Here is a 141,115-nt window from a genome sequence, read left to right on the forward strand (position 1 = left end):
TGACGGCTGGCACCCTCAAGGGCCTGAAGAACCTGGCCAAGTAATACGACTTACGATTCTCTCTTTACAGTAACCCATATTCACCTCATTTCTTTCCTACTTAGATTTAAAGCAAAACTGTTTCCTGCTGTCTCATGTTTTCATTCTCTGGTACATGTATTAGCTTTACTCTGGTATTACCGTTCACAGGCTTTTACTGTATAACAAAACCTGAGACCTAAGCGGTAGTTTTTAGATAATCAAAATAAGTGCTTTGCTCAAAATGTGGATCTACTGTGTTTATAAGATTACTGCTCAGATTGTGCCAAAGATGACACAGACCAAACTTGAACAAAGAGGGCTTTGATGTGTCGTGAGTAGTTGGAGAGGATATGAGAGAAGGATGGTTTTTATTTTCCATTTTCTCATAATTTAGAAATGGACTGGGAAAGTAATGGCCTTAATCACAGTTGTAGATTATCCTCATTTCCTCAGCTCGTTTTTTTCGTTCCATATTGTTATCCAACAATTTTTCAGCCGGAGACAATCATTGATGTCAGTATCTTTTTCTCTCCTCATGCATTTTGTGCTTTTGTGTTCTTTGTTCTGCTACACATTTGCACATTTCAACGTCTCATCTACTTGCGGATTTCTCCTGCAGGCTGGGTCTGAGTTACAATGAGATCAGCTCTGTGGAAAATGGCACTCTGGCTAACGTCCCCCACCTGCGAGAGCTGCACCTTGACAACAACGCTCTAATCAGCGTTCCCACCGGCCTGTCCGACCACAAGTACATCCAGGTACATAATGGTTTGATGAACATTACTTCTCAGTGTTAGCAATCCAGGTTTGAATCCCCGACATGATCACAAGAACCGGGGGAATTGTTCTTGCAACCATTTAGTTCCAGTAAATTACCTCGGAGCATTAGTTACAGTATGTTTCTCATTTTCTTACGGTGTGATCACACACAGGTCATTTTCTCTGATCCAAACCATAGTGGACAAGTTGACTTTGTTGCATTTTTGCATTTGGTTTGCTTAGGTTCACACTGCCCGATTACAAGACAAGCAAGGCTTCCATAACAAAAAAGGCACATGGATTCATTTAGTTTGTTTATTGAGTCGACTGTTGGTAGCCTGTCGTACTATAATGTTACAGCTTTTGGCAGTAGGGGGGAGTGTAAACAGACCTGATTCAAGGCCTTTTAACTGTAGTTTGGCCTCAGTGTATTTCATCATTTTATTAGCCCTCTCAAGGCTAAGTTACTGCTGCATCTATCCTATCCCTATAAAACCTTTTTGGGGTAATTTTCTGTAGTTTGTTGGGGTTTTATATTCACTCCTAATGAACTGCACTGCTTTCTGAGCACCCACATTTCAATGGCATTGTTCTTAGCAACCAAACTATGGGACGAAAAAAGTTTGGAGAAACGTCTTCCAACAAGCCAGTGTGCACAGTTTCTCAGTGAAATCGGTGTAAATGAACTATAACATTATTAGTGCATGAGTTACCTAGTTTTCCACGTTTATGCAAATGAACTAAGCATTGGACTTTTCTCCATGTATAGTTTAGTATTTTTGGATCTAGAGGCTTTGAAATCTGTAATCAGCATTATATTGTCTATCCCAGTGTGTTTGTGGCAGTTCCCTCCTTTTGTTCTTATTTCTAGGATCCTTATCATCCCCCTCAGTGCTGCATGATGAGGGCTACTGTGCTCAAAACACAGTGCTCAGCTTCATGATTCTTAAGTTTCATATATGCTTTTTATGGGATTCTGTTTCTTATATGCATCTAAAGCCGTGCTGGTTTGAAGCAGCATCAATTCTTTTGAAGAATGATCATGTGGGAAGTCCTTTTACAATTGTTTACAGTTAAACATCCTGAAGGGGAAAAAACAACTACTTGCTTTCTTGAGCCATCATTGTTTCTTTAGTGACTTATCTTCTTTATTTTGCAAACATTAAATTATTGCCAAGCACGTCGCACTCAGTGACCAAAGGTTGTCATTATTTAAATCCCTTCTCTAGGTGGTCTACCTCCATGCCAACAAGATTGCAGCTGTGGGAACAGAGGACTTCTGTCCTCCTGGCCTCAACCACAAGAAAGCCATGTACTCTGGCATCAGCCTGTTCAGCAACCCTGTGCCTTACTGGGAAGTTCAGCCCGTCACCTTCCGCTGCGTCTTCGACCGCTCCGCCATCCAGCTCGGCAACTACAGGAAGAAGTAGAGCGTCCTTGCGCACCTCTGCGAGGAAGTGTGTGTGTGTTTGTAAATGAGCGTGTGAAAGTTTTCCAACTGTGCGTGTTTGACCACAGCCCCACAACACTGACCCCCTAGCAACACTGCCTCCCCACAGACGGTGATGTCATTAGTCCACGCACTCATTCCAAAGCGTTAATGGACATGGACCTCAAAACACAACATATCATTTTCATTATTTAGCTTCAAGGTTGGTGCAGCAGTAGTACACGCGGCTTACAGCAAACACCAGCATATGGCGGTGATGCTCTCACACACAGCACATCATTCATAGATGCAGTTATAAAGCAAGCAAGTAACATTTCAAATATGTTCTCACATGCATGCTGTATCATTTGCATTCAGTGGACAAATTGAAATTCAGAGGTGAACCCCAACCAAAAAAGATTTGAATCCTCACTCAGTGGAAAATGTTATTAATCCCACTTCGATCAACTTTCAATCCTTTAGCCATTGTATGAATTTGTATCAGAAAGCTGGCCTGTAGAGCAGGCAGCAAAGGGTATAACTTGTGTTTTACAATACCTTTAACAGCTGGTATACTAGAATGTACTAGATATTACCTGTGTACTAGGAATAGCATTCAGAGTGTAACATTACCATGCTGCACTCTTTGAAAGAACTCAGTTTCTATTTGTATTGTATTCAATTCAAGTAGAGATAAAAGCAACCGTGACTTCTATCACATTGTGATTTCTTGTGCTTACTTCAGTGTTCTGGGTTTGGTTTACACTTTTTCTTCATCGCATTTCCTCTCATGTTCCTTTCCTAGTGTATGTTGTTCCATTAAAAAAAAAAAAGGTGAAAATGGCTTATAAAAAAAATGTAGAATAAACAATATGTTTAAAACAGAAGCCATTCCCAAAGATTTATATGCATGCCCTTATTTTTCTTTCTTTCTGGAATCTCTTGTTAATCCCTGTATGTATTACTCTCCATGTTTCCCTGCCCTTTTAATTCTTTTTTTTTTTAAGAGTCAAGAAAAATATGGTGTATGTGGACTAGCATGCCCACTGCAACCATGTTGGTGTGAATGTTGTATGTATAGACGCTGTATATAAATGCTGTATAAAAACCTCTCATTTGCTTAAAGGCACAAGCACTTACCATAGCTCAGACTTAATATATCAGCAACAAAGGTGTTCCTCTTTTTTCTCCCAGGAGAAGGGGCTCCAGCTAAGGTGTCCTGAACAAAATAAAAATACTAATGGAAAAAGTAACAGTTTTTGATGGATGTAATGACCAGAACTTGCATTAATTATCAACGATGTGAATGGAGATTTGTGCTCCCACTGGATGGCGCTGCAATAGCTCCAGCACAAATAAAGGGAGGCTGGCGGCTTCCTGGCGAACAAGGTCAAGAGGAGGCACAGGTACCGTTCTGAAGCAGGTGAGACACCTTAACAATAAACAACAAGCACACACACATAAGGTGAATGTGCTCCAGGCACATATTCATGATTAAAAAAATACGCTATTTTTATGAGATTCATGCATATTAAAGTTTTAGATTTACAGTCTACATCACAGGATGTACTGTATACATTTACAGGACATATATGCATCTACAAATAGACACAAATAGACGGACAACGCATTGAATTTAGAGTCTCCAGTCCACCGTTTCTGTGGTCTGTGGGAGGAAACCGTAGCTCGCTGTGGATAGAAATTATAAATTACTGAGCCATTGTACCAACACATCCATGTACCGGGGGAGTAAAAACAGCTGGATGGAGGGTCTAAGAAAAGTTTTAAAAATCTGACTTATTATAGATGGATTTTCTTCGAGCTACTCTGCAGTCTCCAACTCATATTGATGGGTTTTGTGGTCTGAGGTCAAATAAAAATATTTGCTCAAGAACCATTTCTGGCCTGCCACCAGTGATTTAAAATCCTTCAGTCATTTAAGAGACTAATGGGATATTTTGGTGAAATAAAAAAACGTGGTGGTTGAGACTCCTGTCTCTGCGTGCAGGTTGTATGGCGTCTTCAGCATTTGTTCACCAATTTTTTCATTTTGTTGCATTGTTTGAAGTTTCAGAAGTGAGAATTATCAATAGCATGCCATCGGATGAAAAATAATAAGTAAATACTTAAGAGTTCATTAATTCAATTTATCCCCAAAAAAGCTAGGTTTTCCTTTTGAGCAAAAGTATCAGTGCATTACTGCCACCAACTGCTTATTTTAAACACACTCCTTTCCGTTTCTCTTATTCGCCACTAACACACAACTACAAACAAACAAACTATCATTGTTATGAGCAACAACAAAAATGGGAGGTTTGGGATAAAAGTATACATATTGGGAGGAAAACGGGAAAATAAAACAAAATGTGTGGGTAGAGGATAAATGATTAAATGTGAGACAGGATTGACAAAAATATATATATATATATATATATAAAACAGTTTCCATTTACTTCATCAACTTAACTGATAAAAAAAATGAGAAGTTGTCACTTTTGAGCCTCCACAGAAAAGCTGCTTTCCTCACTAAAATTCTAACTGTGTGGCATTGAATTACAAATAATGCATACTGCCTACCCAAAAAAAGAAGTTATAAAAAAAGAACATTTAAGAGCTATGATTGGCTCAAAATCCTCTCCCACTGATATGACTTTGGTCTCTCTTTTTTTCAGACAAGAGCAGACTGAAAGGCATCAGTGTTTGAGCGCTGGCTCTCATCCCAACACCTCAGAATCAGTTTATCGTAGCAAAGTGAATGTACTTCAAGCTGTTGCCCCCATGTGGTCTATATTAGAACAGCACTCTATATTCTTTGCCTGTCTCTCCTCCTTGAAAGGCACATGCATGAGCACGGTCCAACTTGATCTCCTCAACAGACGACGATCCTTTCTAGACCATAAGCACTTAGACGTATTGCTTTAGGCCCGCTGCCAGTATGTGCGTGTTGGTGCGTGTACTGAAGTGTCTCCGTTCACTTCAGTTGATGTGTAAAAAGCTTGAGAAGAAGAAATACTTTGGAGGAAATCAGTTGTGTGCAAATATGTTTCCGTCGACTTAATTCAGAGCATATATATATACGTACTGTACACACTTTGCTTAGTGCGTTTTCACATGCACGTGTGTGTGTAGGTGAAGTGCCTGTCTTGTGGCGCTTATGCAACCAAAGTAAGCTGAGCGGCTTCACCATGTTGAAAGCAAAGACTGGTGAGATCCTGCCGAAGAGCAGATGTGTTACACATTTATGCAGAGGGTTATTTCAATGGCACAGAAGTACAACACAAAAACCTGCGCTTATACCTGTAATGAGAGGCTAAATTCCTCAATCAAATCCTATCAACAATGTGTTAAACCCCATTATTACTGTGCATGAGATTTTATATGAAAAAATTCCCTTTATCCCTTAATTTGGGGTTTGTAAAATAATAAGGGTAATTTGTGTTATACATGCAGGTAATTAAAAAAAAAAGAAGAATAGAGGAACAGAGGTCTGTTATGTAGAGTACATTTTAATTCCACTTCACTTTTGCAGCACATGTCAGCTTGTGAGAGGTCAGTTGGCCTGCCTGGGGATGAGTCTCTGGTTTTAAGCGCAATGCTTACCACATGACCACATGGCAGGAGCAGAAGGAGGTGTCTGAGTGCCGTCTGAGATTGTGTTAGAAGCCTCTCTGTGTCTGTGCCAAGAAGTCCAAAAATATCCCAGTTTGCTAATATGCTTGGATCTCCATCCTGTGTACCTCTGTCAGAGCACGTGTATGTGTACCTTAGTTTGGAAATTTTTTGTGTTCGTATTTATCTGTAACTATGTCTGTGTATGGTGTTGACAAGGAAGAAAAATCCAGGAGAAAATTTGCACTGCACAGATTTTTAACATGTCAGTTTTTATGTTACATATATAAATATAATTTTTTTTATTCATCTTTGCAAATAAGGAAATTCAATGACAATTTGAAAGGCTTTGGTCATCACAAACTCTTGCACAAATAGCACTTAGGTCTGCCCTGATGCGAGTAACCTGGTGGAAAGGTGTCCTTTAATATTCACTCAAGAAAAGTTTAGACGGTAAAGAAGTCTCAAAGGGTCCTACAGACAAGAGTTTCTTGCTGAATATGCTAAAATTAGGTCTGCATAAAGTCAAGGGTGAGCAATCCTCCACCTCCCTTTAAGCCCTGAAGAAAAGGCATACTCACAGCCTGATTGGCCAAGAGGGGAAATGCACCATGCTGCTCTCAAGTCTTTACTGGAAGCCAGTCCTTGCACAACAGGTGATCTCAATAACCCTCCAATCAACTCATGGGAAATGTGACATTTGGCTAAAATGCAGTATTTCTGGTTGTTATAACTGAAACTGAAGTTTGAGTGTAGAATCATTGAATTCTTTAAATGATTTCACTTTAACTGTGTCCTAGAGTTTCCAGTAATACAATAGGTGCTGTTTTGTAATCTAGTGGAAACTGAGTATTGATTTGAATGTTTCGAAATGGACTGATCTGAATTAGACAAGACTGACTGGAAGCTGTTATATGATATTTTTATGAGTACTATGGCAGTGGTTCAACATATATATATATATATATATATGTATATATATATATATGTATATATATATATATATATATATGTATATATGTATATATATATATATGTATATATATATATATATATATATGTATATATATATATATATATATATGTATATATATATATATATATATATGTATATATATATATATATATATATGTATATATATATATATATATATATGTATATATATATATATATATATATATGTATATATATATATATATATATATGTATATATATATATATATATATATATATATATATATATATATATATATATATATATATATATATATATATATATATGTATGTATGTATGTATGTGTATATATATATATATATGTATATATGTATGTATGTGTATATATATATATATATGTATATGTATGTATATATATATATATATATATATATATATATGTATATATATATATATATATATATATATATATATATATATATATATATATATATATATATATATATATATATATATGTATGTATGTATGTATGTGTATATATATATATATATGTATATATGTATGTATGTGTATATATATATATATATGTATATGTATGTATATATATATATATATATATATATATATATATATATATATATATGTATATATATATATATATATATATATATATATATATGTATATATATATATATATATATATATATATGTATATATATATATATGTATATATATATATATATATATATATATATATATATATATATGTATATATATATATATATATATATATATATATGTATATATATATATATATATATATATATATATATATATATATATATATGTATATATATATATGTATATATATATGTATATATATATATATATATATATATATATGTATATATATATATATATATATATATATATATATATATATATATATATATATATATATATATATATATATATATATATATATATATATATATATATATATATATATATATATATATATATGTTTGCCTCCAAGAGGTAAACAACAGACAAAAAGAAAGAAGAAGAAAGAGAGTTCTTTCCACGAGTGTACACACATTGTGCCCTTCATCTGTAACTTGGCCAGAATGTTTGGTTCAGAACAAAACACTTCCAGGAACACAGTTAAAGGCCCCCAACCCTCAAAGAAACAGAGTCAAGCTGTTGCAAACTTTTATTTTCAAGGCAAGAAACACTGACATTTCACTTTGTCATCCTCCTTTCCTCAAATGTGTTCTAGATGACTTTTATCACCGTTTTTCTCCTAATTTTTTCATCCTTTTACAGTAAATGTGTTGTTTTCCTCGTAATAAAGCCGAGTGATGGATGACAAACAAAAATGTTAATAGGTTTCTGAGCATTCATAAACCCTGATTATTGCCATCCTTTCTGCACAGATAAAGAATTATGTTCACAGCAAAGCAACGGTGACGGGGTTGGTAAACACTGTCATTTTATAAATAGATCATGTAGGCTGTGGTGTTGACGACTACTGCGAGTACGTTTATGACTTTATTCAAAATCAACTCTACACAACAGCATTAGGCAGTAGGCTAACAAAGGTATTTGCAACCGGTAAACACACTGAGGTTAAAAGAAAGAGCAAAGAAGGGACGAGCAAAGTGATTTTATTGAATATATTACATAATTTGACTTTTGAAGGACAAAATATTTCCAATGCATGGGAAACAGTTGTATCTGTGTTCGGTTGTTCCATGAATTCATGTTCTCATATAATTCATTACTTGGCGTTACTGCAGGGAAAGTAAACAAGTTCCATTTAAGTACAAACAAAAGTATTAGGAAAACATTGCTGAAAGCCAATGTCTGCCATCTGGCCCAATGGAAAGGATGTGAGTGCATAAGGCAGACAACACTGCGCAGGAGAAGAAGCACAGTGACAAAGCAAAAGGTCTGTTTTCCAGCCTCCATTATGCGAACAGTCTGGAACAGTTTAAGTCTGGGTTCACACAAAAACACTGCCAGTTACCGAGGTAAAGACACACCAACCTCCAAGAAATAAATATTTTTTTCCTGTTGAAGGGCACAAATGTTAACTGTGTGCAGACCAATGGAAAGCTGTTTTTATTCAGTATGACGGGTTTGTCTATTCTCTGCACTTTGAAATGTACTGGGACAGCAAGTATCAAGGGTTATTTTTGGACCACTTGTGCATATAATTAGTGTACTCATATGTTTTAAAGTGGTTCTTCTCAATAGTTTGACAACAAGAGATGAAACGTGAAAGGTGTTGCTCATAGTGTGGAGTTGGTTAAATCGGACTGAGAAAGAATTGTTAACGAGCCACCTGCGCTGTATGGGCCTGTATGACACCAGGTGTGGCTCATTAACTATAATGAAGGACATTTAACTTGGCCCTCTACTGTGTTGCAATGTTCGTCAACTCTTAAAATCAAGAAATGTCAAATTAATATCTTATCAGGCATAAAGGTCAAATAATGTTAAAGAGTATATTATCTATGATGAAATATGGCTTAATAAAAATGAGTGGACTCATTGGGTTTTGAGATTTGCTTAGATTCTAAGAAGTTTTTGGTGCATGTGTTTTGTGACTTTTTTAAGGGGTTTTAAACTACTGACCCAGAAATACTAATGACTTGCTCACATGCCTTTGTTGCATTGACACTAAAGGATCTATCACTGAATGTCAGTGGAGACACAAATAAGGGAGTAAAAACAGGAGAGTAAAAAGGTAATCTCTTATCTATTATTCAGAAACAAAGTTCTCAAGAGAGCTGTGTCAGAGAAAGAGAAATACAGATGGGTCAAAAAATGGGTCAAAATTGGCTTGAGGAAATAGTTAAAGGGCATTTTTCACCTTCCCAACAATAATCTGAGATGCATTACGTTTGCTTAGATAACTGACTGTTGGAAATTACTACATGGTTTCTCATTGAAAAGGTTTTGAGCTGCTTTGTGTACTTAAATGACAAACTGTTTATTTTGGTCTTCATACTGTTTCCATCCACTTTCCCCACATGAAACATTCCATTCTTTTTTAACACAGTTGCAGTGCAATTTCACTCCGCAGATTTCGCAGAGTCTGCAAAAGCATCCTTTGGGCCAATCGACCAGCAGCAAAATTGGACTGCAGTCAATAAGCCGCGGCCTCTAAAGGCCCACTGCGCACGACTTGCTCAACTCAGTCCGCAGAGCCCTCAAGCCCCTGCTGTTGCACAAAGCTCTATTGCTTGTTTATTAAAAATGTATTAATATTGAATGTGTCGCATGTCAAAATTGCACCAAATTCAACACTGCACATCCTTTTGCCCCAAGCAATAAACCCATTGAGTGTGAACTCCATCAGATGAACAGATATGCGAAGGACACACAGGCACACAGACAGTGATTCCTTTCTTTAGAGTTAGCTATACAAAGTGAAAACAAAAACTCAATGTCTAAATAAATACTTTTTGGGATCTTTCAGATGGGCGGTATTATTTCTTACAAATGCAAAAAGACGATTCAGTGAGTCAAACGAGCCTTTTGATGCAAGCAAGGAGGTAACAATTCTGAAAAGCAGTCGAATGACAAACTGATCGTCTGGTGTGGGAGAAATATCAGGGGAAATCTGATATTTTGTGTTAAAATGCGAGGTATGAAAGTTTTCCACACTTGGAAATGTGTCCAAGATGATCTCTACGAATGGTATGTGAGGAGAGTAACAGACCATACTGCGACCAATTAAATCCATGCGTCAATTCCCTGCATGCTGTGATGGACGTCCACCAACAAATGGCAGAAACATTTGGCCATTGATCCTTTCCACCCCCTTCCTTAAACTGCACCTATCAGATGAGTGAAACTCCACCCTTGATCATTTGTCTCACTATTTGTTTTAAGAAGTATATAATAGGATAAGAGGAGAATAAATGATTGTGTCAAGTGTTACGCAAGTCTTCTCTGGCCGTCTCATAACCTCTTTGTCAGATTTTCCAAAGCCTTATTCACAGATCGAGCGGTCCTGCTAAATGTATTCCTCTTCACAACTGGCGTCTGGGTTAAATGGCTGCCAGAGATCATTTTCACTTTTTTCCACACATAGCTTCCCCTACTGTTTAGCTTTTTCCACAACCCGCCTTCCCAATTTCAACTTGAGTTTCTTCTTGCACACATTTTGAGATGGTTGTTTGGAGAACAATCACCAGAAAAAGTGGTTGGTCTGTAAAGGCGATACATATTAGAAAAGGTGGAGGTAATATTAAGTATCGTACTTTTATGTTTGTTTTTGCTTTTTTGTGAGATAATATTCACGTTTCTTGATGCACTTGCTGTTAGTTAACAGCAGTTTTTGGATGATGCTCCCCCAGACAGTCATAATGATGACACCTTCAATTTATGTGACGACCTGACTGCAGCTTGCTAAAGAAGCCTCCCCTCCTCCCTCTCTGTCTCTCCATCTACCCCTCTCTCTCTCTCTCCACCCCCTCTTTCCTTCTTTCCCTCTGTTTTTCTCCAGAGACCTCCAGTTTTTAAACACCACACTGTTCTTACCTACTGGCCCTCTACCCCACGCACACGAAGAGAGAGAACCACAGGTAAGCTTTCTTGTGGAGGCATGGATTTGTGATTTCCTGTTTAATTATTACTGCTTATTTTTGCTTTCCGGATGGGATTATCAGATGTCACAGCTATGGTCCGTGGCTAGTGCTGGTACAGAGAAGGCAAAAATTACCAACGCATGAAACAAAAAACAAGTGGTAGAAGTCTAACGATTTCCATATTGTTTAAGGAGAACAGTGTATTTACTTAGATCTTACATATTTTTACAGATCTGCAGTGTATTTTTAGGACTGTTTCTTAGGTGTTGGTCACTTTAGAAAGCAATCTGTTGCACTTGGATCCAGTTTCTATCTGCATTCTTGTGTCTGGATTTAATTATCTGGTTCTGCAATGTCTGCAGGGTTGATGTTGTTCAGTCACAATCCTGAACTAGTTATATGTCTGGTTTTAGTTCATTCTCCTGTGTGTTTGCTTCATTGGATGAAAATCACTTTATTTAGTGTTTTATACTAAAAACATATGTTGAAGATCAGTGTAACATTTTGCATGTATATATATTGTGCACTCCAGGAACATCTGTGTTGCATTATTGCTCCCATTGCCAGTTTATGTTGAAATGTGACAAGTTGATAGATGAAGTGGTGGGAGTAGTGCAGTTTGGTTCAAGCTCCAGCTGTAATGATGTGGCTCGACACAGATAATTGAATCAAGGAATCTAGGACTTATTGGTCAACAATGGGTTGACTTGAACTCTTGACCAATTATATTGGGGCATTGTATTGTATTATAGTTATTTTATCCTTTAACCAATTATGCCACCAGAATTCTTACAATGAGGCTTGAACAAAAGAAATCCATTTATGTCTCATTTCTGTTGTTAACATTTTGTCTTGACCCCTCTAACCTTTACATCTTATTACATGCCTCCCCCTCCCTTCTGTCTGTTGGTTCCCAAGAAGTTATGTTCCCTCTCCATGCACCCCTCTTTGCCGTATTGGTCAGCGTAGCCCTGTGCCAGTATGAGGACTATGACTACCAGCCTGCTTCCATGCTAGGACCCTCAGGGCCCAACTGTGATCGAGAATGCGACTGCCCAATCAACTTCCCTACCGCCATGTATTGTGACAGCCGCAAGCTCAAGTTTGTTCCCATGGTCCCAACAGGGATCAAGTACCTGTACCTCCAGAACAACCAGATAGAAGAGATCAAGGCAGGGGTGTTTGATAATGTTACTGATGGACTTCGCTGGTTGGTACTTGACAACAACCAGATTACCAATGCTAAGATAGCAAAGGGCACCATCGACAAGCTCACAGCCCTGGAGAAGCTATTCTTCAGCAACAACAACCTGACAGAGCCAGTCATCCCTCCCTCAAAGTCCCTCGATGAGCTGAAGATGATGCACAACAAGATATCCAAGTTTCCCTCTGGACTCTTGGCGGACAAGGAGAACTTGACTTCCGTTAACCTTCAGCACAATAAGTTAAGTTCCGATGCCATCGGCGGAGCATTCAAAGGGTCGAAGAAGCTGCTGTCCCTGGATGTGAGCCACAACAAGCTGAAAAAGCTGCCAGCCGGAGTCCCTAGTTCACTGGAAATCCTCTACGCTGACTACAACGACATTGACAGTGTCGGTGCAGGATACCTGAGCAAGCTGTCCTCGCTGCAGTACCTGAGGATCTCCCACAACAAGCTGGTGGACTCAGGACTCCCTGCTGGAGTGTTCAATGTGACATCGCTGGTGGAACTGGACCTGTCTTTCAACAAACTGCAGTCCATCCCCGAGATCAACGAGCAACTGGAGCAACTCTATCTCCAGGCCAACGAAATCAACAGTGAGTGCCAATTGGCAATCTTATCTCTTGATGTCTATTTTTGGCTATTTTCTTAATGTTATGTGTATGATTAGTATGCCTTACCAACCCACACGAATAACAAAAGTGCTTACTTTTTTGAATCATTTTAATTGTGCATTGTTTATGGTTGCAAGCCTGTCTTTGCAGGTGCATTGCTATATCTTTGTCCATTATCGCCAATGACTGTCGGTCAGCAGAATAGCATGAAACCACAGGAATGTGTTTTGCATGCGTCCTCATACTAGTGATCAAAAACACCACAGGGTATCTTTAACCCCCAGTATAAGGGGGTTGAAAGGTATATAATAACTTTTGAGTATTTTGTTTTTCTGCCAACTTCCATAACTTTTTCTCCACTTTTGATTCTCTGTAGAGTTTGAACTGACAAGTTTCTGCAAGCTCATCACACCCGTCAACTTTTCCCACCTGAAGCATCTGCGTCTGGACGCCAACCAAATCACACCTGCCAGCATGCCCTATGACTACTCCACCTGCCTGCGCCAAGCTTCAGATATCATGTTTGAATAAGGACCTCCCTCAAATCAATAACCTTGCCATGACCTCCTTCTCCACAAGTCAGCCCAAAGCCTTCTGGGTTTCAATGGCGTAATATCCCCTTCTGTCATAGTACTCAGATGTCCTTGCATATAATAAGTACTATGCAAATGTACTGTAATGACATCTTCATCAATTAAATATATCTTGAATGAATCAAGAGCTGGGTAAATTTGAGATACAATAGATGAAAGGACAAGTTCCAACATATTTTGCCAAACGTGCAGTCAGATTTTTTTAATTCATTAGGCGTCAAACAAGTATTTGACTCTAGATATAAATGAATATTCTTATTGTTCAAATAAACATGAAGGCAAAAAAAAGTGGAAAGAAATATAGAAAATATTAAAAGGACCAAAAGTTCTGTATATATAAATGTATTTACATGCTTTGATTGAAAACACACACTTTAAACATTCCAAACTTGTATTTGATGATATTGAAGAAAGACACAATGGAGTAAACAATGGCTCCAATGTCTCAATTCAATCATCATTTTGTTGTCTGTATTGTATGTTCCATTGTTTAGCATGTATAATAAAAGGTGGGTACAATAATGAATCCATTGCTGTGCAAAGGACCAGCAACAAATGTAAAATAGCAGTGACATAGAAGTCACATTTTTCAACATCTTGAATGAATCAAAGTGGTTTTCAGTAAAATACCAGTGTTATTTACTTGTCTGCCGATGTATGCCTTCTTTAAAAAGGGTGCCTTGATGCAAATACCATGATGTTCCACTGATTGACTTTTTTGAACTACAAAGGAAAAACATGTACACATATACCCAACTGAGAAATGTCGATTTCTTATTGGAAATAACTCTTTTAATTCCAATTTAGAGCCAACTAAGCTGTTTCTGAAGTTCTAAAGAGTTTAATAAATGACACTTGATGAAGACGGTAGTATTCTTGACACAACCTTTTTTCTGCTTAGCTAAACCTTGAGATGATGGATGATGTTTCCAAGAAATCACAATTCAAATTGTTTCTTTACCATACCTAATTCCTAGCTGTCAACTTAAATGTGCATCCCTGATTTGTATACATTTGCATTATTTGCATGCAACCAATGGTACCATTCTTTCATAATAAACTACAGCTTTTGCAGTTGAGGTGCCGTCATTGTTACATTGTTGTTCACTATGTTTGATAAATGCTTCTTGCCCATACAAAATCAACTTGGCAGCAGTGTCATGTTGGTTGAAGTAATAACACATTTTGTTTGGGTCATTTTCCATTTTATCGTGATTTCTTTTTGTGGCCTTTGACTCAGTAACTGCTCTTGGATTTGCTGTGAGGAAACCAAAAACAGTTGAATAAACTATGTTTCCAACATATTTGTATGATATTGCTTTTTAAGCCTGCTGTAATTAATTTCAAGCATGTATGGAAACAAATTGATGAAGCCATCTTATTTGATTCAGAGGAAGTGTAATTAGCTTTAAGGATAGCATTTATGGTATTTATAAGGCAACTTTCAAGTTAGACAAAATAAATGCATTTGGCTGGTGTAAGAAATCCATTGGTTACAAAGTATGTGTTTATAATCTTTGAATAAAGGTATAATATAACCAAATTGGGGTATTCTCTGCAAATCTCGGAATTGATGTCAGTGACAATGAATTGATTATACCCAGACCTAGAATACTAAGAATCATATTGCTCTATAATGGTTACATAGGTAATACAAACATTAGAAACCCCTCTCTTATCGTCTGCTTTTAGTAATAAACTGGAGCCAAGTCAGTCTGTCCACCGAGATAATATATTACAGTATATAATAATATAAAACTTATACTTACTACTTACTCAACCCAATGTCATGGGAAGGCATATAAATAGCATGACATTTCTGATATTTACGCGTGTCATTATTAAGCATTTTACATGTAATTTTACGCCATGTCGACACCACGAAATTGGTTGCAGTTATATTAAGGCAACAAAACTACTGTGACAGGAGCAGTTAGGTTAAGGCAATAAAAAACATAATGGCTATGCTTAAAATAAGTACGTTGAAAATACATTCAGAAACAATGTAACAGGAAAACACGTCACACGCCAGTTGGTGAGAGTGGGCTGTCTTACTCTGTGGAGTGTGCTGTCAGTTCTTAGCCGCTATTTTATTTATTTCAGGCCTAAATCTTTAGGATGAAGTCATAATGTTTCCCGTGATTTATAAAAGGGAAAAAAAATGTTTTTAAGATGGAAGATGGTGTGTTTCAGCTAAACTGTTTACACTCATGTCCCAACTGTTTTCAAAGAGCCGTACCTTGTGGTCTTCATCTGTATCTTGTATTCTCCTGACTTCCCTTTGTGTCTCTCAAGTCATTAGTTTACAGTATTTACTGTACTTAGAGTACCTATAATCTTTGCTCTATCCTACCTTTAAATGTAGCCTCGAGTGAAACAAAAACAAACTGCTGGTCCTGGAGGGATGCAGGGGTTGCAGGGTTTTGCACAATTCCAGATATTTTCTATGTAAATCTACCCTTCCAACTGTCTCAGACAGAAACCACAAATACCCCATGATGATTTCAAAGTACGTAGTTTTTTTTCAGTTAAGCTTCCCTGTGGAGCTTCAATACAAACAGGGAAAGTTGCCTTGAGGACTGTCCAAGCATACAGTTTGCAATTAGATACAGGCTCACTCGTGGTCAAAAGTGATCAATGTTATCATTTCTCTAGAACCCTATGTTTAAACTTTTCTTTACTGAAATGTATTAAGAAACCATTCATGCAGGTTCATCAAAGGTCTTTTGGGCTATTTTCCTGCAGAGAAAACCATAGCTTAACATTTTTCTCCACAGTTTTGCATCTCAATAGGTCCCTTCAAAACTAAATAAGGAGGAATAAGGCTCAGATTGTTGGCCCCTTCGTGGTAGTGAGGTGCTTTTCATCTTACTGTTGGAGGAGTCTGAGAAATGTGTTTTTATTGTGTGCCAGGGGGAAATAAAACTTTGAAAATCAGCACATTCCTTTTGGTTTCTGCACCGTCCAATTTACCAGTAAAAAGACTGAATAAGTCTTCATATGGAATTGATGTTGGTGTTTGAATATTGAAGTCTTTTTTTATTTACAAGAGCACATTAACAGATGTAACAGTTGAAACAAATTTACAATTCAGTCATGGTGAATTATAAATTTTGTGTGTTTAACTGCAGCTCAAAACATACGATTGTGCGTGTCGTGTTGGACTATTTAGTAATGATGACCACTAAACTGGATCAAATTGTGCCTACATCAACAGAAAAAGACTCTGGATATTGTCAAAGCTATAAAATTCTGCTTTTCATTATCAGTGCAAGTGTTCCAACGAGTATCAGCATCTGTAATGTCTGGACGCCACCGCAGACTATTCTCAATTCAAGAATTGGAAACAATTCTAATCTTTATATAATAAAAGACAAGGCAGATAACTGTCATCATTGCAGGAAATTACCCTGTAACCCTGTTACATCCTCTAAAGTGTTCCTCGTGATATATGAACGCACTGTGGATAATAAATCAGGAGCAAAGATTCAGAGTCACTGTCTTTACTTGACATTAACTCTTTCTACAGTGTCAATGGTGCCTTTGCAAAGCTCTGCAGTAACTGTAAGTACACCACAAATCCTCGCTGATGTGTACCACATGTGCTGGAAACACTTGTTTGAGTATTAGTCAAGAGTTCCTTAATACAGCAGACACTATTTAAAGTGTGTAGGTTAGTTGATTAGGTTTGTGGCATTTGTAGTTGTTATGTCTTCCAGATGTCACATTTGATTCCTGATAGGTGTTTGTAAGTAGATCCAGCTGTAAAGTTGAGTTCTACTTCAAGTTTGACCCACTTATGAGAATGAAAGTCAGTAGTCTTCTGTCTTGGAGTTGCTGGGAGGTATCAATGACACCCAACACTTCTATATGCCATCCAATACAAGTCGGCGGGTAAAATTATTAGCAGTCTGCTCACTACCATGACCTTTAAAACATGTTACATGTTTGTTTTAACAGCTTTTTGCACATTTCACATGTTTTTATACGGTCATTTGTACCGATTTCCAATCCAGGACAATTTCCTCCTCTTCCTCCTGGGTCGCCCTTATTTAAATCCTGAGTGGAGCTCCTGCTGCCCGTGTCTAGACAATAGACAATAAAGTCCTTTTATAAAGCCGTGAGCCTCATATCTTCCTGCTTGAGATGGTGAGGGGAAGTATAATCAGCTGTTGCAGCCAGGCAGCCCAACTCAAAAGATTGTGCTTCAGTCTAGACCATCTCCAGCTCTTATCTCTATTTATGTCTGTTGTTATTCATATTCTGTGTCCATCCATCGTCACCCTAATCTATAGTCTAACTTTTCTCTACAGATTTTACTCAACTGACACTTTGCAGTTGCTTCCTAAGTGTTGTTGGATTTTTCCCTTACCTCTTTATTTCAAGCTCTCTCTCCATCTCTTGTACATTTCTTGTTTTCCCCAAAAGTGTTGACATTGGATCCAGATGTTCCATCTGATCCCTTAACGCACACACAGCTGGGCTGAGACAAAAGGCAAGAAGATGGGGAGGGGTGATAGACGGCCACAATATAATTCATCAACCAAGGTTCTTCTTTGGATGTAGTCAAAGTAAATTTGTGTCCTAATCTTAATAAATATAATTCAAGTTTAAAAGGAATGAAGTCACATATTTGTTGAACTTAATATTCAAAATTTGCAAAAACATAAAAAAGAGAAACTACCTGAAGTTTTTAGTATCAGTCAATAGATTTGATCCTTATTACCCACCCATACATATAACAACAAGTTGTATGCACCTCACGGCTTTAAGCGAACATTCATTTTATGAATGGCAATGCTAACATACTGTTGTTTAGCAGGTATGTTTATCATGTGCCCCATCTTATTGTGTAAGCTTCCTCCTGAGGTGGATAAGAATGTGTGTACCAAATTTCATGGCAATCCATCCATAGGTGTAAAGACATTTCACTCAAAACCACAAAAGTCTACCTCATGATGGCACTGGAGGAAATGTCAGGGGATCACCAAAGTAATTCAAATTCATCATCTGGGAACCACAAATTTCTTTTCCAAAATTTCCCGGCAATCCATCGAATAGTTTTGAGTCTACTGACAAGACAGATCCTATGGACCAACACAGAAAAACAAGAAGGACCAACAACCGAACAGCAGCACATTTGCAGATCTTAATACAAAGGAAACTCTGGAGAACAGGGTAGGCAGGTATTCTTAATTGATATATTAATGTGCACACATGCCGTTTGATTTAGCTCTTTGTTTTAGATCTTTGCATACAAAGCATCAAACTGAAAATGCACACTAACAGTAGGATAAATGCTTGTCAACAGCCTCAGGTTTCCTGGAATTATTATTTCCCATGATATCTTACGGGTGAGCCACTCTAAAACTAATAAAGTTAAACTTTTACTTCCAAATAAGTGGTTAACTTTAATAGTGGTGTGGGGCTTCTGTTCCACCACATTAGACAGTGTTGTATTGTCAACCTTTTTCTGGCAATGACCAAGTGTAAAAAAAATTCTACAGTGACGTAAGTGAGTAATTACTTGAGTTGTAAAAAAAAAAAAGAAGTAAAATTTTCCTATAAAAAGTTGGGTGTGAGTGTCTGAGAGCAAACCCCTCTAAGCTGCTCTGTAACCTCACCTGACAGCCTAGTAAACACACCCAAAGGCCTGTGAGCTGAAACGAGCCATAAAATGGCTGTGGCTGTGCACCCATCCCCCATAGTACTAGGTAAAGAGCGAATCCTCCTCTGTAGACCAAATGGTTAAGTTGGGTGGAGTGACAGCCATTTCACCCTGAACACCACACTGATGACTTCAATTTCTAAAAACAAAAAAAACAAGGAGACAAAACAAAAAGAGGCGGAAAAAAATGCTGGGCTGGCAGAAAAGCAGACAACACAAACTCTAAAAGGACATCCCAACTCAAACACAATCGTCCTCCCACCAACAACACATGCTCCATCCTCTCGGTTCAACCGGTGTCCAAAGTGCTGCCTTTGGGGAATCAAACCAACAACATTACAAGTCTAACTGGGCTTAACAGTGACACTGCGGACAATCATTAGAGCTATTCATTGGAGAAGCAGAACTGAACCACACCTGGCTGCATGGAGACCACTCACACCAGTCGGAGGACCAGGTAAAGATGATCTTATATTTCTTAAGTAAAAAACTGTTTGAAGAGGGGGAGTCAAAGGCTTGGACAGTGCATTTTTCAGATGGTTTACATCTGATTGGATTGATCTTTGCATTTGATGTGGTGCACCTTGCATGCCTATGTTTCTGAACTTGCAGGTATTACATAAAAAAGGTGAAGTAAATTTTGAAAGTGTTTTATGAAAATGTCTCAGTTGATACGTGCAGTTTCTCTTTCGGTCACAGTTTATCTAATGAATTTGGAGGCTTTGGTCGGGATCAAGATTGATTGATTGATTTCTAATTAATGAATTTGCAAAAGTTTTACAATCAAACCTGGAAATGAATGAACTACGAAAAATTAAACTACGAAGTTTGCAAATGACACACATCTTGGAAAGTCACATACTGCCAAACCTGTATTTATTTCCACATAATCATCCATAAACACAGTCACTTTCTCAGCTTTGGATGCAGTGTGCCATGTAAACTCTTCCAAATGTTTCAAAGTTATGAAGTGGATTTCAGCAAAGCCATCAACTGGAACCGATCCCACAAAACCCATGCAGCGCAAATACAATCCGTTGTATAATTAACATAGCTGGCTCAGACACAAAGGCCCTGGCAGGAAATGAGTATTATCATATTCCTCTGCATGTGTTTCTCCTTAGTCTGTCAGGGAGATTGTAGCCAACATTTGTTTTCAGAAATTTCTGTTCCATTTTGCAGATATGTGGAGCCCTGATTCACCATTTTCAACAGTTGGACCATTCAACACACATTATTAATGACTATTAATGAGACTGGAAGAATGCCCCATCTCTTGTGTGCAAGTCAGTAAACGTTTTTATCAAATCACACCCATTTTCAGTTAAATCAAATATAAACAAAGCGTTATTTATACCTTGTTAATTGTATTTTAAAACTTTGTAATTTCTGTTATTTTATATAGCTGCTTGGTTACTCATTGTTCAGGTGCCTGCCTTGACGTAACGGTTGCACCAAATGCATATCAGTTTGACTGATTGTTGATTTCATCCCAAAACTTTTATAAGGTTGCCGGTTTATGTAACTGTTGTTAGCCTCTGCAGTCTGACAGCAAACTGCATCATCCTGAGAGACAAGGACATTTGTCTTCTTTAATTTACTATGAGCTCAAAGAACACATTGGAGATGCAAAGAAGTGAAGTCACCAAGCTTGTTAGGATAGTATGCAAACGTGTGTGCAAACATGTCCATTCATCTAGATAGCGATTTGTCTTTGTACAATTCCTTTAAATCTGCTCAGGGCTAACGTCTGGATGTGTAACTGATCATACAAGATTACATCCCTGTTCACAAACGCACCTTGGCAAACAGAGGAGGCACTATGATGGGATTGCATGGCTGATCATGGATAAGTCTTGCCCCTATCCTCACCCAACCCAGCTGTGATTATCCTGCTGCCTTTACCGTCATCCCTGGAAATTAGCTCAATCTCACGCTGGCATGTTGAAGGGTCACCAATCCTGATACTGGCTAGCTTGTACAAAAACAATTTGCCTGGCAAGCGTGCAGTAAAATCCCCCCAGATTAAGCTTGACCTCTCTCCCGTAACACCCTCAACCCTCATGCAGGCAACGTTTTGTACTTAAGAAGTAGAGTGCGTCATCTCTGTGCTAGATGCTTTAGCAGTCAAGCCTGAGAACGTGCCATCCCTCCTAACATTGTAACTTAGATACTCACCAAAATCCTCACAATTTACCATACAGAACAAAATGTAGTATCTAAGAGTCAATTACGCATACTGCACTGCACTTATATCATCAGGCACAAAATTCCAATGAGCACTGCCTTGTGAATATCTTCTATGTTCTATGCTCTATATTTACTCGAAATCTGACCTAAGATCTATCGGACCAAGGCCACATCTTCCCAGGTAAAAAAAGTCTCATTTTGGGGATAATGTGCTTACATTCTTGGTAAACAGTCGTGATGGCCTCTTGCTTGCATTTAGAGACGATCATCTGTAAATTACAATTATACTGAGCTGTATTTGTGGACTTTGTGTTCATCCCACATTCTGTGTTGACTGCAAATACTGTAAGACTGACAATCAATCCTGATCTGATCGCATCGTGGACAGCAGCAGCACTAAATTAGCGCAAAAGGTCACTAAAGGACGCCAAGGGATTTGTGAGTGGAGTTTAAAAAAAAAGGATCAATCATGCCAACCAAAGGAGGACGGGTTGTACATGTGGAAGCCAGCGAACAAAATAAACAGGTAGGCTTGTATTAGCCTGTTTGTAAGTGGGTCATGTCTCAAGTACTAAAAAGGCTTAGCACACTATACAACGCCATGGGATTATGACCTTTGATCCGGGGAGAATCTCATTGGCCAAGGGAAGCTTTGGTGTCATCATGAATGACAGGTTGGCACGGGTTGAAAGAAAAAAATAGCAGTACAAATACAGGGAAGAGAGAGGTACAGCCATCATTTGGGACTACGCTTGATAACTTGCTGAGGAAGGACAAAGGCAAGAAGGAACGTACAGAGTTTAAGGTAAGCTGGGTTTCTGGAAGGCAAAAACATTGATATGGCTTGATGGTGGTTCGTTAGATGTTAGTCTTGCATCAGGTGATTGGGTTTTACCTTTACGGAAACATGGATAACAATTTTATCATTTGCACCACACCTCGTATCCCAAAGCTGGGTCAAGAAGCTTTTACCCTTGTACAGTAAAAAAGCAGGGAAACAAATCTCAAAACAGGTGTGGCGGCTTTGTCTTTGATGTACGCCCATCCCAAAATGAGTTCCAGGCAAACATGGAGCGCATCAAGAATTCAAACAAGCACCAGATGGCAGCTGAGGGGAATCAAGTAGAAACTTAAGAGATGGTTGGATGGAAGATGATAGAGCTGATTTCAGATTTTGTTTGTTTCACCTCTCTTTTTTTGTTTTTGCACTTGTCTGTTACATAGTATCTATTGTATACTACCTTTTGCATCTCACTTTACCCCTGTGAGTTGTTAGTACCAGGCCATCTGCCATTTCCCTCAACTGCCATCACTAACATGGGGAAGAATTCGGTTCTCGTGAAGTGATTGTTTGCATGTGTTTATTTGCATGCATCATTGTATCAGCTGTACAAACCAAAGCAAGTGGACTTAGAAATGTGTGGCCATACATGTTGCAATCAAAAGCCGGATGAACAGTATGCATCTTACAACTGACATGCAAAGTCTTCAAGTCTGAGCTTCAAGATTGTCCTAATACAATTAAAGTTGACCTGCTTCCTGTTTTTGGAGCTTCACGTGTCATCGGCAGGCAAAGCAAAAAAAGAAATGACCCAGAAAGAGCAGGTTACCCTCAGCTGCCATTGGAATTTAATGATAATGACATCAGTGGTAAAGTAGGCAACTAAAGTAGGTGGCTAATTTGGGCCCGGGTTTTAACAAGTGTGCATTTGTGAACGCTTAGTCAGCCAATGCCTTCGTATTTGATGCCAGCTACATGATTTGCAGGATTTAAAGTGTGTGTATTTTAGATTTCTATATGAAAGGCCTAACCAAGACTGTTATTAATCTTGAACATGAAACAGACACAGGTTCTAACAGTTGTATCGGTCATTAGAGATAGTGTGGTCCTAATTCCTCACAGTCCCCAATCCTTTGCAAATTATCTGATCCTCTTGTGTGTAACACTGTAGCACATTACACAAGCATCTATAAGATAGTTTTGTCTCCCTTTTCATCATAGGTTGGGCATCGACATGGCACTTCTCCTGAGCCTACTCTGCTTGTGCCTGGTTGGGCAAGTTCTCGGCCAAGACATGCCCTATGAGGAATATATGGCCCAGATCCAAGCCTGCCCTAAAGAGTGTCGCTGCCCCACTAACTTCCCTCGTGCTGTCTACTGTGACAATAAAGGCCTAAAGAGCATCCCAAACATCCCTCCACACACATGGTATCTCTACCTGCAGAACAATCTAATCGAAGTCCTGTCAGCAGATGCCCTGCGTAACGCCACCCAGCTGCGCTGGTTGAACCTAAACCGCAACAAAATCAATAGTAAGGGAGTAGAAGAAGGTGTCCTTAGTGCAATGTCTCACCTGGTGCACCTCTACATGGATGAGAATCTGTTGTCCTCTGTGCCATCTCCCCTGCCAGCCAGCCTGGAGCATCTACGTCTCTCTCGCAATCTTATCTCCAGGATCCCTTCTCGTGTCTTCATTGGTCTGGATAAGCTTATCCTCTTGGACCTCCAAGGAAACAAGCTGATGGATGATGATGTGACTGAGGTGAGCCTGAAGGGTCTAAAAAACTTGGTACAGATCAATCTAGCCAAGAACCAGTTGAATAGCATGCCTCTTGGCCTACCACCCACCACTACCCAGCTTTTCCTTGATGGAAACAACATTGAGAAGATCCCAGCCGGCTACTTCAAAGATTTGCCAAAAGTGGCATTTCTGAGGCTCAACCACAACAAGCTTGGCAGCAGTGGAGTTCCCCAAAATGTGTTCAATGTCTCCAGCATTTTGGACTTGCAGCTGTCTCACAACCAGCTGACCGAGGTTCCCTTCATTTCATCAGGCCTTGAACAACTTCACCTTGACCACAACAATATCAAAAGTAAGTTTGACATTTTCCCAAAACACCCACAGCTGTTTATTCTATGTATCTATTGAATAGGATCATTTATCAGAGAGGTATCCTGGAATGCTATAATAACTCATTCATTGCCTTTGTGTATTTACAGGTGTAAGTGGCGCCAACGTCTGTCCTGTCGCCTTGGACGCTGTGGACGACTCCGTTAACGAAAGTGTTCCTCGCCTGCGCTATCTCAGACTGGATGGCAATACGATTAAGCCACCAATTCCCAGGGATGTCATTCTGTGCTTCCGTCTCCTGAGGTCCATTGTCATCTAAAGGAAAACAAATCATCGGTGTGTTGTAGGCGAATTCTAATTTCCCACAACTGATGATTATCTGTGAATCTGAACTGTTGACATGAGTAACATTTGCATGTTTTTGAATCGGAAATATTTGACATTAGTCGGCATCAACTTGTTTCATTGCTGTGGTTTAGGGAAAAGTTCCTTTCAGTTCCAGAAAACATTGATTTTGTTTCAGAGAAATTTGAATAACATCTCAAAGAAAGTTTTTTAAAAATGACAAGGAACTGGCAGGTTAGAAGCTGTATTGATGCTGCAATCTATTGACCACTTGTTGTGCCTTATTTTGGTCTAAACATTTGCATTCAGAATAAAAATGTGACTATAATTGAGCATGACAGTGATTTTTGGGGATCGGAGAGCAAAATGTGTTAATGATATGTTGAGGACTCATTGTGATTATGCGTCTTTGAGCAGGAGGCAAAGCTTATGAATATGTAGGCTAAATGTCCTTTTTCCTTTTATTTCTATTATTTCAGGAAACACTTTGCTTTATACTTGTAGACTTGAAGCCAAATTAATGGTCTTGTGTTTTAGGTTTGCTGTCTCAATTACTTTAGAAAAATACTCTACTCTATAAATGACCTACTGTAAATATGCATATTTACAGTAGGTCATTTATTTGTATTTAATATTGGAGAAAAAAAAGAATACAAAAGATATCCATGGACATCCTTAATGTTTTGTATACAAAATAAATTTGATGACTGTTTTAAAAGAAAATGCCGACACGTTTTTTTAATTCTGGGTGTTATTTTTCTGAATAAACTGACCAAGAGATTTCATTTGAATTGTCTTCAATTTGAATAAAACATCTGAAGATGAGCATGTGTCCAAGTGATATTTTCTCCTCTTTTTACAACTCCATTATTTATATTACATTTTAATGCAACTTAAATGTAAATGTACATGTACAAATAATAATTGTACAATTTGTGGTATGAGGGAGGTTTTCCTCCAAATTCTGTCAAATATATTGAATAATAACATTAGGGAACTAATCTTTTCATTAGAAAGTGAACATACAGTACTGTAGATAAACATCCACATGATATGGTCAAAAAATCAAAAGTTTTTTCAAACCTGGAAAAAAATAAAGTTTGGCTGTTGTGATTTAAGACAGCAAATTTTTCTCTTTACCATCTATGTTATTTTTTGGTTCAAAATAACTATTTACTTTATCTCACTGACAGCTACTATATGAATGCCTTGACAGAGTGGACCAACTCTGCAGGACTTCTGAGGTTCTTTACAATAAACTGTGTCATACACTGTGCATCAATCGTTGTCTCAAGCTTTTTTGGGCATTCGGCTCTTTGCCTTTTGAGAATGCTTAGCAGAAGAAAAGCCCTGAAAATAAATCCCAGCCTATATGGCAGGTGCAGAAGGATTTCTGGCATTCCCGCTCGGTCCTTTTCCCCTCACTCATCAAAAGGTCTTGAGTTACCATGGGAGTGAGAGAGAGGGGTTGAGACAAAATCGTGGGCAAATAAAGCTGACAGAGTAAAGCTAGCCAGTAGCATCCTGTGTGTGTCCTTTTCTTTTTGCTTAAACAATGCACATTGAAGACAGTCTATGAGTGTATAGCACCTCTTTGAACGCGCACCCACATTGGTACAGAAATGCACAAGAAGCACGTCCCTCAGGTATCTTCGGTTCTCGTCTCATCAGCCATGTTATAGTATCCCACGACTGAACTCAAATCTGTAGTTGAGGCAGAACGTTTAGCGAGCGACGGTGCAAAGAGAAAGCAGCTTCAACTAAAAGGGAGGGCAGAGGCCTTCCTCCAAGAGGGGACTTCCTCTCAGCACCATGCTAACAGGGGCTTCTCACAGAGGTTCCATTGTGTACAAGGGCCCCGTAGACCCCCCCCCCCCCCATACATGAAAGCAACACATGCCAGAGTTTCACCTCAGGAAAAGGCAGACAAATATCTCAGTCCGATTGAGCCACAGTCTTAGAAAAATACAGGATACTCTTGTAAGGGATAAAAAAGTATTTTGCCATTGGGGGGGCCTCTATTTCTCTCTGTCTGGTGTCTGTAGGTGTGTGTGAGTGTGTGTGTGCGTGTGGTATTTCAGATGGTCGTGCATTTGGGTGTACGGTGTGGGGTGGGTGCACTCCGACTGACCAAAAGCAATGTGCTCTGGTCCAATCAGTCTCAGTGCCTACCTTCACACATAGGCGACAGGGCACTCAGGTCTGCCAGAGCGCACAGACCTACACATACACGCACACACACACACCTTTCACACACTTCACACACGCGCCCTCCCCTCTTCAAGGCACCCTGTGCGACCTCTCACCATTGGCCAAGTCCCGGAGCCCTCAGCATCTCCATCACGGCTGAAGGGACCATTCGGGAAAGCAGGAGACAGAGGTAAGCGTTCTTGGTGCTATCTTCATGCCGGCTCAATGGCTCTGTAGTGCAGGGGATTAGGCTCTGCTTGCCCCTTACGAAAAACACTGCCATTTAGCAGCCGTTTGGCCAATTGGTTGGCGGTGCAGCTGCTTTATTTCCAATCAGCGATTTGTTTTGGAGACTGAATTGTTGTCCTTTGGCAATCTTAGTGGTTATGATATGGTGGCTGGTAGTTTTTTTAACCTTCAGTAAATGTGATTCAGGTGTGTTCAGAGCGTCCGACAGGTGTTTGGTTTTTTTTCATTGTCATTACTATTGACAACATTATTGATATTGACTTATTTTGCAGTTTTGACAGCTGCGGCGTTATTTCTTTTTTGATGCAATATCTAAACAAGCAAGCATACATGAATTTTGCCTCAAGAGGTTTATCGAGTCATTAACTTTTTTTTGTCCGTTTTTGCTAGAATATAGCTCCTCCAATTCCAAAGAGTGTGATTAGAATCTATTTCATTTTATACATTCTGAATTTTGATCATATATAACTTTTGTTTATGACTTACATTTTTGTCACCTGCTTGATTGAGGATTTTGAAGTTCCTTTAAACCCTTTTTTTGTGATACAAATACACCAGTTTGTCGCGCAACCTGTCGTAACGGGGTGTCCGTCAAGTTTGCTTAAAGGTAAAGAAGGTAGAATCACTGGATATCAGGAATGCCCAACAGGAAGCCAAGCATAACACGGAGGTAGTCAGGAGGCTAGACTCATACACAGTTTCCACACACTGTACACTGTGATGGCCTGTATAAGCACACCTCTGTCTCTAGTATAGTCCCTCTTTCAGTGTAACCATGCTGGATTTCATAGCCTCGTGACAGAAGGTTATTTCAGTGGGGATGCTCACCAGTCTGCTCACCTTTTCTCAATAGGGTGCACTCAGTTCATGCTGGACATTTCCAAGAGATACTGACAGGTTGATTTGCATAATTCGTCTATCCCACTGATATCAACACAGATTTGATTCAGGACTTAAATAACCTGTGAATGTGTTTGTGGGTTTCTTTTTGTTTTATATCTGTCCTCATCCCCAAATAGCAGCAGAGGTTGCTCAATTTTCTCTCTCTGAAAGATAGGTGTGTTAAGACAGAGTGTGCATCTGTGAGAGGGTGTGTCTTTCCAAGTGTGTGCTAGAATGTGCGTGTGTGTGTGTCTTTGAGCACCCTCACTGCTGTATGAAGCTTTTCCTTGCAGCAGTAAGTCACTGCCATCCTGTCCACAAACCTCGGTGGAATTTGGAGTTTGAGTGCTGAGACAGGCAGCGACCGGGCCTTATAAAGGCCCTCTGTAAAGGGCGAGGGGTCGAGGTAGCTTAGAAACCTGTCTCTCTCTCTCTCTCTCTCTCTCTCTATCTCTCTCTCAGTCTTTTCTTCACTCTCTCCATCTAACCCTGAGGGCCAACATCTTGTCCACGTCTCTCTCTCTCTCTCTCTCTCTCTCTCTCTCTCTCTCTCTCTCTCTCTCTCTCCCCCTCTCCGTCTCACTCTTTTCTTCTCTTCTTCCCTTCCCTTGCTCTCCGTTTCTCTGCCCCGGCCTGGAGGACTCTCTTTAAACTGTTCTTCTTTTCCTGGTTTTTACATCGTCCATCTCGGGCCTGCTGACATGTGTGGCTACACCTGCTGATAGTGTGCTATAACATTCCTCCACTGACAGATGATTTATTCCTACTCCTAATGTCTGTGGTGCCATCTTATTAATTGGTAATTAACATAAGCTCATTTTATTAGCACTTCCCACAGGGATTCACATTTATAAACTTAACCAACCTCACTAACATTATGAACAGCAGCTGGGTCACGGCATAAATGATAATTTATGATTCAAGTAGAGAAAAGGCTCTCTTGTCTGTGCCCTCAATTTGTGTTTGTTGCCAACAATTCTGCTGCACATTTTCTGACACTTTTAGAGACAAAACAACAAAATAAATCCAGGCGGCCTGTTTGAAGCTAATTGTTAAAGGGTTTAACGCATTTAAAACCAAGAATCCTACAAGTTGAAAGTAGATTTCCTTTCATAGAAGTGCTTAGCACTGCCGATTGATGAAAACCTTCCCATGGTCCCTTATCAGATCAACTGTGACTTCTGACCTTTGACACGCCACAGGCGAGCTCTGATTTGGGCCAAGATGGCTGCTCCCTGGAACAGGGAGCCTCCGGCTACAGTGAGGCAAGAGGCCCCCATATTTCGATTCCTCCAGCTGTCTGCACCTCAGTAATGAAATCACTCATCTTAATGATGTGACATAATGTCAAACCCTGGTCTGTGGTACCATATAGGTTGGTTATGAAGCCAGTATCATGAAGACATGTTGAAATGCTATGTTTTAATACAAAGCTTGTCTTCATTTCTAACAGCTGTGCTTTTGTACTTAGTAGTAATGTAGTGGTATAGTATATATATTAAGCATTTAACTAGTTTCATGTGACAAATGATGTCCTGTACTGCATCTACAAATGTAAATATTTGAATGGACATTCCCCCGTTGACTTCACATCTCTCTGTCCGTGTCAAGGAGGACTACAGTATGAGGATGCTTGTACGACTCGTGTTGGGACTCTTCGTCCTCAAAGCGGTGGTGGCCGGCCCCAGATTTTCCCGACAGGTGGACTTGGACTCATACGACAATGCCAACTATGATGTGGATCTAGACAATTTAAATTTGGAGAACCAGGATATCTATGACTATGAAGATGGGCTGACAATTGATGATCCTCAGGTAAGAAACTGTCTCGGTCAAGAGAAAATGTTTGTCCCTTGCCTTTAATTGTACAGCTACGAATTGTCATTACAAAGGAAACATTTACATTATTATTACCTTTTTTGTATTTGGTCACTTTTAATTGGCAGTTCAAGTAAATGAGTTGGGTCATTGCTTTGCTTATGCCTAACTTACTTATGCAATATTTACTTTTATCAGTTTACTTCATTGTTTTGATTGTTTTTTGTGCTACAATTCCCTGAAGTCACGGTTTTCCTCTGATTACACAAATCACAGCCATGACGGTGTAATATTGGCGAACGTGCTGGTGTTGGACCGAGGTCACCAGGTTCATAAAGCAGACGAGCGTCCTGCTGATTTCAACAGTTTGTCCATCTAGATAATGGACATTCTGCTCTCCATCTTTTTGCACTATTGTGGCCAAAATATTTCACTTTTATGCCTTGGCCAGCCACCATTTAGGTTACAATGGAGTTTCCACAGGCTTACTTCTTCTGCATCTGGAGTATTTTTCTTACGTGGAATCAAACAATATTTATGCCCCAATGATATATGATGGGTATGTTTTTATTTTCTTGAAAATATTTTATTTTATTGCCCTTTTATTTGACAGACAGCAGTGTAGAAATGGGGGAGAGAGAGAGAGGGGGGGGGGGGGGGGGGGGGGGGGTATGAGATTCAACAAAGGTCCTGAGGGGGGAATGGAACCTGGGATGTTGCGGTTATATGGCATGCGCCGTAATCACTCGGCCACCAAGGTGCTCCCACAGTATATATTTCTATCAGTACCAGGTAAAGAGCGTCATCTGCTTGTGCTCAAACTCTCAAACCCTACTTTTCTCATTCTGCTCAAAGTCTGCTAGGCACAACATCTTTCAAAAGACGAGTGGAGAACGTTGGCAGGACGGGTTACTAGCTGGATGATGGCGTCCAGCAGTTCCCTTTAAATCAGCTCAAGTTGAGTGTTATGTGGCAAGACTGCAGGGCACGCTGGGATGGCAAGCTTTAGCCAAATTCATGTTTCCGTTTATACCTCTCTGTTGCACGGAAATTAGGCCAAGGCATGTCAAGATGGTGGATTTTCAACAGGCTTCTTCTGAGCCTGCGACGTAACTTAGACCTGATGTGGATTGCACTCACACCACTGCTCTTATCTCAAACCAATCCCACAATCCAACACAGATTCAGCAGATATGACAACATGTAGCAGAACAAACAACTTAAAGCGGCGAATTATTTCCATCTACCATTGCAAAAAGGTACAACAGCCTTCTGCCTATATATAAGATGATTAAATTATGTTGTGTCACAGCTGAGTGTTACACATGATAGTGTTCAGTGTGTAATGGCTTTGATCGTGTCTCTCTGTTTAACAAGCCTGGATATGACACAGCAAATTGCACACGATTATGTGGGAGTCTGTGCAAGCGGGAAGAGGAGAAAACTTTCCCATCTTGTTGTTCACACTGAATAAATACAAAGTTTTGACTCGTAATCTTAGCTTTGCGTGTTGAGAAAAAGCATATTGCAAGAATCTGTCATGTTGTTTTGTTTTCTACAGTTAAAGGTGAGAGGGCAGCTCCTCAGATAGTCTTGTTGCTTAAGAAGAGTGAGGATTAAATGGATTTTATTCGCACACGCACACATCCGATGTCAGGGGAGAAATGAAGCTGACCTCCATGCCTCTGGAATGCTGACTCTTTACTTTCCACTTCCAGCTCTCTGTTTGTATTTCTCTTCTTTCTCCTCAGGGCTTGTCTCAGTGAAGGCTCATCTACGATGTTATCCAAGCAAATTGTCTTCAGTCTGCTGCATTCAAAACGCATTAATAACCGAGTGTAGATTCATTTAGGCGTCTTCTTAGTTTCAACAAGACATTCAGTCGGTCCTCTTGAACCAGACTTTAATACTTAAGGTTTTAAGGTCATTTCTGAAACTGCTGCTTGTGCTGCTGCTGTAGTGGATTGTATGTATATAGTAGGTCAGCCACCTGTAGATCTCTATTTGCTCCACATGAAAAACAAGTAAATAAATACAATGCACATGTTTCCCCCTTATCCAGTCATTAATATCATAATCGTGTCTGTTTATATTAAATAATCTTACTTAAAAATACAGGGAATTGTCTCCCTACTTTGGCCCTGCCAAGAGTTATGTGAGAGAATGAATACCACTCTCGTGTCTGTGCGTTCAATATGAAGCTCCGGTCGGTTTAGCTTAGCATAAAGACTGGAATCAGGGGGATACAGCTGCTCTGCCGTGCTCTGGCCAAAATCTGCCAACCAGCACTTCTAAAGCTCAATAATTAACATGACGTTTGTTTAATCTGTTCAAAGAACGATGTTGTTTTTACGTGCAAAACTTTTATGCTGCTATCTTGGCCAGAACTTGGCAAGAAAAGCGAATAAATATATTTCCCAAAATGTTGAACTATTCCTTTAAAGATACAAAGGGCAGAGATTCTGTTGGCATTCCCTCTGGACAGGATAGCTTCATGAATGTGACTCAAAATGTACCACATGTCTTTTTATCAGACCAAGGACTTTACATGAATTGACTTGACATTGTCCCTGCTGTGCAGTATCAGTGGATGAAGCACGAGCTGCGTGATGTCCTCATTTCTTCTCAGTGATCATTTTGTTTGTTGTAAAGGAAGCAGCTGTTGAACCGTTGTGGGGGGAAAATGAAGTCTGAAACTGTACTTCTCATGCTGAATGCCCGTACTGATTGATACACTATACACTACAGCATAACATTTGGCATCAGCTTGATGCTCACATTCAACGTCCTGTGCATTCTGTATTCCCATGCTGTTTCCAGAGCTTCTTTTTTTCAGTACTTTTAGTTGCCAGCCTTTCGCCTCTTCTTTCCCCTCGGGTGTATATGTTTGCTTTGGGGAAAGGGGGGAAATGAATGGGAGAGCTGCAGCAAGCAAACTCTGCACGACGCTTTTCAAAGGCCTACCTTGTTGTATCCCAAACTGTGTCTCTGCCAAATCTTTTTAAAATGTGACTGGGCATCTCCTTCATTGCTGCATTTTAAAGTCTCAGCAGGACTTTTACGCATAGTCATTGTAACCAATCACTTAATGGCTCATTTATTGTAATGATGTATGATTTTTGATACCTTTTGGCTTACTGACATCTGACTACTGTGGTCGCAAGTAGCTGAAAAGACTAAAATATGGATTTGTGCAGCTACCATGTGTGTCTTGGTTCCACAAGGACCATTCCCTTTCTGGAGGGTTGAGTCAGCCTCATTGGGCGTCAGAGAGTGTCAGGTATTACCTGAGGCAGTGAGTGGGGGCTCATTGCCCTCACCTGGAGAACGATAGAACTGCAGGTTTGATCAAACATCAAAGAGCATCTGCAGTGACTGTAACTGCAATTATACCGCCAGATGGATATACCCGAAGCTTTTAATGAAGAAACCACAAAGGACTGCAATTCTTAAAGCTTGGGTGGTTTGGCAGAGCTGTCTTTTCAATTGTTACCCAACGCAAAATGTAAATGCTGCTTAGCCTTTGTTTATAAAGTCATTTTATATTTTGAAATGAGATAGAGGAGACATTTACATTGACAAACCTCTGCAGTTTGTCTAGTACTTAAGTTTACTAACTACAACCAGTTTAGGGTGAAATATATATACTGCTTTTTCACATGGGATGATTTGACAACCTCTCAATAAAAAATAAAAAATGTAATGTCCAACGTTGAAGTTGGATTGACAACAACAATTTCCTGTCTTCAGTTCAAGTAGATACAAACAAGAGCTTCAAACTGAATCTATATAAAATCTGAAAAGAAAGCAACTTTCTTTGTCGCAAATTAAATGGCATGATACCTGTCTATGTTCTTTTATCTGTTGGTATGAAAAATGCATTTCATTTACAAATGTACATTCTGAGAGTGCTAATGGTTGATGGCAAGTGAAATTAGGTCAATTAGGTGAAATGTCCACTATAGTCTTTCCTGGAAGTTGCACGTGAGTGGTGATTGGATACTTAAATCTATACACATGGCTGCCATCTAGTGGTTCCTTCGTGATTCTTTGTTTTGGTCTTTGACGCAGTAATACATCAGTTGTGCTGTGTCACCTCAGATTATATTAGCTCAGTTCTGCACTTCCTGTATAATATATCTGCTTTAAATAAATGTAGATAGAATGGATGAAAGTTGTTTAATGGATGGGATCAATACTTTTGCTTATGAAGTAATAAATACCAAATGGGATATCAAGAGACATTTGTGCTGCTATGAATAGAGCAGAGTTTAACATGTTGTAAATGTCCTGACACAATTAATGCTACTGTTAAAATGATTGTTGGGATTTTGACAAATTGAGAGATGCAAAAGATTTAGATTTTCCACATTTACGGATTACGTGGTGCAGAAGTCTTACTACACAACAAGATGCCAAACATTTTGCATGTTGCCCTCCATAATTCAATTTATGACTATTGTATAGTATTAATGTATGTGTCAAGTCAAACTATCTCTATGCATTTTTGACTCACTGCTGCTGTCTTTCCCTCAGATAGAGATTGGAACACTGGCCCCACCTGACTATAACTACCCTGTACCTGAGGCTTCGTTGGACGAAGAAGTAGAAGAGGAGGAGGAGGAAGAGTTGCCCCTAACACCCCAGCTCATCCCTCAGGGTTCAGGGGGATCTGGGGTCCTCATGGGCCCAGACACACAGAAAGGTCTGAAACAGCACACACCCCCAAACTTTGAGTCGCTTAAGTTCACTGGGTTTAAGAGAGGGCCTTGCTGCCGATGCAAAGCAGCATCTCCACAAAAAACATCCAAAACAAAGATAGACTAATCTACTTCTCTAAACTTGTCGTCTGCATCTTCAACAATCATCTTTTCCTTGTGCATGTCTTCCATTTAACTAGCTGTTAATGGTTAAATGTGTCCTTTTCAATGTCCATTTGTCACCATTCGATTACTTAACCTGATCATCATTGTGAGCTGATTAATGATCCATTTCATCTGTCTGTTTATTAATACCTAATCTTGTCTCTAACAAGAGGTGGAGCTGCGTCTGACGCCCATTGACATCCTTCATGTGTCCGGGGACTTTGGGGGCTCTGTAGGGTCTGGGGCCTCGGGAGCTTCTGGGGCTTCTGGGGCTTCTGGGGCTTCTGGGTCAGGAGGCTCCGGAGACCTACTGGTCTCCAGCGGCTCCGGGGGTTCTGGTGATATTATCCTGATCTCCGGAGCCTCCGAGGAGCTCCTGAGCTCGGGGGGATCTGGGGAATTCTTGGTATCTGGGGATATCTTGATATCTGGGGATTTCTCAGGATCCGGGGATATTTCTGGAGACTCCGGGGACCTTGGCTCTGGGATTTCCATTGAATTCCCCCTGGGCTCCGGAGGGTCCGGGGACCAGTCTGGTTCTGGGTTCTCTGGAGATCTCTTGATCTCAGGGGCCTCTGGAAGCTCTGGGGTTTCTGGGGACTCTGACGAGTCCGGTTACTCAGGGATAACATTGCTATCTGGAGGTTAGTACAGATGGCAACTCTACTGTATTTCTTGATGTGTTGATTTTTTTGTCTTCAATTCCATTTAACTGTGTTTTTTGAATGTAGTTAAATGTTGATTTTGCTCATAATCTTACTTATTTGTTAACTCTGTTCCATCGTTTTTGTGTTACTCATAATCAATGTTCTCCTCACCTCCTGTCTCATCTAAAATGTGAGTGTGATTGATTGGTTAATGGGTTGATTGATTGTCCATCTCACCCTCCACCCTTCCTAATCTCGTGTCTCCTAACCCCAACCCTTGGCTCTAACAAGAGGAGGAGCTGCCCCTCATTCCTGAGACTACCCCTAGCGAGGCGTCAGGTGCTTCAGGGGAGTTCTCAGGAGCTTCAGGATCCTCAGGGGCCTCTGGGGATCTTGGAGCCTCCGGAGACTTAGGGTTCTCTGGATCCTCGGGGTCTTCTGGTGTCTCTGGCTCTGGAGACGCAGAGGTCCCTGAGGTAACTCTGGTCCCTGACACTGATAAAGGTCAGTATCTAATCTAGACTTGTGGGTAAAAACTGTTCTGCCCGGCCCAGCATCGGCCCAGGCAGCCAATGAATCTTTGTAATAACTGGTCATTGTTTGTCAGTTTTGTCCACTTCCTTTGAAGTGTGAATTAGCTTTGCCAGTTTTGTTTTTTCTTCTCCTTTATCAAATATCACAGCTTTACAAGTATGATACCCCTTCGTAGTGCTATGGAGCAGTGTCTTAAGGTGTGGGTCCTAGTTTTTTAGTATCGTGCACAAGAAGGAAGAGACTGATAGCTAGTTAACGTGGATGTAAACCTTGCGGCCAATTCATCCCAGTGGCCAGTCGTGGTAAAACTTCTACATGCACTTCTGGAAAACTTGTGACAGGTCACCTCCGACAGTAAACAAGGTCTTATTAATTCTTAACTCGTAAAGGTTGTACATTTGTAAAACTTTCCTGGAGGCTACAAAAGCTTGGGGCCGTACACGGAATCAACCCCAGAAGCTAAAAATCTTTTTTTGGCTTTCACACTGAATCATAAACACAAGAATGTTTACTTCAAGTGAATGTGCACCATCTTTGAGTCCATTATCCAGTTACTAATTTACATCCATGATGTGTGACCACTCAGCAGGTCACATGTCATGCTATTAACACCAAAAAGACATTTTCATTTAACTTCCATTCATCAGTTAAATGCCATAAACACTTAGTTAACACTGCTAACATACTTTGTGTGACTTATCACTGCGGCAAATAGTGGGCTGCTGTTTGCCAGACCTGCCCATGCTGATCTAACCTGTTTCTTTAATACCTAATCTTGTCTCTAACAAGAGGAGGGGCTGCTTCCGGTTACACCAGAAACCCCTCAGGAGGGTACTGGCGGTGTAGAAGGGTCAGTGAGCTCTGGTGAACCCGACGAGCCCGAAGAACATGTGATTGACAGGAAAGGTCAGTATTTAACAACACAGCCATTGAATTCAGACTAGGGGGATAAAAAAAATGCCAGTTTGGAACTTGTCTGCTAACCCTGAATCCTGTGAAAGACATTCTACCGCTTACTTTTTTCCATGTTTTATTTCCTCTATCTGCTCTTCTCCTCCTTCTGATCCATATCCTCCAGGTATGCCCACTTGCTTGCTGTGCACGTGCCTCGGTGGTTCGGTCTACTGCGATGACTTGAAGCTGGATAGTGTTCCACCTCTTCCCAAAGACACCACTCACTTCTACGCCCGCTACAACAGAATCACCAAGATCAACAAGTCCGACTTCGCCTTCATGAGTATGTCTGAATATAAAATATATAAATATTAGAGATATTCAGGACGAGATATAAAGCTGATGTCTTGTTGGCTTTTGTCGCCTCCTTCCAGACAAGCTGAAGAGGATCGACCTGACCGCCAACGAGATAACGTCCATCGATGAGAGAGCCTTTTTGGGTCTGCCTGAGCTGGAGGAGCTGTTGATTCGAGAAAACCATATCTCACAGCTGCCTGCTCTCCCAGAGACCATGAGCCTGATCGACGGCAGCCATAACAACATTGGCAGCAAGGGTATTCACAACGAGGCGTTCAAGGTACGTACAACTTCTGTCACGCACTCGAGCCCAATCAATGACGGCCGATACATCGGTCAATATTAGCTTGTTGATGTTTTAATAACGACTTATACCTTGTCTCTTTGTATCCAGGATATGACGAGCCTGCTGTACCTGTACCTCACAGACAACCACATCGATTACATCCCCGTGCCTCTACCAGACAGCCTGCGGTCTCTACACCTACAGGTACATCCGCTTTGGCCTCACGACTCATCAACCCCCACCGCTAGTCAACATGGACTATGTTTACATGCACAGCAAATATTCCACTATTATTCCAAATGTGAGATTATTCCAAATTTGATATGGGTCATAAACAGCACATTACGTTTGGCAATTTTGAATTCCGAATATAGCATTCGGCGTAACTGTAGGAAGTACGCATTTTACGTTTGTATGTACGACTGCATGTAAACAGGAATATTGCAGTGAAAGTATCTTTCATAGTTGTAATTTCATGTGTAAATATAGTTACTGAGAAGGCAATCTGGAATAATAAATCACAGGTGCCGTTCACCCACACAGGTGTTCTCACTTTGGCCTGATTAGTACCCTGCTCACGCTGAAGTGGGCGGAGCTATTCCAAAATTACATGACGTCACAAAACGTCCCAAACCAATGAGAAAGCTGTCGCTTAGTGGTCCAATTAGGCAAAGTAACTGAACACACCTGCGTGGGAGGAGCATGGCCTTTAAGTAGGTGAACTTAAATGAAAATTTCCTTTCAGGTATTGGCTCTTGACACTGAATAGCTCCTGAAACAAGATTTATTTACCCCCCCCCCTCGCAAAAACAGAAAATACTTTGTTCCAAGTGTCACATGCAATGAGATGACATCTCATTATGCATCCTCCTCCGTCTTCTTTCGCAGCGTAACAATATTCAAATGATGCACGGGGACACGTTCTGCAACCTGAAAGACTTCAACTACATCCGGAACGCACTGGAGGACATCCGTCTGGACGGGAACCCCATCAACCTCAGCAGGACCCCGCAGGCCTACATCTGCCTGCCCCGCATACCCATCGGGGATCTCATTTAACCACACAGGCATCACTGACTCCCACCAATACAACCACATGCACACATCCTTGTACATATTGACACACTTGTACTATATGGATCAGTAAAAAAAAATGTATATTCCATAAACATCCACAAACACACACACAGAGTCAGATTCTGGTGATACACTGCTCTACTTTTCTTTGTTGTTGATACACACTAAAACCGTCACTCTCACGTTCCCTCCCCTATCAAAACGCATGCACACACGCACACACACACACACACACACACGTACACACGTACACACACAAGAACTTTCTCAAAAGCCAAACTGTTCCGCAACTTGATGAAGAGAAAACAATGGGTGGCATTCGGAGAAATCCATTTATTATATACATCCTCAAATGGCATGTATGCGTCTGTTTAGTGTCTGTTCATGACTGGCAAGAAAGAAAAAAAATTACAACCAGTAATATTGTTTAAATGTTTGTAAAAAATAATAATATTAATGTTATTGACGAATCTTAACACTTTTGGAAATGTATACTAGCATAACGTTATTGAAGCTGGAGCTTAATGGAAGGTAAATTGATTATCTAATGCAATAAAAGACGCATTTAAACACGGATCATTTGTTGTAAAGTCTGTACTGTAATATAAAAAAATATATATTCTGAAAAAAGATTTTTTACATGAACTGCAATATTTGGTATATTACATTTCAAAAAAGTGATGTTTTAACCGTGCACAATAGCCGACACCAAAGACTCTGTCTGGAGTCGAATAAATAAAGACTGTTTGATTTGGGGGGGGGGGTTGACTTTGATGGATGGGGTTGGATGGGGTTAAGAATAATGCGAATAGCTTGCTATTGTGTGCTCTGTATGGAATAACCACAAGTGAATAAAGTTGTTATGAAGACCTCTCCAAACCAAGTGTTCATTGACGCCTTGTGGGTGAAGTATGTACATTTTGAATCGATGCAGCCAAGGTGGAGATATGTTTCTTCAGGGAACGTCGTGTGCCGAAACACCCCGAGGGAATCAAAAGTTTTCGATAAGTTTTTCAAACAAGTTGAGGAAATGCTCCTTCCTGTCCACGAGAACCGAGTCGTTCGCCTCGCTGCTGTCCTCCGGGATCTCTTCGGTCCTTTCTTTGGTTGCAGAGAGTCTGTCCAGCCGGGCTTTCTCCCGCTCCAGAGCCAGCCGGTCCCTCCTCACGCCATCTCTGTCCTTCTCCACCAGCGCCCTCTCCCTCTCCATCACCGCCTTTTCTCTCTCCATCGTCGCCCTCTCTCTCTCCAGCGAGGCTCGGTCTCGGTCCAGAGCGGCGACCTCCCTGTCCAGCGCCGCTCTCTCCCTCTGCAGCACCTGCCGCTCCCTCTCCACCACCTGTTCCTCCCTCTCCATCACCCGTTTCTCCCTCTCCATCACCCGCCTTCTGCCGTCCATCGTGTCCCTCCCGTGCTCCATCTCGAGCATGGCGCAATCTATCTCCTGGCTGCCCTCCTCCAGCGCCTCCTCGTCCTCATCTCCGTTCAGGGAAACCTCGATCTCCGGCTCGTTTCCTAACGGAGCCGCAAGAGAGTTCACCACCACGGATATTTTCCTCTTCTTGGGTTTGGAAGGGAATTCGCCGTTGGTGGGGAAGGCCTTGATGATGGGGGCGTTGCCTTCCAGCCGACCCTCCATGGCATCGTCCATCAGATTGAAATAAGGCCACGCGTCAGGGATCCCTTTCATTCCATCTGACGGGTACTTCAGCCCCTGAGGAAGAAGACAGACGGCGATGAATTGTTTAAATACTTGATAAGCCCAAGTGGTTTCGTTTATGTTGTTTTTTTTACTGTACCTTGTATCTCTTCTTCAGGTTTTCCCATTTTTTGGATGCCTGACTGTGCGTCATCTTGTGGTGCAAGCCCATATGTTTCAGGATGGCTCTGAAAATATAATCATCTTAATAGCACACAAAAACATCAGAGCTGAAACAATTAGTTGGTACATCGACTAGTCAGACAGTTTGTCAACTACTGTGATGATGTTGACATGTTGTCATGAGTCATGGATTTAAAGTAGCAATAGCAAAAAAGTCACTGGTTTTAGCTTCTCAAGTGTGAATATTAAACAAACATTTTGCATTATTTGATGTTATGCTGCCTTAGTGTAAAACCATCAAAGACAAATCTCAATGCAGAATATCCCATTATGGTACTTTCTACATATTTAGACCGTGTAACGTCTCTCAGAGCTTTAACTTGCTGTCATACCTCCATGCCCACATGGAAGTATTTCTCTTCCCAGAGAAGAGGTATTTATTAGAAACCCTCAGCTTCACGAGGTCTTCCACTTCTTTCGTACTCACTGAGAGGGGGAGAGAAAAGAAATCAGTTAGACATGAGTGAAAAAATGTAGAATAAAAGAAAAAACTGCAAATCCACAATTCTCAACTCGAATATAACGTCAGCACTTTATGACAAAAATGTGTTTAACTGGTTATTATGCTGTGTGCATTTCTCCCTGCAAAATAAGATTAAAGAATACTCAATATTTTGTATTTCAGGTGAGTAATTAGCACAATCTCATCCTATAACCTGCACAACCTGCTAGATGTACTTTACAACAAGTGTCAGGTATCAATCAACAGTTAACGTGAGTGTATTACTAAGTTTGGTGTGTTGCCTCATGCTCATTTAGACAATGTTACACAACAAATAAAACCTAGCTTAGTCACCACTGGAGGCCAACTGAGAAAATGCGCGTTAGCTATATTCACTTTTAATCGTTGCATGAAAGCGTGCTTGTTGGGAACTTTCACCGTGGAGCACACTTGCTAGGTGCCCGAGCTAGCTCCAAGTACGTTAGCTAGCTTGATTAAGACGTGGTATTTCTTGCTGCCTGTACTTACTTTTATAAGTGAACACCACGGGGCTGACTTTATCATAAGTGGTGCTCGTGTAGGCGTGATCGTTGATCTCCATGTTTTCGTATTTTCCGTTTCTTCGGTTTGGCCTTGTTATCAAGTGCCCTTCGTAAGAAAGAGACTCCTCGTTCCTCCTTCAGAGGGACCCTATCTTCTTCTTCGCTTGCTTTTAAAAGAGTGCTTTACCGTGACCTGTCAACCGGGAGGCGCCAACGGCATAACCAGCTCACTATCGCCACCCAGTGCCGCGGAGGTTTAGCACACTACAAAATAATATTCCATAGTATATTTTAAGTACTTCACTGTGTTTTTATAAATCCATCGTTCATACAATTGACTATTCAATTTGTTTATTCATTGACTGATAAGTATGTATACAAAATAAACAGTTATTACATTACCTATACAATATCCCAGCACGTTTTGCACTCCACTTACACTTATATTTGTAAACCTCTATACCAGGCATGTCCAAAGTCCGGCCCGCGGGCCAATCACGGCCCGAGGTCAGATTTTATATGGCCCGCACCTTCTGTCTTAAAATGCATTATTTATGGCCCGCCAGCACAGTCGAAACGGAATGAATAAATCATACAAATTCAACATGCAATTCCTCTTTTTACCTCATGGTGGCAGCACCACTCTGTAACTGTCTGGCTGTTTGAAATTGGCTCTGACCCTTGAACTGTCATGTTACGGAAAGTAAAAAAAGTAAAGTCGATAATGAGGGCCGCCGCTTCCAGGAGAGGTGGAGATCGCAATATTTGTTTCACCGAAAACCGAAACAACTGTGTCTGCCTAATTAGTCATGAGACTGTTGCCTTGTTTAAGGAATATGATGTAAAGAGACACTACGAGACCAAACATGCTAATGCTACAACAAGCTATCAGAGCGACCTGACAAAATTACGTTCTTGTGGGAAGAAAAGAAAAGAAAAGGCAACACTGTAACTTCTTTACATTCTAATATAATGTAGAATGTAGAATGTAGAATGTAAAGAAGCTACATTGTAGCTTCTTTACATTCTACATTCTATTAGAATGTAGAATGTAGAATGTAAAGAAGCTACAATGTAGCTTCTTTACATTCTAATAGAATGTAAAGAAGCTACATTGTATAGAATGATTCTATTGAAGTTATTCCTTTTTTAAATGTTTTAGACGAGTCACTAACCACTTTAAAATAGTGATTATAGCTGCTTACATTTGGTTACATTGCTATTTGCTGTCATTGAAAATAAAATGATTAAATAACAATGTATGTATAGGCTACTTGTATTGTTTAAAATAATGTCAGCAGGGACTGTTGGCCCTTGGGCATTTTCACATTATCAAATCTGGCCCTCTTTGAAAAAAGTTTGGACACCCCTGTGCTATACAGTTTACAATAACACTGAACTTTATATAGACGTTGTATGTTGTTATACAACACATGGTTGCACAATGAATTGGACGTTGTACCCCCTTCACGCTTTGATGTCCTTGTCTTAGCTGAATGTCTATGTTTATCATCCGGTGCACTGTTTTTTTGGCACACATACTTGGTTTAAGGAATCAGACTCTGATTTATTTATGTTCCTTGTATTTATCTTATATATTACCGGTGGATTATTTGCTAAAAGCCTATAGGTACAGATAAAAAAAGTTTTTTTTTTATGTTTGATGGTTGGCATAATAAAGAAAATGTCTGCTGGGGTCCTGATTTTTTTAGATTTACATCTAATAATCACCGGTACCTTAACGATATAACTCTTTGTAGCCCCAACATAGAGCTGATAGCTGGCGGCTGTTTTGCCATGACTGATTCAAACAGGACCAACCTCTTGGCAAACAACGTCTGGGTGTGTCTGTATAAAAATAGGGAAAACGAAAACGAAAGTGTTATGCCACACAATGGCGGATCGTAAGTACCTTTTAACCAACACTCAATAATTAATAGTTTGTGTTCTAGCGATTATCTGCAGTGAGCTTTAACCCCATGCTTAACCACTTGTGATGTATGTATGTGGTCTGTATGTTTGTATATGTATCGTTTATTTATACTAAAAGCAAATATTGATATCGAACCAAAACGTAATAGGATTACTTCTATATATGCCACTATAGGGGAAATACGATTAAAAGAAGTATGAGCTCTGAGTTGTATAAACGGATTTATCAAAAGTGGCGAGAGGTAAAACTTGATACAGTTTTAGTTTCGTTTATTTTCATGGAGCTCTCTATCCACGTACAACTGGAGCGCAACCCTGTGTAGCAAAGTCGTGCTTTACACGAGTCTCTCATCGAGATTAAGTTAAATTAAAGGGACGCTTATTATCTTAACTTGTTTAATACAGCTTGTGATTCATTATCCAGCAGACAGACCTAATACGTTGTATTTCGATGGCTACTACTTACACTGTCTTTTTAAACAGTGTCTCGACGTTCACCATAAATAATATCATATGGTACTTTCATTATTTCAATCACTATTTTTCACTGAACAAATATCACCACAGCAAATGATTGCAGCATGACTTCACAGCTGAGAGTTCATCAGATAGCATCTCTTTAAATATATCTTACAACAGCTCTGTGCTGACTCTTCGAATGTTCTTCCAAGGCAAACTGGGAATTATTGTCAGGAGTTATTAATATGTGTTTACCAAACATGTAAACATTTGATATGTTTATTTTTTATTTTTTGCCAGAGTCTGCTGAGCAAAGCCCTTTGGAAAGTGAATCTGACGTCAGTGATGAGTCGGACAGTGACGGACACTCAGATGTAGAAAGTGATTCTCAGGTTTGTTGGAGTCGGTGACTATTTTCTAATTACACACAAACCCATGAGAAGGGATCAGTGAACCCACTTAAACCCGGTCTTTACTGCCATAACGATACAATATACAACATAACTATACATTCCTTACCGGTGATGGAAGCAATGTTCTGTACGTTCATATTTCAGCTCGATGGGAAAGAGCCCTGCAAGTATTACAACGGCCGGGGCTGCAAGGATGGCGAGAGGTGCTCTTACTTGCACGCCTGCAAGTATGCCCTGAAAGGAAGCTGTCGCTACGGGTCCAAGTGTAAGCTGTACCACCCCCGAGCTGAAAGAGAGTCCTCTGGTGCGAGCAACAGGGCTTCGGACCGGTCACGGGCTAGCGGTGAGAGAGATGGACTGTCTTTCTTTCTGAACCACATCTTGATTTCTAAAACTCCTTAACTTCATTTACTTATCCTATTGCCTCTTCTGTCTCTTCATGGCTCTGCACATGCCAATTACATGTCTGTTAGTCCTGATACAGGGATATTAAACTTACAACATTTTCTTCTTTTTTAACCAGACCCAAAGCTTACTGATGGCCGATGCTACCAGTGGCAGCTTAATGATAGAAATGGCTGGTTGGATGTTTGTAATGATCACCTTCTGGAGGCCCAGTACTCGCTGCCCCACACCAAGAGCATTACAATCTACAACACATCATTCGGGTATAAGAGCTTAAAAAAAAAACACACAGCGCTTGAACATTTTGTCCCGGCGCAGAAAACAGCTTGACGATTTATCCCTCGCTCTCCGTCTCTCTCCGTAGGGCCGTGAGTATCGATTTCAACAGGATGAAAGTGTTCAGGAAGAATCTGACAGTCAGACGTCTGGATGATGGGACCGGGGTGTGGATCTGGTACTGCACTTTGAGTCGTAAGTGGATCAAGTATGGAAGCAAGGTGAATAGATTTAAACAAGTTGAGCTTTCTTTTTGTCCCGAGTGTGACACAGTTTGTTCATGAATATGTATATTTGTATTTTCTGTGCAGGATTCGAAGGGCAACCCCAGTCCTGTGAAGAGCTCTGACATAGAGAACAAGTACCAGAGTAACCCAGCAAGCTCTTATACTTTCACCATCGGTGCCGAAACCGTTGAGATTAAATTCAGAGGTGAGGTCACAAAACGTTCACAGAATACTTACATACTATGCTCCACGTGAAGAACATTGTTAGTTTCCTCTCAGATACCACCTTCATTTTCTTTTCGTCGATTGTCAGAAATGCGACAGGTGACAGGACAGAGAAAGAGGAAAGTCACTCGTCGACCGCTGTACCGACAGCAGCTGGCAGGAGCTGGGTGAGTTCGGACTTTGTTTTTGGCGATAGGAGAAAGTGAACAAGCGTGTTTCCCAAATGTATCCAGAATTTTGGATTTTGTCGATTTCAGAGTTTCTCAAACAGCCTCAGCTCTCCAGAACCTTCTTGTAGGCGCCAGACCACAGTGGCAGTTTGAGGGAGACGGCGGAGCGTGGCACGAGTTCAAACACAGGGTAAGTAATCCGGCTCCGTTAAGCTGAGAACACTTTGTCTTTTAAATAAGAGAAACCGTGATGACTTGAATGGTTTCAACAGAGGGGCACTCCAACGGAATGCTCCGTAACCAGCGACGAGATCGAGAGGAAGTACGCGCAAAACCCCAACGACAGCATGACCTTCAAAGTGAAGGGACGCTCCTACAAGCTGGACTTTAACGGTTGACTTTGTGTTTTTAAATACCGTGATGAGATAAAATAGTAGCGCTTTGTTTTACTGGTTTACTAGCAAGTTGTTGAATATTTTCTGGAAAGAAGTTATTAGTTACCAAATGTACAGATAATAGAGACAGTTTATTGTGTTGAGTTGCTTATTCCCAGGTGAAAGAACTGCAAATTATGATGAATTCATGGTCCTGTAAAATTCAACATTGCAAAGACAATACAACTCCCTCAGCTGTTCTGTAACTTCCACGAATAGTAATCCTGAAACAGGACAAAGAGCATTTATCTATTTGTTTTGTTTCTTGTATTTTGTCCCTGCAGCGATGACCCAGACCAACCTCAAGACCAACAATTCACGCAATATCAGGCGTGTCTGAGTACTTCAATGGGATTTCGAAGACCTCAAGAAGAAAGTCTACAATCAATTGTGCAATACCCAATTTATACAATCAATCTGCATTTATGATTTGGGTGTTTGGAGCACACTTTTTATCCTTTATGGAAAATGTATTAATGCGTTTACATCAGAATTCAAGATTGAAGGCTGTTTTTTTTCTTAAAACATGGTCTCGCCATCGGGGCCACAGCTGCCACTGTGTCAAAAGACTCTGAAGTTTACCAACTTACACCTAAATGCTGCCTCAGACCAACTTGCGCACTGCCAAACCAGGGGGCGCTATGAGGCCGGCACCATTGTAATTATACAGACATGTCATGTTACGCTCACGCTGCCACATATCTTCACACTGCCTCTTCTGATAAAAGAGAATTAATTTGGACACAGATTTTATCGGGAAATTATTGCAAATAAAAAAAATGCATTAAATATATTTGTGTGTGTGTTTTTTGAGGCAATAAGAGCTGATATTAGTACTAATCTCCATTTGTTTTGCCCTTCATCTGAATATTATATAGATGTATAATTTCCACAGCCCTGTTATCCTGTAAACAAAGTAGTCTCTCAACCGGGGCAGTGAATATGTATAGAGGGAACACAAGGCAGATAAAAAGAAACATTTTACTGTTACTGTTTACTATATAATTACAAAAAAGATCAAACTTCCTCATTAGACTAAATGAATCATTATATAACTTGTTGACTGACAGCAGTTAGACTAAGATTGCTATAAATACTCTACCGAAATAAATGTAAGATAAGAATAAAATCAAATCATATTGACGTAGGCTGTAGTCATTGTTCTGGTTTGGTTGCGTGAGACCTGTGCGTGAACACGCCTGGCTGCGTAAAAAAGCGAAAGTGAAACTCAAGCTTCTTGTGAATTGAAACTGTTTCTGAGTAAGAGCGAGTGAAGGAGCTTTAATGGAGCTATGAACGTGTTTATTTAATATGTTTTACGCTCACGTCACGTTTGATTAATTTGCCCTTTTCGTTATTCGTTATTGTTCGGCTACAGTGTATTTTCCTTACAGCATGGTGAGTCCACTTCACGGAACCACTTTGGACTAAAGACAGAGTCTTTGTGATGTGTACAGTCTTTGTATTTGTTGCTTACAGGAACGTGGAGAGGAGGTGGGCTCCTGGCACGAGACTCCAGGTCTGTTTGACATCTTATATTCCTGCTGTATTACTCCTTTGTACCTGAATGTGCGCGTCTCAGCCTTTTAGCTGACTCTTACTTACACTAAGTTCACAACAAGCTAATACAACAAAAATCTAAAATTGAAGACTTATATATTACTCTAAGAAGTATGAGAGCGTGACTTCAGAAAAGATTGATGACGTGGTTACTCTTTGGACAGATTGTACATGATGTCAGTCATTAACTTCCTTATTTTTCTTATCTCTACAAACATGGAAATACATTGCCCACAGGCCAGGAAGTGCACCTGGCCCAACCTTTTTTTTGTTTAGCTCCACACCTGTCGCACACAGAAGAGGAATAAAGAGTGAAACATTAAACTGGCTCATGGCTTCTATAGCAGGCCATTTGTCAAAGCTCTGGGTCATTAATGCCTCATAAGCTCCCATATTCTTTTGTTTTACAGTCAATGGGAAACGTTATGAGTGGCAGCTGTCAAATGGACATCAGTGGCTGCCAATTGACAACGACCATGTGATCGAGACCCACTACTGCCAACCTGGAGCGAAAGGAATCACAATCAACTTTATCGATCGGTCAGTGTTTTTGTTTTTCAGTCTTTATGGACAGAAAAGGGGCGTTCAACTTTTCTTGAACGTTTGTAAATTTGCTGACAATCCCATAAAATTTGTCTCGGGGTTCAGCTACTTTATTTAGGAAGCACTTGCATTTAACCTGGAGGTAAGGTTTGACCCATGAGCCTTACAGTGAAAGTGAGCCAAATTGTATTGAGCCATTGTAAGCTCGTTGCAGCTTTTGAAACAGTATTTAGTTAATTAAGGGAATAAAAGTGTCCATTGAAACTGAGGATGGTGACAATAAATAATATTAAGAAGATGGATAACACTGATGTAGTAGTCGGACGGCTGAGTTCTGGTTTGGTGCAATTAAAACAAAATGTCACATTCAACAAAGTACATCAAACTTAATAATCATATGTGTCTCCACAGGCAGGTGTTCATAGACTTTGATAAGTTACAGACTCTAACTCCAGGTCTGGGGGTCCAGAGACTGAGCTTCCTCCCTCAGCGCCAGACGGAGGACGTAGGCTGGTACTTCAGAGATGACCAGCTGTGGCGTGAATACGGATCCCAGGTGAGGAAGATCTCGCGCATTGACCCTTAATTTGATTCTCTTGGGTTTCCCCCACTCTGAGTGTCCTTTCTCCTCCTCCTCATCCTCAGAGCTCCAGCATGGTGTCCTCGTCAATCAGCAGTGCGCACGTCGAGCGTCAGTTCACCCTGAACCCTCGGGGAACCTTCAGCTTCACACTGGGCTCGACTGGCTACTCGCTCGACTTCTCCAGTGTGTGATGTTCCTTTAAATGTTGCCCTTGTGCGCTCGTTAATTTCAATAAGTGTGTCTTTATACACCTAAATTTAACTGATGGTGTTTTACTCGGCAGCCATGACGCAAACAAACTGCAGCACAGGCCTGCGCAGGAACGTACGAAGGCGTCCAAAATTCACTTCCAACACAGGGAGGTGAGGCTTTTCATCTGTAGGGGGCTTATTTAAGCAATCTAGGAGGACTAAATATGACTTGAGAGACTTTTTAGCACCAAACCCCTGTATAAAAGTTCTTATTTCTCTGCAGCTTTTACTCCACCTCGGTTTCCTCCTCCCAGCTCACTGACGGAGGCTACAAGTGGGAGTTCATGGGAGACGAGGGGAGATGGACAGAATACAAAGCACATGTAAGTGGGGCATCGAACTTCAGGTAGTTGTGTCAGAACCTTTTATGTTATGGTAGTATTAATATGATTTTTAAAGATATTTTTCATTATATATATATATCTTATTTACATGTATTTTGTCCTGATGAATAATGTCAGGGAGTCAGCAGTGGCATCTGGTGGTCAAATTGAAAGCACTTTGAGCGCGCCTTCCTCTGTAAAGTGGACTTATCTGTGCTGATTTGTATTTCTGTGTAGATCTGTTCATTTGACAGCGCTGCCATTGAGGGACAATACCAGCTGAATCCACAAGGCCAGCTGCACTACAAGACCAAGAGACACTCGTACACGCTGGATTTTTCAAGTAACGGACACACACACACACACAGCTAAGAAAGCCATTCCTCTGCTCAAACATAACAGCAGTATAAATCACTATTAAAACCTCTGTGTACACTGGTTTATCATAGGAATGTGTCAAGTCAATGACAGGATCGGGACTTCAAGAGCAGTGAGGAGGACTGCTGACTCTGGGAGTCAACAGAACAACAGGTCAGGAGAAACCTTTCACCGTGAGGCTGAAAGAATCCCTTAAAACACGGATTAATCCTTAATGTATCCCTGAAAACATCCCAAAGATCTTCATTGAATCGAATTGAAGCTAGACTAGTGTTACATCTATTCTTGTCTGTTCTTCAGTTCGGGCACGCTGCCACGATGGCAATTTCAAGATGTCGGTGGACTTTGGAAAGATTATTCCGAAGGAAGCAGAAATTCCAGTCAGGACATCGAGCTCCAGTACCAACAGAACCCGTCAGGCACCATGAAGTTCACCACCAAGCGCTTCAGCTATGAGCTGGACTTCTCAGGTGAGCTGGAAACATCTGCATCTACAAACAGCTGTATCCCAGACTGGTGGTGATGTTACAGTAATGGAGTTACTTCAAATCCGTCTTTTGCAGCCATGACTCAGATGAACCTGTCCACAACCACCACCAGAGCAGTGCGACGACTCAACCAGTGACTGTGGGACGACCGACGGGGGTTGAAGGTCAACTTCATGTTCATCCTCACAATTGCCTCAGTGCCTGCATCAGGTCGTCTCTCAAAGTGGAATGATTCACTCCTGTTTTACACAAGTTATTTAAACATATATATAAAAACAACATTTTAGCACTTGTAATGTTTTACCTTTTGATAAGATACCTCTCTTAACTTTGATGTATTTAATACTGCTTACTCATTAAATGTAAATCTTGAAATGTTGGCTCATGTAATCTGTTCTTTTCTAAATTAAAGTTAGACACTAAACTGTCTGATGTCGTGTTCTAAAGCCATCGCACAAATAACGACCACCCTCAGAGTATTAGATTGTGTACTTTCCTTTATATGTACAGGTTTTCATTGAACCACCTCAGAGACCAGCACCTCAACACAAGGGCCACACTACACATACAGCCACAGTGGTATACAAACAATCTTGTAGAAGAATAAGCTTTAGTTTTTCTGCTTTTTGGGGGGGGGGGTTCTGCCAGGATATGTGAAACACGCTTTTCAAAAAAGAAACTGCACTCTCCAGATGACAAAGCTCCAGTCGCAGAAACGTGTCGCCTTGTGAGTCAAAAACCCGGGGAATAGAACCCGTGGAGTCCAGTTCACCAGTAACGCTGCCATGCGGCTGGACAGAGCTCACCTTGTACAGGTGGCACTATTACACAACTACAGTCGATCCAATAACAGACGATACACTTCAACATGTTAACATTCAGTCAGCAGAAACACAGTGTGACCAACAACCCGACAATGGTGCGATCCTCGTTTTCGAATGAGTAAACGTTATTGTTCATTTTTAGACCATGTGACAGACCCGTGTGATTATTGTAGGTCGGTGGAGATGAAGCAAAAAGGGACACGTCGACGCCCTGAACAACCAGTAAGGATTATTGCACACGACTCATCTAAGGCCTCTTCGCCGTCATCACGAGGACATTAAAAAAAAGGCCCTCACAGAGCAATCCATCTTTAAATAACTATATATATTTACACTTCATAATCAGACGTCGCCAGCACGGGGTCCTCGGGACAGCTGAAAGGTGCTGAAATGAAAATATACTGTGAGAATCTTCATCATTGTACAAATTGGTCAACAGAAATGGTGCACAGGAGCAAATCCAGCTGGATGTGTGAAATAAAAAACGTCACGGAATCATTGTTGGAAAAAAAAAAGACGCTGAAAATTCAAACTTTAGATTTTTTTTTTTCGTGGTCAAGTTCATTAACATGCAACATAAATCTGAGAAGCTAATGCCGGACGGCTGATTAAAAGTATTAATACTTGAGTAACAGATGAGATGCCCGTCTAGTCCTACACATGTACCCGCGTAAGGCACCGTAGCCTAAGCGGCGCGCGTGCTCCTTCGTTCATCGCCTTGTTAGGACACTGATGTAAAAGCTACTTCACGCATCTTCTCCCACTATAAGACACTTATAAATCATTCATACTGCATTCACAGAAATTGATTTTTTGTTGCCAAAAAAGATGAAATGGTCGTCAACACACTGAGACCGGACTAAGCTAACCCTTCCCTTTTCAACATTTGATGTCAAATTAAAGAACAAAAAAAAAAAAAAGAGCAAGCTCTGCAGCCTTGGAACCTGATGATGAAAGAATAAAATTTAAAAAAAGATGCCCAGACTGCATCGTCAGACCAATTTGTGTTCACAAAGATGGAGGTGTTGTGGTGCTGCAGTGGAAGCATGGAGACTCTCGACACCCCCTTTCAGATCCACGGAGGAGCCTCCTGGATGCAGATCAGTGACTGCAGGCTCGTCAGCGCTACACTTCAAGCTACCTCCCACTGGGCTCAGACTTTTGTTTTTTTACGCCAACTCTCTGATCCCTTTAGACATGCAGCAAATCCTAAAAATAGTCTGGAGAGGCAATGCAGACACAGAAGCCTGAAGCTGAGCAGATGTGAAGCCATTTTGTTCCTTCTTCTTCTGCCCACCTTGAGGAGTGATTCTGATGGTTCAGGAAGTGGAATCCACTCGATCGTTCAGGATATGAACACAAAACCTTCCTGAATAATGGGATTAATCTCAACCCACGACATGTGGACATTCCCAAGAACGTCAAGTACAAAATAGTAGGAAACCTTCAGCATTTAAAGAGCACAGCACAGAGGAAGAAGTTCCCGCCTCAACCTTTTTGTCTGGTCAAGTAGAAATGGAATTCAGGTGCAGGTTAATACGCCAGCTGAAAGTGAGTGAGAGTCAGAATTTATACCAGGTCATATTAAAAATACAGACAGCAAGACCCTCGGAAGGATCGGGAATCTTCACATTCAACCAGTGTCCTGGTCTGAGGATTCAAGGCTCTTCTGTCCAAAGTTATTAAAAGAATATACTGAACCTGGCATCTTTTCTTTTTTAAATTTAGCCGAACAAGTCTTTGAGATCATTGTTGACGGATGCACTATGTTTAACTCCACTTTGGTTCAGGCTAGCGGCAGCAGCCGGTTGAGAAAAGTTCTGCGGGCTGAAAAAAGGGTTTGCTTGCATCCCGAACCCGCTGGGCGCTCCTCCCATTCCCACCGGCGCGCCCTGCATCTGAGTCTGAGCGTTCTGGGCTGAACCGAACTGATTGAGCCAAGGGGCGCCCGGTGCCGCCTTTGGACCCATTTGGTTGAGGGTGACTTTGGTCTGGCTGGGAGAGAAAAGACTGTCCAAGGCGGACAAGTCGGGGGCTTTATTTGTCTGCCCGGTGGGTCCTTGACTCTGCGTGAGGGCTCCAAAGTTTGGGGTGCTGGTGGTGGTGGCCATCCCGCCGTAGAGGCCGGGGCCCGTGGGCCGCATGCCCATCCCCATGCCTCCTGTCTGAAAGCCCATGGGTGGGTTGAAGCCGTTGGACACCGGGGCGCCCATTGAGCCCATCATGGGGCTGGAGGAGGGGAAGGTGGAGATGGTGGTGCCCTGCACCGGGGCTGGTCGTGCCGCGTTGGCTAAGGACATGCTGTTTAGAGATGTCATGCTGTTGAGCAGGCTGCTCGTCAGATCCTTAGTCTGCAACAGAAACACGGGATGAGATTCATCAAACAAGCCCGTGAGCGCGTGTTTGTGTACACAGCGGCTTACAGGCGTTACCTTTGTGTTGGTGGTGTTGGCTGGTTTGATACTCTGTGGTGCTAATGGCTGCTGGTTCCTCAGTTTGGCTGCCTGCTCCTGCTCCTTAGCCAATCGCTGCTTCTCCTCTAGAGTCAGGGACATCTAGGGAGGAGCAAAAAGAGAGAGAGAGAGAGAGAGAGAGACCATGAACAGATTGTCCATAAAGCATGTAGTCCAAAGGTGAAGGTTTGAGTAACTGAGGTGTGACATTGTTTCCATACTCTATTAGGCTGTGGGGCTGCTGCTGCTGCAGATCCATTCTCCTTCCCATTAACCCTTGTGCTGCCAAAGATATCATCAATCTGAAAGAAAGAAACTTCCAAATAGAATCACTGCAGCACAGAGAGATAAAACATAACATTCCAATTTCTACGGTAAAATATGTTTTTTTTTTTATTGTTTTTTTTTTTTAATCACAGCACTGTAAATATACCCATGCTGTCATACAATCGACCTCTCACCTGGTTGCCACTGCTGGGTGGGTTTGTGGTGTTCTCTGATTGGCTCCCTGGGTTTGAGATGTTTATACTCCTGTTAGAAGACACACAACGAACAAAAATCAGAAAGTGAAAAGGAATTTGAATAGAGACATTTATACAAGCCTGGTTAGTCCCATTATCATATTCATGTGGCCAGTATCAAATGCTATTGGATGTTATAGCTAATTTGTATAAAATTCACATTAACATGTATAACCATTTCATATTTAGTCACTGAGAGAAGTGATTTAAAATTGTGACGGACACCTCTGCTGCTCCTGCATGGCGTGCAGCTGCTCCAACTTGGTCTTGTGTTCAGCCTCCATGCGACTCAGCATGTCCCGAATCACCACCATGAAGGAGTTAAACTGAAACATGGAATATATCAAACAATACCACATAAGAGGGAACTAAAACAAGAGGAATTACATGAGATAGAATGATGCAGATGATGAGCAAAACGTAAAAAGTATGCACGTGTGCTTGGCTGTGTAGTACCTGGTTAAGGTTGAGGTTGTTGTCTATACTAAGAGAGACAAGGTGGGGCAGGCTCTTGGAGGCCAGGTGCTCTTTGGGGATGCCCAACTTCTTGTGGCTGAAGGTGCACTTATAGATTCCTAAAGTGGGGAGTGGGAAAGTCAAATAACCAATCCTCAAGTGTTTAAAAACACGCCAGTAGGAAGCCGAGCGCGTCCACTTTCTTTACCTAGAATGCCCATGAGTACCGCTGGTTCTCTGGAGGGGATCTGCTGGAGGAAGGGCAGGATCTCGTCAATGACGTACCACTTGTCGAGGTATTCCAAAATCTTCCCCAGACACACCAGAGAGTTCACTCGTACCTACACAGGAGCAAAGGAAGATGCAAGAGACAATTTAAAGGCATAACTACACAAAATAAATATATATATATATATATATGCATAGGCAGGGGTACAAGCTGACGATGATGGAGACTCACAGCAAGGGAAGAGGTCTGTAGGCAGGCGGATTTGACTCGCGGGATGAGGGAGTTCTTGATGGACGGGTAGTCAATCAGGTTGGCAAACGTCGGGATGATGTTCAGGCACAGCTCCTGCTCGGACAGATAAGATGTTATGGAATCTGACATCTCTATGATGCCGAGAGCGTTCATTTACCTTTGACAACAGAGGAGTTCAAGGTTTGTGGAACGCTACAAATATACACCAATAAATATGATTTCATATTCCGCCTCCTGTACCTGGATCTGTACAGAAGGAGCTTCCAGCGCTCTGTAGACCATAGGAAGCACGCTGTTCTTGATGTCCTCCGAGGGCGTCTTGGTCAACAGAAGGTCCATCTTCTGCAGGAATATCAGCAGGATCTGCACAGCACAGGGGCCCAGTTAGGAACACACGAGTCGAAAGCGCGATGCTATTTTCTACATGTGGTTAAAGTAAGTTCAGTGGAAGTTAACGGAGACGGTGCTTTTCAGCGGCTGCTTTAGTGTAGCTCTTAGCACGACAGACAACACAACGCACAGGCTAGCTGATGTGACAGCAGAGACCACTCACCATGTTACTAGCCTGAAGAAGCATGGGAAGAAAAAATACAGAGAAAGACAAGTCTTGATGAGGAGGCAGACCAAACCCAAACAGAGCATGCATCATATTCAACTTTCAAATGTCAAAAGGGGGAAAATATCATGCAAAGATTTAAAGAGGGCAATCACACTTTACTGAGAGCACATTACCTGAGTGCACGTCATTACTTAAGTGCATTGCTAGCCTACCAGCACATGCTTAGACTACAATAGTAATGTTGAGCAGTTGTGTTGCAGTCACGTGCATGAGAACACTGTATGCGCGTCTACCTGAACGGGCTCCTGCTGCTTGAAAACGGGCGTGAGGTCGGGCATGATGAGACGAACGTACTCCTCCTTGGTGCACTCCTCGGCGATCAGCAGCACGTTGGGCAGCACGAAGGGCACCATGTCCGGGTTGACAAACTCGGAGGTCAGTGCCGGCAGGATACGATACACCACCACTCTCTGAGAGAAGGAAAAAAAACAGAATGTCAGGAGCCACGAAAGAGCGCTCACGCGGTACTAACCGTAGGTTCATAGTGAGTTAATTCGGGAGCACGTTTAACAAACGAGTAGCGTTGTGTAAAAGAAGTACAGAGAAAAGGGAACAAAAGTAACAGGAACCAGTTGAAGAAAATATATTTCTAAGAAACAGACCCAGACCTAAACAGAGAGCATGTGAGAGCTTGTGTTCTGATAGATATGAGAGTTTCCTATACAAGATGAACGAGCAGTTACCTTTGGTAGTTTGGGCAGGACTTTGGGGAGGCTTTTGTAGAACTGGGACTTCTGTAGGTTGTCCCTCTGGAAGAGGGAGTCAAAGTACTGCAGGGTCACAGCACCCACGTCGTCAAAGAATGGAATCTGATTTTTACACAAAAGAAAGAAATGTTGTCCTTTAAAGACTATGAAAATGAGCCATTGCTTGTGTCTTCATGCGCGTCGTGACCATGCAAACCTTCGTTATCTGGTCTGCATCCGGTCGGACGTTGGGTGTGATGCTGAGCAGCATTTTGACGTGCTCCCGAACCTCCTCTGGGATCTTGTTCAACACTGCTGGGCTTATGCTGCTCAGCTACAATGGAAAGACACAGGAAGCACGGCGCAGGACAGAGAAGAGGAGAATAAAACCAGTGTTTGATAAAGCACGCGTGGAAAGAAAATAATTGCAGGGCCCTGTATTGTCGTACAATTGCTAGAATTCTCTGAGAGCTTTATGATCCTTTGTCTCTCCATTCATTCACGCTCTCTAAAGTGCGGCACACCTCCACCCACCTGGTCCAGCTGCCTGCTGAAGCTCTTAAATATGTCATGCTTGTTGACTTGGAAAACAGGCTTGCCCTCATTGAAGACGGCATGCATGACCACACCCAGCGAGTACATGTCGGAGGCGGAGTCACAGCTGACGGACAGGATGTACTCGGGGGCCAGGTACTCGGGGTTGGGGAGGCAGAGTGGAGGGAGGTTGGGCTCCCACTCTTTACACGTGTACTTGGGCTGAAGAGGATGAGACAGCGGGAGAATATAAAGATGTGGCAATACTGCAAGGCTTTATTTTTGGTAGAGCATACATTGAGTAAGACGGACTGTACTAAAGTCGCAAAAAGGTCTGCCAACACACCTCAACATCTGAGGGGTCGGTGGTGGAGATGCTGAAGTCAAAGCCCATGATCTTCCAGGCACCGCTCTTGTTGAGGATGATGTTTTCTGGAGACAAGTTGCCGTGGACCATTTTCACCCCACTGTGGAGAAAGGACAAACCCTCCGAGATCTGAAGGGATAGAAGAAGAAAAAAGAAGAAAATGTCGGTTTTGGTATGAAAGGGTGAAAATGCTTCTGTAATAACAATAGAATTAAGACTCTTGTGGTGGCTGAGTAGGATTGTTTGTAACTTGTGTGATTGACATTTTGACTCTGGAGTTATTGGAAATGTTTCAAAGTAAAAGTAAATTGAAAAAAGACCCCATTTCCAAAATTCATGACATGATTTTATCTGATGAAATATTCAGCTTCGATCCATATTTGTTGGCATTGAGGCTTTCAAAAACAACATTTACACTTCAGTCCAAAGGTTATTTAATATGAAAAAGAACAAACTGAATCAGCAGACAGCATTCTGGGTGATGACATTTGCATTTACGGTGGCTCTGAGTGGTCAGACAACTGATGGATGCAAAAAAAAATCGACCCTGTTCTGAAAACTTCTGATGAGAGATGTAAGTTTCGGAGCCGGTGTGTAAACATGATTTACATAACAAAAGATTGTATGTAATTTTAAACATTTATGTCTGAAAATAAATCGATAAAGAATAACCCTTAGCTGCAGCCCTACATCGAGCGAGCTGCACTCTTACCTGTAGCAAGCCATACTTGGTCTCCACATCATAGAGTTTGTACTCCTTGATGTCGTTGGGCATGGGGCTGGGCAGGTTGTCCCACTGGCCCAGAACATTGGCCAGACTGGCAAAGACCGGCTCTGTGCAGAACGCCAAGCAGTCTCTGAGGGCCAAACACAGAGACAGCATCAGTGTCATTTCAAACAACTGCTTTTTAAATGTGGAATTATTCTTGGACAGACAAGAGAGAAATAGCAACATGAGCAAAGACAAAAAAAACAGAGCCAGAGAAGTATTTTGAATTTAATTTATTTTAATCACCGCGACTCTTCAAGAGGGTGCTGCACCGTCAGGAGACGGGGGTGACGCAGTCTGGTCAGCTGTTGCACCCCTTTTTTCAGCGAATCAACGATTTGGTCCTTCTCAAATTTCTGATACTTGTCAATTGTCTTCTTATCGAACACAAACACTGCTACTTCCTGGAGGGTCACAGACAAAACAACAAGGCACAAGACATTAGCTTCATCGAGTACCAATGCTCCTCCTGGTGCGGAAAGGTCTGGTCAGTGGGAGGATATTAACACAACAAACCTGTTTAGTTGACTTCTTGGTGCCATTGTAGATCCTCCAGCACAAGCCGGGACCCCCGCTGGCGATATGTCGTCCAACCTCAAACTCCCGCGTCACCGGGTTGCCCATGACGGCGCTGGTGACATCCGCCGTCACTTTGGTGACGGTGCTTTTTAGCTTGTTCAGCATAGACTCCATGTTCGCGCCTGACCTGGCAGCTGAAGTGAGAGAGAGGTGGATCACAGACCACCCAGGACAGGTGAGCGGCTCACGAAGAAAATAACCAGACAGTCAAAATGTCAAAAACAATGGTAGTTTACAATCACTGAAAGAGGCAGCTGTAGCAAAAAGCCTTTCAATAATCCTTTTTGACGCGCACTCTAATGCACCTGCTTGACAATGTGCACATGGATGTGCACACCGGTGTCCTGCCTGTGCTGGCTGAGTAGAATAAGCACCAGAACAGCCCGAGCTGTCCTCCAAAATAAAACATGACTCACAGCAAACTCAGACACACCACATTAAGGCTCTCTTTCAAAATACTTCACCGTGACTTGAAAGCAACAGGAAGTCAGAGAGAAAAAACATGGCTGCCAAGTTCTGTTTATGTGAACAGCTTCTTCAGGGTTTTATCAGTCTTAAGTGGGCTTCGAGCACTTTGATGTGAATTGAGATGTTACAGCGTGCAAAGTTAAATCCTTACAGATTCCAGTATAAAAAACATATTAAGCACGAGTATTAAATGGATCAAAGCACACTCAATTTTAATCAGAATTTGAAAGCCCTTGCCAATTCTGTTACTCAACTGCAAGATAATCACACTATTGCGGTATTATAACTGTGTCATTGCTCATTCATTAATTTGTGATGGATAGACATCGTAGAGTCAAAAATGCATACCAAAGGAATCAATACCAAACGCAAATCTAAGGCTAGAACAAGGCCTACTAATTAAGATATATTTCATTAAATATGACCCCTAGCACGAGGCTGTTTAAAGCGTTTACCTGCAACAGGTAGGACGGTGCATTTGCCAAAGATTAGCCCAGTCGTTAGCTAGCTAACGTTAGATAGCCGTCGACAGTTTATACCATGACTAACATTGTTGTGGTTTTTGACAGGCTAGTAGCGAGGAGCTAAAACAATCTTTTCAACGCTGGGTTGAAGCATTCAAATGTTGTATTCGTTGCTTGGCGTGACTGTCACGTTTGATCGAGAAATAGCTTGATGTTAGCTAAGTTCATCGCGTTGTTTAGCCTGTGCGCACAAAGCAACAATGCGCAAGTAGACAGTGACGTTAGTCATTACCGCTACAGACAACGTGTCATTCCGACATCCTCCAGATACATACCTTGATATAAAGACGGCTCTCCCTTTTATTTTCTTGTTATCCACTGACTCTCAGCTGTCAGTAATGGGTGAGAGACACAGCCCCCATGTCTTCCAGTGGCATACGATATGTGGTAACGTTAGCTTTAGTGCGCTAGTGGAGGCAGCAACCCTACTTCCGGGTTGTCAGGTGGGTGCGACGTCATCTGAGGATGCACTGCTTTGCAGCCGCTCCAAATAAACTGTACATAAAGTCTCTAAAAAATAGAGTATGTGATCAAGAATTATATTTTAAAAATGCAGTTGCAATATGGCTGACATTTCTAATCAGGTAATCTATGTGGCGGTCACATAATTTGGTGTAGTATGGGGGGGGGTGGAAAATAAATCACTGTAATTCATTAAGGTAACCTCTGTAGAAATATCTAATTTGAACTGTCTCTTGTTAGCAAACCCAGAAGATCATCCATGAACTCTACTAGTACACACACACACTAAAAAAACGACAGCAAAATCTTGTTTGAGTGAACATCAGTTCAAACTTTTATTAGACATGTTGTCACAAAAGACAATAAAGCATCATAAAGTGCAATCGAACATGATTTCAGTGTATGTAGAGAACAAAACAGGCAGACTGAAATGAAATTTGCCTCCAAATTACTTCTGCATGACCATGGCAAATAATTAAAATACAATCTGAGGCATCACACCACAGATTAAATTAGTCCAACATAACATTAAGTCATTATTTAGCACACATCTTTTGTAAAAACACATGTCTGAAGTAAAATCCTCACGATCAAAAGACATTCGATTAATGCTTAAAACCCCTGTAAATTCAAACATATTATATTAAACTGAGCTATGGTTAGCCGATCTGCTTCCATTTCATATTAGTTTTAATTTGTAAAATCTTCACCAGACGATCTGTCTCCATATCTAACAAAAACAAGTCAGTGTTAAACCTTATTCAGCTACATTAGTGTTGTGTTTATTTTTTCCCTTAACCACACTACAGGAAGCTACAGCAAGCCTGGAAAACAACAAAATAATAGTCACAATAGTGTTATTCTTCATTAGACATGTAGAAATATTAATGCCTGATCAAAGTGCACAGCATTACTTCTACACACCACATGTCCAAAAGCATTTCCAATAGTTTATCCAAATACAGCATCCATACCTGGACCAGGAAGTAACACCGATGAGTACACAAGCTTTACACCGATTGCAGCCTCAAAACAGCTTCAAGAAAGAATTCAAGAGTATTAGATCTCAAAATGCTTCAAATTGCAATGTTCCTTAAATAGAAAATGCATCCAGTGCTACAGGACTATAAGAACTATAATAACACTTAATATCTACAAGCTCAACTATTGTAGGCCTCTTGTGACTTAGTCTACAGCCATGCTGCAGCAGCACCATTTGTATTAATTTCAGTAATATCTACACAGATCAATCGCTAAAGACAGCTCGTTTGATTAGACCCATGATGTGCATTAACTTATCATTCTTCAGTGTAAGAGCTGTACCGCTGCAAACTGGCTTTGTGAAGTGCGCACAGGAAGCCAAACCCAACGGCCCCGTCGGTTCCTTCAGAAAGTGCTGGAGAGATGATGGAGGAAGACCACAGGGTGGTGTTTCTCAAACTCTTTGAGCAGCCTCCTCCTCTTCTTGGCAGGTATGGTTTCGCTGGAGGAAATATGGCGAAGGAGCTGTTTGAGGCTCTCCAGCGTGGTTGCCTCTCGCTGGTCCTCGTACTCCTGTGGCGTCACCTGCTGGCAGAAGGTGAACGCTGCAACACAGAGAGGGGAAGAGGACATTGGCGTTTTGACAATATGAAGTTTTCTGTACATGTATAAGGTGTATATGTATTTGACTTACTGGCAATTGAGTCGGGGTCTATTCCCTGCTGCATAGTCCTTAGTGTTCTCCTCACAGCTTCAATAAGGGATGTGGGAGTCTGTATTTATCACAGGAAGAAAGAGTAAACATCATTTTAAAAATGTTAAGTGATGTGAACGCTGTCTTTAAAATAGCATGTTATTAAAACCTGAATTAAAACGTAAGTGTACCTTGAAGAGCTCCGTGCAGTTGTCCATGAGAAACAGCACCAGGGTTTCGCTCTGGGGTCGAGTCAATTCATGATTCTGGACGATGGCTCTCTGAAAAGCGCGGCAGACTGAGGCCCTGTTATCAATCTGAGAGGAAACCCACCAGAAGGTCAACGATAGATACCAACACATTGCACAATGTACAGCATGGGCAGTGAACACTATAACTGGTTTGGCCAAAAAATACCTGTTTCTGAAGACGGCAAGCATCTGGGTGAGCCGCTGTAGCCATGAAGGCCAGTAGTCTCCGGAGTTCATCTCTCACGCTGGTCTCCAGCAGTCGGAAACACAGCTGAGATGCTTTGATGGCTTCCTGCACCTTCCCTTCCCCTGGAAAGAAACAAGATGTGGTCAAGAAAGGAGAAGGAAAAGGATTTAACCTTCATGGATGTGAACAGTCTCAGAGGCACGGACACTTGTTGCATCATTGTTTACACACTTTTCATCTGATGTCAACACAAACCGTATCAAGTCTCACCCAGCGAGTTCAGAATTGCAGCATGTATGTCCAGGTGGCGTCCTGAGAGAAGCGGAGCTTTTTCCTGTCCACCGTAGTACTTGGCAATGGTGTCAAAGAGCAGTCTCTTTTGGCTCGCCGTCTGCTCCGCCCGGTCCTCTTCTGCAAAGGCGTCGACGACTTCGTGGCTGAGCTGTTCCCCTGCGACCACAATCAGCTGGTCGGGAAAGAGCTCCAAGCAGTCTGCCGCCGCCGACAGCCAGCCATCCAACCTGAAGACAGTGACGGTGACTGTTGGAATACATGGACAAATATTTGTTGCTTCCACAACTGCAAAAGCTTTTAATCAGAGCACTGACTTGGGCAGATTAAGGGTGTCGGACAGCTCTCTCTCCAGGCATGTGTTGGAGATAACCAGGTCCTGGGAGGCCAGAGGAGCTCTGCAGGTCTGGAGCTGAACCCTGGCAGGAGAGGTCAGGATGGAGTCCAGCATGGGCAACTCCACTACATGCAGCAGCTGCAGCAGCGTCTGCTGCTTCCAAACCTCATCCACCACTAGGGAAGGAGGAGGAAAGAGCAGGAAGAGGAAAACATATTGGGAGGGGGAAAATATCTGTCTACCATAAATTGTCATTTCCCCACCATACTGGCAAATACTGACAGACTTGCTCCGTCTTACCAGCTTTGGACAGAAAGGCAGAAGTAGCGGGGGTTGTGTTTAGAGCTGGAGACACGGTCGGTCGCAGGTCGATGGTCCTCAGCAGCCTCTCAACCCTCCTGTCTGACGACCCGACAGCCAGGGGATTAGAGATCGTCCCCAGTTCATTCAGCCTCCTGAAAACAAAAAGAAGCATTATGGGGATTAATAAGCGCTGTGGAAATAATTCAGGTGTGAACATTACAAACAATATTCAATCTAATGCTGAATTAGGGGTTGGTTTAACTTCTGAATTTATGATTACTCAACTGCAACTCTGCCTTTTAAGACCTAGCAAAGACATCATGAAAGATAAAATCAATCGCAAAAACCAACCTGGAGCTCTTCTTCCTCTTAAGCCCCTGTTCCTCCTGGGGCATGTTTTCTGTGTCACTATCGCCCTCCTTCATGGCAGAGTTGGGGAACGCTTTATATTCCAGAAAACGGTAAAGGCTGCAGCCGCCATCCTCAAAGGTCACTTCCTTGTCCCTGCGAAACAGCTTCGTACCCACCGGTTCGAACACCTTGGCCTCCATCAGAGCCTGGCAGAGCCGAGCAGCTTTGAGGCGCGACACTTCACTCGTGCAAAACACCACATTCTGCATCAAGTAACTGAGGACCGCATCCACGGCGTCCGAGCCCGTGAAACACTCGGCGTGGACGCGTAGATGCCTTCTACGGCGGCGCACCTCCACCTGGAGCTGCAGGGCCTGGATGATGTTGTGCCACAGCTGGGTGGCACCGAAGGGCCCCGAGAAGCCTGGGGGTCAGAGGAAAAGGGGTCGAGGCCAGAGCTAAAAATGTTATGATGAACTTCATGCAGGATAAGCCCATTGATTTACATGCCGTTACTGTACCAGATTTGAGGTTAGCTTATGTTCTACTGTATATCAAAAATGATGGAGCAGTAAACGTTGCAGCCTTAACAGTATAGTTGTCCCTGACATATTCATCATTTCACTGGAAACCAGTAGAGTAAGTGGAATATATTTATAGTACAGTAACGTTAGATATACTCAGGTGCTTACTTGAGTATTTCCATTATGCTTCGTTAGATTCAAAACATACGAGTTTATAAATGCTGATGATACATTGTTATAGACTAAACTATCCGCTGGTGCAGCTCCACGTCGCCCAACTGCAACAGTAAAAGTCAGCTTACGCATCAATCATCAGTAATAACAATCCCATAATATGCTTTTGAAGTATTTTAACACTAGACGCCAACGCCTTAACATGTATTTACACGGCTATGCTTTGTTTGTGTGGCTGCATTCATACAAAGGGTAGATTAGAGAACGATAATTTGTTCAGCGTTAATACTCAGATCTTACCATTCTGTATATTTTCACGAAAACTTCTCGTTTGGCTGTTCAACCTTCTGAAACGAGGAGTTAAATCAACCGCCATTACGAGCTGTCCGTATGACGTAGGCATCCTCTTCTTCTTCTTCTTCCTAACATAACAAAGTAGCGCGCGCTGCTGCTCTCTACAGGCGATAACTGGTACTGCGAGCCCTTTCTAATTTATGCCTCACAAAAATGACGCTTAAAATATTTAAATACATTTTTTTAAAGAAAACACACTAAAAAACGATAATGCAGTTGTTGTTTTGCTTTATTTTCCATCTTTCCTACATACTATATTGCACCGACTCCACCTGCTTTTTTTTTATACTTTTACTGGAGTAATTGTCCAGTAAGGTATCTTTACTTTTACTCAAGTATGGCTTTTGGGTACTTTATACACCACTGGATAGAACGCAGGATCACTTCCTCTTCCTTACATTGATCCACTGAAGCGCTGCAGAGACGACAAACACAGTAAGAGGCACTTTAATCACTATTTGAAGATGAAACTGTTCTGTTAAAAAAAAAGTGTTTTTGTGCTTAATTTTGATGCAGGTGGACATTTTTACAGACTGATCAGTTTAGTTTGTGAACGTTCCAAGAGACATTTTATTAAGCGTTAAAAAGTTTTTACGCATTAAAAATATCCATAAACTGTGCAGATGATCCAATAACATTAATTCATATATATATATATATATATATATATATATAAACACAAAAACACAGACGAACCAGTCTGAGGGCGACGGTGGACTCTGACGTGCAACAAATACATATTTTTCGAGCAGAGCAAATAAGGGTATGACCCAAACACATGTTTTTGTTTTTAGAGTTATATAACATATGCGTTATATTGATTACAACATTTTACTTTTCAAAGGACTTCATACCTTTTAGAGCATGTTTGGCCCCAGTATATATTTTTACTCTTTTATGACCGTACAGCACATATACAATATTAGAACCTGCTAAAAGAGTTCTATACCTTTTGTCTGATTCATACACGATATGGTCCTTCTTTGTGGCTCTAAATGTTTATTTTTTTGTAGGATTTAAATCATTACGTCGCTGTTTTTCTGTTGTATGGGGAGCGACGGCTTGTCGGAGACAGTAATAAGATATAATCAAAAAGTAAAAGAAATGTCCAATAAGATCGCCGGGGCGGCTCTTTCTGTATTTAGGTACAATAATACATAGCAAATGATCAAATGAAATTCGGTCATATAAAACATATTTCCCCAAATGAAGAAGTGCGTTCTGTTGCAACATATCCTCATACAACACGCACCTCCATAAATATACTCCTCGTGCGTCTTCGAACGTCAGCAGCACCCGTCAATTTCCGCTCGTTACATGCGTCTTTTTTATCTTTAGTGGAAGAAAAATGGAATTTAGGCAAAGATATACACGATTGTAATGGAGATTGATGGAGCAAAAAAAAAATGCGAAAATGCAAAGCTGAGGTCAATGATGTGCCTCAATGGCCTCATATGATGGAATCATTTTGTTGTTTAATCAACCTCTGATAGTTCATCAGGCAAAAGTACTGAACAGTCTGTATCATACCTGTGAGAAATTTAAAAAAAAAAAAAAAAATTATATATATATTGTCCACTGTGCTAAACAAAGACAGACATCAGTGTAACATTTGTAATAAGCACTTACATCAATAAAATAAGGTCCATGTCACAGCTCCGCCCCTTATCTCCTGTCTCTTTATTTCTCACTCACCTCACTCACCTATCAGCTCATTCAGTGCACCTGTCAGCCTCCCTCATCATCAGCCTAACTCCCTTCACCTGCCTCTGTTCACTAATCAAGCACTCCCTCCTCATCAGCACAACTCCCCTCACCTGCCTCTATCCAGCCACTATTTAAACCCCTGCCTCTCAGGCACTCCTTGCCAGATCATTGCTATGTCTACCTGTCCATTTGGCTCGTCCTTTTCCCGGTTTCCCCGTCTTCCTTCCCTGCCTCGTCCTGCTGGATTTCCCCCCCGCCTCTCTTGTCACATCCATGTATTCCCTGTTCTCCAAGGAGATATCGACTTTTCAACGTGTCACTGGCACCAAATACCAATAAAGCACTGGAATATTTGAATAAAGGCAATGTTTGTATATCAAAGTTTATATTTAACCAGGGATTTGAGCTGTGTCACTTCATATTTGACCACACCCAATTCTGAAAACAGGGACGTGTCACTTTCAGTTATAGTCTGCTAGATTTAAAGTATGTAACAGATGAACAATAATCTTTCGCATGTGTTGTGAGATAGATTTTGCGTATTTAGGTAGAACAAGCTTTACAATGGAGAAATACAATACATCAAACTTGTACTTCCCTCCGTAAATGTACTGATAATTTAACGTTTCGTTCGATGCCAGAAAATTAAATAGAATTTCAGTGACTTTGTGATTTTACATGTTTTGAGTTTTGGAAATTCTAGCGGTAATGACAACTTGTGTTTACATAAATTATTGTATCGCAAATCACTGGCTTACAGTCAGACAACTCAATGCATTGTCCATTCAAATGTCCTGTCTCCAATCAATGGATCCATTCTCTCTCCAAAGGTGAACCATGTCCTGCTCGGCCTGCCAGTGGACTTCTCTGCGTCCGTTTCTCTCCGGCAGTCTGGTGATGTTGTGCTTTATCAGCCTTTTTATCATGTACAGGTCTGACATCAAGTACCTAGATTTTGGAAAAGACAGTCAGTTTTGTCCTGCGTTTCTGTGTGGAGATAAAGCACAGATCCATCACCCAAACCCCAAAAGCGTTACAAAGCTGGACGCTGAGAATGACACTATTGTGCTGATCTGGATGTGGCCATTTGGCTACAGATTTGAGCTCGACTGCAACACTTTTGATATCAAAAGATGCCACTTAACAGGTGACAAGACGCTTTACCAAAAAGCCCACGGGATTATCTTCAATCACGGGGACATGAATGGAAATTTAGAAAACTTGCCCAAAATGCCACGTCCCAGTTTTCAGAAATGGGTGTGGTCAAATATGGAGTCACCCGCAAACTCACCTCGAATCCTTGGTCTTAATCGAGTATTCAACTTGACATGCAACTATCGCCATGATTCAAATATTCAAGTGCCTTATGGGTATCTGCTGCCAGTGACATCTGAAGATAAGAGTTTCAAACTGCCGGCAAAGGACAAGTTGGTGTGTTGGATTGTGAGCAACTGGGCCAGGCAGCAAAAGAGGGTGCAGTACTACAATGAACTGAAGAAATACGTCAAGATTCATACTTATGGACAAGCCTTTGGTCATCATATAAGCAACGAAGACTATCCAAAAATACTTTCTAGTTGTAAATTCTACCTCTCCTTTGAAAACTCCATCTACGAAGACTACATCACAGAGAAGTTCTACAATCCTTTAATTTGGGGAAGTGTACCCGTAGTTCTGGGCCCTCCAAAACAAAATTATGAGGACCATGCCCCACCTGATTCTTTCATTCATGTCAATGACTTTTCTTCTCCACAGAAGTTGGCAGAGCGGCTACTTTACCTTGACCAAAATAACGCTGAGTACATGCGATTCTTTAACTGGAGAAGCATCTTTAAAGTTAAAAGGTCTGAGTTCGGAAGAGAACATGCCTGCAAAACGTGTAGATACTTACAAAATCACAAGGAGTACCAAGCTTTTGATGATCTGATCAGCTGGTACTGGGGTTGAGAGGAAGTGATTGCTCACATCGAAACTCTACACTCTGTGTCTTTCACACTTCGTTGCTTAGAAGGTGTCGAAATGCAGTCGGCTGATATATTTGTGAAGAAATGACAGATGGTCTGCAGTGATAGGAAGCTTGGATTGTGTGGTTGTGCATGTAGTTTCATGTATAGTCTTAGAAAAGTTAGACATTACATTTTACATTAAGGGGCCAAGGAGAAGATTTTTGAGCATTGTGACCTATCACAAGTTTACCTGGAGATCATTCTCACAAACGTTTGTTCTTTTATTATTTTAATTGCTTTTTGCATTGGCTGCTGCCATCCCAATACAATGAGGTGGATAGAATTGAGTTACTGGAGTTCATGGCATTGAAACATTACCTACTCGACAGCATCTCAGAGATGCATATCTGAAAAGCTGCCTCCATGGCTAGACATAACTAGAGGTAAGCGCTAATATACAGTATGTATATATTTTGGTCATTAGGTCTTTTTTTTTTTATGTGTTTATCTCGTTTTGGTCCCAGACCAAAGAAAAGCGCTGAACCAACCCCAATTGTCTTCTTCTTTTTTTGTAATATCCTTCTGTATGCGCTTTTATTATGTGGTAATAACATTTAACTGTACATTATGCAAATGTTTTTAAGCATTTTGTTTTTCATCAAGAAGTGTTCATATTAAGAATGAGCAACGCAACAACATTTTATTTCTTAAATCGAGACTCAATTTCTCATAAATAATTGTTACACTTTTTAATTAATATCAGCGATTCTAACTCAAGTGTCAATTTTTGAATGGAAATTCTACTTTAGTGCCAGTTGTTTATGTGATGTTATACGAAAGGCCCAACAAAGCACGACAACTAAGGTAAGACTTAAACCCAGATAAAACAGTACAATAGATGAAAGGAAGAAAAAACAGTTGATACAATAAATAAAATAATTTAGTAAAATCAACAAATAAAACAGTAAAGCGACGACATCACATAAAAGCGAGTCTGTAAAAATGTGTTTTAAGAAGTGATTTAAAAGAGATTACAGATTCTGCGAGCCTCATCTCCTCAGGCAGGTTGCTCCAAAGCCGACTGGCCCTGATGGCAAAAGCACGGTCGCCTTCAGTGTTCAGCCTCGACTTTGGAACAGACAGAAGGGCCCCACCTGAACGTTTTGGTTTAGGGTGATCTGAAACAAAGCAGTGCCGATAGTTCAGGGAGACAACAGCAGCAGCAACAGGAAGGAAGGTGCTCTGGTTTCTCACCACACACCACACATGAAGCAGCTTCTCACAAAAGACACTCTTTATACAACCTGAATGCAGCACAATTATAGTGATCATGGAGTCATGTTTCATGTGTTGCATGACTTTGTCAGGGGGAACTGACATTTTACTCGTGCAATATCAATATCACTGGCCAACATCAATGTGTCCTTTAAGCAATAATGTAGATTCTCCTTCACACCTTTCCTTAACCCTGTGACGATTTCCATAGAGGTCAATGAAAAGTGGTTATGGAGCAGACGTTAGGAGGTAATCTTTGGACTTTTTGACCGCAGCCACGTTGTGGGGCCAGCTATAAAGATTGACCACCTGAGCATTGATGGTCTCTTCCCTGGCTGACACGGCTGCTGTTTAGGGTTGCTTGCTCCACACATTTCCACACATGCTGACATTGCTGATTAATGACTCCATGGTTTTGTGTAGTTAATGTTATTCTATAAATAAATGTGGGTTTTTTTATTACTTTTCACTCGTGTGGTCTCTCATTATTGTCACAGCCTTTGAGCCGGGGTGTAACACAATAAGCTATAGTTACCTTCACACCTGGAAATAAACACATATACTAGTGAAGAGCTCCCCTGGCCAAATCAGTGCTCTAAGGAGCATTTTGATCGGGCCCATGGCTGCGGCAGCTGGCTGCAAATTCCATCTTTTTGGAAGAATAATACAATTAAGGCAAAGACATACATGATTAGAATGGAGAGTGGAACAATGGAAAAAGTGGAACAATGCAATGTTGAGGTCAATGACCACTCAAGTTCACCAGAGAGAACACAAATTGTCTCCATGTCTGAAATAAAACATTTGGCTATGATCAAACTTTCATGCTTTAGTCTTTGACTGAACAATTGGGTGAGATTAGTGCTCTGATTTTGTATTACAATATTAGCTATGCCTCAATGGCCTCTTATGATGGAATATTTGCTTTATTGTTATATCCCACAAGTTGTTGTTTCTTGTTCTTAGCAAAATAATCCAAATCCATGTTGTCCCGGACATTGTTGTGCCAGGGGTTGGACCTCACATACTGTAAGTGTCGTAACCACGTGGGAAAACGACGCTCCACCCAAAGACAGAAACATAAGCACACAATTACAACCACCAAGGAAAAGAGGAGAGATGATTTGTGTTTTGAAAAATAAACACTTGACATGGCTTCAATAATCATTGTAAAAATCTTTCTTTTGTCTTACACTTAGTAGCCTATCAAGATTGCAGATATTCTTCTACAGTGCTGCCACTTCTCTTAGAGCTCACAAAGTCATGCTTTAGCGTGTTATTGATTTTTAAGAAACTCAGATATAATATAAATTGTTATGATACGTTAGAGAAATTATCTATATGTCTTTATAATTGGGTGAAGCCCCCTCCCTCTGGAACTCTCTCCCCAAACACATCCGAGACTGCACTGAACTTTCCATATTCAAATCACAGATCAAAACCCACCTGTTCAAAACTGCTTTTAATGTGTGACCACTGTTGTGTATTTTATGTTTTTAGTGTATTGCTTTTATATATGATGATTTTAATGTAAAGTGTCTTTGAGTTTCATGAAAAGCGCTATATAAATAAAATGTATTATTATTATTATTATTATTATTAAGTTATGGTCTTTATAATGTGCTGTGTAACTCAGGACTCGAATTTTCTTTTAAAAACTGATGTGGCAATGACAGACCTTCAAATAAGGGGTGAGTCCCCCCCTAGTGTCTTTCAGACGTACATACATGTACAGTAGGCCTACACTGCTGTAAACACACTGACGTCACATCCGTAAACACAGTCGTCCCACGTGAAACAGAGTGGAGCGTACCATTTCCACCAAGGGCGACACAATGTAGAATATCGTATCAAGTTGGACGTGTGCCTTTAGTTATACGTATGCCAGTTTAAAACTTGCATTTTTAATCAAAACACTTGAATCTTGAATCGCAAACCTCCTGTTCGCCTTTGCTTGGCCGTTGATGGACCCTATGTAAGAAATGGTTTCGCCCATTTGTCCTCAGAGCCAGCTGGGGTAACCGAAGACCTTTAACACAGAGAGACGAGCATTACACAACGACGACGGATCTTCACTTTAGAGTATCTATCTCCTTTTCCGGACACTTGAATGAGGTAAAGGGAGCTCATTTTTACTCAAATTGAAATTGTGACTCACTCGGCTGGTTTTGTTAGTAACTTTACGTTAATTTTTGGCTTTGAGTTTGGCTTCGTGGTGGAGCGGAAACGTGGGCACGTACACGCCAACGGTCATGTTTACTAAAAACAAAGACTGAATATGGCATAGTGTATTAAATGTGCACGAAGTTGTTGTTATGGTCTGCTGCTCAGATCACGTGTACCCACTTCTTACGCGTGTGTGGATATTTCTTTCTTCTTTTTTTTTATCCACTTGCAAAGCAACACAACCAAGGATTTTCCATGTGGGGGTGAGCGACAGGGAGCTGCAGCCAATAACGAGAGACCCCGTGCAGTTAGCCCCGCCTCCCTGATCCAGTGCTTTGTTTACATTACACTGCAGACAAATCTGGATCCCAGAGGACTGTCTTTGTTTCTGCACAGGTTACTGTAACAATATGTTGCCTATTTGGATTCCATATTGCATTCATCCAAAACACCTGGGCAAGTTATATGGATATTGACAGATGTATTACCAGCACATTGCATTCCAATGCTGGATCGTACAGTCTACAATGAACTGACTATTTCAACTGTTTATTCAAATTTTATGTTATTGCATACTGCATTTTATTTTACCCAGCATTCAGACTGCTTTTAAGAGGATTTCTTATAATGAAGCAGCAGATGACAGAGTAGATCTAATCCGTACTGCATTGCTCCCATCGCTCTAGATAATCTCTAGAAAAATTGGCCTGCTGCGTTGCTGTGACCTAGCTGTCAAGTCGAGCAGATGATGATGTAATGAATGAGCTGTGGACACAGCAGGGGGTACATGGAAGTCACACACCCACCCTCACCCCTTGAGCTATCTTTAAACCAAATGAGCAGCGAGGGAGCGTGCATTCATTTTTGGCAGCAGATAACTGAGGCCGGGGACAGGAAGGAACACCCAAAGGGGTCACCCTGCCAGCGCAGATGATATTAGAAAGGCAGAGGAGTTTGGATTTAGCTTGTATTTTTTTACCTGTCTTTCTTATGTTAATGTCTTTATATTTGTTTGTTTGAAAGACAGACAAAACAGGGACTGGTGTAACAGGATCGTTTTGGCGATTTGAGAAGCCCTTTGTTGTCCCATGTTGCCTTGGAGATCCATATCCGAGATAAGGTGGGTCTCCAGAGCAACATGTGACAACAGAGGGCTTCTCAATAAGCTTTTGTTCAAACCTAGTTGAGGACATGGGTTCTTCTGTTTGTGTCCTGACTTTGGATAACACACACTGAAAATGTTTCTCCAAAGAATGACTTAATGCACCATCAGCTGAGTTTAATATTCTTCTCAGTAAACTCTTATTGGACATTCTTAAGAATATAGCATCTGATAGTTTGTCAGTAAATCCCATGAAAAAGACCAAAACCAACAATGCATTAGTCTGTCTCTCATTACTTTCTAACATACTCTCAAGACAGTTTTTTCCCCACTGAAGATGTACATTTTGAAAATGATCAGATTGTGAATATGTAGTTTCAGTAATTCCCTAAAACAGCTGGGCACTGTAGTTTAGCTACTCAAACAGGAGTGACTAACACAGCGGAACTACAAAGAAGAACATCCAAATTAAAGAGGAAGGACAAACTTTCCTCTTCAATTGTAAACCTGTCCCCGGTAGTAAGATCCCCTTTAACGGGTTCAGAAAGAGAACTCCTGTTTCCCTCTGCTGAAGTCACAGCCAACAAGCTATGGGTCGTAACCACCGTCTCATGTGCAGCTATAACCCAAGATGCCTCTGAATGACGAGCGACCTGGCTCCACGTCCAGCGGTGAGGAACAAGGCAGTGACGTGGAGTCGTCCTCGGAGCGCTGTGACAGCATGACGTCGACCAGCGACCTGGACTGTTCCCGGGAGAGCTTCACCAGCGACTGCTCCAGCAAACATTGCACGCCCTCCTGTGAGTTTGCCACCTCACCATTTTTCTCAAGACAACATCTGACTTACTGTTTTTGTGTCCATGATTGCCTACTAGCCGGTGTTCATTCATCTATTTTCAAAGCTTGTTCAATATTTGGTTCCCACAGCGAGCCCACCCAAAACCATAAAACTGGATGAAGTCATGGAGTCCTCCAGAGACCTGTCCAATCTCAGCATTGCCCACGAGATCATTGTGAACCGCAACTTCCACCTGGAACCAGACCGCCTACCTCAGGACAGGTATACTGTGAAAAACATCTTTCACACCCCGATCATGTTTTGTGGATTATCAGTGAGAATAAACATTAGTTTGTCAGGTAAGGTATAGATACACACACTTCCTGTTAAGGTTATTTAGCTACTTCAAAGTAAATGTCGTTCCAATGACTTCAGTTAAAGACAAGAGGTGAAATGACTCAAAATACATCATGTTGATAGTTTTTTCTTCATAGAAATTATATAGCGACACAACCTTTTGATCAAATATATGTAATGTATGTGAATCTGGATTTAATTAGACAGTAAAGAGAAAAGATGGGCGCAGCACACGTCACCGTCTGTCTCTGTTTATCTTAAGCACAACACAAGAGAGAGGACGGAGACAGAAAGAGATGAGGGGAAAGGTAAAGAAAGTGATGTCTTTAGTGGAAGAGTGAACACAGGGACAGTAGCAGATACGATACTGGCAACAATGCAACAAAAGTAGTGATTTATTTTTGTATTACTCTTTAGATGACGTCAGTTGTTTAGTACTTTGTGCACTGTCCCTACCAAAGCCCATTTCATAAATCGACATTTTTCCTGCCAGATTATATACTCGGCTAAACTAAATCGACATTTCTTTTTTTTTTTTTAGTTTATGGAAGATAGTTAGAGATAATGTCCACAAGGCCTTCTGGGACATCCTGGAGTCCGAGCTGAACGACGACCCGCCTGAGTATGGGCAAGCCATCAGATTATTGGAGGAGATCAGAGAGGTCAGCACGCACACTGTGATGTTCACAGCTTCACCAGATCTGCAGAAATTACTTAATTGCTCACATTTTCAAGGCCCTTTTTGTATCTGCTTCTCTTTATCTCCATCACCTCCTTCGTGACTGGTAGAAAATCAGTAACAAATTCAGCAACATCACTGATTAATTGAGTTATAAATAGTACTTAATATCGTTTAAGCGTAGTATCGTCCTATTTGGACAGGTTTTATTGTCCTTCCTTAATCCGGGCACCAATCGGATGCGGACCCAGATCATGGAGGTGCTGAACATGGACCTGATTCGCCAGCAGGCCGACAACGAAGCTGTAGACATCCAGGGGCTCGCCTCTTACATTATCACCACCATGGGCAAATTGTGTGCACCGGTTAGGGATGAGGATATCCAGAAGCTCCGCGAAAGCCCAGATAACACAGTGTCACTGTTCAGGTACGTAAACACATGGGATTTAAAGCCTTTAAAAAACATTTGATTTGATTTTGTCATCTGAGAGAATAATCTTTGTGAGTTAAATTATTAGGCTAATTTATAAGAAGCAAGTCAATCACGGTGGCTCTTTTTTTTTTTTTTACACCCCAGGGAGATCTTCCGTGTGCTGGACCTGATGAAGGCTGACGTAGTCAACTTTACAATCGATAACCTGAGGCCTGTGCTGCACAGGCAGGGTGTTGAATACGAGAGGGCAACGTTTCAGAGCATCCTGGACAAAACACCCAGTGAGTGAACACGGACCGAGTTTTCTCTACAGCTTTTAATACCGTGTGTTTTATCGTTTCTGTAGCCAGGTAGTACCAAAGTCTGTATTCTTGTCAAAAATAGTATTCAGAACAAACTCCTCAATCGGTATTACTGTGACAAACTTCTTCAGGTGCTTTGGAGCACACCACCTCGTGGATCAAGTCAGCACTTGATGAGCTGTCGACCCCCATCACCAAAGAACAGACTGATGGTCAGGGAAAGGGAAAGCGACTGGTGCCCGGGCCCTTTCAGGTCCTCAACGTTGCCTTCCTCCGCATCCTTACATGGGACTACGATAAGAGCCCACTGCCTGAGGTGAGTGTGTCTCTCTAAATTTTGGACAGAGCCAGGCTAGCTGTTTTCCCAGAAGACAAATCGGCAGCTTTTCCCAAAATGTGAAACTATCCCTAAATCTCTTCTTCTGCAGACCTGGATGACTGATGAGACACGTCTGCGGGAGATTCAATGGCAGCTCCAGCAGTGTGAGGCGGTAAACGAGGTGCTGCTCATTATCTACAGTACCATTGGAGGGGCTATCCAGGGTCTGCCCTCCTTGTCTGACCGCCTGAAGAGGATGATTAGTGTGCTGCTGGATGGGATGCACACCAAGTCAGTTCCTTTTTTTTTGTATCCATCTTAAAAGGATAGTCCGGGTGTTTTGACATGGGGTTGTACGAGGTACTTATCCATAGTCGGTGTATTAACTAAAGTAGATGGCGGTCAGCACACCCACAGTTTGGAGAAACCTGCAGGAGTACCAGCATGGTAGCAAAGCATTGAAGCCTACTGCTGTGGACGGGGGCTGCAGCTACATGTATTTTAGGCACCTAAAAAAAAAAAACAATGTCAGTGTATCCTAAATTTAGAATATTTTCCAACTGGTAACTGAACTCAAACTTATCTGTACTGCTATTGGCGGTCTGGTGGCTTGAAGAGAGCCTAGATAAATTCAGGGCTGACTGACTGCAAGAAGAAGCGGTGAAGATATATTCTGTAGGTAATACAAGGACTACTGATACCTCATACAACCCCACTTCAAAACACCAGAACTATCTCTTTAAATACACAGTCTTTATACAAACATACGTCTGATCATTTACATGAAACGGGAGCTCAAACCCAAACTCTCCTCTCTTCCTATCTGTAGGGACTTTAACCTAGAAGAGGCACTACGGAGCGTCAGTGCTCAGATCTGCTGTGAGCTCAACAAGTCTTTAACAGAGAGGAGCTACCCGTCCCTGAGCCCGGCGCTGCAGGCCACCCTCACAGGCCAGATCTGCAGCATCACTCAGAAGGACAATCCCATCCGCACTCTCGTTGGTAAGACAGAGTTTTTACTCGACCATGAAGATTTGTTTGGCCTTTTCTAACCTTCCTCTTCTTCATTTTGTCTCTGTGCAGAGGATCGGGTGCAGCGGTTCTTTACAGTCCTCATCTGGGATCCTAAACCCAAGATCAAACTTGAACAGGTGCCAGCTGGCTTGACTGCTATCAAGCCTGAACTAGCATTGATGGGAGCACAGTTCATCTCCCTGGTTAACTACAACAAGTCTGTCTATGGACCTTTCTACGCGGATATCATCAGGAAGCTGATGTTCAGTAGCAGTCCACCAGCAGCAAACCCTCCGCAGGACACCGCCCAGGACTCCGTCGCCTCCAATTAAAACCAAACTTTTGCTTGTGCAGTCTAAGGAGTCTTTTTGCTGCTAGACATAGCTAAAGCTAAGAGGCTACTACAATAGCTAGGCAGTGCAACTGCTCCGCTCAAGCCAGTGTACTCCAGTAGTTGGAGTTACCTTCATCGTATTGCAAATGTAGTTTTTCTCACTACATTTAGCAGTGAAGGCACTGCAGTGTAGGCGCCATGCAGTAGACATTTAATGTCCCCTGCATCCTTAGCGATAAATGCTCGAAAATATGCTTTCCTGTGAATACTTACAGCTTCAAACCTAAAACACCAGTGTTACAGCGATCCATTTCTGAACCTAATAGAGATCCCTACATGGTAAATGTGTCTGTTGTCAGACTCCTGTTATTGTAGAGGGGGAAAAGATCAAAACCGTAGTATGTCCAAAGTAAAGTTTATAAAGTAAAGAGGAAGACGTGTGTATATTTAGAAAAGTAGCACATGAGATTCCTTATGTATCAGAAAAATATTTATCACGGCTAAATCCTAAGGTAACTATATAACTGCATATAACACAAGTTTCCCCATGGACTCTTTTTGATTGTTCTCCCTTTAACTTCTTTATCATCCAGACAATTTAACGTTCAGTATTCTTTTTTTAATCCTCTGATTCTATTTTACAGCTAAAATAGAAGTAGACATAAAAAAACTGGGATTTTAACTAAAAAAAAAAAAAGAAGAAAAAAAAGTCTGCATGAGTAGCACATGTTGTGTGTTCTATACTTTTACTTATTTTCTGCCAGTGGAATACTTGTTTTATTGATTTAGTTGCTATGTTTGTTACATGATGAGGTACTGTAGTTGTTACAGTATTGCTGTGTTGGCTATTAGAACCTGTGGGAAAATGAAAGGTGCTGAACTCAAAGTGATTCTTTGCACAAAGAAATCACTTTACATAAAATGTGGTAAGTTGTTGTTCTTGTTTCTTCTGTACCACAGTTAATATAATAAAACTTTAAAAAGAAAATTGATGTTCTTGAAAAACCGCCATATGTTTCAACTTCATCTTAAAAGTCATATAATAACAATGTAGGCATGTTAATGTGAATGGTCTTTTTTCATGAATTTTGATTTAATGTGTTTTAAAAAGACCTTAACCTCAATAGTTGTCTATTGCTGGTTCTAAGGCGATTTAATTATTAAATGTATAGAAATAAAAAGGGAGGTATATGTAGATGTATATAACATTAATAAACTATAATACTTAACATGTCAATCAAACATTCAAAATTTTGGATGACGAATGATTTTGCCATGAAAAACATCCCTGATTAGACGCTGCTGTTGATGTTAGGAGGGAAGTTATGATCAACAACCTGGAAAAATAAATTTAGGAGTTATCTCCTTACTGATAACATATGGGCCAAATTAATTTCAGGGCACTGATATCACTAAATGGAGATACAGTGGTGGAATTTTGATTCATAGACTACTTACTAGTGTTTTGCAGGTCCAACAACAAGCTGATTTATTCACAGCATTGCACAGTTAATCTATTTATTTATTCAGTAAATGGTACAGACATCAGACATCCTAGACTTCACATATTGCTAAGAAAGACAAATCACAGACTAAAATAAACATCAGGGAGATGGAGAAACAAACAGAGAAAATGTAGACAGCATGTTTAAATCATAAACATGACAGATCACCACATAATTGGTTATAATAATGCATGGAAGACAAACCTTTCTTATTATCATAAAACATTACATGTTTCAGAGACTGCATTAAATGTAAAATCTTACGTAAAATAAACGGAGGGATTAGTTAATCTATTTATGGCTACATATAATTGCATTATCAGTGCATCATTGTACTGCGGAATAAACAGCATGCTCTCATCTCTTGCTGTCACCGGGCAGTAATGTTCCCTTCAAATGTAGTCCCAAAACCTTGCAATACAGGAGTTACAAACAAATATGGACACTTTTTGGATTACCAAACAATGTGAAATGAAAAGCATTGAGAGTGTGTCACAAACCTAGATATAAATATTATACTGTAAGCAAAGACCTTTGGTTAAACTAGTTACAACTGAGTAAAAGCTTAAAAAAACGCTTAATAATGAGCAAACGCGCTTATTAACGAGCAGACGAAGAGTCCCTGAAAGCAGCATCAGTTTGCCTAGTTACAAATCCGTGAAACGTATGACCTCACATGTCACATGGTTCAAACCTCGCCACGCAATTGGCTGCTTCACACCGGCGTAGTTGTTTTTGTTGTGAACCCGGAAGCTCTCTTCTTTCGAAATTGGGCGTGTAGAACAACGTTCACAGAAAAATAAATAGCTTTTTCATACACTGGATTTTTTAAAAACGTACAACTATACACAGATCAACATTCACCTTCCACGGGAAAGAAAAGAAGATATTCGTAAGTATCTACTGGTTGTTACTTTCTTTGTCTCACTTACCAGCAAGTCAGAGTGAGAGAAGTGAACTTGTCGAGACAGGTATTGAAATGAGCAAAGTGTGTCAGCCGAATGTAGGTCACCTACCTACAGCAGGTGAATCATAAGATATAGATCGCGATGAAGTAACTAAGAGTCCAGTTAAGCCCTGACTCTCAGTATGTGTATTCAGTTTCACACTGAGTGGCTGGCCCTGCAGATCTGTGTAAAAGTAGCTGCTCACTCACCATTTCATTGATCCCGTTCAGGAGAAAAAGTCAGATAAAAGTTATATTAACCAGGTCTTAACTTTGACCTTCTTACTTTAGAACAAAATATCATGGATTAAATGTCACTTCTGTGTTGTAGAGCTGTGAACAGCTGATTAGCTCTTGTAGTTTCACTTTTAGGATCTTCTGGTTCCTCTTTTTGATTGTGTGTAAGTACATTAAATAGAAGCGTGTTCACACGTTTGATTATTTTGGGGCATGTTTGTCATGTAGGTCAGCAACTAACAATTGTTTTCATTATCAGTACAGTTACAGCTCCCCAGTATGTCTATTTTAAGCATTTGGAGGGAAATCTTTGCCTTTTATTTGAGATTAGAGACATGCAACCAAGGTCTGAAGCCTACATGTTGACGCCCAAAGTTAGGGAAATAACTACGACGGTATATTGTAGATGTGTGGCAACAATTTGGGGAACTCCCTCTCCTGCCTTGGCATGTCAGTAAAGTGGGGTGTGTAAAGCAATGCGTTTCCCAGTGTGGTGTAGATGAACTTGAACTCAATAAAAAGACAGAGGCGTATAGTAGCAGAACTCATTAATGCTCTTGTGGTTAAATGGGAGAAAATGGCTGTAGTGTTTGGGTGTCCACATACCTTTTTGCTATGTAGTGTAAAGCACTGCAGTTCATCCAGTTTCCATGTAATCCCCTCAATGATTCGCAGTGCGATAGGATCCTGCATGATCGGCGTGCTGTGCAGCGATGGCGTTGGAGGAAGGGGCGCGGAGCTGTCTGCTGCGCTCTCGGCACAGACTGGAGCAGGACATCATGCCCTCCTACCTGATGGACCACATGGTCAGTGACGGTGTGCTGACTGTGGACGAGGAGGAGAGGATCAGGACACAGGTGAGCCTCTGCTTAAGGTGGGACGGTGAAGGAGAAATTATTCATAACTTTGAGCCAATGTTATTTATTTTCTTGTGTGTTGCTGCTATTTTCCCCCGCTTCCTTTCAAAACTGACCTAAATTGTTTGATTGTGTAAATAAATAAATCCTCAACTTTATTTCATACGGATATTTAATCTACTGTCTTGGTTATGTGGCTCTGACCTTTGCACCTCCTACTCCTGATTATAACTGTGTGTATTTATTGTCTATGACTATCACTAGCTTATATGACTTTAACCTTTCAGTCATTTCAGATATTTATATACATTGTTGTACTGTACACACTGTTAAAAAACATACATATGCCTACGTATGCCATACATACATACAAAACTTGCTCTGTCTTAAAAAAATCATGCATGTTTCCACCAGCTCAAAAGAGAATCTTCAACATAGCAGCATTTAAAGTGCATATTATGAAGTGTATGTTTCATGTCTAATATCTCTCTCTCTCTCCAGCTCACCAGGAAGGATCAGGCTGTGGCGCTGCTGGAGCTGCTGCTCAGGAAGGACAACCGTGCCTACATCTCCTTCTACAATGCAATGATCAAGGAGGCATACAATGATTTGGCCAATCTCCTTCATCATGGCCTGCCCCGCCCGTTACCCGAGGCACATATGCGCTCCTCTGATTGCAGCACACCTTATGGTGAGAAGGGGGAGCGGTGGGTGTCTGTAGCGTGGAGAGATTTGTGCTGTCGGTGCGTCTTTGAGTGTTGGAGAAAATCATTTCTTGTGCAGCGGTTTTGGGTTGCATGTGCTACTTTGGTTAGACACGTTTGGCTACTAATTCTGACTTTTCATTGTGATTTTGTGCACGTGGAAGGTTGACAACTTCAACACTTATTGAATTTATCTGCCTTCATTGTCTTCATGCTTTTGATTTAATCCTTTCTGTCGATCCCTCTCCTGTTGGTCTTGACAGTCCAGACGGTGCTCAGTGAAGGCGGCGTACCGCAGAGGCCCGTGGTGTTCGTCAGCAGACCGGAGCTCTTGAACCGCATCAGGGAGAAACTCTACCGGCTGCAGAAGGAGCCTGGCTGGGTCACCATCTTCGGCATGGCTGGCTCGGGCAAATCCGTCCTGGCTGCCGAGGCTGTCAGACACCATGGAATCATCGAAGGTGAATAACCTTTGACTGGCTGACTCTACCTAACGCTAGCTGCAATGAAAAAGCATTAAAAAAAAGTGTAGTAACTGGGCTGGTTTGCATTCATCAATAATGTTACAATCTCCAACATGTTTGCTTGATTGTCAGTTCTCTGTAGCTCCTCACCTCTTGCCTCTCTTACATGTCTTTTTGCTCCCTCTCCTCTTCCTCCATCTGCAGATTGTTTTCCCGGCGGAGTCCACTGGCTGTCCATCGGCCAGCTGGACAAACCTGACTTGCTGGTGAAGATCCAGTCATTGTGTTTCCGTCTGGAGCAGAGCCTTGAATCACAGTCCCTCCACCGGCCCCCCAACTCTCTGGACGAGGCCAAGGAGCGTCTGCGCTTCCTCATGCTGCGCAGATATCCAAGGTTGCTTTATGTTCAGATCAACATGATCGGCTTCGTGTTTTTTTTAGGTGCATATTAATGCTTTTCAAAAACGTGAATTATTTTAGTCGTATTTAGAACATGAGGTAGAGGAGCACTTCAGCCTCTTGTGGCCAACATGGGTATTACAACAACAACATGAAAATAACAATGTCATTTGGATTAACTTAAAAAAATTAATTGAATTAACTTAAAAAATTAAGTTGAATTAAATAAAAAAAAATTAAATACAAAAGTTAAAATGTGACAGTTCAAAAAGTGTAAAAGATATCAAAAAGATATCTGATTACTTGTCTGTTTCTGCTTGTGCTTCAGATCTCTGCTGATTCTAGATGACATCTGGGACAGCACAGTGCTGAAGGCGTTTGATATCCACTGTCGGATACTTTTGACCACCAGAAACCGAAGCCTTGCTGACTCTGTTAGTGGTATGTGCCCTATTTTTTTTACTCTGGACACCATACACACGCACACTTGAATGAATTTAACCATATTTTTATAAACACTGGAATCTCCGCCTTTTATTTTGTAGGAGCCAAATACGAGTTGGAAGTGGCGAGTGGTCTGGATGAAAGCAAGGGTCTGGAGATCCTTGCTCTGTACACTAACACCAAAGTCAAAGGACTTCCCGAGGAGGCTCGCAGTATTGTCAGAGAATGCAAAGGTCTGTAAACTGAAACATTCTCTACATGCAATCCGTAATTATTTTCACAATATATATTCCAGATATGGTTACAATATGGATAATATAATTTGCCGTATACATCTAAAATATTTACGGTAACATTTACTAATATCGGAGATCTAAATTACCCTTTAACAGCGTCAGCTTGCAGGTTCCCATCTAGTTTCATGGGGCTATGCCTTTGCTCACATGTTGTGCCTTTAACACACACATTTCTGATTCTCCGTGCCACCATCTCAGGTTCCCCACTGGTGATGTCCCTGATTGGGGCTCTACTCAAAGAGAAACCCGACCGTTGGCGTTACTACCTCCGCCAGTTGAAGCAGAAGCAGTTCAAGCGTATACGGAAGTCATCGTCTTACGACTACGACGCCCTCGACCAAGCCATGGCAGCGAGCATTGAAGTCCTACCCGACGAACATCAAGAACTCTACAAGGACCTCACTGTGCTCCAGAAGGACATCAAAGTCCCTGCAAAGGTTTGGCTGCACAGCAAGAGCAATGTTCACACTCTTAATTTCCAAAACTGGTGATTTTTATTCGGTACATTGTTGTTTTGGCCTTACACATGCCAACAAAAGTGTCTCTTTGGTTTTACATTGGAAAAAGCAAACATGTAACCCACTATGTTCCAGTATTTGGACTTATTATTAGGATGCTTTTTCACAGAAATGAAAACAAGGAAATGGACCATCACTCCAAAAATGCACAGGCTACAGTGTTATTCCTCCTTCCAGGTGCTGTCTGTTCTGTGGGACCTGGAGCCGGAGGAGGTGGAGGACATTCTCGAGGAATTTGTCAACAAGTCTCTGCTTTTTGTGGACAGTAACAATAAACCCTACCTGTACTACCTCCATGACCTCCAGCTGGACTTCCTGGTGGAGCAGAATCGCACCCAGCTCGAGGTGAGTTTGGATGCAACCCTGCAAGAGCTCAAACTGTTGGATTTCAATCTTTTTTTGTTTCAGTGGGCACACATACATATATGTTCATATGTGTGTGTTTCAGAGCCTCCACAATAATGTGGTGCAGCAGTACCAGCAGCACTACAGAGATGGTCCTCCCACCTCAGGAGATGAGGAATGTCTCTACTGGATCAGATTTCTGACCTACCACATGGCCAAAGCCAACCTCTTCCAGGTAACACACACATCATTTCACACTTGTTCATCATTTAAATTAATAACTAGCGGTTAAACCAAATGCGTTGTAATGTTTTTGGACGCCTGTATATGGCTTTACCTGATGTGCTGCAAATCAGTTCAACTGAACATCAGTGTGATCAATTATGTATAATGTGAGATATACTGATATTGCACAGCTGGTATCTACATTACTTATGTTTTTTTCTTTCTTGCTCACCATGTCTCATTCCGTCTCCTTCTCTGACTAGGAGCTTTACTCGCTCCTGTTTTCTCTGGACTGGGTCAGGACCAAGGCCCAGTTGATGGGTCCGGCTTACCTCATCAATGACTATGTGGAGTATGGACCCATTCTGGACAAAGAGGTCAGCAGACAACAAAACTTTATGTATGACACAAAGCGAGTGTGGTTACATTGTGTGTTTATCTTTCACTGTCACAAGAATAATTACCATTATAATTAATTATGATTTTTATGCCACAGTAACAATTTAATTTTGTGTACGTTGTGTTGAGATTTCACCAGTATTTTTTTAATAAATGTATGTTGTCTGTACAAGTTACAGGTATTATCAAATACAGTTGCAGCTGAAAAGTTGCGTTCATGGATGAAAATTATGATTTCTGAAAGACCGTGCCACTCTGGCAGTTATGTAAAAAACAAAACCGGACTGGACCTAGAATAGGGATTTTCACAATTAAAAAGTGTTAAAATCAATAGATTATTTATAGATTAAACTCCTCTGCTTGGAGTGCCTTGGGAAGAATAGTTGTGCCCTGATTTAACATGCAACTGACTTATTTTTCTGTCCCCTCAGAACTGTGATGTGCGGAGTCAATTCCAGGAGTTTCTCTCTCTCAACGGCCACCAGCTGGAGCAGCGTCCTTTCCCAGACGTGGTGCAGCTGGCTCTGTCTCAGCCGCATACATCCGAAGTCTACCGACAGGCTCTGCTGCAAGCACAGGACCGCGCCAGCACGGGGAAACTCTACTTTGAATGGCTGTAAGCAAGCGAGCAAATATTTCTCTGTGCTGTTCTGATGTGTGGATGTTCCAATAATGAAGTCCGAATCAAGTGATGCACAGGCCTTGTTGTGCATTGATGGATGTATTTCAATTTGTTTTGTTGTTACGTAGAAGAGTTCTGCAGCTGTATTGAGATAAAAGATAATTTGATTCAGTTTGTTTCATTTTCCTGTTGCGTAATTCAGTGAACTGTCAAATTGGCAACAAAAACAACTCATTTTCATTGAAACGTGCACAGTTATTATGTGAAGCATTGATGACAATTTATCTTAAATTAGGAAGGAAATGGCAACAGAATATCTGATTCAAAGTGATTTAGGGAGATAAATGCATTAAATTGGTCTTTTTACTCTGATTCATCCAGTGCAAAAATAGTTTTACAACTTATTATAAAGTTATAGAAATCATAGGCTGTGCATCTCAGGGTGGACTGATATGTGTGTTTGTGTTTTTTTGCACAGGAATAAGAGCAGCGTCGAGAGTCTGTCCCGTCTGGTGATCCACCCCCACCAGGGCTCCATCTCCTCCGCCTGCTTCTCCCAAGACGGAGCCAAGATCGCCTCCTGTGGAGCCTGCAAGACACTGAAGGTATCAAAGCATGACGGCAAAACATGGAGAGCGATCCACTTTTATTGCCAGATGATATTATGTTCCTAACGGGTAATACTTTCACTGAATATACCTGTTACTGCTTTCACACTCAGGTGTTTAAAAGCACCTCAGGTGAGAAGCTCACAGAGATCCAGGCCCATGACGACGAGGTGCTCTGCTGTGCCTTCTCCCCCGACGGCTGTCAGCTCGCAACCTGCTCCAGCGACAGGAAAGTCAAGGTCAGCAGATCCACTCACCCACTGTGACCCACTTGATTACAGCAGCACTCAAGAAAAGTACACACAAAGTCCAGCATTTCTATCAAACTGTGCGTCTCTTACTGCAGGTGTGGAACGTGGAGAGAGCCATGCTGCTCAGGGTCTTTGAGGAGGAGCATGAGGAGCAGGTCAACCACTGTGAGTTCACCAACACAAAGAAACGCCTCCTGCTGGCCACCTGCTCCAACGACAAGTTCCTGAATGTCAAGGTAGGCCAGTGCGTTTGTTTTTCCCAACTTGAAAGCTAGTTGAATTTCACGTTTGCTTCTAAGTAAGTGTTATTGCAGCACTAAAAGAGTAAAATATGCGGCGGCCCTGAGAGCTCAACGCAATCCAGCTGTAAAACACGTGCAAATGAAGAAAACCGCTTCGCCATTTGTCAACACGTGCGCAGCATTTAAGAAAGAAAATGCTGCAAAGTGAGAAAGATGCAACCAAACACGTCTCTGGCAGCGTTTCTGTATTTGTGTTGTGTTCTCTGTATTTGCAGCCTATTTCTGTATTTGGTTTCACTCCTAAAATTAACTATATACCGAAAAAAAGAAGTTACTGCACTAATTTTGTTACAACAAGCCACAACCAAACTGTTACGTTTCTTCCTCTTTTTGCCATCACTCGGTCTCTCACGTCTGACTTCACTTCTCTCTTCCTCCCTGTATTTCTCTCTTTTTCTGCAGCTGTGGAACCTCAACAAACCATCCTCCCAGAACACCATGTTTGGCCACTTTGAGCCGGTCAACCACTGCTGTTTCTCCCCCGATGACAGCTATGTGTCCACGTCCTCCAACGACGGTACCGTTAAGGTGACCACCATGAAACGAGACACTTGTAAAGCTTTTCCTAATTAACTAGGTGTTTGGGCGACTAACCACGTATCTGTATGTATGCAGCTGTTCCAGGTGTCGTCTGCCAATGAGTGGAAGACGATCAACGTGAGAGACATGTTTGCGGAGAGTGATGAAGATGTCCTCGTCAAGTGCAGCACTTGGACTGCTGACGGCAAACGCATCATATGCGCAGCCAGGAACGCTGCTCTGGTGAGCATTTATTTTGAAAGGGTTTATTCATATTTTAATGAGTGGAGCTGCAGGCTACTGTTTGCTGTGCGTGGGAAGCACCGACTGCGCGATGAAGAAGGTGTGAATGGTCTGCATGTGGCTGCGTCTTGTCGTACATGCCTCAGCTGTACGGATGAAAGTCCAACACCACAGGTTTCACTGCGTCCTCCCTGCCCTTGATTTCATTTCATTAAAAGGAGACAGGAAAGAGAGGCTGTTTGTCACGTTATCTTCCAGAGAGTCTGAAGAGTGTGTCCTGGTTTTAAATCTGAGCCCCCGCTCCCCTCCAGAGCTTTCCAAAATCAGTCAGTCTTGTCCTGCAATCAGTCCATCTGTGTCCTCTACGTTTGTTTGTGTTTTGGGAAACAACCCAGCAGAGATGTCTGAGCTCATTCCTTTGACATTTAGGACGGTAAACATAAGACTTTCATGTTGCAGGTTTGCTCAAGATAATACTTTTTATTGGGCAGTAAAACTCAACACTGACAATAAGTTTCTTTTATGTCATATTTCTTCATAAGAATAAGAGTTTAAACTCTCAAACATTGATATTGGCCTCAAAAAGCTAGTATTGGTCGGGCTCTCATGTAAACGGGTCTAATTATTCTTGTTATAATTTCTCAGGTGTTTGACGTGGAGACATCGGACATGTTGATGGAGATCAGGACGAATCGTCTGAGCACGGTGCAATACTGTCACGCCTGTCCTACCAGTAACCTGCTGGCGATTGCGTTCTCAAACTACGCTGTGGAGGTAAAGGACATACTTACATACACACAATCACATCACACTATATATTTAGTGTCCTTTTTATGATCTAATATTTTACTTTGGTGATTTTATGCATTATTTCTCCTCTTTCTGACCCGTTCTGTGCATTGCGTTGCTACTTACTGTGCCGAGGGTGTCTAAAAATAGTAATATATTGGTGAATAAGTGCACAGTGGTCCATATGTGTGTGTCTTCCAGCTGTGGGACTTGGAGGCCAATAAGAAGATGGCTGACTGCAGCGGTCACCTGAGTTGGGTGCAGCGGGTCCAGTTCTCTCCTGACGGCTCACAGCTGCTCTCCTGCTCTGACGACCAGACTGTGAGGGTAAGACTCACTCGGTGTGTGTGTGTGATGTGCTGTCTCTGCGTTATTAGTGTACCGGCTTTTCTTGCACAGATATTGTCAGTATTGTTCTAATTACCGCTTGTGAAATCACAGCCTGTGAAAAGTTGACTCTTTGCCAGCTGTTAAGTTTCAGCGCAGGAATTATGTTCTTGCTTTTGGTGCAAAGATTCTGTCAAACGTTATTTTGTATGAATGAAAGGCAGTAAAAACATGTTTTTATCCAAGTAAATGATATTTTGATGCAAGTGAAAGCTGTCAACATTGATGAGCAACATCGCCGACTATTTAAACTAATTTGATGCCGAGGTTTTCTCACCAAAGATAAACGCCTCTGCGTGAGTGCAAGTTACAAAGAAGTAATCTAGTACATCATGTTATACTCAAGCCTGTTTCCGATCCTGTGTTTCTTGTAGTTATGGGAGACTAAGAAGGTGCACACCTCCTCAGCTGTCTGCCTGAAAAGAGACTCTGACGTTCTCTTCAACGATGAAGGAATCACAGTGTCAGCTGCAGACAACTGCAACCGACTGCAGGTGAGCTGGAGGGGAAAATGAAGAGGGACTGAATGAATGAATAGAAGGCGGTGGGCTGGATGAACCTTGTTTTCTTTGAGTTCAAGTGTGTGTGTGTGTGTGTGTGTGTGTGTGTGTGTGTGTGTGTGTGTGTGTCAGGTACGTGATGGCAGGACGGGATCAGTGCTGTTCCAGTCGGAGGAGAAGCCGTCCAGGATCCGGTGCACGTGTATGAGCACACAGCCCTCTGCTGTGGCCCTGGGCCAGGAAGATGGCACCGTACAGGTAGAAAACACATTCATACCTACAGTACATACTGTATGTGTCACATGGCAGGAAAAAACGAGTTTAATTAACTTTAAATTTAGACACTTCATTGTAGCGCTGATGCTGAAATGACGACTCGATTCATCAACAGAAAATTGACCAACGTCAATGTTTATCAAAAAGTATGAGAGCGTGTGAGTGAGGATGTGTCTTTTTGTGTGTTCACAGCCCATGTTGAGTCATCAGATCTGACATTAGCACCGTCACCCTTTTTATCTGTCCTATCAGCTGTGCGTCGACTCAAAGCACCTCTTTCATCTCACTCCACTCCTCGCTGTTCTGCCTTCCCTTTTTTCTCTTTTTTACCTGTGATTTGTATTCTCGACACTCCTCACTCCTGCTCTCTACTTTCATATTTCACCATCTCTGTCATCCACCTTTTTTTTTTTTTTTTTATTCCCTCTTTTGTTTTGTTTATCTCCCTTCCCCCTTTGTTCTGCCTGTCCCCATGCTCTCCTCGCTCCAGCGCTCTTTGTCTCGGTGATAAATTGTTGTTTGCAGGCAGAGAATGAGGTCCTAGTCGGCACTGTGGCAGGTGTGTGTTTCTTCGTCTACGAGTGCATGTTTCTGTTGCATGTTGTGCACACATTGCAACTGTAGTGGACGTCCCAGATAGTTCCCATGCTGTCTAAAAGCTATAACCCCTGAGTTATCCTTGCTGCGGCCAGGCCCGCCTCCTACAGCAGAGCGCAACTCTAATTAATTAGAAAGGTCCTGCAGTCATAATGAACACACGGGTTAATCACTTTAATTACAGCTGTCCTCCTGGCCCCAGAGATGTGAGAGGCAAGGATTAGCAGACACGAGGACTTCAAGAAGAACAAATGATTAGTCATCGGAGTTCTTAAAACTAAGAGGGGATGAAAAAGAGCATTGAAGAATAATGAGATACTCGATGCACAGAAAATACACACAAATGTATTTAAAATGTCTTTCTGTGTTAATTAAACAATCTATAATTTGACAGTAATGGTTCCTGTAACCGCTGTCTCCGGCACCATATTAGCATCATTAGCTTCATTTATTTTAGGAAAATCATCCAAAAATCGAATAGTCGTCAAAATTAAACCAACATTGTTGTGTTGCATTTTATAGTCCAATGAATGAACTAATTGCGCAATCAATCAACTTTTGATACTTTATCAGTTACTTCCAGCAGTTTCAGATGCAACCTAATTCCCTTTTAATCGTCGTTGAGTCCACGCAGATGTTTCTGTTGTAGTGCCCGTGAGCAGACACCAGAGGGAGCCCCGGTGTTAGCTGCACGTATCGCTGGTGCCTTTGACCACTGCAGTGATCATTTTCCTTTTCCCTTAAAAAGAGGAGAAATAAGTTACAATTCATCAACTTGTCAGTGTCAGTCTGACATACCAGATGTGTTCTGCTGATGTGAAGAATATCATGTAAGATGTGCAGGCGAGGACAGAAAGTTTGTTTTTAACCAAACACCCTTCAGCCATTTTTTTTGCTGACTGCACCGTCCCATAAATCCTCGAGCCCAATGTGTAAATCTCGGCCAAAGCGCTCTCTCTCTCTCGGGCTCTGAAACTTGCGTCTCAGTACGTGGAGCTTGACAAACATGGTTGGCGTGCCCTGAGGCTTGTTCTGCTCAGACATTTCAACCCTCTCCTCTGAGATGTAAATATTTTAGTGGCTGGTAAAATCCCAAGCGCTATGGGTCTCTCTGTTATACTCTCAAAACTACAGGTGGACTTATTTCATCTCAGCATTTTCACACGAGTCTGTGCTTTATTCCCTGTTCTTAAATCAATTTAAATGATTGTTTTTGTATTGTTGTGGCGTATACAAAGTTGCCGACTCAGCTGTAGCTGAATTTGAGTATTTCTTTCACTAGAAAAATCGATCTGGAGGTTAATAAGAAAAATGGAACGCTTTGATGGAAGTGCCGCAAAAGATTTTATAATTGCAGTTTTAATCTACTCCCATGTTTCACCTCATAATACCTTAATTAGCCTTCTTTGTTATTGATAAGTAGAATACCTTCATTGTCGTCGTAAATATTCCACTGATCCGGAGGCTGCCGGAAAGCCACAAACCGATAAACATTATCCATGGATATAGTTTTTAATATGATTCTCCTCCAAGGAAATGTCAGATATTTGTCCTGACGTAATATTTAGTAGAAGTAAACACATTAACAAGACTAAGATTCTTCAGCCCTGCTACTGGCTCCGTGTTGCACTGAGGAACAACGTTGTTTTGAGCGAATGCTAACATGCTCACAGTGCAGTGAAGGTATAACTAAAGTTATGATAGTTCATCCTGTACCATTAATGTCCAAAAATCCAATTTCATGACAACCCATCCAACAGCTGTGTTTCAGTGTGGACCACCTGAGCCAGAGCCGGCCCCGACCAATTTGGTGCCCGAGGCAAGATTTGTAGCTGGTGCCGCTTGAATCGCAGCCAAAAAACTCACACGGGGAGGCAGAAGGCATATCACACACAATATTTCTCAAAATGATGTTAAAGGTTATTCCTCAAACAGGCAGGCAACCCAGAAAATGGGGCCTATATATAATAGGCTTCATTGTTATGTTGTTGTGGACTTTTTTTTGTAATATTTAAAAATACTAGTAATAAAATAGTATTTTTAAGATGAAAAAAAAGTTGTACATTTTGAATAAAGTTTCCTCCCCTCATTTGGCGCCCATACCCCCCATAGAGCCACGCCGCTAGCATGCCTAAACTATTTATTTATTTATTCATTATCAAGGACTTATTGAAGCCTCTGGGTCGTAGTGTGAGCTTTGACCTTTTAGAGGGCATTCACGAAATCTCTCTCAAACCCGGCTTTGAGGGCTGTCAGACCCCCGGCAGCCCTCCGCGGTCTTGACCGCTCAAAGCTCCCACTTTTTCCACCCGCTGTCTTTTTGATGTGCTTATCACCATCAGGCCAGCAGCAGCAGCAGCAGCAGCAGCAGCAGCAGTTCAGCCCTCCTCCCTCAACATGTGACTTTGTGTCGGGATTGTTTTAGGAAACTTTCCGGGGGAACTTTTCCTCACTGAGTGTATCTTGGCAAACATAACTATCATTTGAGGCTTGCATAAATAGTCTAGACCCAGAGTATGATTTCTTGGTACAGTAGAGCTTTCAGTGACCGGCATTCCCATTTTCTCTACACTCAAGCCAAACTACTGCTGTGGCTCTATGGTTGGCGATATTGCTCTGTCTTTCTGTTTGTCGGTTGGTCAGCCCACCACTTTGATACTGAAATATCTCCACAAGATTGGATGGATTAATATGAAGTTTTGTACAGTTAGTTGTGGTCCCCTGACTTCTCCTCTAGTATCACCAGAAAATGTACATTTTCTTTGCGTTTTAGTGAAATATCTTGAAAACTATTTGATGGATTGCCATTCAAATTGTGGCGCACACGTTCACGTTTACCTCAGGATGAATTGCAATAACTTTGGTGTACCTCTGACTTTTTATCAAGCACCATCATCTTTTCATAATGTCAGTTTGTCCAATACTTTTATTTATAACCCAATGCCTGCAAGCATTAGCGTTAGCACCACTGTGCCTATTAACGCCTCACGGAGCCGAAAACTCTCGGTCTTCTTGTTGATTATTTGGATACATGTGGTGCTAGTGTTTCTTTCTTCCTTCTTTCCAGGTGTTGGAGGTGCCCTCTGGGAAGCTCCTGGCCACCCTGCTGGGACACACCAAGACGGTGCTGCACTGCCGGTTCACCCAGAACGGCCAAACACTTATCACGTCTTCCGAGGACACCACCATAAGGGTAAAGGCTGAACTCCTCTCCTCCCCCTGTTGCTCCCTTCCTCTCCGTCTGCTTTTTGTTTATCTCTGTTGTTCCTCCCATTCATCACCCTCTCGCTCTCATCCTCACCATCTTTTCTTGCCTAATTCATGGCATGATCTTTCACTTCCTGTCATAACCTGCGTCCATTTTTCTTCCCTGCTATTGATTATTTTTCTGCCCCACATCCCCATTCCTCACCTTGAGTAAAACCGCCTCCTCTGCAGAATCCCTCACCCTCAGTGTTTCAGGCCGCGGTGGTGCTTCCACTTTCCCCGACCTGTAACACTCTACCAGCTTCTCTGTCTGCCTCTTCACCTCTCCATTCTTCATCCCCCTCTTTTGTCTCCTTTCCTTCCGTTTTTCCCTCTCTTTGCCTTCGGCTGTGCCGCTCTCGATAGCTCTTTATCTCCGTCCCGTGTGCAGCTGTCTGTGTTTGTGCGTGAGGATGTGTGTGTATTTCGGGCCGTTATGGTCTGTCAACCCCCACCGTTCATGCTCTGTTGCTCATTTCCCCCTTTCCTCTCATCTCCTCCTCCTCCTCCTCCTCCTCCTCCTTCTTCATCTTTTCTTTTTGCTGACAGACCGTCCACTGCAGCACTTCCATCCGTCTCCGTCAACGCAGCACCTTGTTCCGTATTCATGCGGCTGCTGCCTGTGCCATCGCTATTCTCGGACCGTCCGCCGCTCATTCAGAAGCTATTCAGATTCATGCTGTTTGACATGTGCTCGCTCGGAAATGGTAGTGTGTATTTAGATGTTAATGCAGACACGCAGTGAATGTAAAGGGATGAAATGACACTGATGTTGGCTGGTGATGGATTCTAACCTTTGGGCCAATGACAGATTATATTCAGAGGGAGAAAAGGTGCAACATTGCACACAAGGGCATGATTGATGGGATGATCTGGCTGATTCTGTCTGTCCGGCCCCCCATCTGGGAGCTCAGTTGAACCCTTGTTTTCATAAAACAAGCAGACAGATGTGCGGGTCCATAGATTTAACTCCACAGATGCTTTCAAGAGCACATCTAAGCTGGGACGTGATCAGCAAGACAGGAAATCTAAAAATCGACACAAAGACCAGTACAAAATGTTCTGATCTACTATACATACATTCTACAGCACACGAGGCTGCACTGCTAATTTGTGGCAGTTTCTTTTTCTTCACTTTTCTTTCCGGGACGTTTTTGAGAGGACTGGAAATATTTCTGCCCTTGCTTTTATGTCCTGTCATTGAAATGTTCATGAATAATGTTTGTATCTGAAGGAAAATTCTATTATTTCTTAACCTGGATTTTATTCTTAGAATTGTATCCAGTCTGACTTCTGCTCTTTAAGATTTGGGAAACACAAATATGACCCAGCCTGAAATCTGAAACTGGTCACAATTATGAAAAGAACCGGTTTGAGAAATACCAGAAGTTTCCCTCAATAGCCCCGCTGCTGCAAAACCAATATGTCATCCTGTAAAGTTGCTTAAAAAAAACAGAACGAATCCTAAAAATATCCGGACTAGACTGATCTTTAGACCATGCTAAACCCTTACAGACGGGCATTTTGGTTCTGTTCGGATGCTAAATATTGTGGGTGATTAACCCAAGGAAGTCTGCGGAATTACATACTCGCAGACCGCTGCACAGGCACGTGCTGATATCATTGTCACTTATCAAAAACACTTGTCAAACACTGTAACGGTGGAAATGTATTTCTCTGTTGCCGCCTGTAGGTGTGGCGCTGGCAGTCTGGCGAGTGTAAAGTCCTGCAGGGTCACAAGGAACAGGTCAGATGCTTCTCTCTGCTCTCCACTGACACAAGACTGCTGTCCTGGTCCTTCGATGGCACCGTCAAGGTGACGCTCACACAGACTCACAATACAGCTAACATCTGCATGAAATCATACAGGAAATAATCTCTCGCTTTCTCTTGCCCACTAAAAGATGTGGGACCTAGAAAGTGGAGAGAAGCTGCAGGACATCGAGGCTCACCGGGGAGCCGTCCTGTCCTGTCACGTCTCGCCAGACGGATGCCTCTTCGCCACCACCTCTGCTGACAAGACTGCTAAGGTTCATCACTTACACACACACACACACATGCTCACGGGATGAGACATATCTGTTTGTGCTGCCAGTAACAACGTGACCTATTACACATCAGCGTCTCCCCCCCCTCGATCCGCCGTCCGAGCTCATTACTTACGGCACATACACACCGACGCGTTGCTGTGGGTGATATCTGGGACTGCGTTTCTCCAGTAGGGAGGCGAGGGGCCGTAGAGATCAGCGTGCAGCAGATGGCCTTGGGCCTGGTGAGTTAGCTGCAGGTCAGTCCGTCCTTCTACACCCAGGTCCAGTGATCATTAAGTCTGACTGCAGCTCGTGGACTTGCTGACCCCGCCAGCCTGGCAACAAACCCACCTCCAGGTCTGGATGTATTTTTTTGCCCGGGTTGCCGTTTACCAACACCGCTTCGCTTGACTTTGCCATGACTTTGACAGACTCAGCGGGCTGTGTTTTTTTTTTTTTTTTTTTTTCAACCTTTCCCCTAACAGCTCTAAAATCATCGCTCTTCCTACACATCATCCACAAAAAAAGGAACCCCATAGCACAGTACACGCCGAAATCTGGCTCCCTCTCGACGTCCTTCATTTCCTTGGATCGCGGAAACAGGGCTGTGGTGCGCCGTTAGATTTATACTTCTCTGTCCAGTGTTCAACCACGGATGACAACCCCCTGTTCCTGAATGTCCAGTATTAGAAACATCGCAAAGCCGCTCTCTGGCATGTGCTAAAGCAGTTGATGTAGAGCCACTGCCACCGAGTTTCACACGGGAATTTGGATTTGGTCGACACTCGCTGTTAGAACAGCCACTGGGTCGGCAGCCAACCTGGCTTCTGTCAATGGACGGTACTGAGAGAGAGAATGTGTGTTTTATGGATTTGGCAAAGATGATAATTGAGGTGTGTGTGTGTGTGTGTGCTATGGGGCTGGTAAGCAGCCAGTCACATAGCTCTCCAGACCGAGTAGGGGCTTTGGTAGCTGAAAACACACACAAACATAAAGTCCCCGGTCTCCATCTATCTAGAGGTCAGACCAAAAGGCTCAGCCATGAGGGTCTTTTGTTGAGCGCCACAAAAAGATGCAGAGTTCTCAGTTCTGCTCACTCCTTTTCCTCCACCGTTCTCTCCGTCCCCCACCCCCCTTTTCCTCTTTTTCTTTCTTCCTTTCTCTACTGACCTTCAGAAGGATGGGACTGTGTGTGTAGACATAGTTAGCCGGCTGCCAAATGAAGTGTCTAATTATGAGCCGTGTTATTTTCTGTGCCGCACAGGATGTGATCGGGGGGGTAAGGAAGAAACACACAGAGGGAGAGAGAGGACGGGAGAGAATGGAGGAATAGAAAGAGAACAGTGGATGAGAGACAGAAAGTGAAGAAAGGAAAATCCAAACAAAGTGAGAGAAACAAAAGCGTGAGAGAGAAGTCATTAACGGTTTCATCATTCGGATGCAGAGGAGCTGAAACAACATTAGCATTTCGCACGATTATTAACTCCTATTTATCTCCATAAGACCTATTAACAGGTGATGGCTGTTTTCATCCCCAGAAATATAACATATTATTATTTTTACCTGTTATTCCCAGGTATACACTGCTGTGTTGGTATTTATAATTACTCTCCTATGGGACTTAGTCACTCACTTCAGTTCTATTGCAATGTGAAAATGAAGTAAATGTATCTACCGGTAATACAGCTGATAATTTTTAAATAAGTCAGAATGTGTACATTCTTGGTTTTGGAAAATTCATTTCAGAACCGATTTCTGCTTTTTCAGTCTTCTTAACGCGTTACTTTCTGCTCCTAGTTGTGGCACTGTGAGTCCTGGCAGTGTGTCCACACACTGGGCGGCCACCAAGACTGTGTCCGAAGCTGCCGATTCTCCTGGGACAACCGACGCCTCGCAACAGGAGATGACAATGGAGAGATTCGGGTGCGTGTCTGTATCTGCAGAGAGACCCTGCCCTCTGTCTGTATATTCAGATTTTGCTGTGTTCAGGACATTTCTATAAACAAAATAAAAAAAGCCACGAGGTGCCAGATTATAAACTCACATAGAAGAGGAAGCTACGAAAATGGCTTGTGGCTCATTAGGCTTGTAGTGCTGTTGCATTGTTGGAAATCGACCTCAGCTTCAGTGCCTGAATGCAAACAGCTGAAGTGGAGAAACTGTAAATGGGAAGCGGAACATTTTAAGAGTTATGAGGCAAATGAGGTAGTTAAGAGAAGAGTAGAGGCATCGATGGAGGTAATCTGGAAGAAAGTACAGAGGCTGCAGATGAGAGGAGAGGACAGACTTCCCACTGCGCCTCCTGCCTCGAGATACTCGCATCAGTGTGTCCACACACCAAATGGCATGTTGCTGTGTTACTAGTATGAAACCATCTAATTTGCAATGCAACATACAAAAAACGCAATTACAGCAGTCATCATTTCTTCCAGAGATCACCCCATAATTACATCTCATCACTCATTTAGATAAAGTGCTTACTAACACACCGTGATTGCTGCAGCGCACACGAGAATGGGGGGGGAGGGGCGGGGGGATGAAAGGAAGGAGGCAGGGCTCCTTTCTCAGATGAGGGAGCGGGAGCTGCATGAGGTGCAGGTTGTGCGAGGAAGTTGGGATGATGAGAGCAGGAAGAGGAGGAGATGTCTGACAGTGGGAGGTGAAGGAGAGGACTCGGGCTGCCAAATTGGATCCCCAAGGCTTTTGAATCTGCAGCGCTTGTACACAGACACACACACACACACACACACACACACACACACACACACACACACACACAACGTAATTGAAAAGGTAGGAAGATGTGGATTCGCCGCCGGTCAGCCGGCAGTCAACAAGGGGTTAATGCCCTCTGGTGGCCTCTGAGCTGAACTGCTCCATTAGCCAGAGACGGACGAATTCATCAGATCCAATTACATAAACCACACTGAAATCTCACCCCTGTTTCTATGGAAACAAATGTGAGTCACTCCGCACAAAAGCATGCCAAGTGTTAAATATAGCTGTACGTGTGATGTGTCATTGTCAAACGGACATGGCATGTGAACAGTTGCATAACAGCTGCAATCAACATGATGTGCTTGCACAACCCTCGTTTGAGGTGCGTTATGGGTAATTTCTCGTTGCGATTCACACTGAATATCTGTGCAAAGTCTCTTCGTTTTGGATTTTACATCTGATGCCAGAGAACATGCTTGAAAAGAGTCGCCGGTTATGATCTCCCCTCTTATACGACCACCTGTTATCACATAATCAAAATTCCGTACTTGTCATGTGACGATAACGACTAAACCATCCACAACAACTGGGCAACCTCCAGCCGCTGATGCAGGCCATCAAATGCCAACACGGCTCACATCAACACAAGCTAGCATGAATCCAAAAATATCTAATAATCACTTATAATGTAAAACGGGCCGTTTTCTTAATCCGTACGTTGGGTCTTGAGCGTTTCATTTCTTATGTCGGGTATCTTTGGTGTTCATCAGTGACATTTACTTTATGATTTTGTGTATTATGTGCGGCTGTCCATCGCAGCTCTGGAGTGTCAAGGACGGCTCTTTGCTGAGGATTTGTTCCCGTGACGGTAAAGACGGCATGGACTCGCTCCACGGAGGCTGGGTGACCGACCTGCACTTCTCCCCAGACAACTCTCTTCTGGTGTCGACTGGCGGCTACATCAAGGTATGTTCACACAGACTATCGGACTCGTATGGATACTCAAAGTCACAGGGAAGAAGAAGATGTAGTTCGGTCGGTAGAAATGAGTCGTTTCTATATTGTGCTATAATCACTATTTGATTTAATGCCTTCGTTAAAAAAATCAACAGTGGAGCAGAAAATGAGGGACTATTGTTCTTTTTTTATTTCTTTGACAAATGAAATACTGCCCCGTAGCCCCCTCTTTAACCCCTAGGCTACCAGGACTCAGGAAGTCTAGCCACCAGAACTGCTACAGAGAGCGTTCACTATAATAGAGTATATTCTGATAGATATGCAAATGTAAGGTGATTAAAAGAGTAATGATTACTGTGGAAAATATAAATGGAAGATAAATATATAAAGGCTAGCATAGCCAGTAAAAGACTGGAAGTTAAGTCGTTTTAACAATGACCTCTTGGACTGTATTGTATCCACTGCATCAGCATGTAAGTAATATATTATGCAACAGACGAGCAGTTGGCACCTAAATGCACTGTTCCTCTTCCTGCCCACGCTCAAACTTCTGTAAATACTGTACACATGAAGTCATCTCCACGAAGTTATGCAGCATATTCCCGTCTGCATGTCTTTTTGTTTTTCAACAATATACCATTGTGTATGTGAGAGGTGGAGTTGAGTGAGATGTGTCTCAGTAAAATACAATGCACAAATGCCACCAACATGCACCAGTGTTACAGTAACCAGAGGAGCATTGCAGTGGTGCAGGTTTACATAAAAACACTCAATACCTGAGGGAGGGAGGGAGGGAGGGAGGTGTGTGTGTGTGTGTGTGTGTGTGTGTGTGTGTGTGTGTGTGTGTGTGTGTGTGTGTGTGTGTGTGTGTGTGTGTGTGTGTGTGTGTGTGTGTGTGTGTGTGTGTGTGTGTGTGTGTGTGTGTGTGTGTGTGTGTGTGTGTGTGTGTGTGTGTGTGTGTGTGTAGCTCTTTCTTATTACCTTCACTTTTACAGGAGATGGGTTCACAGAGCGGACAGTCTCAGCTGTACTCTGATTGGCTATTTGCCGGGCAATGATGTAATCCTCAAGGGAGAGCGGTTCTGATCGATGAGGCTTTATACCTCAGGTTACTTCTGATTCTGTGTGTGGGTTCGTTTTGTGCGCGCGAACATGTGCATGCGCGCCTTTGTTTGTACCCGCTTGTGTGGGTTGACTGATATGTTACTGTTGTAGGCAGTAGTTGCAGCAAAAACACATCGTAATCTCGTCACAAAGCCTAAAAATGAGCTCGTACTTAATGAGAAACTCGTGTAATTCTTTCACTTAATACCGTTTCTTTTAATATATATTTTAAGGTGTTCCGATTTTCCGAAAACCCATTATTTTTCTCTGAAGGTACACACAGCACATTTAAAGGGCAGAGAATAAAGTCCTCAGGAGGCTATTAAAAAGAAAGATGAGGCGCTAGAAAGGACACCAGACACCGTAGCGTGACATCACATGTGAGAAAAGAGACTTAAAGGTTTGAATTTACTGCCTTTATAGCAGGAAAGAGCACAAGGTCGCACTTGAATCGATGTGCAGCACACAAGAAACGGAGGATGTAGATAAATAGGGGCCACTTTTGGCTGAGTTCCAGAAATGTTATGATCATTTATGTCCATCGCTGTGTATATGCATTATATCTTGATATAGATTACATCAATATGTCTGCTGAGGTCAAATAGTCCCTGTAGCTTAAAGCATTACTTCTATATTTTGGGAAATATGCTTTTTTTTGCTTTCTTGCTGAGCGTAAGATGGGAAAATTTGAGATCACTCCATTACATCTGTGCGCTAAATATGAAGCTCAAGCCAGCAGGCGATTAGCTTAACTTAGTTTAGCGCTAAGACTGGAAGCAGGGGGGAACAGCTTGTCTGTCTCCGTCCAGCGTTTTTACATTAGATATATATTTAAGTAAAATAATGATGGTGTAAGAAGCCTGTTTTACCTGGAAACACAGAGGTCCACTGATATACCCTTTGATTTGTTTATATCTTAGTAAACTTAACATTTATTTCATATATTCAAATGAACAGACGGGGCTGCCGTGTTTGACGCACTAAAACAGTGCTCATCCTCTTCTTTTTTTTTTATTTTTATTTTTTTCCTGTTACATCACTATGACAGTCATCATTATTCTGGGATTTGGCTAACGAATCACTCCATTACTCTATTTCCTGCTCTCTCTCTCTCTGTTGTGTTGACTTGATGGATCAGCATGTGGATGTGAGGAGCAGTGATGGATTATTATGGCTGTCTTAAAGGGTGAACCCCCCCCCCCCCCCCCCCCCCCCCACACGCGTCGCGAGCTTTGATTGATTAATCGCACCGCGTGTCGGCCGGACAGCTATGAGAGGCCATCCTGTCTGTCATAGTAATTACTCTGACAGAGTGTGTACCTCTTATGACAGATGATATAGACCGCAGAGTGAGGAAGCATGATAATAATCTGGGTTAATGATTACTGCCAAGGCGTATATCTCCGCGCTCGCCTGTTTTAAATCATAGCGTTTAAACAGACCTGTGAGTATGTTGATATAAAAAAAAATCCTCTTTCATCCCATCGCTGGTCCATGTTTCAGAGTTCTAGATATGACAATGAAAAGGGAAGGGTGTACCTACATGAATATGAAGCAAGAACACCAGTGTGCTCGGATAAGATATTTACCGACGTCTAAATAAATCACGGGACGTTGTAATTATTTTTCTGTCGGTCTTGGCAATCGTCTGAATGTCGTCATGAGGGTATTTGGTTTGTATTCATCCTCAGCTGGTGTAAGGCAGAGATTTAATTATGGAGGATCAGTGGGATTGTATTAAATGTGCATTTGGATCATAGATGCAGACTGATTGATATTAAAGTTTGTCTTGGATCCTATAAAAGCTCTGAACAATGGCTTTGCTTCATGGCAACAACTTTTTCTGTTCTACTTAGGAAGTAGAAGTTTGAAATCAATTTTCACCACATAATAATAAAATAATACAGTGGTTAAAAGACTTTTATTGTGGAAAATATTTCTTGTAGTGCGGAACCCACAGAGAATGATTATCCCACTCTGCAGGTCCCCTCAGCTCAACGGAGCGTTTTAGCGTCTTTCAGCTCATTTGTTGCTTTTCCGGCCTTATCTTTGTCCTCGTTCCGCTCTCGTCAGCGTCATTTTCTGATTTTCAGTGGAGGAAGTTCTAAAACTCGACTGTACGCTATACTGTATCAGCTCGCAGCTCTAAACATCAGAAGCTCTTCTACACAATGAGTCGGTGTGTTGCGGCTGCTGAACAGAACGGTGTTGTTATTGGTCTCAAAAGAGCAGGAGAAGTGACGGCGGGTGATGTCTCCCATGGTTCTCTCAGTTGATGGGTTGATATGATGCAACGCGAGGCTCCATGTGTTGACGTGATGTGTGTTTTGTTTTTGTTTGTCCCTGTGGTTTTTGTTACTCGTCTCTGTCAGTACTACTGCCTTAATCATCTCTCGAGCTCCTTTTTTTTTTTTTTATCGCTTCGTGTCTTGTTGTCTCTGTTTTATCACTGCCTCCCTCTGTATGGTCGGGTGAATGGTGTGAGTGTAATTAAAAGCAGCGGGCTATACGTGCTTGTCCAATCCCCCGTTGGGTGGAGGTACCTGTGTAGAGTGTTTAATTAAACATTTCTTACGCCTTTTATCACCGATTCTTCACTTCACATGATACAAAACCTTAACATATGGGCTTGTGGCGGTGCATTTGGTTGTCAAATTATAAGCTGACATGCCTGGGAGCGGATAAGTGTGTGTGTGTGTAAGTTTCTGTGTGTGTGTGTGTCAGGGTGTGATGAAGTGATGCCGTCCAGCCCTCTGAGAGAGGCTGTTACATCGCACACTGACTCCCATCAGTCCTCCTCCCTTCTGCTCCGGGTCGTGCCAGGAAACGCTGTACCTGTCTCACACCTGGCCTTGACGCAAACACACTCTCTCCGAAAAGGCTACGAGACGAGCTGTCACAGTGCCATGATCCGAGAGGGAGGCGGCTGGTGTGAAAAGGCTCACCCTGACCACACACACACACACACACACACACACACAGGCCCAGCAGCCCAGAGTAATTCACACCAAGTCGTCATGTTGCAGACAAACCGGCAATATGCTGTAGATGTTGACACGGAGCTTTCAAACTGCCTATTTTTACATTAGGAACAGTTTCTCAGGGGCAAAAAAGTGTTTTTACTGAGTGAACAGAGACATAAAAGTCCTCCTGTTTCAGTTTGAATGGAGTGAATGATGCAACCATCATACCCTGAATGATTTAATTTTTTTTAGAGGTCTAAAATCTGGGAGAGGAATCCTCTATCTGAGCTTGTTGGTGCATATGAATCCCTGTATGCTGCTCATACGGCACGTTACCGCTGATAACGCCGTCTCCACCCAAGGCGTCGTTGCAGAAGCATAATCCGTTCGGTTTGTTAATAATCTGTTGATATTACAGCAACTTCTCTCCTTGGCTGTTGGAAAACTTGCAATCTCAAGTCATCAAAGTATTTTGTCACAATTTCAAAATGACACCTCCTTCAGTGATGACAGGTTTCCAGCAAAGACGTGAGATTTGAAGCCTTATTTTAGTCAGCCACAACTTAAAAATGTGTGATACCACTGACTGTACCTGGCCTCCCAAGGGTTGTTGCTGTGGAAATATAATTATATTATTTTCACTTCAGTACTGTTTGCAGCAATGTGCATCAAGACAGCAGCATACTTAGTGTGCTAGTAGAGCACAAGATATGAAAAAAGAGGGACATTGCTCATCAAAACATTGCTCCACGGAGCCACTAATGGTCCAAAACACATATAACTAAAAGACCAAAAGGGAAACCATGTTGAAACCTGAGCTGTAGATTCATCAATGGCGTCCAACCCAGTGAAGAACATGTCAACTCTGAACTGGAACAGGACGGAAGCAACTCACTGTTGCTTTTCTTATTCACTCGCATGTTCCCACACTGACATTTGTAGCACACACACACACACACACACACACACACACACACACACACACACACACACACACACACACACACACACTTCCAAACAGTGTATCCCCAGATGGATGGGAGTGTTGTAGATGACAGCTCTCCCCTGCCACCAGTGTTGTCAGACATCACTTATCAGCCAAGCCTGTGATGGAGGAGCAAGGGAGGAACACAATTTCACCTTATTTCACCTTATCTCACCTTCTTACGCTTCCCTTCCTTTCATTCTCTATTTTTCCGTCTCCGGGTTCCCACCAGACCTGCTCTTTCTGTGTTCTCCTCTAATGTTCTCTCTCCGTTTCACACCTGTACCTTCTTTCTGCTGTCGTTTTCTTTGTCTGTCCACCTTTGTGACCATTAGGATTACAGCCGCCCTCCCCAACGCTCCCAAGCTATTTAAATAATCACACATCTGCATGTGATGCTTTTTAAAATAATGATGCTTACGTTGCACACTGGGTCAGTTTAAAGCCATTTCAGACCACTGGAGATTTCTTTCACCCGTCAGGTCTCAGTCTGTCGCTCCCCTGCTTTCTCTGCCATCATCGTTAAGCACATCCTAACGAGGCCTCAGCGGCTAATGAACCGTAACAGCCGGTCGGCACTCTAAGCAAGTCTCGAAGTGAAGCGGGGACGGAGGACGGGGAGATGTGATGAAATGAAGGAGCGAAGGTTGCGTTGACCTTCCCTCAAGAGATATTTGATGGACGGAGGATCTGTCAAAGATTAAGACACAGTTGCGTGGCAGCGAGCGGTGCAGGGCTGCGCAAAAAAGGACAGCCATCAGCCTCTCTGAGGGATGGATGTGGTATCGAGCAGTCAAAACGCTTGTATAATGAGATTGACTAAGCTATTAGTGAATGTGTCTCCATTCTCCTCCCTTACTGGCAAAGACCTCAGTGCTATCTCTCGAGGCTACACATCAGTAAGTGTTCATTCGTCTTTTTTAGGCTAGAGTTATGTTGCCATCCGCTGCCTCAGACTTGTTCCAGAAGTCAGAAATACAACCTTAAGATCTTTTTTTTCTTACAGTAAAATGCCTGTTTACACAAGAACATATTTAAGTGGCAAAATGCAACAACACATATGTGCATTTTTATGAAGTAGTAATTCATTAGTTTAAAGTCCATCCCCTCATAGAGAAATGCTACTTTTAGACTCTCGATTTATCCCGTCAACATTTCACTTCTAACTATATGTCCACAGGCCTGTACTTCAACAACACACACTCATTCAGGCCCGAGTGGTTTAAGGTAAATCATGGCAGGCTTTTAATGTCAGATATATTGTAAAACTGCCACATTTTCCCACTGAATTGGACTCGCAGACAACAGTTCAGCTTTCATTGCTGTGTCACAGTTTTACAATATGGCTGACTTTGAGTGCCATATATATAAATATTTTATCTCCTCGTACAGGACAGACCTGCAGGAGAGTTTTGACACATGTCTGGTGCTGTAGTAAGGAAAGATGTACTGCAGTGTTGACTTTATTTTTTGTTTTATGTAAAGGTGGTAAATGCAAAATGTAGTCCATATCTATTCCCTCTCAACATGGAGACGGCTAAGCCGACGGCTAGCAGCTAACAGCGCTAACAATGCAACAACGGCGACCGTGCTGACCGAGCTAACAGTGCTAACCGGAGGGGGAACCGGAGGGGGAACCGGAGGGTACGCTTCCGCGACGATGCCGTTGGTTGTGATGGCGTTATCTAGCTAACATGCACGCGCTGCCGGACCGGCTATGTAAACAAAGCACAGAGAACTTCAGATTACAACACACAAACGTGGCGAGCAGCTTCATTCTCGGCTCAGGACGCCTTTACTCCACTACATTTTTACAGAGCAAATAGTTGTTTGCTGCTCTATTAATGCTCCGAATAGAAAACCTTTAAAGACATGAACACAGGACGCTTTAAAAATAGTCTATTGATCTACTTTATTAATAGCTGCGTCAGTTCTTGTTTCAACCAGGGAGTTGGCTGACTTTTTAGTTTTCTCTTTTTGTTGCTCTTTTAATGTTTAAGCTCTGCTTTGAAGAAAACTTCCTGGACACATTACCTGCAACAGCAATGACTGAGTTCCCTCACAGGGTTCATTAACCTTTCATCTGATCCCGCAGCTGCTTTTGCATTTGCGTAGCAACATAAAGACAACACCTCTTGGGTGTTATTGCTTCTGTATGTTGGTTTACAGGCTAGTTGCACCACTTGGCTTTTAATTTGATATTTGCACCCCCACCTCCTTCAGAATGGGTCCGTAGATGGAAATAACACAATTTGATGACTGCTGTTTCTGATGGGACGTGTATGCAAATGTTACAGGCCACCGTGTTGGTTCAGGCCGCGTTCGCACTTTTCATTTCATTCAATGCCTTTCTCCCGTCACGCTGTTTCAGAAGTAAGCACCCCGTAGTGCTGGTCCAGCGTAGCAGCAAGACCTGCCTCTAAAAATACCTGCACGCACTCATCAGATGCAAAGCAGCTCGTGAAAAGTGCATTTATCTTTTCCCTCAGAATCATTTGCTCTATTTTTCCCCATCCTTTTCTCTTTTTCTTATTCCAGAGACGCATTTAAACACGCACACGTTCCTCCTCATGCGGTCAAAATGCATCCAGATTAGATGTGTTTTTCCATGAGGTCCTCGACTTCACACACGAGAGACAAAGCAAGAGTGAAGAACTTTGAAAGCGTTGAGCTTGGAATGAATGTGCCCTGGTTTCCGTGCTCCTGTTGTCAGGCTTGGGGTATAAACACAGGCTGGTGAAATATTTATCTGTCTCTAGGAGGTAGTCGTTTCCTCTGCGTTGCTCATTAAGCCAGGGTTAATTGTCTCTCTGGCTGCAGAAGAAGGGCCTTTGTGTGCGCAAATCACACAGAGACGAAATGAGGCACAGTGGAGATGGGAGATCAGTGATGGAGGATGAGGTGGAGGGGGCTGCTGGTGGTGTGTGCTTTGTAAAATGCGTGGATGCACACACACTCATATTATACACACTATACCCTCCATCCTTCCAAACCAGCTGGTCAACTTTGTTGTTGTTGCCTTTGCGTGACATGCCGCTGTTAACTACCGCTACCATAAAAGTGTTCATAAAAGATCTGATCCACAAACAAATGTTGTATAAAAAGGAAAAGTTTTACATTTGTCTTTGGCAAGAAATACGCATGACCCCCCAGCAAGAGAGCGAATTGACATTTTTACACTTTGGTTTTTGATTAAAAGGAAGAGCTAATGTGTTAATTAGTGAGCGTTACAGGTGTTGGCAGATTTACTTGCCTTTTGACAGAGCCAGGCTAGCAGTTACCCCCTGTTTCCAGTCTTTAAGCTAAGCTAAGTTAAGCGCCTGCTGGCTCCAGCTTCATATTTACGGCACACTCGTCTTTTGATGCGTCTTGTTTTCTCTCTCTGTTTTCTTTTTATGGATCCGTCTCTTCCTCTGTGTGTGAGAGAAAGAACAATAAACAGGAGTAACAACCTCTCTAATCCAAGGATGTAAGATCTCTCTTCACTTTTAGTTTCCCTGCTCCCTACAATCCATATTCATTTCCCCCTTTTTTTTTTCTTTTTTTTATCTGTGATGAAAAAGTGTTGCCCGTGGGAATAAAGCAATGCAAGTGGCAGAAAATGTAAGGCCGCGTGTGAGAGAAAGATGCGTGGAGGATCGTCTGAGCATCAATATTTCAGTGGATAGAACCTTGGATGAATAATTCAACCTCAGTGTCACACTGTTTCCCCTCTGCAAGACTCTTGGCCTGGACACACACACACACACACAGACACTAATTCCCCCCACTTTTTCTTTCTGAAATGGAGGTGGCATTACAAAATCGCCTGAATCTACTCCAGCTGGTTCCCCCTCTTTCTTTAATCTCCTGCCTCCCTCCATTGTGTGCCTCCTGCTGGCTGTAGAGTCGTAACGATTTTCTATAAAGTGTAAAAACTGCAGCTATTCCCCCTGGACTCTGTTTCAAGCTATTTATGTAAGAGGAAGATGAATTACTTCCCTCCACCCGTCCTGAAAGACGCAACCGTGCGCCCGCTCACACCTAGAGCGCATCTCTCCGGCCCTCACAAGAACACACATGGACGGGTATTTCCGTTATGTAAGCGGGGCTGACTTTCCCTCAGGTAGCCCGAATAAGCAGACCTATTTAGCTTCAGGAGAACCAACGGCGGGCGCCTGTCGGAGCAGATTTAGTGCTCCTCCGCTGTTAGCTGAAATGAATCGGGGTCACTCGCATTCCCGGCTTCCCCAGATGTCATTTTGACCCGTGTGTGTGTGTGTGTGTGTGTGTGTGTGTGTGAGCGTGACACTGAGAGGGAGCTTATCTGAACATGCAGAAGGGCTTTATAGATAAGAGGATGACATATGTGTATGTTAACATCAATATTCTTTAAAATACAATCCTGCAAAATTGAATTGCATGGGGACACTAAATATTAGAAACACCTGTAACACAATTCAACAGCGCCACAAACCTCCAAACTATCCTTCCCGTCTGACCAATAGATGCCTTGTTACATGAAACAGCTCTGTTGTGTTACTCATGTTGCTATTTTACTGTTTTCGTTTGTCTCTTTTTTTATCTTGTTTTTGTCTGCTGGCGTTTTATATTTAAGGATCCCTTGATGATTGTTTTTTTAATGTACTTTTTTTTTTTTTTTACTGTTGCCCTTTATCTTATTATTGCCGTCGTTTTACCCTTCAATGGAATGCAGTTTTTGTTTGAATTTGATTTGATCAAACGCTCAGAAACTTAAATAGATAATTCTGTCAAAACAATCGAACATAAATTAAAGTAAATCGCTAACACTCGGTTCCACTGAAAGTCAATAAACGATATAATGATTTATTTTTCACTCCTACTCGGCATGTTTTTACCTGGAGGTGATATCAATTCAACCTTAATTATATTATTCCCTTATATTACCTGCATTCGTAAAATGAATTTTAGATCATAATCTACACATGAGTGGGTCATTTACATGCCAATGCACTCGCGTCTTTTCTCAATAAATATCTCCACTGAGTCCCATCTGTGTGTGTGTGTGTGTGTGCCTTGCATTAGTATTCACGTAGCGTGGAGCTCAACATTGTCGTAAGCCCATTTTCCGAAACCATCCTCTGAGTTAATTTCAGCAGCCTCAGCACAGGGGGGAAGCGAGAAGGATGCGCTGGATGTTCAGAAAATATTTCAGTGTGTAGCTGTTGTTATGACAGATGTGCTCTTTAATCTGAATCTGCTGCTTTGTTCAGTGCACCGTTCTGTGTTTGTATGTCTTCTATCTTTTACCTCTCTCCCCATGTGCACCTTGATTTTCTCCGCTTTTTCTCCATCTTCAACCAAAGAAATCTCACTGTTTCTTTATTCCCCCTGTCTCTTTATTTTTGTCTCCCACTCCTACATAAACATGCATCCAGTCTAGTCTCGTCACCGTCCTCTGGTGTAAATGATTCAACGTAGTGATTTTCCCCTCATAGTGAATCCAGTCTGAAGCTAACATCATTTTCACACTTTCTGTCCACACATATCCCTCCATCCCACCGTCGAGCCAACTGACACTTTCAAACATTTATTCCGCACCGGCTCTTTTTCTCCGTGCACCGCATCTCTCTGCTAATCCCCTTTTTCTATAACCAGTTGGAGTTGTGGAGTGTTTGTTCCCCCCTTTTTATTCTCTGTTTTGTCACAGGGTTTCATCTTTCGTCTGTTGCTTTTGTTTGTCCCGGGATTCGGTGTTGTTGTTCTTCGACTCTACTTGTTCTCTCCCTCGTCTGTTCGGCTGTTTATTTCTGTATTTATACATGCAGGCATCTGAGTATTATTTCTTTGTCTGTGCTGTCAGTGTTTCGGCAGCCAGCAGCCATCTTTTCCTCGCGTTCGGATGCAATTACGCTTTAACCAAGCGCCTCGTTCCCTCCTCTGATACCGGCTCTGTTTCTATCCTTCTATCAATCGCAGCTTTTATCTTCTGTTTCTTTCTTCATCTCTCCCCCTCTCTTCATCTCTGGACGAAACGATCCAGATTGAGTATATATTTAATGACCTGTACCAAACAAAGAGTATATGTTGCAGCCTTTGATGCTCTGAGTTATCAACCTTCAACAAAGACCACTTAATTTGTCCAACAAAATCATACATGGGGACATTCAGTGCTTTAAAATTGAGGCTGACTTGATGCGTTCTGTGACCTTGAAAAAAAAAATCCATGCTCACACACGAGATTATTTATTTTTCAGATCGTCAGTACTTGATGTTTAGCCTCTCTGTCGCCGTTGCTGGTGCAGCCTCTTAGCGCTCATCTTTAACCGACTCTGTGTAATAATCTGATTTAACTTGATCTTTTCACACGGAGTCGACCTAAAAATTGCATATGCCACAGGGTGAGGGATGAGCATTTCAGACGTGGATGCTCTTGGACGTCAAAACTGTCCATATGCAGTATTTTATAGTGGAGGCGCCTGGGGGGGGAAAAAGAGCTTTCAGCTACATGCAAGTAACTTTGTGCGCATTAACAGGGATTCTTCTAATTTCAAATCAGAATAGTAGACAAATAGCACAATCAGTATGTAGTGTATGTTAGCGTGTAGAGATGAAATGAAACATGCTGAAACTGCTGCCGCCACCCGTGTTCACATAAATGATCACGATGCAGTTGTTTCTCATCCTCTGTGCATCAAAGACCTCATGCTGTGAGTCCAGGTATCTTCAGAGGATGTGATTAATCGTGTTTAAGCCTGTGATTCAATCTACGTTTGTTTATTTATGAAGCATGTAGAAACAAAGAACTTAATTAGTTTGACTACATGTTCACTCTCAAGTCGAGTCACACAGATGAATCAAGGTACTGTGTACATTAACTTTACATTAAGTATGTTTCACAGCGTGCGTTGTAAAATGTTTTACTGTGGGATTCCTGGGGGAGTCTAGGGCCAGAGAGGGACGCATGTATGAGCAGAGAAACCATGAAATATTAATACCTGTGGGTCAGCAGGCCAACACAACATGTATGTAGGTTTATTGTTGGATCTGACCTGTGTAAAGATGTGGAACCAGGACTTAACTTAACTTCGACCCAGCTCATGCCCAATATTTATATTTAGTCAGCAGAAATGGGGCCAACCTCCTGCAGCAACAGAAATATGCGGGGCCATTTTTTGCGCATGCTCACACACACTCACACACTCTACAGCATTACAATCTGGGGGGAAACAAATGGAGAAAACCTAAGGCATACATTGTGTTTCGCTGCCATATCAGGGATATGCAAATGAGCTCCATTTTAATGATGTGGAAGGTTTTGCATGATTAATGGACTGCGTGTGTGCGTGTGTGTGTGTGTTAGGATTGTTCTGTAAGCTAGGCATCTGTTGCCGCCACCTTTTCTGTCCGTCCGCCTGTCTGTCGAGAGACTGAGGAGTTGGCCTGCTTTCTTTCCCACACACACACACACACAGAGAGCCACTAAAGCTTTAGAAGAAAAACAGACGACAATATTAAATTCATGTTGTCTTTTTTTAGAGGGACAATTTTGAGTTATTATGGATATTGTCAAAGTTGAATGTGTGCACGCGCACACACACACACACACACTATCACGCCAGACTAAATTGACTTGATGTGCCTTTGATGAATCATCAAAATGTCATCTTTAGACCAAGATTAAATGGAATCACTTAGGAAAACTGGTGGGGGAGATGTGTGTGTGTGTCAGTATCTGTGTGTTTGAGAGAGCCCGAGGGTGTGTTTGTGTGTGAGTTTGACTCTGGTAATAATACTATTAAATTCATCATGGTCTCCTTGGCAGCGAATATAAAGCTCTTAGTCGTTCTCTCTCTTCCTGTCTTTGTCCAGAGTTCTAATTCAGATAAATGCCACTTGTGCCTGTTACTGTGGATCAACTAGGTCATGCATTAGCAATAGTTTTTAAACATGTTTGATTTTATCATAGCCAAAAAAAAAAGAAAAAAAGATGGGTTTATAGTTGGAGCATCTTGGAAAAGCGGTGATAAGCGGTATCCAATGAGAGTGCAACAGGAAACCAGGGGGCGGGAAGAAGAGGGCAACAGTCACACATACACATGAATGTTGAGGTCATTTGCTTTCAACAAGATCTCTGCAATTTGGAAAAATCTTGGGACAAAAAGCTTCAAAACAGCGTCGTAAAGCTTCACTTGTAAAAAAAGTGACGCTACAGCCAACAGCAGGTTAGCTTAGCATAAAAAGTGGAAGCTTGTAGCGTAGCTCTGTCCAAAGGTAACATTAACCCACTAACCAGCAACACCTACAAAGCTCGCTAACTGACATCCTTCAATTTCTCTGATTATTTTTTCCAGGTGAGCAACAACACTGTTCAATAGTCTCTCTGTCTTTCTTTCTCCGTCTGTTGTCCAGTGGTGGGATGTGGAGAAAGGCGAGGCCCTGCAGACCTTCTTCACGACGGGAACGGCGCTGAAGAGGATCCACGTCTCATCCGACTTCTCCACCTTCGTCACCATCGACAGCATCGGCATCCTCTACATCCTGCAGAGGGTGGTGTGAGACGTCGCAAACACTACATCTGCGGCCTCCCAGAACCACACACTTCTCAGATACTACGTTTACATTTCTACTGCGCTACTACTTTACCAGTTACCAGTAAGACCAGCTTTCAATGAAAAACTGCACCATCGCAGCTCAAAGAGTCGATGAAGACAGTAGATACAAATGCATAGCTTTTGTAGATAAAATAGAGCAAAATCTCTCCCTATAAAAATAAGGAAAGGTGCATTAAGAAAGCAGCATGCAGCGTTTGTGACGATCAGGCCTTTGAGTCGTTAATGCCCAATAAAGAGGTTAATACCAACAGGCTAAAGATATGTGATCCTTGCATCAAATGTGAATAATAAATGTTATTTGCATATTGCATTAGGGCTGAACGTTATTGCATGTGATGTGCGCTATCAAGCACGACCGCTGATTCGTTAGAAGTCATGAATTTGACTCGTCCACGCTGTGATGTTTTTGAACTTTCATCATGTTTATGTTTGATGGTTAATCTTGTGCGTCCGGTCTGAACTTGATCGTCACTATGAACAGTTTTGGGTCTTTTATTTACCCTGCAGGCCTTAGTCTGAATGTGAATACTGGAGGTTATGTGGGTTTTGCCTTTTTCTATCCACCAGCATAGACGGAATTTATGGTGCACTTTGATAAACATTAAAAATTGATAGTGAGATTAAGTTTTAACGATGAGAAAGCCTGCAAGTCTATCTGTGCATCCGAACTGTTTGTACTTTTGAACTTAGATCAGAATGTTGCAGTATGTGATTTATAATTTATAATCTAACTTCCACTTGCTCATGTTAAAGGGCATTTTAGTGCTGTATTCAATGTGACCGGTTTTATTTTGTACCAGTTCTTTTTATCGCTCTATACCACTTTTTACACCCGTTTTTATCGATCCAACTACTGAGCCTTTCCCTGTTCTGAGCACTTTGAAGCAGGAGTTACAATCTTTAATATAAGACTTTGCTAATGTAGCTTTGTTCAGACACGCGATAAAGTATCCTTACTTTCATTTGACAATACAGATGAGTGCTTATTCTCAAGTATGTGACAGAGAGGCTAGTGTCAAACCTATTCATCGCAGTGGGGATGATGCTGGTTACTGGATACCAGGTTGAGTAGGAGTAATAAGCACACAGCATCTCTGAACAATGCTGCTGTCATTTTCACGTTGTGCTCTTCTAGATTGGTGCTTTAAAGTCTGCATAAATTTAATCAACAGATTTCCTTCCAGTGAGGAGGTCTCTGACTTACAGAATTGCTGAATATTTATGTCTGCTCAGGATTTATTGACTCTGTTATATACGGTGTGGTGTAATGCGAGTGCAATTTATAAAAGATTAAACTACACGCGCTATGATGATGAGATGTGTCTGTCTTGATTTTGTCCCCGTTCAGGAGGGATTTTATTTCTCATTTCTTATGTCTTTTTATTGACAGAGAATCTGTGAATCTATCACTCCAGACACACGAGTATGAAAAAAATGTATATTCAGTAGAGGTTGAAAATGAGCTGTCCTTTATGCAGAAAATGAAAGCCTGTTAAACTTTCTGGAATTAGTTTTTCTTCAAAACAAATACTTCTATTAGCGTCATCTTATTGTGCGTTTCTGTGTGGCCTTCCCCGCCACACGGGGGCGCTGCGGCACAAACACGGCGTAATGAACATTGTGCTCGTTCCGGCTAAAATCAAAGACGTTGCATTATTCAAATTTGTACAATGTGTAATAAATGATTGTGAAATTCTAATGAAGTTGCTCCTGATTGAATTACTTTTTTCGACATGCTATACTGACTGTTTTTGACTTTTTTCAATTAGTTACTTTATTTTTAAAGTTGCTTTTTAAGTTACTTTATTTTTTAAGTTACTTTATTTTTTAAGTTACTTTTTAAGTTACTTTATATTTTAAGTTACTTTATATTTTAAGTTACTTTTTAAGTTACTTTATTTTTTAAGTTACTTTATTTTTGAAGTTACTTTTTAAGTTACTTTATTTTTAAAAGTAAAATCAGCATGTCGAAAAAAGTCAAAAACGGTCAGTATAGTTTTTGACTTTTCGACATGCTCTACTATGACGTTTATAACTGCAGCAACTCCCTTCATCAACACCACGATGGACTCCAGCGGGATTATGCCTTATCTGACCTCAGCATCATCAGCCCTCGATTGCCTTCCTTCAGGATGGAGTCCAATCGTCAAAGACGTTGCATTATTCAAATTTGTACAATGTGTAATAAATGATTGTGAAATTTTTTTAAGTTACTTTATTTTTGAAGTGGCGCGCTAGATGAAAACCAAGGCGGAGGAAGCGGGCTAAAGACTTGTCCAAGTTCTTGGAAAAATGCAAGTCTGTAGGAAAATACAAGTTGCAAATGAAAAAAAAACAGCAGCTACAGCAAGAATACCGAAGAAGAAGAAACAATCAACTCACCTGTGAGCGCTCCCTCTCATAACTGCAGGGCCTAATTAATTAGATTTCACATTTGATTTCCACATTGACGTGTAGTATCGGGGCTTATGAAGATCAAACCCACCCTTTGCAGAAACAACAACAACGACCATGTTAGAAAACCCAACTAACCTTGTACCGAGATCTTTCCCTGGGTAATATATGGCTGTCTTGATCTCGCCTCCTGTTTTTCATCTTGGGCACCAGCTCTGAATACTCGTGGATAAATCTGTCCTTTTTTATATAGATTTAGATTACTGACGAGCTCCAGCACACAACAAGAGGCCTTGTTATCTGGCCAGAAACAGGACGCCCATTACCTTCTTATCCTCTGACAGTAAACTTGAAACCATTTGTCTCTGGGTCTTTAGACGTTCTGGGCGCCGCGGAGCATCGTGGCTGCCAGTCAGATTTGGGAAGTGGTCCAATCGCGGCGCAAGACTTGGAGCAGCCATATGACATTCTAATGCAATGTCGCCAGCTGTCAGTTAGCCTTCAGTGCTTTCTATTTATATACTCTTAATTTAGCGGGTGATGTAAAGGCGGCCAGTCTTTCTGCTGCACAAACCTATACATCGGGGGTCGTGTACATCCTCAGTGACGTCTCAGCTCGATATTTCCCGCGATTTTTCATGGTTTCAACAGAGGAAAGAAATCATCGCGCCAAATTTTAGGTGGTGTCTTTCGTAGGTGGTGTATTTGGATGAATGCTGCGTGAAACACAAATGATTTTAGAGGAGGATTTAGTCGTGTTCCAGCCACTACGATGACTCACACTTGCATTAGTGCAAAGAAAGCTCAGCTGTCTGATTTTAGCATCCAGTTAGCCATGGCGCTACGTGAGGAAAGAACAAGCAGCTTGCTGATCTCATCTTTTTCTCTCGCAACCACAACTGTGTGGACTGCTTTGCCAAGATTATCAGTGTGATTTAAACATGTCTTATACTTTATATTCTTTTAAAAACATCTTGTGGCTTTTTAAAAGGGGGGGGGAAACTAGCAAATGTTGATTTCCATGACTTGTTTCCTCTTCTTTTAGTGCATCTCCGTCAACGCATGCATTTACACACCCTGCGGTCTCCGCGGGGAATGGTGTGAACTTCTTAAAGACCGGTTGAGGTGTGCGCTAACCTCATTAATTCTGCTCGCTCCTGCTTAATTAATCTTTGTCTGCCGCTGAAGTAATTACAGCTATCTGGCTGTCTGTGTGTGTCTACACACTGCTGACATCACCTTCCCCTCTCGGTTGCAGCTGGGCCAGGGTTTCCCCTCCTGCAGGTTCTGATGTCTGTCACACCGATGGTGACTGGGAGCCAAAGGGAGACGAGGCTTTGTCCTTTCAGCTCCTGAATATTGTCGGCCTTGTTAAAGAAATATTAAAGAAGTAAGTCTGCTGCTGCACTCTTCTTTTAACAATCCATTTAAAGTGTAAAGTTCAGAGGCCTACTAGCCTGATCAGCCTGATTTAACAGCAGTATCGGTTTATAGGTGTGCAGGCTAATGCGACTTTAAACCGCCCTAGTTTCCCAGTGAGAGGTCTGCAGTCGCACGTGGACTCCCAGGAGGTTTGAAACGGTTCAAAAAGAACTTAGCAGCAGACGGGAAGCCGGAGGGAAGCGCAGACTTATTTTGTTTTTATTTTCTCTGCTCCCCTCTCTTTCCTCTCATTAATTTTTCACTGCTTGCTGTTTTCTCAAGCTTGTGGCTCTGCGAAGTGCAGTCGTGCAAGCAGATTTTCTGGTGGCCAGCCAACAATACCGACACTTTGAAAAGGTGGAGGGGGATGGGAAGCTTAGATATGATCACACGTGTACGGCATCAGGAGAGAGAGAGAGGCGTTAGCTTGTGCTTGTAACTGTAATGTGTGGCAGCGATCGAGTCAATGTCTGTGATGTAATACGGCTTCCTACAAATAACAATTGCTTTCTTAATAAATTGGTCGGCTGGTTTTACTCCATGTTTTCCCAAAAATCCCACCAAAACACAATTTAAATCCGTCTTTTGACACTTTTCCAACTGTCGGCTGCACTCAAGCCTATTCGTTCCTACTTTAAAATGTATATTATGTAGGTTAACTAATTAACTAATTAGTACGTCAGTTACTCTCCTGATTAATTGATTTCTTGTTTTGTCTGTGAAATTGTCAGTTAATAGCGTTATAACTTCCTGTGACTGTGACTCTCTACCTGGTACCTGCCTGGTGACACCTGCCAACAATAGCAGCTACACTGATTACAGAGCTCCCTCAGCAGTCAGCCCTAAAACACAACTCAACACACACACAAGTGTCGACCGTCTGCTCTCTGGCACCCTTGAGTATTGGGTCGCCACATTATCATTCCCCCGTGTCTTTTGACCCTGTTTTGCTGTTACATCCTCACCCCATGTGGATCTGTGTGTGTGTGTGTGTGTGTGTGTGTGTGTGTGTGTGTGTGTGTGTGTGTGTGTGTGTTCTCCTGACCTTGGCCAAACATTGGTTCCTGTTTCTGTCAGCTGTTGGCTCAGCTGCGCACCACCTTTATTGCTTTCCCTCACGGAGCCAGAGGGCTGAGAGCCAGAAGTCGTTCCCCGTTGGGCCGCTTCCCATTTCTCCTTCGCCGCTTCACCTTCCCTCACCCATCGGCCCAGATGGTTTGGGACCGATTTTTAGGAAGCACAGCCATGGCTACGTAAACACAGAGCAGGACGGAGAAGTGTCAAAAGAGATTTAGACTGTAGTTTATTGCTGGTCAGGACGGGAGGTAGAGGATTGAAATGGAATGGGGCCCAGGAAGAGCAGATGCTGTGGTCACCTGTGTCTCACCTCGTCTAGTAGCTCACCCAGCCGGACCAGCAGCACACTGACACACCACGGGAGGGAGGGAGGAGGGGGAGATGGGTTACCCCTTCTTCATCCGTCCAGCTGGAAGGCATGAATGAATGAAAGAATGAAAGAGAGTCTACAGTAAAGTACAAAAGACATGTCTGCTGTGAAAACAGACCTCATAACACTATTGACCTCTTTAATAACTTTATATTAAGTGCTTCACTACGCTCATTTACATCTTATCTTCTCATTTAAATGTGTGCTGTCAGTCCCATTAAAGCCTGCAGTTTGCCGTGAGGTGTTATATAAGCGGCAGTAAGTAGAAATGTATCCAGAAGAAGAAAAAAAGGCCCATTGTCTTGCTCAAGGGCACTTCAACCAGCCTGTTGATGACGTGTTTGCATATGCTGGCTGCTTACAAAACCGTTTCTCTAAACCACTTGGCCACCCTGCAATCACACATTATACAACATGGCTTTCTGAGGCAGACAATCAAAGCGTCTTGCTTGACAACTCATTTGTCCCCATCGTATCGCTGCTGCCTCCTCACTCACACACTCTCTGTCACTCACCCATGTGTTTCAGCTCAGACGTGTGCAAGAGTTACGACGCTGGGACCGTCCAAACCTTCACAGCGGCAGCTTTTAGGATGCAAGGTGCTGCTCTCGACAGATAAACCCCACACACACACACACACACACACACACACACACACACACACGACTCCAGACAGCTTAATGCTTCAATCTGGTTTTGTGAACAAGATTCGTGACTGGAGGGAAAGTGCAGGCCAGCATAAGTTCAGCATCAGTTTTAAAAGCCTCTTAAGGCTGAGTGGAGTAACGATGAGTTTTATCTCCCCAGCGTTATGGCTGCGGATATGCATATTGTGTACTGATCAAATTTTAAAGTCCCAAGATGCAACTCCTCTTGGGGAGGGCTGAATACAACTGCACTTAAATATAAACCTGAGCTCTCTAACGTCTCCATCATAAACGTATTACATAAAGGGCTTTTGTTGGGCGGATGAAAACATTGTGCATCTAAAAGCAGATGATCTTTAAGTCTCCAGAGGCCTCAGTCGTTATCAGAACAATGTGAAAGGATGAGCAGGTGGTGGGTTCCATCGAGTCTTTTGAAACACACAACACATATGTTTATATGTACCACAGCCTGAGCTACTCATTAAGATAATATAGCTAGTGAACTTATTCTAATGTATAACAATATCACCCTCTCCAAATATAAAATCTTCTTGCTGTTCATTTTTTTTTTTTTTTTCCAATAATTGTAAGTGCCAGAAATGAATATTTCCAAAGATTTAGGCCAATTCATTTGCCAATTATCTCTCAAATAATCATTTGGTTTAAAATGCCAAAAATATTAATTTCACACACCATTTCCTAAATCCTAAAGGTAACATCTTCAGATGTAGTGTTTGTCCAACCAACACTCCAAAACACTAATATAATCAGTTTATAATAGTATGAAAAAATAGAAAAATACCCAAATCCTCACATCATCGTGGGACGTTTCATTCTAATTATTTGGAAAGCTAGAATCAATAGAGCCCAGCTTCTGTTCACGGTGCCATGAGGGACTCGTATCGGAGTGACTCCACTGACTGTGGGCCCAATGGCAGCTCTCACGATCATTTCTTACGGATGGAGGAACACGCTCGGCTTTAAACTCAAATACCATTCTAGCTTGGATGTTGAAGGTGAAACACTTGAATCCCTTTTAAAGCAAATTTTCCAAATTTTCAATGGACCTTGTTGTGTCTCTTGGTGGTGTTGTAGAGCAGAGTCCTGTTGGTTTGTTCTACAGCTTTGGGGGAGCTGCTGTTTGAGGTGGTTTTGTCATCTTAAAGAGGCTCTGCACCTCACAACGCGACACAGCGTCATGTTTTCATCAAGTGTCGGTGCTGCTTTTGTCCTCGGCGTCTAGTCGGCTATATTTATTGAGTGACCTTTTGCAGGATTCGTTGTTGCATATGCGCTTACACCCGTGAGTGGAAGTTATTTTCGACTTTTGTGTATAATCACTCACATCAAAGGCTCATACGATACCAGAGTTTCGATGCCCTATTTTGAGGATCAGCATCCACAAAAAAACCCTCTTTAATTTAATTCAAGAGGCAAAGTTGGCTAAACTAGAGCTGCATTATTAGAAAATAACTTGAAAATGAAAAGGCAATTATTTTGATGATCAATTACTTTTAAAACATTTGCTGGTTACAGCTGTTATTAATGTGAGAATTTGCTGCTCTTCTTGTTCTTGCGTTGTAGTTTGTGGACTGTTGGTTAAGTAAAACAAGCCATTTTAATGATGTCGCTTTGGGGCTTTGTCTGAGGAGACGAACACACTGTCTTTGAAAAATGCCCATCACAATATCCTAGAGCAGGTTTGATGTTTTACAGACCAAAAGATAATGAAAATAATTGCTCTTTGCAGCCCGCGTCTCAACACAAGCAACAAAATCTGTGTCCCGAAAAAATCATATGTAGCCTTAACAAAATCAAGAATCTGAGACATGTTGACCCTTTTTAATACCAATACATTTATTCTGAGCCACATTAAGGAAATAAAAACCATCACTCTGAAAATAATTAGACTAGCATGAATGAGAACCATCAAAATGTATACGACACACCTTAATAAATCACTTTATACAACTAAATCAGTCTACTGGTCCTTAAGATTGTCTCCATCTTTCAGTGTGACCGAGCAAGTTTTTAAACCCACGGAAGCCTTTATTGTATTTACTCGTGCCAGCTCTCTTGCAGCATTAAATGTTGGTTGTCCCAAACAATTAGTGTTGCTGCCACTGAGCTGAAATGAAGGCAGACAGATCTGGAGCCGAGTCACTGGAGCTGGCTGACGAGCTGTGTGGGCTCGTGGTCTGTTTAGCCTCCGGAAGCTTCTGTGTGTGTGTGTTCGTGCACTTTATCTGCTTATCTTTCAGCAACATGCGCACATGAACTAGATGTCATGCTGATTGAGAACATTTCTGTTTTACTCCTATCATGACATTTTGCTTAATCGTCCTCTCTGCCTATTCAAGCAAAGTTGCCCAAGAAGGATGTTCATTAAATAGAGCGATTAAACGAGTTTGTATACTACTAACCACTGTGTAGCATTACAATCACTGCACAGCTCATTTATCGGCTGGCTAGTTAGCTTACTAATCCCATCATGCTAACATTGCGCCGGGTCCCAGCTAGCCGCTGCTAGGTGGCTGTAGACCAGGGGTGTCCAAACTTTTTTCAAAGAGGGCCAGATTTGATAATGTGAAAATGCCCAAGGGTCAACAGTCCCTGCTGACATTATTTTAAACAATACAAGTAGCCTATACATACATTGTTATTTAATCATTTTATTTTCAATGACAGCAAATAGCAATGTAACCAAATGTAAGCAGCTATAATCACTATTTTAAAGTGATTAGTGACTCGTCTAAAACATTTTAAAAAGGAATAACTTCAATAGAATCATTCTATACACTGTAGCTTCTTTACATTCTACATTCTATTAGAATGTAAAGAAGCTACATTGTAGCTTCTTTACATTCTACATTCTACATTCTATTAGAATGTAAAGAAGCTACAGTGTTGCCTTTTCTTTTCTTTTCTTCCCACAAGAACGTAATTTTGTCAGGTTGATAAAAAAATGTCACTTTACTTCCTGACATTGTTATTTTACCACAGGGGTGTCAGATAACACAAAGAACAAGCAATCTAAAAGCTAATTACATAGAAACCGATCAATATTCTCACCTCAAGACAATCTTAAATATGACTTAGTGAGGGTAATGAAAAGTTGTCTCACATTTAAGTTCAACACACATGAAACAGGCTAACGAAAAAAACTCGGTCTTCTTCTCGGGGCAATTATGTTTTCTGCTATTTTCATAACACAGTCTTTGATAAACTCACCTTCCGTAAAAGGTTTGTCATGTTTAGCAATTACCATGGCCACTTGGTAGCTTACTTTGATGATGTTTTCATGTGAAAAGGACCGCTGCTGTGTGGCCAAGTTATCTTGGAGTTGCTTCACTTTTCTAGCTCGGTCGCTCTGATAGCTTGTTGTAGCATTAGCATGTTTGGTGTCGTAGTGTCTCTTTACATCATATTCCTTAAACAAGGCAACAGTCTCATGACTAATTAGGCAGACACAGTTGTTTCGGTTTTCGGTGAAAACAATATTGCGATCTCCACCTCTCCTGGAAGCGGCGGCCCTCATTATCGACTTTCCTTCTTTTTTACTTGCCGTAACATGACAGTTCAAGGGTCAGAGCCAATTTCAAACAGCCAGACAGTTACAGAGTGGTGCTGCCACCATGAGGTAAAAAGAGGAATTGCATGTTGAATTTGTATGATTTATTCATTCCGTTTTGACTGTGCTGGCGGGCCATAAATAATGCATTTTAAGACAGAAGGTGCGGGCCATATAAAATCTGACCTCGGGCCGTGATTGGCCCGCGGGCCGGACTTTGGACATGCCTGCTGTAGACAGTAGTTGCTACAGCCGTGTCAGTCCGTCACCGGAGTCGGCGCCCGCTCTCCTCCTGGCAAAGAAGTGTGCCAGCGGCGGGAAGTGAGGCGGGTGGGCTGCGGGTTTTAACTCTTGTCTCATTTGCAGTTTGATAAACAGTTAATCAATCACATTTAGCGCCCCGTGTCATGTCGTTATTTTCCACGCTACTGTAGCTAGCTGTCATTAGCTCTGGTTGTTGTGCTTGGCGACGAAGCTTTTGTTATACACAAGTGGCCATTTTGCAACATTATTCAGTGGTTGGCTCAGACCTGTGGGGGGAAGGTACAGTTTAATTTGGAGAGAAACAACATAATAAACAAGATTATCTGCTCTATTGCAGTTAAAGTGTTTTCTTTATTAAAAAAAACATTTTTTAGTGCAGCTTGATCCTCCATTCCTCTTCCCTTGGTATTAACACTCATGTTTTTCTTAATTCTTCATTGCGTAGACGATGAGCTTGTCATTTTTTTTTGCAATGCTGATTCTTGTGTTCTGGAAAGGTGACATAAGCAGCTTTATGTGACTGCACGGCTTCGCCGCCGTCATGTCGGTTTGACTGCTGGGAGACGGCTCGCTATGAGCGCGCAGCGTCGTCTCAGCTTTAGGTGTTTTGGGAGCAGACATCAAACTTAGCTCAGATACGCCGGCCAAGACGTTAGCCGAGAGCCCGTCAGCTCCTATCACAGACATGCCAGTTGTAGTTTTTTTTTATGTTCTTCAGGGTCGATCAACGTGCAGCTCTCCCACACACTTTAACGTCACAAGAAATTGTTCCGCTTTGCGTTCAGCTACACAAAATTTTGGAAATTGTGGTTATGCTAAATACTTCTCTGAGCCTTATGCTGTGCTGTCAAATCTCATTTGTAGCACTTAACCTACGTGCTTATCCTCTGCCCATTTGGCACTCTAACGAGGCCCAAGCAAACAAATGAATACAAATGTTGTTTGATGCTGGCTTTCTATACAAACGTGCACATTCAGTGAATACAAACTTGACGCACATCTGAGGTTATTTTGAATCAATGTAGGCCAAGAGCGTTGGTTGAATTGTTAACCCTCAAGTCATGTAGCTGTGATCAGTTGTAGTCCAGGGAGAGAGGGACCGGGAGGTTGTTGGTCAGGTTGCTGTCCAGTAAACCTCGATAGAACAAAGACTATTTTTGTTTTGGCGTCCCTCTGGTGTGTAGCGAAACAGGAAGTACAGTACATGCAAAAATGGCCATACCCTGCGCCGTATACGTTTCATCAGGGCCCGATAGAAAAGATGAACGGAAATGGTTCTAGACAGGACAGAGATGAGGCAAGTGGCATTAAGGACAAATAGAGTATTATATAAGCGAAGGGGCACAGAGTGAATAGTTTGTGCACAACACAATACAGGACGTGGGCAGCAAAATGCCACCCAGAACCCTTTGAATATTTAAGAATGTGATGATGTAGTGTTGTATAAACCTTTCCTATGTGCTTTGTGATATTCCTAAACAGGTGAGGGACGCCGGACCACGAGAGGCCGAACGAGCTAATCTGAACCTAGAGGACTGGATCCTGGTGAAAGACTTCTGAAGGAAAGGGTGGAAAAGACTGTTCCAGGTGCTCCTGACGACAGCCAGAATCTACAGAAAGAGCAACACTGATTCACCCATGGATACACCCCCTGTAAGAAAGCTCCAGAACCAAAGAAGGAGCCACCACAAGACAGCAGCACTTGAGACACTGCCACACCTGGAGAAGAAAAGTCATCGTTGCTGCACAGCTAGCCAGAGCATCGGTCCGTGATCCTTCAGTGGATGCAGCACAAAGAGACATGACATTAACAGCTCTACTTCAAGATGGGACGTATACGATTAAGGGTTGACACCGGCTGTTTGTAAACCAGAAAATAAAACTGAAAAGAGACGTCTCTTGTGAGTCTGTTACAGAATTTCCACTAAAAATAGTATGTCATAAAAAACATGAGGTTGTGGTATGTCAGTAAAACGTCTGTTGGAAAAGTCATCATAGTGTAGTATTTAAAAGGGATTATATTCAAAGTTTATTGTGTAAAGAAAAAAACAGTGACACAAAGCCATAATATAGCATGTCGAAAACAGTCATATAAAAGTCATTCAATCAGGAGACTTCATTAGAATTTCACAATAATTTATTACACATTGTACAAATTTGAATAATGCAACGTCTTTGACGATTGGACTCCATCCTGAAGGAAGGCAATCGAGGGCTGATGATGCTGAGGTCAGATAAGGCATAATCCCGCTGGAGTCCAGCCACTGGTCGTGGTGTTGATGAAGGGAGTTGCTGCAGTTATAAACGTCATAGTAGAGCATGTCGAAAAGTCAAAAACTATACTGACCGTTTTTGACTTTTTTCGACATGCTGATTTTACTTTTAAAAATAAAGTAACTTAAAAAGTAACTTAAAAAATAAAGTAACTTAAAAAGTAACTTAAAAAATAAAGTAACTTAAAAAGTAACTTAAAAAATAAAGTAACTTAAAAAATAAAGTAACTTAAAAAGTAACTTTAAAAATAAAGTAACTTTAAAAGTAACTTAAAATATAAAGTAACTTAAAAAGTAACTTTAAAAATAAAGTAACTTTAAAAGTAACTTTAAAAATAAAGTAACTTATAAAGTAACTTTACAAATAAAGTAACTTAAAAAGTAACTTAAAAAATAAAGTAACTTAAAAAGTAACTTAAAAAATAAAGTAACTTAAAAAGTTACTTTAAAAATAAAGTAACTTTAAAAGTAACTTAAAATATAAAGTAACTTCAAAAGTAACTTTAAAAATAAAGTAACTTTAAAAGTAACTTTAAAAATAAAGTAACTTAAAAAGTAACTTTAAAAATAAAGTCACTTCAAAAGTAACTTTAAAAATAAAGTAACTTAAAAAGTAACTTTACAAATAAAGTAACTTAAAAAGTAACTTAAAAAATAAAGTAACTTAAAAAGTAACTTAAAATATAAAGTAACTCAAAAAGTAACTTTAAAAATAAAGTAACTTTAAAAGTAACTTAAAAAATAAAGTTACTTTAAAAGTAACTTTAAAAATAAAGTAACTTTAAAAGTAACTTTAAAAATAAAGTAACTTCAAAAGTAACTTTAAAAATAAAGTAACTTAAAAAGTAACTTTAAAAATAAAGTAACTTAAAAAGTAACTTTAAAAATAAAGTAACTTAAAAAGTAACTTCAAAAATAAAGTAACTTAAAAAGTTACTTTAAAAATAAAGTAACTTAAAAAGTAACTTCAAAAATAAAGTAACTTAAAAAGTTACTTCAAAAATAAAGTAACTTAAAAATTAACTTAATAAATAAAGTTACTTAAAAAGTAACTTAGAAAATAAAGTAACTTAAAAAGCAACTTAAAAAATAAAGTAACTAATTGAAAAAAGTCAAAAACAGTCTCAGTATAGCATGTCGAAAAAAGTCATTCAATCAGGAGCAACTTCATTAGAATTTCACAATCATTTATTACACATTGTACAAATTTGAATAATGCAACGTCTTTGACGATTGGACTCCATCCTGAAGGAAGGCAATCGAGGGCTGATGATGCTGAGGTCAGATAAGGCATAATCCCGCTGGAGTCCAGCCACTGGTCGTGGTGTTGATGAAGGGAGTTGCTGCAGTTATAAACGTCATAGTAGAGCATGTCGAAAAAAGTCATAATATAGCGTGTCGAAATAAGTCAAAAACGGTCATAGTATAGCATGTCAAAAAAAGTCAAGCAATGTAACTACTTGACAACAATGTTTATGTTATCGATAGCACCCAGCACAGTAAACGAAAACTCTTATCAACTTTCCTTCATCACCCATGAAAACAGAGGCAGCAACACTTTCCAGGTTTGTTTGTTTGAGTGTTACTTTTGGAGGACAGTACAGAGATAAAGCGAGTCAGTTCCATGTGGGACAATATCAGTACATTATGGTAATCTGGGTGCTGTTGCACCACATCTGCGAGGTGCAAAATAAAGTGATCTCTGTTCTGCCAGTCTTATGTAAAATGGCTTCTCCATGCCTCTCCTCCATTTATTCCTTGGCCTTGTTTGTGAATTAGAAACATTTAAATGTGGATTGTGTGTGCAGGGTAAACAGCGAGGGTTTGTATCTAAATGTGATCACAGACATGCATTTTACCCCCAGTGGGTGTCAGTTCTCTGGTTGAAGCTGTCCCCATTGAATGAATACCAGACAATATTGTGATTGTTACGTGAGCAGTTTTTACATAGTTGTCTCATTTAGCCGGTAGCCGTGGGCAGTGCACACCATCTGGAAGTTTGGCCCTCTCCCACAGTCTGACACAGACGGTGAAACAAAGCATGTACTCTTCCTGTCTTACACTTCACTGCAGAAATCTAACACATTGGTGTCTGTTAATCCACCATCTTGCCGTACATTATCAGCAGTATGCTTTTAACAATGCAAATAAATCTGCAGTTGCTTCTCCTGGTGTGCCTGTCATCCTTCCATAGCCCTCTCAGTGCTCATTTAAGTCCTTTGCCTCAATCTCAGCCAGCAGTAGGAATAAAATCGAGCTGTTGGAGCTTTGGGAAGCCTCCTATATACAGCAGCCACTGCACCACTCTCCACTCCTGGTCTAATCTTCCAGAAATGATGTCTCGAATTACCTCCCACTCCCAACCCGCAGTGGTCTGCTGTTTCTTTACAAACGATAAACATTTTGTCATTTTTCAACAGAATGCACCAAATTGCAGATTGGCAGTAAATCTTCAGCAAACCAATGTGCCGCAGCCGTGGCCCTTTCTCCTCCAACCTCAGAAAATAGCCCAATAGTCGCTGCTACCGGCTGCAGATTGTAACTGTAGATTGTGAAGCTTTTTTTATTCAGTGGTTTTATAGCGGCAAACGCTTGTTCAGCCTTTTCAGGGGCTCACTGTAAATGTCAGTCCAATGAAGTTAATAGACACTCAGCCATAGGTGTTCATCTTTACTTCCACACATTTATTTTATTTTTTTATTCAGCTTTTATAAGGCTCGGTAAAAGATGTTGTGTAAAAGAACTACCAGTGGTGTGAATCTTTCAATAAGTCCAGGGATGTAGAGGAGAGTAAAATCTTTATGCAGTTCATATTTGTGGAACATACTGCAGTTAACTTATATCGTCAGAGCCAGCATGAACCTTTAGCATTTATCTCAAATCTGCTTATCAAATTCCTATTATCAAATCTTTAGGTTTAGCATTTGCAACTTATGTTGTACACAACTAAAACATTCAGATTGAATCGGCAGACACACTATAGATTTTAGATGCAGCCTAATTAATATTCACAACCTGTAGCTGCGACATGAATAGGAGATGAGCGGCAGAGGATATGAAGTTATGATAAAATATGTATCGGACACATTAAGGCCGCTTTTATGATCTGCTGCCAGTGATGTTCGCCATTTTTTACCAGCGCCGCCTGAAATATGCCTGCTAACATTACCTCATTGTGTCATTTTTAATAACTTAATAATTATTATAAATGTACATGGTTTGCTGCAGCAGCTGAATGATACAAACAGCCCTTGCTGACCCGACAGACACTTACCTTTGCCACTGTAGATGCTTTCAAAGTTGTAACAGTTAACTGTGCTGGGTTTTGTTTTCTGGCTGCAAGTTCTGTCAGTCAAATCCAAGCGGGCCATGTGGTGAGAACAGCCAGAGGGGCTCCAGATCCCAAACCCTGCCAGGCTCTTTGTGTTTGTCTAGTTAAACCCCTCATTGCTGAGCTTTGTAGGAAAGAGATGTGATGGAAGCTGCAGCTAAGATGCAAAGTGTGGGTCCAGGGTGGTAACTTAGTTTGATAAATATCATGCAGTGTGTCATTTATCATCACCACATGTATCAATGTGTGGGTCGGGTTGTCTGGAGGCCAGTGGAGGGAGTTCATTGAGTTGATGACCTGGTGCAGACGTCGATGTACTCCTGATGCTGTCTGAATTGTGATGTCTAGCAGGACTAAGTCACGGACTGGACTTGCTGCATCGTGTTGAAGAGGTTTTTTTTACGAATGATCTGATCATCACTGTTAAGCAGTTCTTTAGCAGTCCTAATCCCTTTTATTGATTTTGGACGAAACAGCTCCAGCTCCAACTGATGACCAGATGACAGGGAGAGCTGCTTCACTATCAGATGTACTTATACTTGTGTCTGTGATCAGTGGATTCGGACACTTTTCTGAGAGAAATGTGTACATTAGGGAGAGAGAACATAGGCGTAAGAAACAACCTTCCTAAAACAGAGTGGAAGTGGGATGGAGACTCCAATTCTCTGCCACTTACAATACAATTTCAAGGTCTTTTCTCCAGCGGGTTCACAACAATTTACACTTCAATTTGTGTGACACTAATGACTTCCACAACCTCAAGGTGTGAATCACCCACATGGGTTTAATGTGAGGGGAGAAAGCACATCCCCAAATGGCAGAAATAACTTCAACTGAGGGAGTGGGAGCGAAATCTGAAATCCATATCCTACGGATTTATTCACTCAGCTGAATGCCACGAAACAATCTGAAAGCCGTCCATAATTGTGACAATTTAAGCATAAGTCGATCCTTAGCCTCAGGAGTTGATACAAAACAAACTGCTTTGTCTGTAAATTAGTATACGAACAATTCTTTATGTTTGAATAATTTGAATTATGTATGTGACACTCACCATTACCTCACATACACTTTTCTCTGTAAGGTTAGTTTGATATTAAACGTTTTAGATCATGTAGAAAAACCTTTGGCTCGTTTACAACCTGTCAGATTGTTTGTGTTTTCTTGGCCCGTTTGTACTGAAGCTGTTGTGTTCCCAGAATCTCTGCAAGTACAATTTTGTCATAACCAATAACACGATGGCCAAACCTAAATGGTGATGCGTAGTATTAAATCCTTTCAAACATTGAAGTGAAACTGTCGTGTAAAAGACCTTTTTATGGAGGAAAAGGAAATAACTTATGACAACTTTATCCAAGGGTGAATGATGGTTTTACAAGTCATATTTTATTCCATGTGCTTTACAAGGATATAAATAATGGCCCAAATTACAAAAATCAGTGTGCTGGAAGCCCAAGCCTATGTACATAAGTTGGTCAGCAGTGATGTCACCATATAACCCATCTCAGTCTTCACTCAAAATACAATCTCTACAATCTACCACTTCTTTTCATTTCCAACCTTTATTTTGGTACCTTGTTTCCAGTGCCACGTACTGCAGATCCTTTATTCTTTTCTCTTTTACATTACATGTATGAACAATGAGTTGGCAAAATATCTATGTACATTTTATGATCGGATAACGTCTCATCCAAATAATACAGTAATACTGCGTTTAAAATATTACATCTGCTAGATAAGAGTAGAGCCCCGTGAGAAAGGATGGAGTTGACCTGACATGAGTTAGCTAGCCACCTGCAACATTCACTCTGAGTACAAGGATGATCATATAGTTTCAGATTTTTTTTTTTAAAGGATGGCCATCATTCTCAAGCCCGAGGTTTTCATCTTATCATATCATAGAAAAATAATGTAACATTAAGACAACAGACAAGAATTGCACAAGAATAATCATAATCATCATGGTAATATAATACTCTCATATTAAACATTAAAATGTCGGGCAATACGAATAGAATACTTTTTTTTTTTTTTTTTTTTACGCCAGATGCTGTTTTGTTCACATAGGTTTATAATCCGTTATGAGACATCTCATAAGGACACACCTGTTGCATCTCCAGCGTGCTGCAGGGTCCAATCACATTTACACACGTGTGCATATATCTCTGTATTATATTCTGACTTTAAAGAAAATAAAAAAAAGACCAAAAAGAGCCAGCCGGCCGTCCTCAAACCCCATGCCTGTTCCATCAATGACACATGCCCAGTGGTGCCTTTAGCGAGCCCATTGTCTGTTAACCAACAGATGCCCTGTAACCACACTGTGACCACCCCCAAAAGTTCACAGGTCACGCCTCCCAGTTGGGCGCTTAAAAAAAGATCCTGCTGTAGTTGGAGAACGTCGAGGCTGCTTTCAAATAAGTGTACATTCAAGATGCAGTCCTGTTACTGTGTATAAATGTCATATGTTTATCATGTGGATGAATGATGTTAGAATTTTGTCGTCAACCTTAAACACTGTGGAGTGGCGTCCATGTTTGTAGTCCTTTTGTAATCCATTTTGCATTGTGTGTGTGTGACAAGGTCCGTGTTTAGGGCTGGCTACATTCTTTGCATTCCACAGTAATAGACATGAGCGTCCGGCATTGCCCTGCAAATGAGATGACATCACTTATCGAGAGAGCCCTCACACCCCGCCTCTACACCGGCCCCCCCCCCCCAGTTGCTCAGCAAGTCTAAAATGGCCACCATGCGTCTCACAAGCCGCATGCTAAACCGATTACGTACAAGATGTTTTCACCTCCGAATAAAATAAGGTTCATGGCCAGGGAGAAATCCATTCGGTTAAAATAACTCTGAACATATACACACACACACACACACACACACACATGTGGTGGAAAAGGTGCTATAAAAGCGAAAAACAAAAAGAAATTCTTCCCGTTTGACAGGACATGTTTAAAGGTGTGTGTCAAAGAAATTCACAAGTTTGTTAGTATTTTCAAAAAAATAATCTGATATAAAGGATCAAAAAGTTGTAATACATTCTAGTAGCCTGCTGGATGAACCAGTTTGAGTCAAAGAGACTGTGCTACATCACCTCTCCTGTAATTCGGCGCTCCTCTTTGATTAAAAAAATGTTTAAAAAGTCTGAACTTTCCTCCAGCTGTCATGTTTCGACAACCGCCCTCCTCATTGTCAGCTCCCGCACTGGGCTCAACAGACAGCTAAAACACTGTCACAGCTCTTAGCAGTATTCTGGTTACAAATGTCATTCAAGTTGTCAGGGGCAGTTGGACGAGGGGGCAGAAGATGTAGAGAAAAGCGAGGGATGGAGGCAGTCAGAGGAGAAAAAAAAGAGGAGAGAGACGAAGCCAAACGGTTGCACCCATCAACAGGAACAAAAAAACAGAAGAACAACTGACTGCTTGACCGCTGACTGACTGACAAACAGGAAGTGGGAAAAAAACGGAGCTGACAATTCCCCCAACAGGTGGAGACACAGAAGTGCACCACAGCCCCGGGGTCATGCGCCAGCCCTGCAGGCAGGAGGATGGGGCCCGGGCCAAAGAAGGGCAGAGCACAAACAAAAAGAGAGAAGAAGAGACAAGGAGAAAGAAGAGAGAGACAGTGCAGTGCCAAACTTCATCATGCAGTTGACAGGCTCGGCTAACGGGGGACGGGGCAGGATGTTTTGTTTTTTATTTTTCAGCCGGTGAGGTGACGCGGCGGCGTGCGTCGCTCGTGCCCAACTCCGGGGGCGGGGCCCCAGTACAGGGCAACCTCTGAAAGGCACACACACACAGGAGTGGACAAGGCGGGTGTATGTTAGAAAATAGTGGTCTCGTACTTGGTGTTGACTCCTCTCTTCGCCTCCTGACCCGGCTCCACAATCCACGGCACGTTTGCGTGGCCCTTCTGGTCCATGGACGGCTGCTCCATCTGACGGAGAGACGGAGAGAGGGAGAGGAAGCAGAGAGAAGACGGAGGAGAGGCAAATTACTCTCAACGACCTGCATATTCTCAATTATGCAAATAGTAGACATCTTTGTATTGATTTTGCACTTCTTTAGATGCTGGTTGCAAAACTTCATCATGATACATTTGGAATGCAAACAGCTGTTCCTGTTGACAATCGTCATTTTGCACACTGTAGGGGCAACTTTCTGCGACAACATAATGCTAACTAAGTCAGTGAATACAGAGGGAGACGGTGGAAGGAATGAGATGGAGGAAGTGTGGCTTTGGAAGTTAATGTGATGAAAAATAATAACTCAAACGTGAGAGGCGGCTAAGATACAGATTACAAATGAGAAAGCAGAACACGGATCACGGACAGAAGTTCACATTTGGTTTAATTTTCCATATCTATACATTTCTACGTGCAAGATCCAGCTGGTCCTGAACAATTGCAATTACTACGTGCTGCATTTGCAGCGGTGCACTTCCCTGTACATCCTAGTAGTTTCGATTATCAAAGAACTGTGGACTCTGTCTGTTGCTGCCACTGTGAAGCTATTGTGGCTTCAGAGCTGAGAAAGAAACCAAACAATCTACACTGCCTTCAAAAATAACCCCACGGCAACCAATCAAGCGGCCGGGTTTTGTTGCTGAGGGTGGTTTTCCTCCAATCTATTGGTTTATTTTCAGGTGATTTGGGGGGGGGGGGGGGGGGGACTCGACTGTGAGAGCTGCAGTTTTGACAGCAGAAGACCACATTTGTCCTTGCACATCAATTCTAATTATGTCAATAGACACATATATTAAATGTAACTACATTTTATATAGATATTTTTTAAAGCATTAAAGATCTACTTCTTGAGTAAACAGGGTTAACCTCAAAGTTCTGCAGTGCACTAACAGAGCCATGTTTCCTTATCTTGTCTCAACACGCTGCTACAGCAACACTACGGAAACTTACTATAAAATAATCCAATTCTCTATCCTCTCTCACTCACACACACACACACACACACTCGGACGACCACAGCAAGACCTTATAATCATGTTATGGGGTAACAGGATTAAGGAACAAACACACTTTCGATCACAGAAGATTAATAAAGTGCAGAACTCGTCTTCAATTCAGCAACCACACATGAAGCCACTGAATGAACTATGCCTGCCTTCAAAATACGTTTTATATCAACACCTCTTTTTGGGGGTTTTCTGCTGAAGGCTCCGGACATAAGAACTTGAAGTAATGCTGCAGGGACATCACAGTGTGTGTGATTTGGCTTTGAAAACCTTCAAAGGACAGCAAGCTCCGTTATCCAATCCCATGCAGAACATGCCGTTTTGCAGTGTGAGGCTAATATCACTTTAGCACATTTGAATCATTTCCTGGCACACACTGTGTATGCTCCGCTACTGCAGTCTTCTTTTGACGACCCTTTCAAATATCCGACTGCCTTGTGTGCAAGATGAAGACGTGGATGAGCGAGGAAAAGAGGATCAGAAGGAAAAACACTCCAAGCGTAAAAAAAGCTCATTCCAAGCATTCAATTGAGGTTGTAATGGACGGAGTGTTTTAATAAACATTCAGCTGATTTTAAAAGGAGTTGTTATTGCTTTATTTACACTTTATTTACCATCTCGACCATGCATCTTTAAGGAGGCAGTGCATCCCCATCCAGGGGTTGAATCGGTGCAGCGAGGCTCATAAAAACTGACTGAGGCGCTAAAGTCGAGGGCTGATTTCTGCTGATTTTATTAGCAGTAAAGTAATGAAATGGGTTGGCTCAGTGTCACATCTGGGTTTTTTTCTTATTCTAATGCTATTGATATGGAGCTAGAGGTAGTAACTGAAGAATGAGACACACAAACACTCGCTGCAAAACAGACCACACAAGGATGCAGGGTGAGTTTTGAAGAAATAAAGCGACAGAATAAAATGGAAGCACTTACAGACGGCGCTTTCCTCTGGACTAAAAGAAAAGTCATGTGGGAAATAAAGGATAAGAGAAGGAAAAAAGCGTGGAGGACCTGCGACTGAGCTTTGTAAGGAAGATGGAAGAGTCGAGGGGGAGGAAGAGGAGGGTGGAGAGGAGGCCGGTGAGGGGTGTAAATGTGGCCCAGTGACCAGCGGCTGACGGGGGGCATGATGACCTACAGGGGCAGAGGTCATATACAGGTCAAAGTGGGCCCGCTCAGCAACAGCAAACACCGAAAAACAGCGAAGCGGCAAGGCAAAGAAAACCACAGCGATGACAGAGCAGCTGCATGGCAACAGGGAGAGGCAACAACACTCCAAAACCAAAAGCAAAACCATGGCAACAACATGGCAGCGAAGTCTTTCGCCCCGGCAACAGCGTGGGACAAAACTACAGCAGGCTATGTTACGCCACATATATATATATATATATATATATATATAGAAACTCTGGCTTGGCAAAAAAACACTCCGAGCAGGACGAATACGGCACGGCAACTGAACAAAACATCTGCAAAAGCACCTTGACAAGCCAGACTCGTGTTCAAATTTCTTTTTCTTTTTTTTTAATCTAGAAGTCATGAAAAATCCTGCCAAGGAGGTCAGAAAGCTTGTGGTTATATTTGATTTGTTCTTGAGTTCTTGAGAAAAGTATAAACTCAAGGCTGCTAGACTGCCTTCTGCATGGAAACAAGCTATTTTCACATCACTGGGAGGCTCTTTCACTCCTTCTTTAAGAAACCCAAGATTGTGAGACTCAATCATACAGGGTTAGGGTCATGTGTTGTAATCCGATTACAGTAACATGCCGAGGCTGATCAAAGACAATAGTCACATCAGACATGGTCACACTCATAAGAGCAAGTTAAGTGGATGTTGAGGGAGATTTATGAGCAGATATACGCTCACATAACACACACACACAACATAAAAACATAAGTAGGAAGGTGTGGAGAAACGGATACTTGTGGGCAGAAAAACAAAGCGACAGTATTTTAAAGCGCAGGTGCTCGAGGGGTGCTGCAGGATGGAGATTATGGCTGGCAGGTGGCAGGAATATTAAGTGAATCCTGCAGTATCTTTGCCCTGCTGCACACCACAAGCCATTAAGTACACCACACACACACACACATACATATGAACAGAGAGAGGAAAAAGGCAATTAATGGTTAATGTAACGGTTGCAGACTCAGCAGATTGTGCATACACGTGCCATCGTCCATCATCCCTGAAGCAACGGGACCACACACACACACAAGCTCTTTTTCTATCTTTTCCTCAGCGTCTCACGTCCCGCTCTAACTTTAGAAAGTGAGGCCATTTCTCCTCCATCACCATCTCTTTCTTCCGTGACTCACGCAGTATGTAAATCGACTTCAATTGAGTCTATAAGCACACTGATATAGCAGCCGCTGTAACTCTATACCGGGCCCTTTAGACACACATGTGCTGCTGTGCCAGCCCATGCGTGTCGGCGGAGGAGTGTGTTAGTTAGCGTGACTATTTTGAAGCTCTGTCGGGGGTTAATGGGAGGTTGACATGTCTGCAGATAGACTTTGTGACGCTGCGGTTGGAGGAGGCATGAAGAAAGGCGACACACGTTTGCGCAAACACACACGCACACACACACACACAGCAATTCATGACAGAATGCGGGACCCAAGTATCTAATATCACAAACTTAATGCTGGTATCAAACAACTGTTAAAGGGACCCTGTGGCATTGTTTTGTACCACTAGCAGCATGGTCTGTAGATTCTATGAACCCATTACAGTTTGGGTGTTGCTCGAACACATTCTCAGTCAATAAATTAATTCTCCATGCAAGGCTGCAGTATGAAGGAATCTTCCACATGAGGATTCTTTATCTTCTTACACACACACACACACACACACACACACACACACACACACACACACACACACACACACAGAAGGAGAGATAAGCAAGCCTCCCCAGAGCCCAACGCAAACAGGCCTCATCAATCAGCCCAGTGTGGAAGAGACTGCAGGGACAGGAAGACCGAACGGACGCTTAACAGATCAAATATCCACCTACACCTCTGCCACAGTGTCCGCTGGGCCAAGACTGTCAAACGCACAAAACACAAGCGCTCCAGGATAATCCCAGAGAACCAAACTGGGAGGTGAAAACAACGCATTTGAGAATGGATGAGACAAGGGAACGACTCAGAGCGGAGGGACGGACAGATTCCAGAGCGAATGGGACAGAGTTGATGGGATGCTGGTGAGATGTGATTAGAAGCAGAGTGTGAGAGAGGTGTTATCACAAGTGAAAATCCATCTTAAAACACATTATTTCTTGTTATAATCAATCCTGTACTGTATATTCATTTTGGAAAGGACATCTAGATCGTACGCGTATTATGAAATCATTTGTAGAGGATCCAGTTCTTCCAGTTTTTTTTTAAACCAACATTCTTCAAATTCATCAAAATGTTGCTGATGTGAATTTCAGCTTAGGATGGATTTTCCCTTCAAACAGCTGTGCGGCGGTGCGGCAGCGATGCTCACAGATTTTCGGATGTTGACTCGAGGTTTGGGGACAGGTTTGCTGGGCTTGCTGTCAAAGCTCTCGGGCAGCGTGGACGATCCGTGGCCGCTCTTCCTGGCCTGCAGGGCCAGCTGATAGGCCACCTCGAAGGCCTGGCCGAGCGTCAGGATGATCTCATACGCCAGGTTCTGACAAGAGGGTAACGGCGCCAGAATGCAATGTGTTATTATAGCTGCTGTGAATATGATATTCGCTTTGAAATGACAGTGTCGGTGTACTGACCACATCAAAAGCAGTAAAGACGTGGCAGTAGTGGTGACTGGACTTGAGGTCTTTGGTGATGTAGGCAAATGTAGACAGGTCCTCTGGATCCTGAGCCGCACACGAGATGTTACGGATCTCATGTTCTGCTATGATGTTCTGCAGAGAGAGAGAGGGGGAGATCAACAGAGGCAGAAAGATAAAGAGGTGCAGAGAGAGAGAGAGAGAGAGATTGCTGATAATCTCTAGTGAGCCAATTCATGGAAAAACAAATCTGATTTATTATTCATCTAATTTCACACACCCCCAAAACCATAATCACTGGAGCACATTTTTGTTTTGAGAGTTTTCTGGAGTCACTGAGTTGGAATTTGTCCTCTGGTAACGTCACTGGAGAACTCTTTGTGTTGTGTTAATTAAAGCCTCCGTGCTGTGAAACGCGGAACATCAAAGCTTAGTGAGAGAACATTACTGTTGTTGTCATACTAGACGGCCTCATCTTTGTCACTGATTCTACAAAAAGATATCAGCCTATTGTTGGTTTTTGTAAGGCAAGTGAGAACCGCTCCCCTCCAGTTTGTTTGATGTGTTCACTGGGACAGCAGATAAGATACGGAGACGAAATAGGGAAGATTTACTACAATCATAAAATTACCCAGAGATGTGAATCCAGGTAAAGCCACTGTCCCTTTTTAGTTTGCCTTATCCCCTCAATATATTTAATATTTATGTCTTATTAACTACAATGTGCTGAACTCTTCCTTCTGTGTATATTATTTATGTATTGAGGCCAACTTACTTGAGTCTGCTCTGTGCAGTGCTGTCTGAGGAAGAGCTCAAAATGTACCGACTTTCTGCAAATGATGCTCATCTTCTGCTGTGTGTGTGTGTGCTTCTGTGCATCACAGATATAATTATCTTTAAAATGTGCCTCACTGTGCCACCTTTATTACCCAGCTGAGGTGGATTAGATCCTACCGTCTCGCACGAACGCACGGGAATCAGCTCACGATCGGAAATAAGTGACTCCTTAGTGTGACATCATTAGCCGGGTTAAAAACACTGTCTGAGTGTGACGCGCTGACACACGCTGAGCACCCTTCACTCGGTAAAGAAATGACCGATCTTTCTCTACAATCTATTTGGTCAATAATGCAGCTCACTCTGTGGTGCAAGACAAATATCTATTGAAGGTATTACTACAGCAAAAGAGCTGCAACACAAAGACTGACTGGATGCATAGAGAGAGATATGACTTTTGGGCATGTATTACCATCAGTATAACGTGTGTGAATGCATAGCTAACCAACTGTTTGTTCTGTTTTTTTGTATTTCTATGCTTCTTTAAAAAGTAAAAAGCCCATTCCATTCAGGATTTAATGAACTGAGTAGGTTGTTATTGATTTCCCAGCTCATCCACTCCACACTGGTTATTGCCTGTTTGTGTTTTGCCCTCTTTTACACCTTATTGATTTTCGTACACCGTATAGCTTTAAATCAGTCAGGCTGCAGCAAAAGAAGACATCGGCGCTGCTGCCGCGCCGGCCATTTCTGACACCTCTGAATGTCACTCGCGCTCGTGTTCAGAAGCCCGACCTTTCAGGCGTTATTCACAGGAAGTGAGGCGGTGCGCGCGTTACCTTATTTGTGGCGTCGATGAACTTCACTCCTTTGTAGGACACGGAGAGCACGATGGTCGGCACTTTCTTCATCTGTTCGGTCGACTTCTTGGAGTGCGCGGAAAGAAAAAGAGAGACGAAAAGGAAAGATTATATTTGAGGCACGACGTACATAACAGCCCAAAGAAGTGCACGGGAATCAGTTTATTATAAATAGTTAAAGATTAATGAATTCCTCCACTGAATCTAATACCCTGTTTATTTTATACATGACTCAATCCATGTCCCCGGGCCTACAAGCAAGTGAGAAACACAATGAAAATGTAAACAGAACTTAGATAAAGAAAGCAAGAGCTAGCTGAGCTAACCCATCAGATGACTCCCGTCCTCTTCCTTTATACTTTGAAGTCAATTCAAATAATCTCCAACGCTTGGGGGTTGTCAGGCGCCTCATAAAAACACAACCGCGTCGCAATTACATTTCCAAACCCAATTGACTGCAGCGCTGCAAATCGAATAAGTCTATTAGCTTTTAAGCCACATCGGTGCTCCTTCTGTATATCCCTCCTTATTCTTTTTAATTACACATTGGCACTTTGACGTGTCTCAATTACCTATATTCAAACTCATTATGCAGTGAGGTGCTGTGGAGAATCGTGTGATTTACAGCGACGTCGGTGTCACCCTCCAAAGCTGTCATTCTACCTGCCAAGCGATTTTATGTATTCAAAGGAATCGACGTGAGATGAGTCCCTTTCCTGCTTTCTCAGTATCACTTCTTCCTCTTTCATCACTTGTCATCTCCTTCTCTCAGTATCCATATTTCTATCACACTCCGTCCCTCATGTCTCCCCCTTGTCGAATCCACTCGCTGCTATCCTTTCCATATCTGTTTTCCCTTCTTTGTTCCGTTTCTTTCCTCCCTGCTCGCAGCGTGTCGCTGCTGCGGTTCGGCCTTGTCGGGATCAGGTAGTGCTGAAAAGCTGACAAAGGCAGCGCTGACTGGCTTCGCTGGCAGATACCCAGCTAGAGGCTGTGAAGTTGGGATTAAAACATCCACATCCACCTCCACAGCGGAACGATGGATGGGCAGATGAGAGGAGGGATGCTGGGAACGGGGACGAGCGGGTGAAGATGGAAGGTAATAAAAAGCCAGAACGATATGATTTGCATCTCATTGCACTTAATTACAACCTTGGTTTGCAGAAAAGGTGTGTCAAACTGAGGAGGGAAAGAAGAAGAAGAAGAAAGAAAGATGCCCTATGATGTGGCAACATAAATATAGAGACAGAAGGGAAAGCGGGAGGGGAGGAGGACCAGAAAGCTTTGCACATGAATATTAAACTTTATCTTCGCACTGCAGCAGCTCAGGATGAGAGAGAGATGAACTGAGGGCCAGAGGAGAGTTAGTGTTACAGTAAAATATGGAAAGAGAGAGGGAGCAGGAAGAAAGAGCGACACAAAGTGAGAGGAGGAGATAAGGTGATCTGAGGTGAAAAGGGGGGTCAGGGGGTGTCAAGCCACCCCAGGCAAATATTAAAAAGAAATCCCTCAATAAACCTAATCCACCATAATGATAGTTTAAGTTTAAATACGTGAGGGCAGACTATGAGACTGTGTCCCAGATTTACATTTTTATTGCAAGAACATTTACATAATGCAGCCACGTGCATTCATGTTTAATTTATCACAACTCGGGTTGTATTTCTGTAGCTTCGTTCAGACTCGTTTTAGCGTCGTCGCTACGATATGTTCCAACATCTCAGCAATAGATGTTAATAGCAACAGTGGAAGAAGAAGTGTGTTGGGCTGAGCTTTACCCTCATTTTGGCACAAGCGTCTTGTGTGGACTCCGTCCCTCTCAGCTCCTTCACCAGCATGGAGCCCAGGTACTGTGGAAGAGACACACACACACAACGGACACACAGTATGCTTAGTAAACAGCATGGGGAATATGGAAGTGAAGGTCTGGCTGGTTACACAACTCTGCAGCCATATTAACCTCCTAATCTCTGCAAGATACCAAACAGTTGGCTTTTAAATTGTCATTGTTGTCGTACTTTTTGTTTTTGTTTGTTTAATCAAATAAATGGACACAAATTTAACGTAATGTAATTATGTATAGCACTTCTCTGTGACAAATAAACTCAATTATTTCCTGTATTTTGAGTAATTCATGGATGCCATGTTTACTTCCAGCTGCACGAGCACAGGATTTGATTAAATGCACACATGCACACCCACAGCAGTGATTACATCCACCTTGAGAGGCTCCTTGAGGGACCCTTTGTGGTCAGACATTCTGCACACGCAGTATCTGATTTAATAAAGCAGCAACTAATGGCGACTGTGTTTTACAGGGACAATGTTTATGTCAACATTAGAGCACTTAATGTGTGTGACATCCACCACCTCGCAGTGGACTTCCCGCTTATGGAAGAGACCTTGCTCTTTAAAAGTGGGACTCCAAAACCCAGAACTGAAATGTTGAATATCTACCACACAGGATTTACATTCGATTAGCGATAAATTAATTATGGGGGCAAAACAACCTTTTGTACAAATTGCTTTGTTGGGGAGTCTGTTCCTTGGAAGAAGGTCATCTGGGCATGTTAATAATTTGTCTTGACTCAAGCTAACAATCTTAAATCGCTGTTATGGCAGGCTTGCTGGCAGCTATCCTAGAAATTGCATTACAGCTGCACACGAGACCAGCTGCCGTCTTGTCTACCGTGTCTCTGTGGCGGTAGTGGTTGGTGTACACAAACACACAAGTCTTTTTATCCAAATGAAATTCAAAGATGTTGGTAAGACTGAGAGACGACAGCCATGCTAGCAGCTATGTGAGGCTGCTGTAGGCAAAGTGGTGCTTTGAGCTAAATGCTAACATCAGCAAGCTAAATGGTCACAGTAACAACGCTACCATGCTGATGTTTAGCAGGTGTAATGTTTAACATGTTCACAAGCTTAGTTTAGTGTGTAAGCATGCTAATATTTGCTAATAAGCACGACATATGAAGACCTAGACTGATGGCAAAGTCATTAGATTTGCATGTTTTTAGTAATAAACCAGGCGGCGATTCAATAAGAGGAAGAACTCCCTAATATGTTTGTGTATTTGATGTATGAACAGATAGAAAAGAGCACACAGAGTCATTGTTGAGATGATGCTGGCTGTTAATGATGTAGAGTGTGGTAATGACGTTAGGGTATGTTGTCTGCAGGGTTTCACTGGAAATGGATTTGTAATAACGTCAGATAATATTTTCGAGCTCTGGTTGTAAAACGGACATAACAAAGTTAGGATGCCATCTGAGGTGCTGAACGTGGAGGAGAGCGTTTTTTTAAATTTAGATCCTGAGATGAAAATGTGAACTGTGCCTTTACTCAGTCCTTTTGGCTTTTTTTTACCGTCCCTCTTTCTCTATTTGCACCAGCACAATATACTCTCTTTCCTCTCTCCTTCTCCTTATCCATCCAATTCATTCTTATTCACTCTCCATCTCCTTCCAGCTTGCCAATATTCACACTGAGCGCTCTGCCTCCCCCTCTGTTGTGGCTCCCGCTCATTTATCTCACTTTCTGAGCTTCCTGGAGCCCGTTGTCCTGGGACATCCAGTGTTTTTTAGAGATGTTGACATAAATGGCTGCATG

At 41.9% G+C, this 141,115-nt stretch overlaps 12 protein-coding genes across 20 annotated transcripts in view; 8 read left to right on the forward strand and 4 right to left on the reverse strand.

The window, feature by feature from the left end:
* Nucleotides 1-3,432, forward strand: part of dcn (decorin) — a 16,636-nt gene extending 13,204 nt beyond the window's left edge. The window contains exons 6-8 of the mRNA XM_076111846.1: nt 1-40; nt 641-779; nt 2,010-3,432. The exon at nt 1-40 is cut by the window's left edge and continues 54 nt beyond it. Of these exons, the coding sequence (XP_075967961.1) occupies nt 1-40; nt 641-779; nt 2,010-2,210 (380 nt within the window). The 3' untranslated portion in view covers nt 2,211-3,432. The remainder of the gene's footprint in view (nt 41-640; nt 780-2,009) is intronic.
* Nucleotides 3,433-12,299: 8,867 nt separating this feature from the next.
* lum (lumican) lies at nt 12,300-13,951 on the forward strand. The gene is made up of 2 exons (XM_076111847.1): nt 12,300-13,173; nt 13,568-13,951. The coding sequence occupies exons 1-2, from the start codon at nt 12,300-12,302 to the stop codon at nt 13,720-13,722; spliced, it is 1,029 nt and encodes a 342-aa protein (XP_075967962.1). The 3' UTR covers nt 13,723-13,951.
* Nucleotides 13,952-19,754: 5,803 nt separating this feature from the next.
* On the forward strand, nt 19,755-24,813 carry kera (keratocan). Its single transcript, XM_076111849.1, has 3 exons — nt 19,755-19,909; nt 23,645-24,516; nt 24,644-24,813. Exons 1-3 carry the CDS (start codon nt 19,878-19,880, stop codon nt 24,811-24,813), a joined length of 1,074 nt encoding a protein of 357 aa, XP_075967964.1. The 5' UTR covers nt 19,755-19,877.
* A 4,976-nt stretch (nt 24,814-29,789) lies between these two features.
* Nucleotides 29,790-38,620, forward strand: epyc (epiphycan). The gene is made up of 9 exons (XM_076111911.1): nt 29,790-29,975; nt 34,515-34,683; nt 35,014-35,487; nt 35,782-35,994; nt 36,814-36,930; nt 37,103-37,261; nt 37,353-37,555; nt 37,670-37,765; nt 38,450-38,620. The coding sequence occupies exons 1-9, from the start codon at nt 29,790-29,792 to the stop codon at nt 38,618-38,620; spliced, it is 1,788 nt and encodes a 595-aa protein (XP_075968026.1).
* A 331-nt stretch (nt 38,621-38,951) lies between these two features.
* LOC142971188 (uncharacterized) lies at nt 38,952-41,657 on the reverse strand. Its single transcript, XM_076111837.1, has 4 exons — nt 41,491-41,657; nt 40,853-40,946; nt 40,438-40,525; nt 38,952-40,352 (listed from the first exon to the last, which is right to left on the reverse strand). Exons 1-4 carry the CDS (start codon nt 41,561-41,563, stop codon nt 39,630-39,632), a joined length of 978 nt encoding a protein of 325 aa, XP_075967952.1. The 5' UTR covers nt 41,564-41,657; the 3' UTR covers nt 38,952-39,629.
* A 1,689-nt stretch (nt 41,658-43,346) lies between these two features.
* On the forward strand, nt 43,347-50,308 carry LOC142970864 (uncharacterized). Its single transcript, XM_076111308.1, has 20 exons — nt 43,347-43,408; nt 44,196-44,287; nt 44,453-44,651; nt 44,832-44,976; nt 45,078-45,210; nt 45,301-45,421; nt 45,530-45,608; nt 45,699-45,801; nt 45,884-46,004; nt 46,330-46,379; nt 47,525-47,564; nt 48,016-48,145; nt 48,560-48,704; nt 48,794-48,914; nt 49,015-49,093; nt 49,206-49,305; nt 49,543-49,648; nt 49,755-49,836; nt 49,984-50,153; nt 50,247-50,308. The coding sequence occupies exons 1-20, from the start codon at nt 43,399-43,401 to the stop codon at nt 50,306-50,308; spliced, it is 2,088 nt and encodes a 695-aa protein (XP_075967423.1). The 5' UTR covers nt 43,347-43,398.
* Nucleotides 50,309-50,650: 342 nt separating this feature from the next.
* On the reverse strand, nt 50,651-59,864 carry scyl2 (SCY1 like pseudokinase 2). Of its 2 annotated transcripts, XM_076111373.1 has the most exons (19): nt 59,728-59,864; nt 58,398-58,594; nt 58,128-58,285; nt 57,825-57,969; nt 57,092-57,241; nt 56,746-56,967; nt 56,429-56,545; nt 56,209-56,334; nt 55,759-55,935; nt 55,460-55,471; nt 55,147-55,269; nt 54,886-54,999; nt 54,634-54,766; nt 54,426-54,544; nt 54,195-54,295; nt 53,910-53,979; nt 53,670-53,750; nt 53,428-53,550; nt 50,651-53,346 (listed from the first exon to the last, which is right to left on the reverse strand). In XM_076111373.1, exons 2-19 carry the CDS (start codon nt 58,572-58,574, stop codon nt 52,720-52,722), a joined length of 2,775 nt encoding a protein of 924 aa, XP_075967488.1. In that variant the 5' UTR covers nt 58,575-58,594; nt 59,728-59,864; the 3' UTR covers nt 50,651-52,719. The 2 variants fall into 2 exon arrangements, with proteins under 2 accessions (XP_075967488.1, XP_075967489.1); XM_076111374.1 differs by lacking the exon at nt 55,460-55,471.
* A 357-nt stretch (nt 59,865-60,221) lies between these two features.
* depdc4 (DEP domain containing 4) lies at nt 60,222-64,453 on the reverse strand. Its single transcript, XM_076111453.1, has 9 exons — nt 64,308-64,453; nt 63,310-63,733; nt 62,956-63,110; nt 62,636-62,831; nt 62,298-62,548; nt 62,007-62,149; nt 61,781-61,906; nt 61,590-61,668; nt 60,222-61,500 (listed from the first exon to the last, which is right to left on the reverse strand). The coding sequence occupies exons 1-9, from the start codon at nt 64,408-64,410 to the stop codon at nt 61,301-61,303; spliced, it is 1,677 nt and encodes a 558-aa protein (XP_075967568.1). The 5' UTR covers nt 64,411-64,453; the 3' UTR covers nt 60,222-61,300.
* A 99-nt stretch (nt 64,454-64,552) lies between these two features.
* LOC142970948 (4-galactosyl-N-acetylglucosaminide 3-alpha-L-fucosyltransferase 9-like) lies at nt 64,553-69,756 on the forward strand. Its single transcript, XM_076111455.1, has 2 exons — nt 64,553-64,796; nt 66,899-69,756. The coding sequence occupies exon 2, from the start codon at nt 66,906-66,908 to the stop codon at nt 68,013-68,015; it is 1,110 nt and encodes a 369-aa protein (XP_075967570.1). The 5' UTR covers nt 64,553-64,796; nt 66,899-66,905; the 3' UTR covers nt 68,016-69,756.
* A 1,490-nt stretch (nt 69,757-71,246) lies between these two features.
* tcp11l2 (t-complex 11, testis-specific-like 2) lies at nt 71,247-77,396 on the forward strand. The gene is made up of 10 exons (XM_076111454.1): nt 71,247-71,404; nt 73,177-73,357; nt 73,485-73,617; nt 74,234-74,354; nt 74,575-74,798; nt 74,949-75,085; nt 75,238-75,422; nt 75,535-75,716; nt 76,255-76,427; nt 76,509-77,396. Exons 2-10 carry the CDS (start codon nt 73,189-73,191, stop codon nt 76,769-76,771), a joined length of 1,587 nt encoding a protein of 528 aa, XP_075967569.1. The 5' UTR covers nt 71,247-71,404; nt 73,177-73,188; the 3' UTR covers nt 76,772-77,396.
* A 1,616-nt stretch (nt 77,397-79,012) lies between these two features.
* Nucleotides 79,013-113,101, forward strand: apaf1 (apoptotic peptidase activating factor 1). Of its 4 annotated transcripts, XM_076111441.1 has the most exons (27): nt 79,013-79,170; nt 80,137-80,318; nt 80,820-81,009; nt 81,286-81,483; nt 81,691-81,880; nt 82,214-82,326; nt 82,431-82,562; nt 82,824-83,062; nt 83,321-83,488; nt 83,592-83,723; nt 83,977-84,090; nt 84,544-84,728; nt 85,213-85,339; nt 85,456-85,581; nt 85,689-85,829; nt 86,298-86,423; nt 86,511-86,657; nt 87,303-87,431; nt 87,648-87,773; nt 88,208-88,327; nt 88,466-88,591; nt 92,274-92,399; nt 94,146-94,268; nt 94,357-94,482; nt 96,280-96,405; nt 98,020-98,166; nt 111,583-113,101. In XM_076111441.1, exons 2-27 carry the CDS (start codon nt 80,175-80,177, stop codon nt 111,727-111,729), a joined length of 3,768 nt encoding a protein of 1,255 aa, XP_075967556.1. In that variant the 5' UTR covers nt 79,013-79,170; nt 80,137-80,174; the 3' UTR covers nt 111,730-113,101. The 4 variants fall into 4 exon arrangements, 3 of the variants coding, with proteins under 3 accessions (XP_075967556.1, XP_075967557.1, XP_075967558.1); XR_012959315.1 differs by lacking the exons at nt 98,020-98,166; nt 111,583-113,101 and adding an exon at nt 95,747-95,868; XM_076111442.1 differs by lacking the exons at nt 96,280-96,405; nt 98,020-98,166; nt 111,583-113,101 and adding an exon at nt 95,747-96,172.
* Nucleotides 113,102-128,498: 15,397 nt separating this feature from the next.
* Nucleotides 128,499-141,115, reverse strand: part of anks1b (ankyrin repeat and sterile alpha motif domain containing 1B) — a 158,678-nt gene continuing 146,061 nt past the window's right edge. For 2 of the 5 annotated variants that reach the window (XM_076111487.1, XM_076111486.1), the window contains 6 exons: nt 139,282-139,353; nt 137,483-137,569; nt 135,864-136,001; nt 135,602-135,769; nt 130,985-131,076; nt 128,499-129,784 (listed from right to left, as the gene is read on the reverse strand). In XM_076111487.1, the coding sequence (XP_075967602.1) occupies nt 129,736-129,784; nt 130,985-131,076; nt 135,602-135,769; nt 135,864-136,001; nt 137,483-137,569; nt 139,282-139,353 (606 nt within the window). In that variant the 3' untranslated portion in view covers nt 128,499-129,735. Of the gene's footprint in view, nt 129,785-130,984; nt 131,077-131,847; nt 133,243-135,601; nt 135,770-135,863; nt 136,002-137,482; nt 137,570-139,281; nt 139,354-141,115 lie in introns of those variants that run through there. The other 3 variants (XM_076111490.1, XM_076111488.1, XM_076111489.1) reach the window with 3 other exon arrangements.

Source organism: Anarhichas minor, unplaced genomic scaffold, assembly GCF_050575085.1.
Source record: "Anarhichas minor isolate MPS153535 unplaced genomic scaffold, ASM5057508v1 ptg000045l, whole genome shotgun sequence".
NCBI lineage: Eukaryota > Metazoa > Chordata > Actinopteri > Perciformes > Anarhichadidae > Anarhichas > Anarhichas minor.

Bases quoted from the DNA above. Each gene is read 5' to 3' on its own strand.
- lum (XM_076111847.1), top strand. From the start codon at position 12,300: ATGTTCCCTCTCCATGCACCCCTCTTTGCCGTATTGGTCAGCGTAGCC. The intron at 13,174-13,567 runs GTGAGTGCCAAT...GATTCTCTGTAG, and splicing joins CCAGGCCAACGAAATCAACA to AGTTTGAACTGACAAGTTTC.
- kera (XM_076111849.1), top strand. From the start codon at position 19,878: ATGGAGACCACTCACACCAGTCGGAGGACCAG. The intron at 19,910-23,644 runs GTAAAGATGATC...TTTTCATCATAG, and splicing joins CACACCAGTCGGAGGACCAG to GTTGGGCATCGACATGGCAC. The intron at 24,517-24,643 runs GTAAGTTTGACA...GTGTATTTACAG, and splicing joins TGACCACAACAATATCAAAA to GTGTAAGTGGCGCCAACGTC.
- epyc (XM_076111911.1), top strand. From the start codon at position 29,790: ATGCTTGTACGACTCGTGTTGGGACTCTTCGTCCTCAAAGCGGTGGTG. The intron at 35,488-35,781 runs GTTAGTACAGAT...GGCTCTAACAAG, and splicing joins GATAACATTGCTATCTGGAG to AGGAGGAGCTGCCCCTCATT. The intron at 37,766-38,449 runs GTACATCCGCTT...CTTCTTTCGCAG, and splicing joins TGCGGTCTCTACACCTACAG to CGTAACAATATTCAAATGAT.
- LOC142971188 (XM_076111837.1), bottom strand. From the start codon at position 41,563: ATGGAGATCAACGATCACGCCTACACGAGCACCACTTATGATAAAGTC. The intron at 40,526-40,852 runs GTATGACAGCAA...TTATATTTTCAG, and splicing joins ACTTCCATGTGGGCATGGAG to AGCCATCCTGAAACATATGG. The intron at 40,353-40,437 runs GTACAGTAAAAA...CTTCTTCCTCAG, and splicing joins ACCTGAAGAAGAGATACAAG to GGGCTGAAGTACCCGTCAGA.
- LOC142970864 (XM_076111308.1), top strand. The intron at 45,802-45,883 runs GTAAGTAATCCG...TGGTTTCAACAG, and splicing joins GGCACGAGTTCAAACACAGG to AGGGGCACTCCAACGGAATG. The intron at 47,565-48,015 runs GTCTGTTTGACA...TTTGTTTTACAG, and splicing joins CTCCTGGCACGAGACTCCAG to TCAATGGGAAACGTTATGAG.
- scyl2 (XM_076111373.1), bottom strand. From the start codon at position 58,574: ATGGAGTCTATGCTGAACAAGCTAAAAAGCACCGTCACCAAAGTGACG. The intron at 56,335-56,428 runs GTTTGCATGGTC...TGTAAAAATCAG, and splicing joins ATGCAGACCAGATAACGAAG to ATTCCATTCTTTGACGACGT. The intron at 53,980-54,194 runs GTGTCCGTCACA...GTCTTCTAACAG, and splicing joins GCCATGCAGGAGCAGCAGAG to GAGTATAAACATCTCAAACC.
- depdc4 (XM_076111453.1), bottom strand. From the start codon at position 64,410: ATGCCTACGTCATACGGACAGCTCGTAATGGCGGTTGATTTAACTCCT. The intron at 63,111-63,309 runs GTTGGTTTTTGC...TTTTGTTTTCAG, and splicing joins AAGAGGAAGAAGAGCTCCAG to GAGGCTGAATGAACTGGGGA. The intron at 61,669-61,780 runs GTACACTTACGT...TGATAAATACAG, and splicing joins ACTGCACGGAGCTCTTCAAG to ACTCCCACATCCCTTATTGA.
- LOC142970948 (XM_076111455.1), top strand. From the start codon at position 66,906: ATGTCCTGCTCGGCCTGCCAGTGGACTTCTCTGCGTCCGTTTCTCTCC.
- tcp11l2 (XM_076111454.1), top strand. From the start codon at position 73,189: ATGCCTCTGAATGACGAGCGACCTGGCTCCACGTCCAGCGGTGAGGAA. The intron at 75,423-75,534 runs GTGAGTGTGTCT...CTTCTTCTGCAG, and splicing joins ATAAGAGCCCACTGCCTGAG to ACCTGGATGACTGATGAGAC. The intron at 75,717-76,254 runs GTCAGTTCCTTT...TCCTATCTGTAG, and splicing joins CTGGATGGGATGCACACCAA to GGACTTTAACCTAGAAGAGG.
- apaf1 (XM_076111441.1), top strand. From the start codon at position 80,175: ATGGCGTTGGAGGAAGGGGCGCGGAGCTGTCTGCTGCGCTCTCGGCAC. The intron at 83,724-83,976 runs GTAACACACACA...TTCTCTGACTAG, and splicing joins CCAAAGCCAACCTCTTCCAG to GAGCTTTACTCGCTCCTGTT. The intron at 84,729-85,212 runs GTAAGCAAGCGA...TTTTTTGCACAG, and splicing joins AAACTCTACTTTGAATGGCT to GAATAAGAGCAGCGTCGAGA.